The sequence below is a fragment of the Myotis daubentonii genome, chromosome 4 (genome assembly GCF_963259705.1).
Source record: "Myotis daubentonii chromosome 4, mMyoDau2.1, whole genome shotgun sequence".
Taxonomy (NCBI): domain Eukaryota; kingdom Metazoa; phylum Chordata; class Mammalia; order Chiroptera; family Vespertilionidae; genus Myotis; species Myotis daubentonii.
The window spans coordinates 8,923,258-9,045,153 of NC_081843.1; the positions used below are offsets into that span (position 1 = coordinate 8,923,258).

The 121,896-nt window shown below is 55.2% G+C and overlaps 6 protein-coding genes, 1 non-coding gene and 1 pseudogene across 14 annotated transcripts; 4 read left to right on the top strand and 4 right to left on the bottom strand.

Annotated features, from left to right (window-relative positions):
* Positions 1–4,511: 4,511 nt before the first annotated feature.
* Positions 4,512–42,852, top strand: LOC132232694 (interleukin-4 receptor subunit alpha-like). 6 transcript variants are annotated; one of them, XR_009452468.1, is made up of 11 exons: positions 4,527–4,637; positions 24,783–24,873; positions 26,061–26,199; positions 27,516–27,667; positions 28,775–28,926; positions 30,382–30,538; positions 33,156–33,255; positions 35,011–35,089; positions 37,353–37,402; positions 38,194–41,175; positions 41,270–42,852. XR_009452468.1 is itself a non-coding variant. In XM_059692155.1 (11 exons), exons 3-11 carry the CDS (start codon positions 24,804–24,806, stop codon positions 39,734–39,736), a joined length of 2,442 nt encoding a protein of 813 aa, XP_059548138.1. In that variant the 5' UTR covers positions 4,537–4,637; positions 17,784–17,978; positions 24,786–24,803; the 3' UTR covers positions 39,737–42,852. The 6 variants fall into 6 exon arrangements, 4 of the variants coding, with proteins under 4 accessions (XP_059548137.1, XP_059548136.1, XP_059548138.1 ...); XR_009452466.1 differs by having other exon boundaries at positions 38,194–40,747; positions 40,973–42,852; XM_059692155.1 differs by adding an exon at positions 17,784–17,978 and having other exon boundaries at positions 4,537–4,637; positions 24,786–24,873; positions 38,194–42,852.
* Positions 42,853–50,608: 7,756 nt separating this feature from the next.
* Positions 50,609–51,524, bottom strand: AHSP (alpha hemoglobin stabilizing protein). 2 transcript variants are annotated; one of them, XM_059692146.1, is made up of 3 exons: positions 51,384–51,524; positions 51,189–51,267; positions 50,609–50,971 (listed from the first exon to the last, which is right to left on the bottom strand). In XM_059692146.1, the coding sequence occupies exons 2-3, from the start codon at positions 51,261–51,263 to the stop codon at positions 50,768–50,770; spliced, it is 279 nt and encodes a 92-aa protein (XP_059548129.1). In that variant the 5' UTR covers positions 51,264–51,267; positions 51,384–51,524; the 3' UTR covers positions 50,609–50,767. The 2 variants fall into 2 exon arrangements, with proteins under 2 accessions (XP_059548129.1, XP_059548130.1); XM_059692147.1 differs by having other exon boundaries at positions 51,435–51,506.
* Positions 51,525–57,107: 5,583 nt separating this feature from the next.
* On the top strand, positions 57,108–74,472 carry RUSF1 (RUS family member 1). Its single transcript, XM_059692151.1, has 13 exons — positions 57,108–57,391; positions 57,521–57,635; positions 66,313–66,358; positions 67,600–67,632; positions 67,718–67,823; positions 68,770–68,871; positions 70,477–70,547; positions 70,626–70,810; positions 70,891–70,948; positions 71,636–71,706; positions 72,340–72,483; positions 72,579–72,656; positions 73,130–74,472. Exons 1-13 carry the CDS (start codon positions 57,134–57,136, stop codon positions 73,225–73,227), a joined length of 1,365 nt encoding a protein of 454 aa, XP_059548134.1. The 5' UTR covers positions 57,108–57,133; the 3' UTR covers positions 73,228–74,472.
* On the top strand, positions 58,325–60,675 carry LOC132232688 (thioredoxin reductase-like selenoprotein T; annotated as a pseudogene).
* LOC132233967 (small nucleolar RNA SNORA28) lies at positions 60,629–60,749 on the top strand. The gene has a single exon (XR_009452807.1). It is a non-coding gene; the product is annotated as a small nucleolar RNA SNORA28 (small nucleolar RNA).
* SLC5A2 (solute carrier family 5 member 2) lies at positions 73,461–79,477 on the bottom strand. Its single transcript, XM_059692148.1, has 14 exons — positions 78,943–79,477; positions 78,355–78,426; positions 78,180–78,284; positions 77,297–77,461; positions 76,893–76,998; positions 76,582–76,662; positions 76,216–76,445; positions 75,804–75,939; positions 75,498–75,605; positions 75,203–75,353; positions 74,946–75,114; positions 74,654–74,869; positions 73,773–73,902; positions 73,461–73,687 (listed from the first exon to the last, which is right to left on the bottom strand). Exons 1-14 carry the CDS (start codon positions 79,066–79,068, stop codon positions 73,461–73,463), a joined length of 2,022 nt encoding a protein of 673 aa, XP_059548131.1. The 5' UTR covers positions 79,069–79,477.
* Positions 79,478–82,075: 2,598 nt separating this feature from the next.
* TGFB1I1 (transforming growth factor beta 1 induced transcript 1) lies at positions 82,076–87,475 on the bottom strand. 2 transcript variants are annotated; one of them, XM_059692149.1, is made up of 11 exons: positions 87,326–87,475; positions 85,994–86,109; positions 85,816–85,868; positions 85,573–85,715; positions 85,314–85,401; positions 85,094–85,199; positions 84,789–84,983; positions 83,771–83,944; positions 83,400–83,481; positions 82,972–83,120; positions 82,076–82,687 (listed from the first exon to the last, which is right to left on the bottom strand). In XM_059692149.1, exons 1-11 carry the CDS (start codon positions 87,336–87,338, stop codon positions 82,421–82,423), a joined length of 1,386 nt encoding a protein of 461 aa, XP_059548132.1. In that variant the 5' UTR covers positions 87,339–87,475; the 3' UTR covers positions 82,076–82,420. The 2 variants fall into 2 exon arrangements, with proteins under 2 accessions (XP_059548132.1, XP_059548133.1); XM_059692150.1 differs by lacking the exon at positions 87,326–87,475 and adding an exon at positions 87,064–87,169.
* A 2,359-nt stretch (positions 87,476–89,834) lies between these two features.
* ARMC5 (armadillo repeat containing 5) lies at positions 89,835–97,058 on the bottom strand. The gene is made up of 6 exons (XM_059692152.1): positions 95,777–97,058; positions 94,127–94,234; positions 93,246–94,032; positions 91,886–92,385; positions 91,200–91,332; positions 89,835–91,099 (listed from the first exon to the last, which is right to left on the bottom strand). Exons 1-6 carry the CDS (start codon positions 96,252–96,254, stop codon positions 90,280–90,282), a joined length of 2,826 nt encoding a protein of 941 aa, XP_059548135.1. The 5' UTR covers positions 96,255–97,058; the 3' UTR covers positions 89,835–90,279.
* Positions 97,059–121,896: the final 24,838 nt, after the last annotated feature.

Below are 121,896 nucleotides of genomic sequence, written 5' to 3' on the forward strand. Positions count from 1 at the left end.
GCGGGGGGACCGGGGCTCCGTCTCTCTGGGACCTCTGGGAGGCTGCTGACCGTGTGTCAGAGCTGCACCCCGCATTCCCTGAGAAGTGAGGGCATGGGTGTTCATTCTCCGATTCTAATCATCGTTGCCAAGGCCTGCTCCTGTGGGCATCAACTCTCCATACACCCTCTGCTCAGGGGAAGCTGGCCCCTGTGGCCAGAGAATGCCTCGGGCAGAGTCTCCGGTGCTGGCAGCGAGAGGCTGGGACTGGTAACTGGGAGAGGATATGGGCGGGGCATCGACAATGTCTGCTGCAGAGAGAAAAACAGGTCATGGTGCCAACCAGCTGTTAGGACATTGGCTCATTTTGGTCTGGGTCCTTCTCTCAAAGAAAGGAGGCCATAGGTGCTGCCTCTGGGTAGAGTCCCAGAGAAGAAGAAAGCAGAGAGGGTAAGGGCATAGGCTGTAGAGTAGGGCAGATATGCAGGGTCATCCAGTGTTCTCTTGCTGGCTGTGAGACCTTGGGCAAGTTACTTAACCTCTCTGAGCCTCAATTTCCTCATCTATAAAATGGGAATATATAGGGTTGTTTGAAGATTAAATGAGATAACTGATTATATAGCATGGGACACATGGTAATCAAAGAGTTGGTTCAACTGATCTTTGACAAAGGAACAAAGATAATTTGATGGAGAAAGGACAGTCTTTTCAACAAATGGGGCTGGAACAACTGCACATCCGTTGGAGAAAAGAGAAAGAAAATAAAGAAAAAAAGAATCTAGACATAGACCTTCTAGGTTTCACAAAAATAACTCTAAATAGACCATAGACCTAAATGTACAACGAAAATCTATAAAATTTCTAGAAGATACCATAGGAGAAAATCTAGGATCTAAGTTTAGCAATGAGTTTTTAGATCAACATTTAAAGCATGATCCATAAAAGAAAAACTTTGTTAAGTTGGACTTTATTAAAATTTAAAACTTCTGCTTTAAGATAAACAAACACTTAGGATCATTAAAAACTAAGCCAAAGACTTGGAGAAAAATCAAAACACATATCCAGTAAAGGATTTATATCCAAACTATACAAAGGATTTTTAAAACTCAACAAGAAGATAGCAACCCAATTTTAAAATGGGCAAAAGATCTCAACAGACCATATATATATATGCAGATGACCAATAAGCACATGGAAAGATGCTTAACTAACACGGCTTTAAGGAAATTGCAAATTAAAACAACCATGAGATGCATATCTACTAGATGGGCTAACATTTCAAAAACTGACAGTGCCAAATGCTGGCGAGAAGGCAAAGCCATGAAGACTCTTGCTCATTGCTGGTGGGAATGCAAATGGCGCAGCCACTATGCAATACAGTTTGGTTTTTAAAATATATAATTTTTTATTTATTTTAGAGAGAGAGAAAGGGAGCGGGATAGAGAAATAGAAGCATTGATGAGAGAGAAACATTGATAGGCTGCCTCCTGCACGCCCCCTACCAGGGATGGAGCCCACAACCCAGGCATGTGCCCTGACTGGGAATCAAACCGGTGGTGACCTCTTGGTTCATGGGCTGATGTTCAACCACTGAGCCACCTGACCAGGCCAGTTTGGGTTTCTTGCGAAACTAAACATATTTCTACCTTAAGATCCCGCAATCACACTTGGTATTTATTCAAAGGAGTTGAAAATATGCCCACACAGAAACATGCACATGAGTGTTTATAGCAGCTTTGTTTGTAATTGCAAAAACTGAAAGCTCCCCCTAACCGGTTTGGCTCAGTGGATAGAGCGTCGGCCTGTGGACTGAAAGGTCCCAGGTTGGATTCCGGTCAAGGGCATGTACCTTGGTTGCAGGCACGTCCCCAGCAGGAGGTGTGCAGGAGGCAGCTGATCAATGTGTTTCTCTGATCAATGTTTCTAACTCTCTATCCCTTCCTCTCTGTAAAAAATCAATAAAATATATATATTTTTAAAAACTGAAAGCCAGCAAGGAGTCCTTTAGTGGGTGACCGGACACACAATCTCTGGTGCTCCCAGACAAGGGAATATTATTCAGCACTGAAGAGAAATGAGGTACCAAGCCACCAAAAGACATGAAGGAATCCGAAACGCATATCACTAAGACTTAGTGACTAAGTGAAAGAAACCAGTCTTAAGAGGCAGTACTGTCTGATTTCAACTATATGACATTCTGAAAAAGGCAGAACTCCAGAGACAATAAAAAGACCAGTGACCCCTAGGATTCTGGGGGAGGAGGATGAGTAAGTGAAACCAGGCTGACACTCTAACCACTTAGCCACACGAGTCAGAGCTAAAATTAATTTTATTATTTTTTTAAAACCTGAAGGATAGGCTTAAAAACGAGTGTGTTGTGATGTAGTCTGAGCTGAGCTTGTATTGAGGCAACACTGGGAAGTCCCTGGATTGCGGGCCTGAGGTTTTATAATTTTGAGGCCTCCTGGCCAGTCTCCAGGCCTGACCCAGAGCCGCCCCTAATACAGTGTGGACAGCTTGGGCGGGACTGTGCGTGAGACGACAGACTTCACATCTGTTCTTTCTCGTGGGCCTCAGGACAATGCCCTGTTTTCTTTAACTCTTTGTTTTGACATAATTTCAGACTCACAGAAAAATTGCAAGTACAAAGAATTCCTGTATCCCCTTCCCCCAGCTTTTCCAAATGCCTTCGCACCCGACCACACCAGCTCGATCCTTTCCTGTCTCTTCCCAGCCCAGCACACAGGCTGAAGGGCGGGCTCTGGCCCGGCCTCCTTCTCTTCGTCAAGCTGATGAGAACCACAGTGAACATGATTGAGCGCCTCATTCGTGTCAGGCTCTGTCCCCGGCACCTTTCACCTACTTCACCCCTCCTCCCTCACAGCCCTCGGAGTGGGGTCCATCGCCACCCCGCCCTGCAGAGGCGAAAGCTGGGGCTCAGGGACCAGTGTGCTTTGCCCAAAGTTTCATGGTCAGCGAGTAGCAGAGCTGGCCTGCAGGTGCAGGCCTGGGGGCAAGCGAGGAAAGAGCAAAGAATGACTTAATGATGCAGAAAGCTGGGTGGGAGCCCAGTTCGGGGCAGTCAGCCCAGACCACACATTCCCCAGATGAGACCTCTGCTGTCGCATGCAGATGAGATTGGCATGAACTCAGAGCCAGCAGGACTGGAGGAGAGAAGGTCTGCTCCTCACAGAGGGAAGCTGGCGTTCATTCTGAACTGCCGGGGCTCAAACACTGACTACATAGGCACGCGAGTGTGAGTGTGAGTGAGTGTGACTGCGGCGTGGGAGGGAGCGTGAGTCCGCAGCATTTGTCACAGGTTAGGCGCACAGTAGGATCAAGAGAGAATGAGTGTGTGAATAATGAGGAAAGAGAACTGAAGTACTCTCCCCCCCACCCCACCCCCAACCCCCCACCGCCCCATCCCCGCAATCCAACCCTTCCTCACCAGAGGCTTTGCTGCTTCCCTGGTTCACCTTCCACCACAGAACCCCTTGGGCTGCCCTTGACTCCCAGGAGTTTGCCTCCACTCTCAGACCAGGCGCTCCTTGAGGGCAAGGTGGGGTCAGCATTCTCTCTGGGTCCCCAGCGCTGCCGGGCCTGAGTCTGCCCATCTACCTCCCCTCCTTCTGCGCTCCCCTCCTCAAGGCTCTCCAGCCAACCTGGCCTTCAGGTCATCCCTGTAACATGCTAAGTTGGTTCCCACCCCAGGGCCTTTGCACTTGCTGCTCTCTCTCCCTAAACTAGTCTTCGCCCCTGTCCTCTTCAGGTTCTCAGCTCCAACGCCTCCCCTTAAGGATACGTGCAAGCCACCAGCCCCCCTGGCCTAATAGGTCCTTCTTTTTGCTCTCTTCTTGGGGCTGCTTGTTCCCTGAAATACTTTATCCATTTAGTGGTTTTCTCACCTTCTGGCTGCATCAGGGCTCTTATGTGGCCCAGTGGTTAGTGGTCTATGGAGCCTGGGTTCGAATGCCACACCCGCTGCGACTCTGAGCAAGCTTCCCTCAGAGGTTCTGTGCCTCCATTTGTCCGTCTGTGAAATGGGTGGGAGTAGCCGAGTTCCTCACTGGGCAGTTTCGAGCATTAACCGAGTTGATGGGGGCCCTGAGCACAGGGTGTCGGGGTACCAGCGATTGAGAACGGTGCCTTACCGTCTAAATATGCCCGGAGCCCGACATACAGCAGGCGCTCAGGCAGCTTGTGGGCGGGATGAGCACCCACTGGCACTTAGCAGTCCTTGGGCTGCCGGAGGAGGAGGGGGGGGGAGGGCAGGAAGGACAGCGGGAGGGGCGCAGGGACCGGCCGGCCGCAGCGAACGGGCCTGGTCGGGACGGGCTTTCATTCTGAGAGCACCGGGAACTACTGCGGGCTCCCCGAGGGCGCGACCTCGCAGCTGCGGGGGAGACCGCGCGCAGGGGGCGCCCCCAGGAAAGGTCAGCGGCCCGGCTCGCGGGGGCGAAGGGACAGCGACTCTTGAACTGACTGCGCCCGGGGTGGGCGGGGAGGTGCATGCAAATCCGGGGGCGGGCGCGGGGCGGGGCCGGGCGGCGGGGCGGCGGGCCCGCCCCAGGAAAGCCCCGCACCCGCCGCCATCCCGGCCACCAGCAGGTGCCACTTCCCGCTCGGGCGCCGGCCGGGGAATGGACCGGAGCGCGCAGGTAGGACTCGGGGCGCGGGCGGGGGCTCTCCGGGGCGTCGGGGAGGTGCGGGGCCGGGCGCGGGGTCCCGGGCCCGACTCGCGCGGGGAGGAGCCGGGCAGGAAGGCTGGCCCGGGTGCTCGGAAGCCCAGCGCCTCCGAACTGGTGCGGAGACCTCGGCGGGGACGGCCTCTAGGGGCTTGGGGATGCGGAGCGCGTGGGGTGACACAGGTCTTCTCGGGCCGTCGCCCCCTGGCCCGCGCACCGGGAGCTGGTGAGACTGTGGGGGAGAAAGTGCGGCAGAGCTGAAAGTGTACAGCTGGAGACGAGCTGGAGGAATCTGGGGCCGCGGCCTGCCTTCCACCTTTGGCCTCCTTATTTGAATGCCGTTGGGTGGACCCAGCCCTGGATGCCTCTGCGCAGGCCGTTCTGAAGCTGCAAGTCTCCGGAGTTAAGTCAGAATGCCTCTCTCCCCGTGCTCTGCACCACGGCCATTTCCAGGTCAGGGCGCGCGGGCACAGGCAGCTTAAATGCCCCCGGGAAGGCGTGGATGAGGATGGGGACCGGGCAGCCTGCCCCAGAGCCCGCCGCCTCCACCTGACAACTATTTGTCAAACCGCCGAATGACGGGATCGATTACCTGCAGGTTCCCAGGCCCCCTTCCGCGAGAGAGGCTCAGTAAACTCAGGAATCTGGATTTAAAAACAAAACCCCGAATCTCTATTTGCTATAATCAGGAGGGACCGGGACCAGGGACCGGTGGCCGATGCTGGGGTTCACAGCGCGCCCCCAGACCGGCTCTCACCTGCCTGAGCCCCAGTCCTCTGAGAGCTGTGACCCTGCAGCTCCTCCCCTCTGGCTGGCCTCTCAGGAGCTGGAGCATTTGCTGGGACATCAGCGCCTTTATTAAAACCCTCAAGTCTGTTGGGGAAACTGAGGCTCGGGTGTCCATATGGCCAGGGTGTCCCCCAACAGTCCGGGGGTTCCAGAGTCAGCAGAGGGCCCTGAACTGGACTAGCCCAACCTGTGATTAGAGGAGGATGCTGAGGCTAGGCTGGGAGGGACCAACCCAGCCAGCCCCTCACTCACCAGCACTCACAGGGCTCCTCCCGGCACCGCTCCAGTGCTGCTCTGGGCTCTGGTGTTTGCCCTGAGGAGGCCTCTCTCTGGGGAGGGGGGAGCTCAGTGGGGGTGATCAGCTCTTCAGGGGCATGAGACCGGCCTCACGGAGCAGGACCCTGAGCCAGCTGTGGAGGAGGAGCAGGGGAGCTGGGCAGGGGAGAATGGGAGGGAGGGTCCGCTGAGCAGTGGGAACAGCATGGACAAAGGCTGGGAGTGTGAAAGGTGGGTGTGGGGTGCTAGGGAGCAAGGAGAAGCCGCGGGGGGCGGGGGGCGGGGGGGGGGAGAAGGTGGGCTTGGCCGCGTTGCAGAAGGTCTTGAGGGCCATGCTGAGGCGTAGGCCAGCGTGTCCTGCCATTGCCTGAGCCCTGAGCGCCGCCATGCAGATTTCTGCGACCCACCGGCCTTTGGAGTCGAATCTGGAGGGAGGCGCAGGGAAGCGGGGGTGGGGGGGACCACTAGCGAGTCGCCCTGGTTACAGCACACCCATTTCCCAGCAGGTGTGGGGTGACCTCAAGGTTTCCACATTCAGAGCAGTGACTCAGTGCTGGTGTTTGTGCCGCGGACCCGGATCCCGGATCCCGGATCCCCGGGCTGCAGAAAGCCCAGCAGGCAGGGAGGTTGTTGCTCAGGTTCAGAAAGGAGCTGAAGTGAGGTGTCAAAGAGGTGGGAAGAGGGCCTTTCCTGGACCCTCCTCGCCTACCCCCTGTCCCCTGTCCCCTGTCCAGCCCCAGGATGGAGGAGTTTGGGATCAAACAGCGCACTGCCCCCAGCTGCTTCCCGTGCACCTGGGAGGGGACAGGGACCGAAGGCCCCTCGGTGCTGCGTTTCCTCACATTTGGGAAATCAAGCATCGTGTTTTATAAGATACTGATCACAATTTCCAACACATAGTCCATCCATAATAAGGGTTTTTGTCTATTGTTACTGTCGAGAAGCATAGCGCAGAGGTTCGGAGCACGGGTTCCGGAGCCACACTGCCCGATGCAGAGCCCAGCTTTGCTACTTACTAAGCAGCTGGCTTCTCAGGACCCCAGTTTCCCCATCTGTGAAAGTACAGTGCCTGTGCCATTGCACTGATGATGAAATTAGTAAGTGTCAAGCACCCAGAACAATGCCCGGTACAGAGTAAGCACTATGTATTTGTTCAATATTAAGAAATGAGCACCATTGGATGGGGGTTCGTCTGCCCATTTTGCAGGCGAGGAAACAGAATCAGCGGTGTGTGTGGTGGCCTTGCCTGCGGTCCCATGTGTAGGACTGACCGAGGGAGGGATTCGAACCCACTTCCCTCCCCAGCCTGTGTTCTTCACTGTCCCAGTTTGCTGGGGTGACCGAGAGGGACATCTTTCCCAGCATTCCTCATGGCCGGCACTGTGGAGCCGTACCTGGCCACCTCAGACCAGACTCCCCGTGGCTAGTCTGGAAGACAGGCCGATGGCTTGCGAGGAGGTTGTATGAACTTGCCCTTGCCAGAGTGGGTGGGAGAGCCCAGCGGTGGCTGCGGGTCCTGCCGTAGCCAGCGTCAGGTGGGCCGTGTTCCCGTTGCTTGTGGTGTGACTTCCAGCAAGTCATTCTCTGTGCCTTTGAGCTGGAGGCGCAGAGAAGGACTTGAAGGCAGGGGCCCAGGTTCAGATGTGAGCTTGCTGCTTCCTCTCTGTGATCTGGAGGCCGCTGCCTAACCTCTCTGAGCCTCGGTTTGCTTGTCAGTGAATTGGGTATATGGGGGGTGGTGTTCACAAGATAACTTTTATAGGCACCTTGCCCGTGGCTCAGTGATTGCAGTTTCTGTCCCATTTAGGACAGTCACCTCTCCATATCCTGGCATCCGGCTTCCTCATTCATTTCTTCTTCGAATGTGTACTGAGCACGTGCCTGTGCGGGCAGGTGCCAGGTGCTGCCGACAGAGCACTGGGCCGTCCCTGCCCTCCTGAGCTTCAATTCCACTTGAGAAGACAGGCCACACCTACACACATGCTCACAGACCCCACCCTTGTGTATAATTCCTAAAGCCACGGGCCCGGAAAACCGCAAGTTTTTTCACAAAAATGTCAGTCGGGTGCATGACTTGACCTGAGCTCAGCTTGAGGCCACCGGGGCCTTTGTTTCTCCTCCTCGCTGAGCGCAGGGATGTCCTGCAGGGATGTCCCTGTGGTGGGTCCCGGGGTGCTGCTCTGGACACATGGGGGGGGGGTGTTTCTGTCGGCTGGTATTTTGTTCACGGCGACCTTTGTATAATCGGAGGGATTCTGGCTCCAGGATTTCGCTGAGAGAACGTGGACCTGCGATGTCCTGTTGGTAGTGACAGCACCCGAAGGAGAGGGGGAGCCGGTGACGCGGGCCATGGCCTCCCTGAGGAGGGACAGTAAAGACAGGGGCAGCGGCTGGGAGTAGAGAAGGTCTCGTCCATCGCTCACCTGCTTCCGCTGCTGCTCGCCCTGCGTGGGCCGCCCGTCTCCTGCGTGTCTGTGCCTTTCCAAGAAGCGCTGATGCCTCGGTTCAGCTTTGGCTCCGCCGACTCATTCTCGCCCTGGGCCCCCAGGGGCCTCCTCGCCTCCAGGCGGCTTAAGAAATCCAGGGTCTTGGCTGCAGCAGGCCTGGGTGCGGGGACCTGCCGGGCTGTCACCAGCCGGGTTTGAGGGGCAGGTTCCTGAGGGGAGGCCGTGTCGTTCTGAGTGGAGGACGCATGGAGGGACTAGCAGCCTCCAGCCCGCAGAGCCGCTCACAGGCTGAAAGTGATGTGTCCTGAGGGCCGGCGCCGGGCTCACGGCGCGCATTCACTCAGCGAACATGCCAGGCGCCGGGGACACGGCTCACATTCACTCAGCGAACATGCCAGGCGCCGGGGACACGGCTCCCATTCACTCAGCGAACATGCCAGGAGCTGGGGACACGGCTCCCATTCACTCAGCGAACATGCCAGGCGCTGGGGACACGGCTCGCATTCACTCAGCAAACATGCCAGGCGCCGGGGCTCACGGCTCGCATTCACTCAGCGAACATGCCAGGCGCCGGGCTCACGGCTCGCATTCACTCAGCGAACATGCCAGGCGCCGGGCTCACGGCTCGCATTCACTCAGCGAACATGCCAGGCGCCGGGGACACGGCTCGCATTCACTCAGCAAACATGCCAGGCGCTGGGGACACGGTTCGCATTCACTCAGCAAACATGCCAGGCGCTGGGGACACGGTTCGCATTCACTCAGCAAACATGCCAGGCGCTGGGGACACGGTTCGCATTCACTCAGCAAACATGCCAGGCGCTGGGGACACGGCTCACATTCACTCAGCGAACATGCCAGGCGCTGGGGACACGGCAGCCAAGGATGGCCCTTGGGGAGCTGAGTCTAGTCGGGGAGGTGACTTGAGGGGGTGACTTTTGGGCTGAGACCTGAAGTAAAGACGCGCGGCTACCCTCCGGAAAAGAGTGCTCTGGAGGGGAACAGCAAGTGCAAAGGCCCTGGGGTGGGGACAGGCTCGGCGTGTGGGACCCGCCACGAGGAAGCCGATGCGGTTGGATGGGACTGAGCCGGGCGGGAGGGCGGGGCCGTGGGGAGTCAACAGGGCTGGTGCCTGTGTGGTCTCAGTCGACGTGTAGAAGAGCCTTCAGAGCAGGACCCGCTCTTCTCCAGACGTCACAGACGGGAAACAGCACAGAATGGTCTAGTAACGCGTCCAGGGCGACAGCTGCCAGGCGGCAAGCAGGCTGCGACCTGCCGCTCCAGGGTCCTCAGTCCGCACCACTGGGTTTGGACACATCATGGAAACGGCTCAATGCGGAGGCCCACCTGCTGCTGCGACCACTGCTGGTGTGGCCCCGGCTGCAGCCAGCCCAGCAGCCCCGTGGGCGTGGCCAGGCCGGGCGTGGCTTTACAGACGACCATGTCCCAGAGCCCCTTCCCCGGCCAGACAGTGAGGACGCACCCAAGCAGAGGGGGCGGGGCGGTGGGACCGGACGAGTGGAGGCCCCGCTCCATAGCAGGCGCTGTGCTGGGGCGAGGCGGGTAGACGTCTGGGTGCCCCCCCCGCCCCCCATTTCTCTGAGGAGGAAGCTGAGCTGGGGTAGAGCCTTACCTGGTGACACACTCGGCAGGGGCAGCGTCTGGATTCGAGCCCAGGGCGGCTGACCAGGAAGTCGTCCCTTGCACGTAGCCACTGTGCTGGGCCGTCCCCACGGGGAGCAGAGGCAGGGACCTGAGTTTCTTCGTGGGGGGGGGGGGGCGGGGGGGCGGTGTTGGGGAGCGTGGAGGAGGCCCGCGGCTCCCGGAGCAGCAGGAGGCCTTTTCAGAGGAGGACAGGCACTTCTCGGGAGGAGAGACCAGGAGCCCACGGAGCCGCACCCCTGCCAGGCTGCCCGCCGCGATGGGGCAGCGGCCTCCGCGGGCCCGCAGCCGGGCAGCTCCGACAGATCTGTCCTGAGATGGAGCCAGGTGAGCTTTCCAGGAGCGTTCACCTTCTGGCTCCGGTCCTGCCCGTTGGAGGCGGTGACCATCGCCCTCCAGCACCTACCCAGCACTTCTCTTTTTCAGGCTGCACAGCCAGAGTTCTGTAGCCAGTCTTCCTGACGCAGGGCAGGGTGAGAGCTCAGTCTGGCCTTGGACATGATCCAATTGGTCAGAGTCCCCTATAAAACTTCCCAGAGAGGAAAGGGACTTTTTTTTTTCCATCTTGCAGAGCTTTATTTGAAGGATCTACACAGGGAACATCCACCTCACTTCCATAGCGTCTTGTTTCACCTCCTTGGACCTGGAGCATATGCCTTTGTTGGTGCAACCTGCAGTCATACTTTGCAGCAGCCATTTCCCACTTGGGGCTCATATTGGGCTTGCCAGTTAAAACTCCAGATTTCTCTTCTAATTACCTGAGCGGCTATCAAAGTTTCTTCCAGTCTGAGATTCCTTGTTTGAGGCTAACAATCGTTATCAGTCTTTCTTAATTTCTAAAAACGTACTTCAGGCTAAGTGGCTATATTTTTTTCTCTTAGTACTGTTTTGGCTTTATTCCACAGGTCTTGTTATACAATGTCATTGGCTGCTAAAATAGTTTACAGTTTCTCTTTTGTCTAAAAGTGCATGTGCTTTTAAAACATTTTAAGGTAGATGGAATTTTTGAAAGTTTTCTTACTGCTGATTTCTAAATTTATTGCATTACTAGGGCCCAGTGCACGAATCCGTGCACCTTGAAAGGAACTGTGGGCCGCAAGACTGCGGTGGGCACAGGGTAGGTCTCAGCCCATCCTCCGCACTCCCCCAGCCCCTCCCGCTGTGGCCTCTGGTTCCCTATCTGCTGGCAGCCCTGCTCCTGCCGCCACTCCCACGCGCTGATGGCACTGAGCAATTGGGGCCGGTGCCATCAGCCATCAGCGGGTGCGAGGGGTGCTGGCAAGAGGCGGCTGCTGGCCTCAATCAACCCTCAGGAGCAGGGGGAGGTGGAGAAGCCCTGAGGGGTGATCAGGGCTGGCGCTGGGTCCCGGCAGTGGGTGTGAGCACTAGGCAGGACCGCCGCATGCGGGAGCAAAGAATTTTCAGTAACCACCAGAGGCTCATCCTGATGACAGCGACCAGGCACCCTGCCTTGGTCTGGCACCCCCCCCCCCCCCCTCACCTGCTGCACCATCCCACAGCGGCTGACGCCCGCCATGTTCTGCATGCGCCCCCTGGTGGTCAACACACTTCATAGTGACCAGTTATTCAGTTGTTCCACCCTTTGGTCTATTTCCATATTAGGGTTTTATAGAGAGAGAGATGGTTAATATTTGTGGCTTTTATTATATAAAAATGAAGATTTTCTTTGTAAAATTTTCTGGTTAATTTTTCTGTATGATCCTCTTGCATTTGAAAGGAGGAATACTTTCTACTGGATAGGAAGTTCTAGAAATATATCTGTTAGCTCAAGCTTGCTAACTCTGGCATTTATGTTGCTCATGTTTCATGTTTTTTTGTCTACCTGGTTTATCTCCCCTTGTGATAGAAGATCTATTCTCCTGGCCTTCTCTCTTTATTTATTTTTGTTTTGGCTTTCTTTTCAAAGCTGTTATTAGCTGCATATGAATAGAAAATATGAATAGAAGACGGGTTCATGCGTTATACCTTCTTGGCCAATTGTTCCTTTATCAGTATAAAACAGCCACCTTTCTCTCATTTAATACTTTGATGCTTTTAATTCTGTTTTATTTGGTATTAATATCCCTATACCTATTATCTTTATTTGCATTTTTCTTGGCTAATTTTCTGATTCTTTATTTTCTTTTCTTCTAAAGTTGTAGGCTTTTTATTTGACCCCAGTCTGTGGCCAGATGAATTTAAAAGAAAACAAAACTTGCATCTCAGTCTCAACTCTGCAACCCACTTGCTACTATAGTAATCTCGGACAAGTCATTTCCCTGTTTGGACCTCAATTTCCTCATCCCTAGATTGGGGAAGGGCCCGCTTTGCCCTTCTCTCTGGGTTTTTGTGGAAATAACTACGATAGTGAATATGAAAGGCAAACGTCCCTGTGCACATACTGGCCACTGGGCGTACGTGTGGGCCAGCGTTCCAGGCAGCAAGAACGCCAGTGCAAAGGCCTGGATGTGGGAAAGCGCCCACGTGAGGTGGCGATGACTTCACTTTGGTCACCTCCGGTTGGCCGCTGCCTCCGTTCACAAAGGGGCATGAGTAAGACCCAGTCCCGGGCTGGCCTGGAGGAACTTCGTCTGCAGACGGAGAGGAGTGGTGGGCACAGCTCACTGTGAGAGAATGGAAAGGCGGCTGGGACAGGGACAGGCAGAGCGCTGAGGCGGGCTGAGGAAGCGCGGCGTTTGGCCAGGAGTATCCTGAGGGGGTGGCACAGGAGGAGGCCGCGAGAGGCAGAGGCCGGCCCAGTGACGTGCAGGTGGGGGAGTCGGGCACGGCTGGGGAGGGCGGGAGAGTGCAGATGTGTCAGGACTGAGGAGGAAGGCAGTGGGGCTTGCAGGATTTTTGGAATCCTCACCGGCACCAGTGCCCCTCTTCTTTCTCGTTACCATAGCAACTGGCATCCCATAATGAGCAAAAGATAATAGGGACAGAAGGTGGGGAACATTTGAAAAGCAGCCTTTCACCTTCAGGGGTGCTGGGGCCTGGGGAAGGTGTGGGGGTCTCACCTGTTGTTTTTTTCCACTTGTTGGGGTCTCCTGGCATCTCAGGACACGCCCCACCCTCCAGGAGGACACCAGCTGGTGATAGTAAGACCACGAGGGACCACACACATGGGTGTGGTTGACCTCTTCCAACACTTCCACGTCAGGGTAGCACTCACACAGTCTGGATTTCGGGCTGCTTTTGAAATATAAAAAAGCCTTCAGTCTCACGTGGCAGGAAGTGCTGATGCAGAGTGGCGGTGCCCTGTGGGACCCGGTGTGGGCTCCCCGCTTGTCCCCTCTCCACTCGCTGAGGTCAGGCGCCTGAGTTCTCTGACGTGTTTGTGTTTACTCTGGAGGAGTGACCCTGTGGCCGGGAAGCAGGTGGCTGAGGGCTGGGAGCTGCCCCAGAGACAGTGAGTGCCCTGTACCTGAGGCAGGTGCCAGGGGGCAGATGGCCACTTGTAAAACGCCGCCCTACGGGCACCTGAAGTAGCATCGGGAGTGGACTCGGGTCTTGGGGATCCTTCCAGCCCTGAGGAAGGATGCTTCTGAGACCTTTGTTGACACACCCCAGTACCCTAGACTGCACACTCCCGTCTCTTCCCTTCCATCCATCTTTTCTCCTTTCCTTTTTATTGCAACACTAGAGGCCCAGTGCATGACTTTTGTGCACTCGGGGGGGAGCGGGACGGTGTCCCTCAGCCCGGCCTGCGCCCTTTGGCAGTCCGGGAACCCTCAGAGGACATCTAACTTACAGCTTAGCACTGCCACGGAGGCGGGAGAGGCTCTCACCACCACTGCTGCACTCGCCAGCCGTCAGCCCGGCTTGTGGCTGGGGGGCACTATCCCTATGGGAGCGCACTGACCACCAGGGGGCAGCTCCTGCATTGGCGTCTGCCCCCTGGTGGTCAGTGCGCATCATAGCAATCAGTTGTTCTGCAGTTTGGTCGATTTGCATATTAGCCTTTTATTATATAGGATACGAGCAAACAAGTGTGCAGCTTCATTCATTTGCTCAGTGGACACGTGCATGTGTAGCCCAATCAGGAAACGAAGCATGACCAGCCCCCAGAAGGCTCCCTCCTGCCCCCACCTGCAAGGACACTATCCCGACTTCTAACCCCGAGATCGCTTTGTCTCCTTTGGAACTTTTTATCGGTAGAATCAGTGTTGCCCTTCGTTCGCTCAGCCTGAACCCGTGAGACCTGTCTGTGTTGCTGTCATTTCCTCAGCATCTCAGAGTTTACTTGGTGCTTAAAGATGAGCTTTGGCCACCTGCCCTATCACACGGTCCCAGGCCTCTGCCACCGGCCATGGTCTCTTTGCCTCCCTGCAACCACCCCCTGAGCAAGTGGTTCTGCCCGCACTTCACAGATGAGGAGACTGAGGCTCTGAGAGGACCCCAGCTTGCCAAGCTCTCCCAGAGAGTCAAGGTAGGGCCCCCACACTTAGGCCAGAATTATGCTCTGTGTCTTAGATGCCCTGGAGTCCTGCCAACATGAGTGGCCCCACACGTCGGTGCGTCCCTGACTGCCCAGAATGATCTAGGGCAGTGATGGCGAACCTTTTGAGCTCGGCGTGCCAGCATTTTGAAAAACCCTAACTTAACTCTGGTGCTGTGTCACATATAGAAATTTTTTGACATTTGCAACCAGAGTAAAACAAAGACTTACATTTTTGATATTTATTTTATATATTTAAATGCCATTTAACAAAGAAAAATCAACCAAAAAAATGAGTTCGCGTGTCACCTCTGACATGCGTGTCATAGGTTCGCCATCACTGATCTAGGGTGAGACAACAGGAAGAACTTGAGGGAGAACCCCTGCTCCTCCACCCCCACAGCCTGTCTGCAGACAGAGAATGAACAGGGCGCGCTTATCTGTGCCCGGGGGCAAAGTCCTGGTCAGTGTGGAGACACGTTCACTGGTGAGGGCTGGGCAAACAGGATGGAGGCCAAGTTCTAGCCCAGTCACCTCCAACCCCGTCACCTTGGGACTGTTTCTGAGCCCCTCTGAGCCTTGGTGCCCCCCTCTGTGCAGGGCGTGAGGGGCTGCGTCTTTCACAGGGGCTTGCCGGCGGAGCACACAGGGAAGTGTGGGACGGGACCAGGTTTATGGCTGCTTCCTCCGTGCCAGGCGCTGGGCTGCGGACTCCAGAGCCAGAAGGTGTAGGATCACATTCCAGCCCCACCGCTCACAGCTGTGCGTCCGCAGGCAGGTGTCTGAGCCTTCCTGGGCCCCGGGATCCCCGTGTCCACCTTTAAAGGCGATGAGAACAGCCAGCACCTGCCATAGTCTAATGGCCGGAGGGACTGGGGACGGGCCAGGCAGTTGTGGTGCCGTCTGCGAACCTCAGGAAGGAGGCCCCCTGAGAGCCCGCACTGTCGTGACTGTCACTAACACAGCCACAATCTAATCAGTGCCCCGCGGCCTGACATCGTGTGTCTTGTCTCCCAGGAAATGAGTAATAACCGTGGTACTGCCCCAATTACCGGCTCCCGGAGGTCAGCTCTCCGGGTGGCCCATCGTGCCTGCATGGGGGTGTTAAGGGGACTCCAGGCCAGGAGTGGTCAGTGTTTGCCCAGCAGTGAGAGGTGGAAATGCCAGCTGACCAGGCGCCCTGTGCACGGCCGGGGGAGTTTGTTCAGTCCCCCTTCCATTCACAAGGATCTGTGGGCCCTGCCCTGTGGGCACTGGCCTGGGCTCTGGGGCCACAGCAAGAAGGTGGTGGACACAGGCTCAGGCCCTGTGGGAGCTGGCATCCGGCCGGCATCTGGACAGTGACCGGGAAGGGTGCGTGTGTGATGTGCTGCAGGTGAAGTGTGTGCAGAGAAATAAAGCAGGAGGAGGGCTTGTAGGGCTGCCGGCTCAGCCTCCTCCCCGGGCCTCTGGGGCCTCCTGCCGATGGTGTGGCCTCCAGAATCCTGATGGAGTCGCCTGTGCCTCCCCAGGGCCCCACTGGCTGCTTGGACTCGGCGTGTCCCCAGCCGGCACAGGTGTACACACTGCCATAAAGTGGCCGTTGGCACAAGATGCCAGCCTGTCCCCGAGACGGCGCCTCCCTCCAGAGGTCCGGCCCGCCCGTCCATGGGGGAAGCCCCCGCTCCAGCCTCTCCTGCTCCTCTCAGAGTCGTGGCTCACTGCACAGCCGCCGGCCTTCAGCCACCAGGACAGGTGGCCTCCCGGATGGCTCCAGGGCCACCCCCGCGTGAAGTCACGTGTCTGCAGCGTGGCGGAGTGTGTGGCCTCCCCCAGCAAGCCGGCTCCCTTCCTAGCGCCACTGCCTGCCAAGGCCACCTCCACCCCCAGCTGCCACCAGCAGCCTTGCCTCTGCCACGCCACTCCCAGACAGGACGGAGCCTGCCCCTCCCCCAGCTCCAGCGCGTCCTCCTGCCCCGTGGGTGGTCCGCACACACGGATGGATGGGGTTTCTGGAAGCAGCCTCTCCGGCTGGACCTCCCTCAGGGCCCCGCTGCCTGGGGGCGTCAGGACTGCTCCCCACGCCTGCAGACAGGCTGTCTCTGGCCCTGCCGACCCCGGCTCCATCCGGACCTCTCCCACCCAGCACCGCAGCCAAGGGCCCAGCTTGTGTGGCAGGAACTGGCTGTGCCTCCTCCTGGCCCTTCGCTCCCTCTTCACTTGTCCCTCCCCTCCTCCTCCTCTCCCAGGAGCCTTCAGAATCTGTAAAATGGGTTTATTAATCGTGCTCACCTCAGGGGGGCCTTGGAGCGTCTGGAACAGCGCAGCACGGAGGGAGGCTGTGCACGGCCTCAGCGAGGACACAGTGACCTGCCCGTGGCCGTGTACTGAGAGCCCGCTGAGTGCCAGCCCCGGGCTCGGGGTTCAGGTTCTGACGAGGCACGTCCCCTGCCCTCAGGGAGCCGCGGTGCCCTCTGGGACATTCTCCTCCCTCTCCACACTCCCCACCTCCCCTGGAGGGTTCTGTTCGTCCTCCTGGGTCACCCCCTGGGGGAGCAGCGTGCCCCTCACCCACGGCGCCTCCTGCTGCCTCTTACACTTTCCGAGGGTGCTGCCCCTGCTCTCTGCGGCCTGCTTCTCACGCGGTTCCTCCAGGGTCCATGCCACCGGGCCAATGGCCACTCCACCCGCTCAGGGCTCTGGCCTCGTTCATCCCCTTCTCCTCTCACCCACCCCAAGTTCCACTCCGTCAGCAAACCCTGTGGGCTCCACCTTCAGCCAGACCTAGGCCGCAGCCCCTGTCCCCAGTCCTTCCCCACAACCCTGTGCGAGCCCCGCACCTGCTGCCCGGGCCAGTCCGGCGGCCTCCGCACTGGGCCCTGCTTCGGCCCTGGGCCACACAGCCAGAGGGATGGTTTGGAAAGTCTCACGGTGTCACGTCTCTGCTCACACCTTCCAGTAACTTCTCTTCTCACTCAAATATTTGTCAAAGGGAAGAAGGAAGAAAGGAATGAGTGAGTGAATGGCCTTGTTTGCATCTATAGTACCTGGCACATAGTAGGTGCTCAGAAAACACCTGCAACAAGGACACACAGGACATGGGTGAATGGGCGAGGACCTGGAGCACACAGTAGGTCCGCAGGAGCCTGGTGGGCTCCGTTGGCTGAGTTCCTGATTCTCGCTCCTGGTTTTGCTCCAGCAGAGCCCGCATGCCGCCAGCCCTCCCATCACTGGCTGGGCGGGAGGAGGGGCAGGCAGGCGGAGCTCACGCCATCTGGGGCCCTGGCCCGGCCCGTCTCACTGTCCTGGGTGGGGCTGTTGACACGGGCTGCTGGTTCTGGGAATCCCGGCCTGTCAGCAGTTACAGGAAGGCTGCTGCCTCAGGGAGAAGTGTGTCCCTGGCCCCCGCCCCGCCGTCCCGAGGCCGGAGGAAGCTCCGGGCTGGCCTCAGACTGTGGAGTTTTAGGGACCAGTGGCTCCCCAGGGGGGGCCCCGCAGCCTGAGTGTCGCTGGCTTCCTCCACAGGCCTCTTGTCATGGGACTGGCTGCATCCTGTCTGCCGATCCAGCCACTTCGCGCTGGTTTGTGGTCAGGAGTGAGGAGAGGGGCAAGGGGCCCGCACACCCTCTGGGCTCAGGAAGAGCCTCCTCGGTCACTTCCGGACGGTGCTGGCCGCTGGCATTTCAGGACCCGCCACGCACCTGCCCCAGAGAAATGTGAGTTAGATGGGCTTCTCCGCCAGGGCACTTCCCTCTGAGCCGGCGTTCCAACCCAGCTCTGTGACCACAAGCGGTGCTCTCACCTCTCTGTGCCTCAGTTTCCTCATCTGTAAAGTGGGGTTTTAATGGCACCAACTTCATAGAATGGTGAGAACCAAGTTGGTTAATTAATACATTGTAAGCACCGAGAACTGAACCGGGCACATGATAAACATTATGAATGTGTAGCCATTGTCATGCACAAAAGCTTGGTAGAGACCCATGTCTAAAGGTAGATGACTGAATTTGTTATTGCTGAAGGTTAGCCAACCACTCATTTCGTAGCTGTTTATTGAGCACATACGGGGCCCGTGTCAGGCCCTGTTTAGGCCCTGGGGACAAGGCAATGCCCACGGCAGACCACAGCTCGGCCTCATGGGCTCGCTTTCTCCTCTACCTGTGAAGACAAAGGGATCGTTGAAGCGTCACAGGCCGTCTTCTACGCTCCGCACTGCAGGACCCAGCAGCAGCAGGAGGGGCTATTTCATGTTGTGGCAACACCCAGTGCTTCCTCGGTGACCCATTTATGTCCTTTGCCTATGTTCCTTAAAGGCTGTTTGTCTTGTTGATTTTGTAAGGCCTTTTTATATCTGATAGGCCATCCACCCTCCATTATGTGCATTACTACTTTTTTCTAGTCTTTTGCTTGCTTTCTGTTTCTGCTTTGGCGTGTTTTGATCTGAGGAAGTTGAAAATTGTTTGTAGTCAGATCATTCTATCTTTGCCATCTACCTCCTGAAATAAAACCAGCATTCATACATGTAACCTCAGTGATATGATTAGAGATGGTGATAAGTACACGGCAGATAGAAGCAGGTGCTGTGATAAGTACCAGGGGCGGCCCTGCTTAGGTGATGAGTTTCTGGGTGCAAAGGCTGCACCACACAGATTGGCTGGGAGTGTCAGAGGCCCATGGGACACAAGACTTGTGGGGGACAGAGAGGGGACAGTGGATGGGTGGCAGGGGCTTGAGGTTTCTTATTTCCTTAAACCTTTAATTTTAAGATAGCTGTGGACTCACACGCAGGGGAAGGAGATAATACGGAGATCCCCGTACGCTCAGCTGCGCGCAGGTGACACCTTCCAGAACTGAGGTGGCGGCCACAGCCACGACCCTGTGCAGCTCGCCCCGCTGTCCTGCACTCACTCGCGTGAGGCCTTTAGTTCTGTGCAGTTTTACCACACGCACAGCTTGTGTCTCCGTCCCCGCAGGCAAGATGCCAAGCGGTCTGTCCTCACAGGGATCCCTCTCTGTGTTGCCTTTTATAGCCACACCGCCCTCCCTTCCTGCCTGTCCTCACTTAACCCGCAGTAACCTGCGCTCCCTCTCCAGTGCTGCCATTTCGGGAACGTTCCACACCGAAATGGTGCATCCGTGGAATCAGGCAGAGCGTCCCCTCGGATTGGCCGCTGTCGCCCCCGGGCCTTCACAGGTAGAGGACAGGCTGGGGTGACCCAGGTCTGTTTTAGTCCCCATCCCCTTATTCTCTCAGCCCCACTCTGGGCTGAGGAAGATCCTGCCACAACCCTGTTCAAAGACCCTCCAATCTGCTCATTGCCCAGAGGAGGGGCCTCTGGCCTGGAGTCCTCCCTGGGCTCGGGGATCTGTGGACCCCTAAAGTGGAAGGCAGAGCTAAGGGTCTGCACTTGCCTAGTAAGAAGGGTTGGAGTTTGCACCCATGTTCAGGCGGACCCGTGGTCCCAGGACATTAAGGACCGAGGGAGAGGCTCTGGAGCCTGAGTGCCCTGCTCACATCCAGGCTGCCACCTGCAGCCAGGCCAGTCGCTAACACCGCTCTGTGCCTTGGTTCCTCCTCTGAAAATGGGGGAATAATAGCACCCACTTCCTGGGGCTGTTTTGAGTGTTGAATGAATTAATATGACTAGCCCTAGCTGGTTTGGCTCGGTGCGTAGAGCGTCGGCCTGTGGACTAAAGGGTCCCAGGTTCGATTCCCGCCAAGGGCACATGCCCAGGTTGCATGTTTCTATCATTGATGTTTCTATCTCTCTCCCTTCCTCTCTGAAATCAATAAAAAATATATATTAAAAAATTAATATGGCTAAATGGTAGAGGGATGTGGTAAATATCGCATGTGAAGTGAATGATGAGGCCGCAGGATATAGGAGGGCAGAGCCTTTAGGCACAGACCTGCCCCCCGGGGCCTGGGGCCCTCTCTGTGCCAGTTGTCATCCTCAACAAGCTTCAGGTCGGCAGCGTTTCTTCCACAGGGAAGCACAGGTGTGTGTGGGCACTGTCCCCTCCCTTGTCCTGGCTCTCATATCTCTATTAATATGGCGTTAGTTGGTGGTTTTGTTTGTTTAAGTTGCTGCTTCACCTCGGGCTCATGGGGGTTTGTAGACAATACAGATCCTCGGCTTTTTCTGCTGCTCAGTCAGCCCTCCTGGTCCCCTGCGAGGGAGCCGATGTTTGAAATTGACAAGCAGGATGGCCAGCTCTTTCTGGCTCATTTCATTCATCTCGTTGGGTTCGGCCTGCGTTTCTGGGAGGAGAAGTTGAAGGCGTTGATACATTGGAAGGTGCCTTGGGCTCGGAAGCCAACAGACCTGGGTCCTGGCTCTAGCTCTGCCCTCTCATTAGCGGTGGGACCTGATGGGCACGTTATTTGACCTCTGGCCTCGGTTCCCTTGGGTGGAAAGTGGGGATCACAGCCCATCTCGCAGGGTCTCGGGCAGATCCCGTAAGGTCATGCTTCAACCGCACCTCGCAAAGTGCCAAGCACAATGCGGGTACGTCACACACAGGATTTTATCTGCACGGTCCTTGGCTCCACACAGGCAGCTGTTGCCAGTGGTCAGGCTCTGCGCAGCCATGGCCTGGGGGTGCGTGCCCCGTCCATGGAGGAGTGCGAGCAGGCACTGCCCCGCAGCAGGTCCGAGGTGGTGTTTGCAGGGCTCCCTGTCCAGTTGGCAGTTGAGCGAGGCAGGCCACCCCTGAGACTCCGCCCAACTCCAGCAGGTCAGGCTCGCTGACTGCGGGTGCGGACTGGAAGTTGTTTCCTCCTGCCACATGCTTGACTGGGATCACTTGGCAATTCTTGTTTTTAATCCTTTATCCACCTGCACCTGGGCCATGGTTTCCCTGAAATGCAGCTCCCGCATCCCGTGAAGCCCGCTGATGAGTGCTGTGTGCACATGTGTGTGTGTGTGTGTGTGTGTGTGTGTGTGCGCGCGCGCGCGCGCGCATGTGTGTATCAAAGATGACACCCTGGCTGCGGTCAGGGTGCCGTTTCAGTCCACCCTCTTGGAGGCCTTGACCACGACAGCCCTTCTGCGGTGTGGCCTCAGACAGGCATCTCCGCCTCCCTGTTTCTCTTTATTCAGAATCGGGGCTGAAGCGACGCCTGGCCCCCTCTGCGCAGGACGCTGTGGCACCTGTGAGCTGCGAGAGGGAAAGTTACCGGACTCTGCAGAGGAAGCCGCGTCACAGCCCACCACCGCACTCCCTCCCCCGCTTCCTGATCGTCACGTGACCGCGAGGAAGGGGTGCCCGTCTCCCCGGGGAGAGCCTCCAGCCCCATGCGGAGCCCGGTAGGGGCACGTGTCTCTCCAAAGTGACTTGATTCAGCCGACCCTCACTGAGCACGTGCTGCGTGCCCGACACCAACGCGGCACCGGACCCGGCCGTGAACGAGGCCACGCCCCTCGGGGTGGGAAGAACGGTCTCTCCCACACGCTCCTTGCCCTGCGCCCTCTGGGGACAGGCCAGTTCCTCCCGGGCGCCCTCAGCTCCGGCCTGAGCCTCTGCAGGTTTGTGAATTCGGGCCAGGAACCCCGAGAGCCCCATCCTTTCCCGCTCCAGGCGATGCTAACTCTGACCACGTGGTGAAGGTGGTGTCTTCCAGGCTTCTGTGTGTAAAGTTATGCACAATTATATATATAGATTATGTAAAATTATGATGCTATTCGACTCATTAATTAGTAAATAACTAACACGAGGTTGGTGGGGAGCTAGAGGCCGCCGTGGTGGTGAGAGCTGCCCCTGCTCCCCGACTTGTGACCTGTCACTGCAGACTCCTGCACCCCTGCTCTAACTCCCGGGGCTACAGCTGGTTTATATAATGTCATTGTGATGCGTCCGTTGTGCCCATGTGGGCCAGTGGGCACCGTCCGAGCTGACTCCTGCCCTTCACCGTGTCCCCAGCATTCCTGAGCTCGTCCTTCCTGGCACAGCGAGTCCAGGCGGGCACCTCCCTGCCCCTGGAGCCAGAATTTCCCCACGGGGCGCTGGTTCCTTTCGAAGCAGAGCAGGATTTAGAGGCCATGGCCTGGGCGCCGGGCGCGTGGTGGTCCGATGCCCGGCTGGGTCCTGGCGGACGAGGGGCGCTGTGGAGGCCGCTAGCGAAACAGAAGTAGGGTCAGCGGATTGGATTGCGTCATGCGTCCGTGTAGTTTCCTGACTTTGCTGGTTGCGTTGTGGCTATGCAGGGTATGTCCTTGTTTCCCTGAAATCTACCCTGGAGTATCGAGGGCAATTTATCCCTGTGCATAAATAAATAAGAGAGAGAGGCTGAGGGAGGGAATGAACGGAAAGCACAAGAGAGGAAAGGGTGGGGTGGGCCTGGGTGGGGTGTGTTGGAGGAGCAGCGGGAGTGGAGGCCAGCGGGTGGCAGGAGCCAGGTGCACAGCTGCTGGGCTGGGGGAGGGGGGCGGCGCTGGCAGAGCCTTCTGGGGGGAGGAGGGATGGAGCCCCCGGAGCTTCCCGCAGGGGCTGGGCTGCTGCTGTGGCTCCAGCCCCCAGCATGCTCCCCACACGGCAGAGTGCACTGGGGCCCCGCCTCCTCTGTGCAGGGCACCTGCGGGCGCCATCCGTCACTCCCGGTGCAGGTAGAGCAGCCGGAGCCCAGAGGCGGTGCCTGAGCAGCACATGGCGGCCGAGTGGCAGGAGGAGGCCTGGCAGCCGCCTCTCTGGACATGACCCCGGTAGAGACCCCCGGGGACGCGGGCGGGTGCTGTCAGCATTGCGGGGATACAGCCCAGGACGGTGCTTTGTAGGGGGCACTCGGCATGCGGTGCTGGGAGTGCTGGGGTGACGCTGGTGGCCCGATGGGATTCTGCTTCTGAGCATCTTCCTCAGGAAACCACTGGCGACCTCCCTCCCCCCTCCCTGTGCCAGGTGGCTCGAGGCCGCCCGTGTGTCAGCTCCCGTGATCCCCGCAGCGCCCAGTGCCGAGGAGACTGAGGCAGAGGGCGAGCTGCTTGCGCAGGGCTCACAGGAGCGCATGGCGAGCAGGTGCGGGACTTAAGGAGATGATCGGAGAAATGTGCGGTGAGGTCCCCCGGGGACGGGCAGACCCGGCCTGTGCGGACCAAAGCAACAGAGTCAGTAAGGCTCGGCCCCGTGCCAGGCAGACCACACCGTGGGCCACACTGACCTGAGGCTTTGCATCTGAACGTTGTGGCGTGGAGTGGTGTTAATGATGCAGTGAGTTTAAGATGCAAGTTTTCGTATGTAGACGGTGCTGCTATTTTGGTAAATGAATTTCACATTTATCTCCCTATAATCATAGCAGCAAAGAGAGAATCGATCCTAACATGTGAGCGGGGTGTTGCTGGGCTTGTGATCTGGGGGGTTTGAACTGTGTTTTCTCTCTGGGTGTCTGTACCTCCTAGTCTTTATTCCCCAGTTACGTCTTGTGGATGTCGTCAATATAACGAGGGTGGTACATGCTTTTGCTGATAGAAGCCACAGGACAGAAGGGCCCTCTGAGGGGTAGAAGTCGGGGAGGGGGTAATGTGCCGTGTGAGGAGCAAGCACAAAACCTCGGGGCTGTGTAAGGGACTCTTAGCCCGAGCGTGTGAGCGCAGCCGTCTGGCTTGCCTGACCGCGTGGGCTCGCTCGTGCCCCTGAGGTCAGCGCGGGTCAGCTGCCGGCCTGCGGAGGTGGAGGTCACCACAGGACTGGGCAGCCGCCCGTTGCCAGTGCGGAGGGAGACTGCTGGGACTGGCCTGTCACCGTCCTCCAGCAGGCGAGGCCAGGCACGTTCTCCAGGCAGTGGTTGTGCAAAGCAGGCCTGTGCCTGCCTCACTCTGGCTAATATTCTGCTGGCCAAAGCCAGTCACACGGCGAGCCCAGAGTCCAAATGCAGGGAGAACGCCCTGCCCAGAGCGGTGGGGGTGGGGTGGGGTTCAAGGCAAGGTGACACGGACACAGGAGTGAAGAATTGAGGCCAGTAATGTAGTCAGACTAACACATTCGACAGCATCATTTTTAGTGGCTGCCCAATACTTCGTGGCATGGGTAAACCATCATTTATTTAACCAACTCTGTAAGGTTGGACAGTCGGGTTAGAATTTCCAAACTATTTCAAGGAATTGTAAGTCCTTCGGAGGATTAATTGGGGTTTGACACACACACACAAATGAAGGTTGGGTAAATAAATTTGGTAAGTGTTGAGTTAAGTGAAGAAAAATAAGTTTCCTTCTTGCAGGACTTATCAGAACCTTTACGTGCACATGTACATTGTGAACTTCCAAAAGCCTGAGGATGCTCAAACTTAGGGATTTTTTTCAAGAAGCATCTCTCGGGACAGGTGTTCCTGGCTCTCACGCGGGGCTTTGTGCATCTGGGTTGGGTTTCATGATATGAACAGATCTCTGATGAACAGGGAGGGCTCGCTGTTGCTGAGACACAATGGCCAGGGTAGGGGGCGGTTGTGTCGGAGTGAGGTGAGTTCTGAAGGCCGCACGCAGGATGATTGGGTGGTGGGACCACGAGTCAGCACTCACCTGGCTCACCTTCTCTCAGCAGGTGCCTTAGGACCTCCCGATGGGGTGGCTTGGCTCTGGGCTCACGTTCCCTGTGAGCTGCCTGATCCTGGTGTGGGCGGCAGGCTCTGGTAAGTCACCACCTCTCATTCATTCATTCATTCATTCATTCAACATGTATGGACTGTCTACCTGCCAGGCTCAATCAGTGAACAAAACAAAGATCTCTAGCCCACCCCATAACAAAGAAACAGAATTTCTGGAGGATGAGGCCCAGAAATCAGGATTTTTAAGAAGATTCCCAGGTGATTCTAATGTGCAGCCAAGGTTGAGAACCACTGCCTTAGAGATTTCGCTGTAGTGGGAGGAGACAGCCAATGACAGATGGCCCTAATTATAAGCTAATTCTAGATTGTCAGAGGTGGTGGGAAAAGACGATAGAGGGCAGAGCAGGGAGGGCTGGGACAGCGGGGTCAAGTGGGGGATTGCAATTTAAAACACGTGCTCAGGGAGGTCCTCCTGAGTGACAGGCGCTCAAGCAAAGACTTGAAGGAGGGGGAGCGTGCAGATACCTGCGGGCGGACCTCAGTGGAGGCCGGAGCCCAGAGCCTGCCTGGAGAGCTGGAGGGGCCAGAGGAGGCTGGGGTGGGGCTGGAGGCAGGTGGCCAAGTCAGGAAGGACCTGGCAGGGTTTGAGCACAGGAGCGACATGACCTGTGACACTGAAAGGGATCCCTTTGTCTGTAAGCATGAGGGTGGAGGCCGGGAGGCCAGGGAGGAGGCGCCACAGTAAGGCGGGTTCAAAGCCAGCTCTGCCACGGACTGGCTGGACGAAGCACCCCGCCCTTCGATATTGGCCAAACCCAACAAGGAGCCAGAGGCCAAGGGCACCTGAGTGACAGACCGTGGGGATCAGCCTCCTGAGCTCAGCGGGGTGGAGGGGGTGGGGCGGGAGCGGCTCAGGGACAACCGCCTCCCGCACGCGCTGCAGGGCAGGTGCTGCTGGCGGGTCGCCCTCCTCACCCCGCCACGTGTTCCCCTTTAATTTGGCCAAAGGCAAGTAGGAGAGCTGCGGCACGTAAAGGTCACTGGGGTGTCCCCTCAGGGGGCCCGCACCCCAGGGCCCTTCCCCAGCTCCGGGATCGCCTCAGTGCAGCGGGAGGCTCTGAAGACGGCACAGGGGCGGTCCGGGCGGTGGTTCCCTTGCTTGGTGCTGGGCCCCTTGGTCCTGTTCGGGCTGGTTTCCGACCTTCCCGGTGGCCCATGGCCCTCTTGCCTGTTGGGCTGCGGCCGCTCAGAGCGCTCCTGTGTCTCCCCAGGGAGTGTTCAGGTCCGGGGTCGGCCCACCTGCTTCTCCGACTACCTCAGCACCTCCACCTGTGAGTGGAGGATGGGCGGCCCCACCGACTGCAGTGCCGAGCTCCGCCTCACCTACCAGCTGGATTTTCTGAACTCTGAGTAAGCCTGTGCCGGGGGAGGGCGGGCGACGGGAGGCCGGGAGGTTGGCCTGAGTCCGCCTGGTCCCGGCGGAGTGCCGGGTGCCGAATGCAGTTCCCCGCGGTTCCTACTGGGCCCGGGGTTGGAGCTGGGGCGCCGGGGCGCAGTGTGTGATACAGTGGGTGTGTCATGACGCTCCGAGCACACGCACCCAGGCCCGCGGCATGTGGATGTGGGTGGAATACTGGACCAGACCAGCGGTTCTCAAGCACTTAGTCTCAGGACTCTAGCACGCTTAAGATTAGCGAGGACCGCAGAAGCGTTTGTGCAGGTGGCCTATGGCGATCGCTCTTTACCCTCTTAGGAATTACACCAGGACATTTAAACACATCAGCACACAAGCCACCAGAGCCATGACACCACAACACGCCACATGACCTCTAGAAAACTCCTTGGTACGTGTGTGAGAGAGAGAGTTAAGTGGCAGATGGTTTGACCTGTGGGTCCCCAGACCACACTCAGAGACCACGGGCATGACCATTGTTGGGGCGCAGTGTGGAGTTCAGCATGGAACGTGAGGGGCATGTTCCCATGATTCACTGGGACAGTCCCTGTACACGGGGAGCCATCACGGGGTGCCCAGGACACAGTCAGGTACACAGGCTCGCAGTCAGGCCCCGCGGCGCAGCATGTGGGTGCATGACAGGTGGTGTTCCACGATGCGCTAAGGTGGGCGCCCTGTGCCCCGTGCGCAGTACATCGGCTTAGACCGGAGATGGAACCCTGGGCCACACTGGGCCACCACCTGTTTTGTAAGTTGGCACATGGCCACGCCCATTCGTTCACGTGTTGCCTATGGCTGCTTCTGTGCTTGACCGGCAGGGTGTGTAGTGGGGACAGAAATTGTCTGGCTCTCAGAGTCTGGCCCTTTACAGAAAATGTGTGCCGCCCCCTGGACGAGACACAGGTTGGCTGTTTGGGGCAGCACGTTAGGATGACGTGTGGTGGCAGGGCGTGTGCCGCAGTGCCCTGCACGGGAGAGGCTGCGCCCCGAGGAATGCTAGCACACGCACGTGCTGTTACAGATTCTTCAATGCCACGGTCTTCACTTTCACTGGCCTTCGGGAATGAGCTGAGGCCTGGGACCGAGGGGTGTGGTGAGAGGCTGTGGCAGCAGGGAAGGCAGTCCTAGCCCACGCTGGCCGCTCTGCTTCGCAGTCCCCTGACCTGGTCCTTGAGGCAGGTGACCAGGAACTGAAAGAGCATGTGGTTCCTTAAGGCACATACGGGGGACACCCATACGTGCACGACCAGCCTAACACAGCCCGTGTCCGCAGAAACCACACGTGTGTCCCTGTGAATGGAGAGGGCGCCGTGTGCCGGTGCGACATGCTGGTGGACAGCATAGTCAGCGGGGACACCTACCAGCTGGACCTGTGGGCTGGGGAGCAGTGGCTGTGGAGTGACTCCTTCCGGCCCAGCGAGCATGGTGAGTGGGGCGGGGCGGGCGGGGCTCTAAGCCCCGGCCCTGGGTGGGCCAGGCAGGCTCCAACTGGGGGAGGGGCCCAAGCAGCCTTTCCTTAAACTCCATGGGGTTCTTGCCCTGTCTGGGCCTTAGTCCTCCCCTCTTTGAAATGGGGTTGGGCTCAGCAGCACCAGGCCCCTTCAGCTCAGACATCTCAACCCCCCGAATGTGAGTGCCCTGACTGGGTGTTGAGCAGGCTGCTTGGTGGAAGGCGTGCTTGCTGCGGACCAGAAACTGAGCTGGGAACCGTCCTCCACCCTCCCTCGACTGCTCAGCTGCTGCTGCTTCACACAGTCCGGACCAAGCATGTCAAACTCGCAGCCACGGGCTGCATGCCTCGTTTGTTTGGCCCGTGTTAGCCTTTGAGTTTGACATGCTTGGTCTACATGGAAGGCTGACTTTATACTGCTGCCCGGGGCCCCTGCAGGCATTCCCCAGGAGCTGGCTGGGGGTAGTGACTGGAGTTTAAAACACCATTTATTGCTGTGTGGCCTTGGGCAAGTCACATTACCTCTCTGAGCCTCGTTTCCAAAAGAGAGTTCCTATCCCCGTTTTGCAATTGAATCAACTGTAGTAGTGGGAAGGCAAGCAGCCCGCTTCGCCTCGGTCACCCAGCTACTGAGCAGGACAGGCAGTCTCTCGCAGCCTCCGCCGCTCCATCAGCAGTTCCTGCGGGGCCTGCTCACCTGCTGGTGGTGAACTGACCCATGAACAAACCCGTGAGTTAAAATAATTCTCACACGTGTATGTTGACTTTAATGCATCTTATATACTTGTGATCTCACTGATACGATTGCTTAAAAAGAGACTAAGTTTAAACACATGAATCAAAATATAGACAAAGTATGAAGGACGAAAGTGCAAACACTGAAGTTTGGGTTCCGTTTCGGGTTCCCTGTGGCTCCAGGTAGAAGTGGAGCGACGCTAGAGTGAGTGCTAGGATTGCAACTGTTATGACTGTGAGTCTGCGTGGTGCCTTACAAATGTGTGCGGAGGTGGTGTTGACGGAGAACCTCAATGGCCCGGGTTCCGAGGGCCCACACGCCCTCACCAGGCCCCGCTTCTCCCCAGTGAAACCCAGGGCCCCCGGAAACCTCACGGTTAACGTCACCGACTCCCACACGTGGCAACTGACCTGGAGCGACCCGTACCCACCTGAGAGTCTCCTGCACTCTGAACTCTTCTACCTGGTCAACATTTCCAATGAAGACGACCCCACGGAGGTGAGTGGGCGCTGTGGGGGTTCTGCACCAGCTCCTGGGACTCGGGGAGCGGAGATCCCGCCCCAGGGTGGGGGACAGAGAGGAGCCCGGCTGACAGCAGCCCCGGGACCTAGAGTCCCGGCTTCTGTCCCTCCACCCCTTCCTGGTGCCCAGCGTGCAGAGAGGGGACGTGATTTGTGGGCCCTGCTCCTCCCGGTAAAGGAGGCTCTGGGACAGCTGGGTGTCCCAGGGGCCGGGAGGGACACTGAGATTTCGGGAACACTCTCAGATGACCGAGTCCCACCGCGAGACCCTCACTCAGCATGGTCTCCCTCCCGACGCTGACTGGTCAAGGCAGGCGTGGCCAGGGCTGCGGTCTCGCCTGAGGCTCACAGGGAGGGATGGCTCCCCGGCTCCTGTGATGTTGGCAGCATCCGTGTGCCGTGGGCTGTTGGGCCGAGGGCCTCAGGTCCTTGCTGGCCCTTGGCAGGAGGCCACCCTCCCTTCTTCCCTCGTGGCCTTCCCCCAGCCAGCCAGGGGGAGAGAGGGCGTCCTGGGAGTCAGAATGATGTAATCACGGCGTGCGGTCCCACACACCCATCACCTTTGTATGTCCTGTCGGTGAGAAACAAGTCACAGTCCTGCCCACACTCAAGAGGAGGGACCGCACGAGGGCAAGATACAAGGGGGCGATCCTGGGGCCCTCAGTCTGTCCAACACCATTTTTTTTTACACAACAAGCAGCAGACAACACCTACTAATCTCATCTTACCTTGTCCACTTAGCTACAGATGCTGGAAGTCTCTTCCCAGTGGGGGTTGGGTGGGCGGGGCTGAGGTTCAGGGCCATGTGACTGGGCTGACTGGTGGGGCTGAGATTTGGGGCCATGTGACTGGCCTGGTAGGCGGGGCTGAGATTGGAGCCATGTGACTGGGCTGGACCGCGAGGCTCTAGAGAGCCCATGAGGGAGCGAGGGGCTCCCTGACTCTGTGCTTCGGAAAGATCATCACGCTCCCTGCGTGCCAGGCCCTGTCCTAAGTGCGTCCCTGCATCAACCCATTTACTCCTCACAGCCACCCTGGGAGGCAGGCACTTTTATTATCCTCATTGCAGAAGAGGACATCGAGGACCAGAGAGGTTCTGTCACTAACCTAAGGTCACACAGCCCGGAAGTGACAGTAGGGACCCTTGCCCTCAACTTACAGATGAGGAAACTAGCACTCAGAAAGGTTCATCGACTCGCCCCAGTCATGTCAGAGGGCTGGTCAGTGGGGGTATTGGGGGCCGGTTTCCTGACCCCTCTCCCTCGAGTCCGGTCACAGCTATGGAGGTGCCAAACAATGCCTGGGCTGGAGGAATGACCGAACACCAGGCTGCTGGCTCTTACTCACTGTGGGGTCAGCCACGGACAACAGCCCGAGTGCGAGTGGTCCCGCGGCCCCCAGCTGTGCAGTGATGTCTTCCTTCCCTCCCCAGGTCCTCGTCAGCAATGTGACCTACATGGAGCACACCCTCCGCCTCCCAGCCAGCACCCTGAGGCCCGGGGCCCGCTACAGCGCGCGGGTGCGGGCCTGGGCTCCGGACTACAACAGCCTGTGGAGCGAGTGGAGCCCCCGCGTCCAGTGGCTTCACGGTGAGTATCCGTGGTGAGTGCTGAGCGGTTAGAATCCCCCCCACCTCACGCTGTGCCCAGACACTGGCCCTGGCCGAGCATCTGGGTCTCGGTCCGAGGACGCCGCCACGGCAGGTAACAGAGGAACGACGGGCATGGCGCCCTGGCCGGGGCGGGCGGCCGAGGCTGCAGTAACAGGCGCCCACGCGGTCCGAGCGTTCACACGTGGAAACGTGCTTCTTGCTGTGTAACAGTCCGACGTGAGCTGTGCCGGTCTGTGGGCGGTCTTCCTCCCGCGGCTCCATCTCTCAGGACAGAGATGATTGACCTTTTGTGTCATGGACCCTTTGGCGGTCAGGGAGGCCTGAGGACCCATTCAAATAATGTTCTTAAAGGTATAAATAAAGTAACAGGATTACAGGGGAACTGATTTTATGCAATTATAAAAAATATCTTAAATATACTTGTTATCTGGGAATATATGCTCCTCTGTTAACACATTAGAACCAGGAGCGAGGGCAGTTCTGTAAATGCTGTCATTGGAAAGCGGATGAGATAGGTGACATTTTGTGATCTGGCAGCCGCAATGTGTAGGAGAACAGCTGTGGTCTCTGTCGGCAGCTGAGTGACTGGTGATGCTCTCACCGTGGTCTGCTCCCTCCGTTCCTAATGGGAGGAAATGCGAGGTGTCGGAAGTGAGTGAAAATAAAATGTCGTTTCTTTCCCATCCAAGTCCCAGAGCTCTGAATTCTGTCTGCAACCTTGTTGGAGGTCTGTGGACCCCAAGTTAAGGATCTCTAAGGGCCCTGCCATTGTCTGCAGCCAACCAAAGGGGAAGGAGAGCAGGGAGACCACCCCTGCTTCTTAAAAGCCTTAGCCTGGAAGTGACACATGACTCCCTCTCAAGTTCTGTTGGTGAAACTGGCCACTTGGCCACACGTAGCTGCAAGGGATCCTGGGAAATGCAGTCCTTCACTTGTAGCTGCATCCCCAAAACAACTCTTTGCAACTTTATCACATGGCTTTTGTAATAGAAATGTTGAATTAGCTCACATTCCCAGGTTCATACAGCAGCTCAGTGATGTCGCCCCAGAGCCTTGCCTTCTTTTCCTCTGTCATCCTTAGCATGGCAATATTTTATCCTTAAATTTGCCACCTCATGGCCCCAAGTTGGCTGCTGCACACATCCTCAGGCCCCCAGGACAAAGGGAATGAAAGAGTGCCACGAGCGAATGCACTCCCACATCTCTCTTTTATCAGGAAGCAAAAAATCCTCCCAGGAGCTTCCCTAGCAGACTGTCACATGGCCTCTCTCAACTGCAGTGAGTGCTGGGAACTCAAATGTCTGGAAAGGGGACTAGGATGATCGTGATTGGCCCGAACCTCAGGGTGGGCACATTGCCACTAGGCAAAGAAGAGGGGAGGTAGGGGAGGGGAGGCTGCCTCAGGCATTGTCTGCACTGGGGGGAGGGGGGAGAGGTGAACACACTGAAAGAAGGGTTCTTCCAAGTGCTGGGGACAGTGGGGCTTGGCAGGTACTCCTGCCCCACCCACCACACGTCCCTCTCCATCGCTCACCTGTTCTGTGTGTGTCTCTTCACCCACCTGTCTCCACCTGGGCTGTGAGCTCTGTGGGTAGTATCTACCCTGTGCCTGTGTCTCCAGTGCCCAGAATGGGGCCAGGCACACAGGAAGTCCTCGGGAAAGTTTTGTTGAATTGATTTGATTCTCTCATTGGCCTGGGGAAGGGAAGGGAAGGGAAGGGCAGGGAAGGGAAGGGAAGGGAAGGGAAGGAAAAGGGAGAGAAATGGCTTGCATGGAACATGTACAGTGTGCTGGACACGTTCATTATGGCCACATCTATTTACTGAGCTCCTACTATGCGTGGCCCTATGCTAGACACTGGGAAATCAGTGGTGAACAAAGCAGACCAAAATCCCTGCCTTCTGGAACTGGCACTCGGGGGAGGGGGGACAGAAAATAAACATACAGAAAAGAGGAAATCAGATCGATCTAGACCCAGAGGGCTGTTGGTCTCTGGGAAAGGGGACGGAGTGATGAGAGGGGCAACGGTAGAGAGCGCGTGGGGGGCGTTTTTGGAGCTGGCGAGGGTGAAGGGACGAGAAGAAGGAGCCCGCTGTGCGAAGGTGATAACAGCTGTGGGCCTGCAGGCACTGCTCTGAGTGCAGTGGGTAGTGAGTCGCGTGACCCTCACATCTCCCCGTGAGATGAGCACTGTTGTTAACCCCATTGTGCCGGTGAGGAAACCGAGGCACTGAGAGTGTGAGGGACGTGTCCCGGGCCACCAGTGAGGATACGACAGAGCCAGGCTTTGAACTCAGGTCGTCCAGGGCCAGAGTCACTGCCCTTGACCTCTGTGCTTCAGGAAGAGCAGCAAGTGCAAGATCCTGAGCTGGCACTGAGCGTGGAGGAGCAGGGTGCAGCCAGGGGGCCCGTGTGGCGAGGTCTCAGGGTGCAAGGGGAGGGCAGCAGGGGCTAAGGCGGGAGGGCTTAGGGGTGGCCCGATCATGCGGGGTCTGGGACACACTGTCCTGAAGCTCCTGTCTCCAGCCCTGGGAAATGGGGACCAGGCTGTACTTAGCACAATGCAGGCTCACGGCTCCCCTCCCACCTCCAGACTACGAGTTGCCCTGGGAGCAGCACCTCCCACTTGCCGTCGGCATCTCCTGCATCGTCATCATGGTCGTCTGCCTGTCCTGCTACTTCAGCATCCTCAAGTGAGTCCTGGGCCGGCCCCCTGGGTGGGAGTGGGCAGGAGTCCCTCCGCTCATCTGTCAGCTTGCAGTCCTCCTTTAACCATAAATGTTTATTGAGCAGCTACTGCGTGCGAGGCACTGAGGCAACAGCTGAAACAAAACCCGCAGGACTCTGTGCTCCTTGTGGGAGACAGCTGTCAGGTCTGCAACAGCCACGGCGCTTTCCACAGCAGCCCAAGCGCTGAGGGAAACAACAGGCGCAGGGCACAGGTGTCCCGGGCGCTGTGTCCGGTGGGAGGAGGGGATATTTGAGCTGAGGCCTGCCTGGGGGAGGGAGCTGGCCAGCGTGGGGCTGGGAAGGGCCTTCCCTTGGGAAAGGGAGGCGGATCCTGCCCGGGGTATGGTCCAGACAGTTAGGGGCAGGTGACCATAGGCCACGGAATTCTAGCCGATTGCCCTGACAGAGTCGGGAGACCGGGGCTCGGGTTCTGCCCTGGCGCTGGTAGCTGTGTGACTGGCTCTTCCTTTGCAGGCTGAGAGATAGTGAGAATGTATTTTGTCAGTCCCAAGAGTCCTGAGAAAGTCTTGGATCACAGTGGGGTGGAGGTAGAAGGAGCCTGGTTCCCAGGAAACAGGGTGTCTCAGAGCCTCAGTCCTCCCATCTCTGAAATGGGACTAATGAGTCTTACCGCACTATGTGAGGATTAGTGATGGCCGAGGAGTGACTGAGCGAGTGTCCCACACTCTGCTGGGCACACAGTAAGTGTGCAAGGATTGTAAGCTTTCCTCTCCGTGTCTTGTCACCAACACCTCCTAGTCACTGTGGGCTGGGCTTTCCCCTTCTCTGCGCCTCAGTTTCCCCATCGCCTGTCCTCCCAGCCCCACTCACTGTGTCCAGCACTCCAGCCTTCTTGCTGTTCTTCGAACGCACCAAGCAAGTTCCCTCCGAGCCTTTGCACTCGCTGTGCCCCTACCTGGAAAAAGCCCTTTCCCCTGGCATCGCCATGACTCGCTCCTCTTCCACCTCAGTCGCCCCTCAGAGGCCACCTCCTCAGGGAGGCCTTCCTGGATCACTCCCTCCATTCCTCTCTATTCTTTTATCTTCTCTATTTTCTCTCATGGTACTTGATGCCATAATTAATGTCCTATCGTTATTTCTGTCTGTCTCCTCTTCTAGAAGGTCAGCTACGTGAGGGCTGGGCTTTTGTCTGTCTTGTTCACTGTTGTGTCCCCGAGGCCTGGCACAGTGAGTGGTACATAGTAGGTGCTCAGTACGGACATGCTGACTGGCTGAGTGGAGTCAGTGGAGGCCGATCCAGGGGCAATCTGAGGGCCTTCCCTCAGAGCTGACACTCCATGGCTCCAGGCCGACCAGGGGAGAGGAGGAACCTATTTCCCCCAGGGTCTCCTCAGCTTCTCAGGCCTCCCCTGGCCTGACTCTGAGCTGCTCCCTGGGGGACTGCTGATGGGCACACCCCGAATTCTTTGCAGCTTGAGTCCCTCCTACTTCCCTGGACTTGTTCCACTGAGGACAGAGGCAGCGAGTTGGGAGCAGAACGCTGGGGCACCAACCGGCTCTTCTGCTGCCAGCTGTCCCTTCAGCCCTGTGAGCCTCAGTGTGCTCATCTGTGAATGGGGTTGGCAGTAGGACCTGTTCCATGGGCTTAGGGTGAGACATCCAAAACCAATCAACCTGGTCCTGACCCCTAGGAAGTACTGGCCATATGATCATTTTTATGGGAAGAGAGACCAACGTGTTTTCCTTTCCTTTTTCAGGATTAAGAAGGAATGGTGGGACCAAATCCCCAGCCCGGCCCACAGCTCCCTCGTGGCTGTTGTCATCCACAAGCCTCAGGTAGGAGAGGGCTGGTCCGGATGCTGTGGATGCTCCTATCGGGAGCTGGGATTCAGGCGTCTGGGATGTTAAAGATACGCACTGGCTTTTGGATTGGCACCTGAGCCGTCAGGAAGGTCTCAGCGCTGGTCGGTTCTGCAGCCCAGTGTGGTCATCGGGGGCCCAGAGGCTACCCCTCCCCTCGGCTTTCAGAGCCACCTTTTCAGCCTTGGGTGGGTTCCCTCCCTTGGGAGGAGATGGCCTCTGAGGTCATCTGCATGTCACCTCCTGGGGAGGTACCTGTACCAGGGCAGGAGGCCAAGAGGCCAGGGAGAGGGGGACACGGCTCCTGTGTGTTCCTCTTACGAGCAGGAAACTGCCACCTGCCGGGAGCCGGTCCATCCTTACTGTTTCAAGGGACCTGGCATATATGGCATACTGTTCTTAATATGTTTGCTCACCTTCTTGGCACTATGTGTTTTAACCAAGGTCACCTCTCTGAGAAAGGTTGTTTCCCCAGGTAGGGATTTTCCCCTGAAGTTAGGGAGGGAATAAAACCCCTTAACTAAGTGCCAGGCGGGTAAATTAATCACTTTAACTACGAACAATCATGCTTAAGCTACATAATCTTTACTCCCTGGAATGGAGATAAGAAACGCCCTAACCTTTGGAATAGAGATTGATAGGATTGGAATCAACTGGTATAAATACAGATGTAACAAGACAACAGGAGACAGAACCTACACAAAACCTACACAGAACCTAGACACAGAACCTACACAGAACCTAGAGACAGAAGAACTTCACTGGAGAGAACATGGCAAAAGATCCTGGACAGAAACTGGAGACAGAACCTAGAGACAGAACCTAGCGAGAGAACATGGCAAAAGATCCTGGACAGAAACTGGCCACAGAACCTAGAGACAGAACCTATCGAGAGAACATGGCAAAAGATCCTGAACAGAAACTGGCCACAGAACCTAGAGACAGAACCTAGCTAGAGAGCCTGGCGGAAGAACCTAGAGACAGAACCTGGCTACAGAACCTGGATAGAACATGGCAAGAGAACCTGACTAGAACCTGGTGACAGAACCTGGCTGGAGAACCTGGAGAACCTAGCAAGAGAACATGGACACAGAACCTGGCTGGAGATCCTAACCAGAACTTCACTGGAGATCCTGACCAGAACTTGGCTAGAGATCCTGGCTAGGCTGCTGATCAACTGTCTCCGTGTCATTCCTTCTTCGCTGACTCCGTCCACACCTTTGGGGACCCCTGGACCTGCTGGGGTTGGACCCCAGCAGCCACCAAAGCGCCAGCAAATCTCCTCCTTTCTCGTTGGCCTGAGTGGCATCACGTGCTCTTTCCTAAACCTTCACCTGCAAGGAGTGGGGATTCTGTGGGCCGGCCGGGTGGCCAGCCCTGAGCGATGGCCGTGTGTGGGTTGCCTGAGCTCATCGGGGTTCTCCAGGAAGGAGGCAGGGGGTGCAGGGCCTTCAGGTCTCCAGCGACCCTCAGGCAGGCTCTGGAGTCGGTGGTGCTGACTTTGAACCCCGGCTCTGCGACTCACCTGCAGAGTGGACTGGGTGTGAGCGAGTGGCTTAACTTCTCTGAGCCTCGGTTTTCTCGTGTGGGTTGTCGTAGTGTTTATATAATGGTTGGAATTCACCGGGACAGTACATGTAAGGTGTGTGTCACAGGGTCCTGCACAGAGTCAGTGTCGTCCCTGTATCAGTCAGCTTTTGCTGTGTAGCGAATTATCTCGAAACTTGGTTGAAACAAGCCATATCTGTAGCTCTTGCTTCTGCAGGGCGCTCAGCAGGGGGGTCGGGTCGGGGGTCTGGGCTGGGCAGGGCAGGGCAGCTCTCTGGGCTGGCTCACCCCCAGCGGCTTCACGCATAGGTGCGGCAGTTGTCTGACTCTCACCTGCGCAATGGAGTGACTCAGCCGTGCGTCTCATCCTCCCGCGGGCTGGGCCGTTGGCACGGTGTCACTTATACCACCTTCTGTTGCCCAGAGCAAGTCCAGGGCCAGGCCAGGTCCAAGGGGTGGAGGAGCTGCAGGTGACAGTGGCCATTTTTGCCTTCAGCCACAGCAACTTAATATTAGGGCGGCCTCACTCATTCCCAGGGGCTGAGGCTCCGGGAGCGGCAGTGGACTGGTCTGACCTCCGACCCGGGTGACGTCAGGGCCTACAGTCCTCCCACGGCGAACACGGAGCTCGCTGTGGCCAGGCTAGCGGGAGGCCTCTCCGCCCTGTTCATTGACTGTCTCTCTGTTTCAGGTGCCACCACGGGGGAAGAGGTCCGGGGGCCAGGAACCAGACAAGTGCCCGTATGTATATGAACTTCGGTCATGGCCTGTGTGGATTTGGAAGGCGGGGGGATTGGCGTGGTGGGCCCCATCTTGAGAGTGGGGTCCCTCACCCCTCCATGCTGCCTTCCCTTCCTTGGCATTCAGCACTGTTCCTTCGAGGCATAGCAGGAGGAGGAGCAGCCTGGGAAGGTGGCTGCTGGCTGGGCCCCTGAATTTCCCTGGTGGGTCAGGCAGGTGCTGAGCCCCTTGGGGTGCACTCTGGCCTGAGCGAGGCTGTAGAGTCAAGTACCCGGGCAGCTGTGCCTGTTGTTAAAGTGCTGACGTAATTGCGTACTGGTTGGCAAGCACCACTATCCCAAACCCTGAGGATGCCACCATCACTTTAGCCTCCTAGCGCCCCCTCAGGGCCTCTGGGCCTCCCACAGGGCAGTAGCTAAAGTTTAGACCTGGCACAGCTGGGAGCCCTGGACCTGCAGCCATCCTGAGAGGGCATTCCTTATGCTGTGTGTTGATATGTGTTTTAAATCCTATCATCTGACAAAGACTTTGATTTATTCAATAGTCTGAGCTTGTAGTGGGTCCCAGGTTATGTGCTGAGCTCCAGACATCCCAAAGGCAGGCAGGGCCCCTGCCTTCCGGGAGCTCCCAGGGCGGGCATGGGGGAGACGGAGAGGCAGTGATTGTAAAGCCAGGAGGCATGCCTGCAATAGGTAGGCATCAGTCCAGGGTGGCTTCCAGCTGGGTTTTGAGGGATGAATAGGAGTTTTTAAGTGGAGACACTGAGCCCTGACCACACTTTGCTCTTGCAGATACTGGAAGACGTGTCTGACGAAGCTCCTGCCCTGCTTACTGGAGCCTGGCGTGGAAAGGGGTGACGGTTCCTCCCAGGCGGCCAGGAGCAGGCCTGTCCAGGGCCCTGGGAAACCAGCCTGGCACCCTGTGGAGGTCAGCAGCACGGTCCTCTGGCCGGAGAGCATCAGTGTGGTGAAGTGCGTGGAGCTGCTCGAGGCCCCGGTGCAGAGTGAGGAGGAGGAGCCGGTGGAGGAAGATGGAGGGAGCTTCTGCCCCTTGCCTGAGAGCAGCGGCGGCAGCTTCCAGGAGGGCAGGGCGGGCATCGCGGCCCGGCTGACGGAGAGCCTGCTCCTGGACCTCCTCGGGGGCATGGAGGAGGGCTTTTGCCCGCCAGGCGTGGGGGAGCCCTGCCTTCTTCCTCCTTCAGCAGGTGTGGGTGCTCAGGTGCCTTGGGCTGAGTTCCCAGGTGAGGCGCCTCAGGAGGCCTCACTTCGGGGCAGGGGGCAGCCTTCTGACCCAGAGCCGCCCCCAGCCACTCGGACGCAGAGCCCGGCCTGCCCGGCTGTCGCAGAGCTGCCCGCAGCCACCATCACCGACAACCCTGCGTACCGCAGCTTCAGCAGCTTGCTGCGCCCGCCCTCGGGTCCAGGAGAGCTGGACTCAGACCCGCAGCTGGCCGAACGCCGGGAGGACGGGGACCCCAACGTCCTCTCTGCTCCCCGGGGCTCTGAGCCACCCGCTGCGCTCCAGCCTGAGCCAGAAACCTGGGAGCAGGGCCTCCGGTGGAGTGTCCTCCAGCACAGGGCGGCCTCCCCCGCCTCAGCCCCCGGGGGCTACCGGCAGTTCGCGCAGGCGGTGAGGCAGGGCTGCGCCCAGGGCGGCGAGGCGGGCGGCCCTCCCGGAGAAGCCGGGTACAAGGCCCTCTCCAGCCTGCTGGCCAGCGGTGCCGTGTGCCCAGCGCCACCTGGGGTGGAGGCCAGCGGCGGGGAGGGGGGCTACAGGCCCTTCCAGGGCCTCACTCCTGGCAGCCCTGGGGTGCCTCCCCCTGTCCCCCTGTTCACCTTTGGGCTGGATATGGGGCCACCTCCCAGCCCTCAGAACTCGCTCCTCCCCAGCGGCTCCCCGGAGTGCCCGGGTCTGGAGCCAGTGGCACAGGGAAAGGACAGCCAGAAGCACCTGCTCGCCCTGGAGCAGGCCACGGCCCCCCTCGGGGACGACCTGGGCAGCGGCATCGTCTACTCGGCCCTCACCTGCCACCTGTGTGGCCACCTGAAGCAATGTCACGGCCAGGAGGAGCGAGGCAAGGCCCACGGCGTGGCCGCCCGCTGCTGTGGCTGCCGCTGTGGAGGCAGCTCCGAGCCCCTGGGGAGCCCCCTGCCAGGCGGGGTTCTGCTGGAGGCCAGCCTCCCTCCGGCCTCCCTGGCACCCTTGGGTGTCTCGGAGAAGGGCAAGGCCCCCCTGTTCTTCCAGCCGGACCCCAGCCATGCTCAGAGCTCAAGCCAGGCCCCCCAAATGGTGGCCATGCTCTCCACGGGGCCCACAGGCATGAGTGCGTCCTAGGTATGCGCCCCGTTGCTGTGTGTGCCTCGGCCCTGCCTGTGAAACCCCCCAACCCCCCGGAGGGCAGCCAGGCTGGCGTGGCCAAGACTCAGAGAAGCCGTGAGAAGTGAGGCTGTCGGGCCCCGGGCCACAGAGGCTGGACCCTGTCCTCAACACTGACAGCGCTCAGTGTGTGCCGCGGCCGGAGGCGCGGGAGCGGGGCCCACAGAGACACCTGCAGGGCCCCGGAGCCTCCGGCACCTGGGCTTGTGAGCGAGCTGTTGGCCTCTTGATCGGTCCACGCTTCCCCGCGCACTGCCCCTGTCACGCCGCCCAAAGCCTGCTTGTCCACCTGGTCACTCGGTTGCCCACGTCTTGCCCGGCCCCGGGACTAGCTGCTGCCATGTCACTGGACTGGACGCCGAGCCTGGAAACTAACGAAGCAGCAGGGACGCATTGGGAGTTTTGGGGGACGGAGGGGAAAGCCCGGTCCCGGAGGCGTGGTCATCAGCCCAGAGGTGCTGTCCATTCAACAGCCCCATTAGGCGGACAGGAGCAGGATCTGTGCTGTGGAGGGCGCTTAGTCAAGCGGGGGTGCCAGCAGCACACGAAAAACGGTGATTCCCACACACTGACAGTTTGCTGGGGGCCCTGGTAGGCGTGGGGTCCCCAGAATAAACACACCCAGCTACCTTGGGCCGGTCTGTGCCTCGCAGACACCGTGGCTGGCAGCCACAGAGACCAGAGGGAGAGCTTCGCCCTGAGATCCGGCTGAGCCAGGTGTTCCAGACACCGACACCAAGCACCTTTCGCCTGCACACTGGCCCGGACCGCATGCTGAGTAATGTGTGTGTGTGCGTCCCAAAGATTGTTTAAACCTAATATTTGTATTTGCTGAGGAGGCTGGAACAGGAGGGGGTGGAGTTTCATATAAGTAAAGGTTCTTTAGCTCTTTAGCTCTTTTTTTTTTTTACTTTTGAATGGCAGCAGGCCCATAGCTGACCCCAGGCATGTCTCACCCAGGCTCTCTAGGTCAGTGATGGCGAACCTCTGACACGCGAACTCATTTTTTTGGTTGATTTTTCTTTGTTAAATGGCATTTAAATATATAAAATAAATATCAAAAATATAAGTCTTTGTTTTACTATGGTTGCAAATATCAAAAAATTTCTATATGTGACACAGCACCAGAGTTAAGTTAGGGTTTTTCAAAATGCTGACACGCCGGGCTCAAAAGGTTCACCATCACTGGTCTAGGTGACTGTTCTGGACATCCAGCAGGTGGTGTGATGGACGGGGCCTCAGGCGGGCAGGCAGGGGATTGTAAGCTCCTAGGTCTGTGTTACTCTGTGTCTCTTTCAAAATGAGAGGCTTGGCTGTTGGAGGTTCCTTCCTGCTCTGGCATTCTACACAGTGCACTAGAGGTGACGGGGAGCTCACTACCTTACATGCCGCCTGATGTTCGTCAAAGTGTCTCCTTGGTTTTTTTTGTTTGTTTTTTTTTTAAGTGTCTTCTTTGTACTGAGCCCAAAACTATTGCTCTAGCTGCCAGAGTCACCCCACCCTCCACCCCCAGACACCCAGTTTAAAAGTGGGGACACAGCTTCAGGGAGGAAAAGGGACTTGCTAAGGTCAGCAGTGAATGGCAGAGCCTGAACTAGCCCTCTGGACTTTGCCTTCAGGAGCCTTCATAACAAAATATAAGAATTAAAGATAGCTATTTAGTGCCAAGCAACATGCCAAGTGCTGTATATCCACTGTGTTAGCCCTAGTAGGCAGGTCCAGTCATCCCAGTTTTACAGTTGGGAAGCAGGCCCACAGCGAGGTAGTCCTGGAGCCAGGCCTGGCTGCAGAGCTCCAGCCCCAGGGGATGCCATCTCATGTGCAGCATGGCACCTATTCAACTGTCAGCTCTAATCCACTTTGAGCATCGTCTCAGAAAACCCAATTTAAACATTAAGCAGCAGAGGAAATACATTTGTGTGAGTGGTGGAGGGGCAGTTGGGTTGAAGTGCAACAGAATGGAGGCAGGAGTCACTGTTCTCTCCTCGGGATCTTGTAAGCAAGAGACCCAGGTTGTCAGCTGGGGCTGATGTGACAGAAATAACAGCTGGGGGGGGGGGGGGGTCTGGGATGGAGAATTAGATAGAGACACCTCCCGTCTCTTCCCTGCATGTAAACCCATCCTCCCAGGCTCAGGGAAGCTGGAGAAAGGCCACTGTCCTTGCTTCCCCAACCCCCTTCTCCAGCTTAACCCGGGACAGAGGAAGCAGAGCAGAAAAGCAGGCAGCAGGAAAGCCCACACCCCGCCCGTATTAACTGAGCACCTACTATGCCAGGTACTGTGCTGGGTGCTGAGGAAACAATGAGATGAGGTTGTTTACCTCCTGGATCTTACAGTTAGTGGGGGAAAGACAGACATGAAACAAAAGGAAAAATTGCCAACACTGATGGGTGCTGTGCACCTGAGAAAGACACCTACTAAGAAGGGCTCCTAGTGGCTAACTGGACTCAAATTAAAAAAAAAAATAACAGAACCTAGCAGCAGTTTCTTCACAGGGAGCTCTCATGTAAACTTCAAGGAGAAGCCTGCATTGGACTGCCTGCCTGCCTGCCTGCCTGCACTGTGCTGCTGCCATGTGAGCCCTGGAATCCCATTTCAACCAATAGGACTGAGCTTTTCCCCACCCAATTGGAGCTGGGCAGCTCCACACAGCTCTATCCTGACCAATCAGGACAGTGCCTTTTTTGGGCCAATCAAACTTTGAGTCCTCATTTGCATGAGAACAGACCAATCAGGGACTAAGGGCAGAAACTTCCGTCCATATAAAGCCAGCTCTGAGAAGGCGCTCTGCCTTTCCTCTGAGGACTGAGTCTCCCTGGCTGAGCTGAGACGCTGAAGATGCCTCACTCACTGGAGTGGAGAGGAGCAGACCAGCACAGGCCAGAGCAGACTGGAGCAAAGTGGAGCCGGCCAGCACCCCAGGGAGCAGAGCATCAAGGAGCAGAGCAGAGCTGTCCAGCCGGGGAGGGGCCTGGCTCCGGGGCTGCCTCACAGTTATGCTGTTTCCACAGCCGTGCTGTATCATAACTGAGCGGTGTGCACTGAATAAAGTCTCCTTCTTCACCACACCCGACACTGGGGGCTCCTGTTGCTGTTGAAATGGTGCCAACAACCATCGGTTGACAGTTGACGGTGCTCTGCAGAAAACAGGGTCTGAGACACGGGGGGCTAAAGGGAGGCCTTTAAGGAGGTGACCTGAGTTGAGCCCTCGGTGACTAGAAGTCAGGATGGACTAGATCAGTGGTCGGCAAACTGCAGCCCCTTGCGTGTGGCTCTCCCACAAAATACCACGTGCGGGCACGCACGTACAGTGCGATTGAAACTTCGTGGCCACACTCAAGGGGCCAAAGAGCCGCATGTGGCTCGCAAGCCGCAGTTTGCCGACCACTGGACTAGGTGAAGAGCAACCTGAGCAGAGCGTAGAGCAGGCACAAAGGCCCTGAGGCACGGGAGTTTGGCGTGTTCACAGAAAGACCAGCCACAGCAGTGAGCCAGGGACAGTGGTGGGGGGAAGGCCGGGCACAATGGGGGCTGGAGTGAGGAATTTATGTTTGGCTTAAATGAGCATTAGCCCCACCCCCTGAGAAACATGGCCCCATAGACACCCTTCTCTCTTTCATCTCCCCAATCCCAAAAGGTAACCCGCCCACAAACAGGAGCCAATGAGAGGGGGGAGCCCCTGGAAGTCCTCCAATAGGGCCCCCTCTCGCCTTGCGGAAGTGGAGGACTGAGGTTCCCCTGACAGCAGCGCTGGTTAGCGTCCTCATTGCTGGTACCCTCGCCCGGGAATAAAGGCACTCCCACCAGCAATGAGTTATTTGCACAGAGGAATAGCTCTTGGAGTTTCTTTGACAAAAGACTTTTAAAAAACCCCTTTGAAATCTGGTCCTTGGCCTCCCAAGCCCTGGTCTCCAAATTAGGCAGGACACCCCGAGGCTCTTTGGGGCGTAAAGCCCTAGACCCCTCCTCTGCTTTCTGTGTCCCCTTTATCCTGCCCGTGCCTTCGTTTTCTCATTTGTAAGCAGAAAGGATAATAAAACCTGCGTCGGGAGTTTTCTCGAAGATAGTCTCCATACCGTGGTCTTCGCCACGTCTCGGATTTACTCCAGCCTGGCTGGGGCACAGGTGACAAGAATTAAAGGTACAAACAGCTGAGAAATCTAGAATTCTCCGCCCTGGCCACTGCTCCAGGCTTTCTCTGAACTTCCCTGTGAGTCTCTGCGGGCTCCCACTTCCGCTGCCACTGCCGTTGGTTAAGCCTGACAGGGGAGCCCCCAGATTCTGCCGCCCCCCCGCCCCCCGCCCCCTGGCTTATGCCGGCCCTTCCTGGGTCAGGACTGCCCCACACCAGGCCTGGGATTCACACCTTCATTCAAATGTCACTCCCTGGAAGGCAATTGTTCAACCCAAAATACATGTCTCAAGTTATGAGCATGGATGAAAGTTCTATTTTAAATTTACAGGAAGAAAATCAGAAATAGAAAAGAGAACTTGGGTTCCATGAACGACCTCAGGAAGCGGTTTTATAGGAAGACAGCGGAGTGTGTGGACGGCGCTGTCCAACAGACCTTTCTACGGCGGGAAAGGGCCAACACGGAGGCCGCTGGCCACGTCGGGCGAGGGGGCGTTCGGACCGTGGCTGTGTGGCTGAGGAGGGATTTTTAAATGTATTGTATTAACCTGTACACTGAAAGGGCCACCTGCGGCTGGCGGGACCGGTATTGGACAGAGCAGGGCTGGTAGGTCATTTTAGTCCGCGCACAACTCAGCCGTCTCCGCCTGGAGGGGAGGCACAGACCCAGAGGGACGGAGGGACAGCCGCCTGCACCAGATGGGACTCGGGAGTCACGAGGGCGGGGTCAGAGGATGGGGTGCGCCCAGCTCAGGCCCTCCCCCTCCCCACCCCCACCTCCCACCCCCTACCCCCGCGGAGCCGGAAGGAGGCGGTGGGTGTGGCCCCAGCGACGCTGGCTGCGGAGTTCCCCAGCGCCCCCTGGAGGCGGGACCGGAGGTGGCGCGGCCCGGGGGGGGGCGGGGCGGGGGTAGGGGCGGGGCCTGAGGCTCCAGCTGACCCCGGAGGCCTCCAGAGCCCTGGATTTCGGGGTCCCCATGGCCGACTCGCACGCCCTCAGCCTCGATTTTACAAAGATTTTTCCTGGGAGGTGGCGTACTTTGGGTTTGTTTCTTTTTTTAATATAAAACCTACTTCTTGCTTTTTTCTCATTACTAAATTGGCTTAGATTCAGAGAAAACCTGAAGGTATAAATAGGAAAGAGAAAACCACCGGAAATCCCATCCCCCGCCCCAGCACCCGGCACCATGTGGGCGTCACAAATGACTGTTTCTGAAGATGTATCTCTGTGTACATCCGGTAGAATAGCCTCTGGCACATGATTTTCTTATAAACGGTATTAATTTAAAAAAAAAAAAAAAAAAGCAAGGGAGGCATGACCTCAGCGGCCGCTCACAGCGGCGGAGGCCGCGGGTGGGACTTGCCCATGATGCACCCTGACTCCTACCCGCCCCTCCCCCCATGGCCTTACACCCCCTTTTTCGATGAGAACAGACACTGAGAGAAGCAAGGCTCTGCCTCGTCCTGCCTCCGTTTGAACCTGCCTTTGCCCGCGGAGCGGTGTGGCCATGGGCGGGTGGGTGACCACTCTGGCCTCAGTTTCTCCCCATCACACGCCGATGAGAGACGTCCCTGCAGCCACAGCGGGGGGTGAGGACAGATGCCACGAGGGGCGAAGGCCAGGCGGTGCCCGTGCTCTTGTGATGAACGGGCCCGAGGCACCTGACAGCAGCAGGACCTGCCAGGCTCCCTCAGAACCCCACCCTTTCCCACCGCATCTGTAGGCAGCTGGCCCTGGAGAGAGGCGGGCTTGGTGGGAGAGAGGCGGGCTTGGTGGGCTTGGCTGGAGGTCAGCTCCTTGGCCCCTGCTGCCCCCTCGTGGCCCGCTCTGGCCCCAGCGCCTGCCTCTGTTCCAGTAAGTCCAGAGAAAGTTCAGTCGTTGTACTGTTGATATTTGGCTCTGTTGACTAATGAGTTTGCCAACCACTGACCTAGACACACAAGAACCATGGACAGGGCTTACTTAAGGCAAAGGTGAACCTTTTACTAAGGGTGCCATAGGCCTGGGGCGTCACTATCCACCGTGACCTTCCCAGTTACAGATGTATAATCAGATCACCCCGGGCCTTTAATTTCAGTCACTGAGCTTGTCAGGCCTGCCACGGAGCCCCTAAGCGTGCCAGGCTTGCTCCACAGCCCCTTTTTCACTCACAGCAGAGACCCGGGGAGGTGCCCAATGCCCCGATGAAAAGCTAAACCCAAGAAGGTAGTTGGGCAGCCTTGCTTGCGTGTCTGTATAATGAACACAGAAAAGCTACAGCAGGATGGTAGGGCCAAAAGCAGTGACCGCCTCGCCATGTCCCAGAGGGGCTCACCACCTCCCTGTCTCCGGGGGGGGGCGGGAGGGGCTCACCATCTCCCCCGTCCCCCAGGGGGGCTCACCACCTCCCTGTCCCCCAGGGGGGCTCACCACCTCCCCGTCCCCCAGGGGGGCTCACCACCTCCCCCATCTCCCAGGGGGGCTCACCACCGCCCCCGTCCCCCAGGGGGGCTCACCATCTCCCCGTCCCCCAGGGGGGCTCACCACCTCCCCCGTCCCCCAGGGGGGCTCACCATCTCCCCCGGCTCCCCAGGGGGCTCACCACCTCCCCCATCTCCCAGGGGGGCTCACCACCACGCCCGTCCCCCAGGGGGGCTCACCACCTCCCCCATCTCCCAGGGGGGCTCACCACCTCCCCCGTCCCCCAGGGGGGCTCACCATCTCCCCCGGCTCCCCAGGGGGCTCACCACCTCCCCCATCTCCCAGGGGGTGCTCACCACCTCCCCCATCTCCCAGGGGGGCTCACCACCACGCCCGTCCCCCAGGGGGGCTCACCACCTCCCCCATCTCCCAGGGGGGCTCACCACCGCCCCCGTCCCCCAGGGGGGCTCACCACCTCCCCGTCCCCCAGGGGGTGCTCACCACCTCCCCCATCTCCCAGGGGGCTCACCACCTCCCCGTCCCCCAGGGGGGCTCACCACCTCCCCCATCTCCCAGGGGGGCTCACCACCGCCCCCATCTCCCAGGGGGGCTCACCACCGCCCCTGTCCCCCAGGGGGGCTCACCACCTCCCCCATCTCCCAGGGGGGCTCACCACCGCCCCTGTCCCCCAGGGGGGCTCACCACCTCCCCCATCTCCCAGGGGGGCTCACCACCGCCCCCATCTCCCAGGGGGGCTCACCACCGCCCCTGTCCCCCAGGGGGGCTCACCACCTCCCCCATCTCCCAGGGGGGCTCACCACCGCCCCCATCTCCCAGGGGGGCTCACCACCGCCCCTGTCCCCCAGGGGTGCTCACCACCTCCCCCATCTCCCAGGGGGGCTCACCACCGCCCCTGTCCCCCAGGGGGGCTCACCACCTCCCCCATCTCCCAGGGGGTGCTCACCACCTCCCCCATCTCCCAGGGGGGCTCACCACCTCCCCGTCCCCCAGGGGGTGCTCACCACCTCCCCCATCTCCCAGGGGGGCTCACCACCTCCCCGTCCCCCAGGGGGGCTCACCACCTCCCCGTCCCCCAGGGGGGCTCACCACCTCCCCCATCTCCCAGGGGGGCTCACCACCTCCCCGTCCCCCAGGGGGGGCTCACCACCTCCCCCATCTCCCAGGGGGGCTCACCACCTCCCCGTCCCCCAGGGGGGGCTCACCACCTCCCCCATCTCCCAGGGGGGCTCACCACCTCCCCCATCTCCCAGGGGGGCTCACCACCTCCCCGTCCCCCAGGGGGGGCTCACCACCTCCCCCATCTCCCAGGGGGGCTCACCACCTCCCCGTCCCCCAGGGGGGGCTCACCACCTCCCCCATCTCCCAGGGGGGCTCACCACCTCCCCGTCCCCCAGGGGGGGCTCACCACCTCCCCCATCTCCCAGGGGGGCTCACCACCTCCCCCATCTCCCAGGGGGGCTCACCACCTCCCCCATCTCCCAGGGGGGCTCACCACCTCCCCGTCCCCCAGGGGGGGCTCACCACCTCCCCCATCTCCCAGGGGGGCTCACCACCTCCCCGTCCCCCAGGGGGGCTCACCACCTCCCCGTCCCCCAGGGGGGCTCACCACCTCCCCGTCTCCCAGGGGGTGCTCACCACCTCCCTGTCCCCCAGGGGGGCTCACCACCTCCCTGTCCCCCAGGGGGGCTCACCACCGCCCCTGTCCCCCAGGGGGGCTCACCACCGCCCCCATCCCCCAGGGGGGCTCACCACCGCCCCTGTCCCCCAGGGGGGCTCACCACCGCCCCCGGCTCCCAGGGAAGATAAGGCTCTTGATTTCATCAGATTCAAAACACTCCACACATGACTGCTTTCAAATACCCTTTATCACTCTTACTATAAACATTAACATGCGTTATCATCCTAATATAACCGTGAAAGTTTTCTTTAAATTGCATGGAATTTGGTCACAAACACTGTGGGTGCCAGTTAGCGCTCGTGGCAGGCAGGGGGTGCAGCTTCCTGTTGGCTGAACTGCTCTTGAGGACAGAGACAGAGCCACTGCCTTGCCCATGTGGACCCTCCGACTGTAACTGCTCCCTTGGCGTGGACACCTCAGCGGGCTCCAGAGGAGACCAGGCAGACGGCACTTGCCACCCGATTGTAGAGTTTGAATCTGCAGATGGCAGAGCAGAGCCCAAACCCACCGTCAGAGGATATGAGATAGGCTCTGTGCCAGTTTCAGTGGCACCTGAGCCTCCATTGAAGAATGTGCTGGGCCAGCCTCTGTAACAAGCTGTGTCTTGATTAAGTGGTGGCTTGAGAGGGAGATGGAGATGGAGGTGGAGATAGAGATAGAGAGAGAGATGGAGAGAGAGAGAGAGGAAGAGAGATGGAGATAGAGATAGCGATATAGAGATAGAGATGGAGAGAGGGAGATGGAGATGGAGAGAGAGATGGAGAGGGAGAGGGAGATGGAGATGGAGAGAGAGAGAGGGAGATGGAGGTAGAGATGGAGATGGGGATGGGGAGAGAGAGAGAGAGAGAGAGAGAGAGAGAGAGAGAGAGAGAGAGAGAGATGAGCAGCATCACTCTGCTGCCTCCTGCACACCACCTATCGGGGATCGAACCTGCAACCTGGGCATGTGCCCTGACTGGGAACCCAACAGGTAACCTTTTGATGCAGGGGATGACACTCCAATCTACTGAGCCACCCGGACAGGACCATCTAGTACTTTTTTTTAAAATGTTATTCCATCATATTTTCACATTTTTATTTCAGAGACAAACTATTTTTTTAATATATTTTATTGATTTTTTGCAGAGAGGAAGGGAGAGGGATAGAGAGTTAGAAACATCGATGAGAGAGAAACATTGATCAGCTGCCCCTGCATACCCTCTATTGGGGATGTGCCCGCAACCCAGGCACATGCCCTTGACCGGAATCGAACCTGGGACCCTTCAGTCTGCAGGCCGACGCTCTATCCACTGCGCCAAACCGGTTAGGGTGATCTAGTACATGTTACATTAGTTCCTTCGTCTCTCTGCTCCACCCATGCACAGTAGTCCAGGCCTTTTTGCAAAGATGTTACTAACTATTGACCCACCGAAGCAGGCCCTGGATCCCCATTAGTGGGCAAGATTACCTGGGGGCGGGGGGGGGGGGCGCAGGGAGGCCCTGGCCTCCCCCCAAGCCACCGACCAGACTTCAGAGGAGCTTGCTTCCTGCTTCCCTGGAAGGCCGCTGTTCTCTGCTGGGCCTGGGGCCTCCTCACACCCCAAGATTGGAAGGGTGGTTGGGGGCACTGACTAGTTCCCTTTGGACCTTGAACCAGGCTACTGAGACCCAAAAGCCAAAGGCCAGAGGTGGGAGGGCACAGATCCGGAGTGAAGGCTTGCTGTTAGTGGGGATGAGAACAAACCCCTCAGCTCCAGACCTCTCCCGCTTTGGAGACACGCGCAGCATGAATGATGCATCCCGCCTCCTGGTTCCGCCCTCCCGCCAGCCGCGCTCCACCCCATCCCCACCCCGCCGGCGCCTCCCCTTAGCCCTCCCCGGCGCCAGTGGCTTTCCTTAGACCTTGCACAGCCAGCAGGTCCCTCCTCGTTCTAGCAGCTTCGTTACGGTTTTTAAAACCCGTGAGCCTGGGCTGGCCTTGGTTCCACCCTAGTGCCCTAGAATGAGGAAGCTTAGGGTTTGGGGGTCAAAGAGAAAGGGTGTCTGGTCCGGGGAATGACCTACCGGGGAAGGTGGGGTTGCAGGGAAGGGGCGGGAATATCTGCCTCCAATCCCGGGCTGAGGAAGGATAAAGCCGAAGGTTCCCCCTCTGAAAAGCAAGGGGCATATTCAGCACTTCCCAAGACCCCCTCCAACTCTAAGTGACAGCAAGACTCCAGGGAAGGGTTGTGAGGTCTTTAGGGCAGAAGATGCTGGAACTTGGCTGGAGCTGGGATTAAGGGCAGGAGAATGGGCAGGTGAGGCGGGTGGACTCTTGCTTGATTCCATCTAGCACCGGATGGACAAGACAGGGAGGCCTCCAGCCGCTGTCTCCCAGGCAAGCCCGTCACAGGGCCACAACTTCCGGAGAATTCCTATCTCCCTCTCTCTCCAACCACCCCTCCCCCAGCACTTTCCCTTTAGAGTCTGTCTCCCTAGCCCCTCTTTTAGGTGATTTTAGTACTTGCCGGCAGTGACTTGGTTAAATCGCCAAGAGCATATCTAGGAAGCGGGACTGAAGGAAAAGAGACCACCTGTTTCCACCAGTCAAGGACAGACCACGGAAGGAGACCCGGGGAGACCAGCAAAGCCAGGGTCGTCTTTATTGAGGTGTCCAGGTAGAGGAACACCCAGGAGCAGACCTGAGCACTGAAGAGCGCGAGGCGGGAGCAAGGGCTCCCTGGGGACGCAGGCCTCACTCTCGGGGCTGGGAGGAAGGCAGTGGGTGGCGCGGGTGCTCACAAGGACTTCAGAAAGGCCCTGTATTTGGCCAGGAAAGGGACGGACAGAGCGTTCAGCTCTTGCCGCAGCTCCGCCAGGGCCTGTTCCTGCTCTTGCTGCTCTCCGGTCATCTGCTGCTTATAGTAGTTGATGTAGAAGTTCACCCAGTCGTCCACCATAGTCACCATGGCTTCCTCAGAGACAGGAGGGTCACTGAAGACCTGGGGGGGGGGGGGGGGGTGGAGAGAACGGTCAGCGATGGAGTCAGGATCAGCCCTCAAACCCTGACATCCTCTTTTCTGGGATTTGCATTCCCTGTCTCTGGTGGTTTCCATCGACTCCGCTGCTACTCTCCCAGCTCCAAATTATTCTCCTGCCCTGCCCTCCCCCACCCCTCAGCACCCCAGGCCTGTCCTTTGACACAATACTTGGGGGTACCTGCTGATTCAGTAGAGCATTAAATTCCTTCATGCCTATGGAAATGAGATCTTTATTAGCCTGAAGGAGCGCCATCTGCCTGTTTAGAGAAAGACATTGTAAGTTTCCTTTTCCCGCACCCCTGGGTATTTCCCCCAAGCCCCTCGCTTCTCCCAAAGGTTCCTGGTGCCCTGCAGGGTCGCCTCCGCTCCGTACCTTTCAAATCCTGCCCTGCTCTGACGTCCCGTTTCTCCCGGGTTGGCTCACTTGAGGTCCAGCCGTGCTCTTATGTGTCAGCCACACTTCCAGGCTACGTGTGTGTGTGTCGCTCTGCGCCAAGCTAGGTGCAGGCAAGGAGTCCAGTGTCAGCCTAAGAGGGAAACGCCCCACCATCGAGACCCTGAGGGAGGGTGATAGGTCAGCTCGGGGAGGGGAAGGAGGGCGAGGCTCCCCTGAAGTTAGAAAGATAGCAAGGCCACAGAAGCAGATAAGGGAGACCCAGAAAACCACGCCAGGGCCAGGGCCTTGCCTGCCGCCCACATCCCAGCATCCAGGCTCCGAATGCTAACAACACTAACAGCCACTGACCGTCACCCTGTTACAGGGCAGGCCTTTCACATCATCGCGGCAACGTGATGGCAGTTTTCTCCTGATTCATAGATGATACGTGAACAGCAGCTCACGTTATATCTCTCCCTGATGCCAGGCACTGTTTCCAGCATCTGCTAAAGGTTTGCCCTGAGGTAGGCAGCTATCAGTCATGTCACAGAGGGCAGGTGAGCCATATGGAAGATGTGGAGACTGGACTCCACCAGGCTGTGCTCTGTAAGAACGGAGACACAGTTGTCTTGTTGTCTAACATGTCGCTAGGTGCTCAAAGTAGAAGTACTCTTTTCATCTATTTAAGTAGTTTCCTCATGTTTCCCATTTTTACTAGCCCTTTTCAAATTTCCAGCCACCACATACTCCTTGAGATTAAGTGAAACATTACCAAACTGTACCCTGAAAAAGGTGATTATTTTTGCTCCCTCCCTCTACAAAGTAACCAGCATTAAAGTATTTCCTGTGACGTCTTGCTGCCTTCAAAACCCAACGGTCATACTTCCTAGGTACCTACACTCTCAGAGACATTTGTCGATTTTCTTTTTTTGTTTACAGCATTGTCTTTTAACATTCAGCAAAATTGACCTCTTTTTGGTGTGCAATTTATGAATTTTAATACATATGTTCATGTCACTACTACCATAGTCAGGACATAGAACATTTCCTTCACCCCCAAAAACTCCCTCATGCCACCCCTTTGTAGTCACCTCCAGGCCCATCCCTAAAGCCTGCCAAGCACTGATCTGTGCTCCATCACGGCAGTTCTGTGTTTTTGAGGTCACCCTATGATGGGATTGCATGGTCTGTAACCTTTAAGCCTGGCTTCTTCCTCTCAGAATAATGACTTCAAGATTCATCCAAGTTGCCGAAACCGGTTTGGCTCAGTGGATAGAGCGTCGGCCTGAGGACTGAAAGGTCCCAGGTTCGATTCCGGTCAGGGGCATGTACCTGGGTTATGGGCACATCCCCAGTGGGAGGTGTGCAGGAGGCAGCTGATCAATGTTTCTCTCTCATCGATGTTTCTAACTCTCTCTCTCCCTTCCTCTCTGTGAACAATCAATAAAATATATTAAAAAAAAAAAAGATTCATCCAAGTCGTTACAAGTAGCAGTAAGTTGTCCCTTTCCGCTGCGGAGGGTGTCGCCCGGACACACTGCAGTTACTGTTCACCCGCTGACAGCTGGACAGTGTGCAGCTTGGGGCGAGCATGAGTGCGCCCGCTGTGAATATCTGCGTACAGATTTTTGTGCCAATATGTTTTCATGTATCGAGGGTGCAAACTATTGTTGCCACTAGGAGAAATAGTTGCAATACAACCTGACAAAGCTTTTTAGAGGAATAATTTGACAACACTTGTTCCAATTAAGATATGCATACCTTTCAACCCCATGATTCTGCTTTGGCCTCTATTTTAAAGAAATGTTCATATTTGGTGCACAAAAAAGGCCTGTGCAAGGACTTTACCAGGCAAGGAATTCGCCATCTGTGATCATGAGAAGACAGAATCAACCTGAAGGTCCTTTACTATGGGGAATCTAAAGAAATGATGGCACATTCATACTAAGGCATGACATACAGCTATTAAATGAGGTAGATAACTATGTGCTGATATGAAAAGATCTCTAAGGCAATGTTAAGTGAACTATAAATAGTGCAGGCTGTCCCAGGCTCCAAGTATGGGAGTGGGAGTGGGATTAAATGTAAAACTCTCTCTCTCTCTCTCTCTCTCTCTCTCTCTCTCTCCCTCTCTCTTTCCCTCCTCTCTCCCTCTCTCCTTCTCTCTCTCCTTCTCTCTCTCCCTCCTTCACTCTCTCTCTCTCTCTCTCTCTCTCTCTCTTCCTCCCTTCCTCATTCCCTCCTTCTTTCTCTCTTCCTCTCTCCCCATCTCTCTCTCTGCCCCACCCTGCCGTGTGGTGTGTGTGTGTGTGTGTGTGTAGAATGATAAACAATATCTACTTCTGGGGCTTGATGGGCATTTGTTGGGAAATGTAAAGAGGGATTAATGTCAGGGCAAATGTGACCTTATCCCTTTTCCCTCTATATTGCTGTTTGAATTATTTTACAGCATGAATGTATCCTATTATTTTTTGTAATTTTTAAAAAGAAAAAAATAGTGTAGTTCTGAAATCATTAGCCTCAGATTTAAATCATACCCCAGTGCCTACAAGAGTCTGCTCCCTAAATCTTTGTTGAATGAGTAAATGAATGAATGCGTTGCCATTTTCAGTTCTGTAACTTCAAGTCACTTCATATATGTAAGCCTCCGTTTTGTCTGTAAAGGAGGAATAAAATAATAACTGCCTTACAAAGGCTATTGGGGAAATAAATACTATTCCACCAATAGTATCGGGCACCTACCTTTGTGCCAGGCGCTGGTGCCAGGCCCTGGGAATACACCACTGCCAAACACAGTGCCCCTCCCCCTCTCAACGCCAGGCACACCTCCTGTCCCCTGGAGCTTATGTCCTGGTGGGGGAGTGAGAGGCTGAGAGGCCAAGTCTGAGAGGCGGGCGGGCCCATCCACAGAGCCTCGCGGGCCACAACAAAGAGTTTGTGTTTTATTTCCAAGCGTGAAGAAAAGCCATTGAAAATAATGGCTCCGGCGGGAAGGGGAAGCAGCGGGGTAGGACCAGATTATTCCCATTTCACAGATGAAGAAACTGAAGGACAGGAAGAAATTTGCCCGAGATCTCACCAATATCAAGTGACCAGGGATTCAAACGGAGGCCCTCTGACGGGATTCAGTCACAGAGCTGGGCCTCAGAGTTCCGTACACTCACAGGAGCTAAGTTTTAAAATATTGCAGGTTTGCAACCCTTCAATTGTTCACGCCAAGGAGCAACCCACATTTTACAAAAGGAAAAACCAAGTCCCCGGGCCTCTCGGGGCCTCAGAGAGACTCTGTAGTTCTGAGAGAAGGTGAGGGGGTGGCAGTCTGGCCAGGATGAGGTCCCAGGGGAAGATGATAGTTTGGGAGAATCAGAAGTTTTAAGCAGGAGTCCAACTGAGAGCGGGAGGGTGCCAAGAAGGCCAGCGTGGGGGCGGAGCAAACTCTCCTGTCTCCTCAAGGTTCTCCTGCTGGGCTAATCACCAAATAGACATGAAACAGGTTAGCAGGAGGAAATAACCAAATCTAATACATTTATAGGAGTGGAAACCCCACGTACATGAGAGGTTCAGAGACCCCCACATGCATTAGAAGTTCAGACATAGGAAGAGGGATCTTTATATGACATTCTGAGCGAGGGATGAGGAAAGGTGCCTTGGGACTTCATAGGTCATTGCAGGATGATAAGAGCAGATGTTTACTAAGTAACAGTTTTCCCTGCCATATAGTTAGGTCAAAAAGGTTATTGCTAATCACCTCTTATTATGGACAGGGCCCCCAATTCAAGATCTAGGTCAGTGATGGCGAACCTATGACATGAGTGTCAGAGGTGACATGCGAAGTCATTTTTTTGGTTGATTTTTCTTTGTTAAATGGCATTTAAATATATAAAATAAATATCAAAAATATGTCTTTGTTTTACTATGCAAAGATCAAAAAATTTCTATATGTGACACGGCACCAGAGTTAAGTTCAAAATGCTGGCACGCCGAGCTCAAAAGGTTCACCATCACTGGCCTAGGTAGTTAAGGGAGGGGCAGAAGGTCTCTTGAGCCTGAAGCTAAAGTGGCCTTTAGCTCAAAACAATCCACACACCACAGAAGCACATCTTTGGGTGACTCCTTTGGAACCCCCACACCAGGCTAAGGAACCAGGGTACTTTTCTGATAACAAGAGGGTGCTTTGGGCACATTTCTATGTTGGAGGCAGTCCATTGCACTGAGTGGGGAGGAGGAAGAAGGAAGGGAGAAGGGGAAAGAGGGGAAAAGGTGAGTAGGGAGAGAAACACTGTCTTTAGACTCTCCCCCAATAAACACACAAGAACTTTTTGCCTATTTCTCTTGTTTTCTGACACTATTCTGCAATCCTTTGATTTTCTAATTTCTCAGATGTCCCCGGGGTCCTTCCAGAAACAATACTCTCCCTGCCTTGGGAAGCTGAAGGGCAGAGAATTTCTAGTGGAGGGCCAGAGCATCGGCAGAAGAAAAACAACAAACAAAAAGGGAAGTTCAACGGGGCCTCCTGGGGATCATCTGGTCCAGCTTCTCAGCATGCATGCATTCACTAATAAGTATCTTTTAAGCACCTACTATGCGCTAGTTACTGGGGATCAAACAGGAGTAAAATGTAGCCCCCTGGCCTCACAAGAAAGAAGGCACCTGAGGCCCAGAGGCACTGAGATGCCCAGAGTCACACAGTGAAAAACTCGTGGCCGCCCTGGCTGGTGCGGCTCAGTTGGTTGGGCATCATCCCTTGCACCAAAAGGTTGCTGGTTCTATTACCAGTCAGGGCACACGCCCTGGTTGTGGGCTCGATCAGTTAGGGGGCGTGCAGGAGGCATGTTCCGCTCCCACACGGATGTTTCTCTTTCTCCCTCGCCCTCCTCTCTCTCAATAAAAAGGTATTTTTAAATAATAAAAACTAAAAATTCTGCCTGGCTGGGGTGGCTCAGTGGTTGGGCATGGACCCATGAACCAGGAGGTCAGGGTTGGTTCAGGTCAGGGCACGTGCCGGGGGTTGCGGGCTCCATCCCCGGTCGGGGGCGTGCAGTAGGCGGCCGATGGATGGTTCTCATTGATGTTTCTCTCTTTCTCCCTCTCCCTTCATCTCTCTGAAAATCAATAAAGACATTTTTATTTTAGAAAATATTCTGTGGCCCTCGCTGGTGTGGCTCAGTGGATGGCGCCTCTGCCTGCGGACTGAAGGGTCCCGGGTTCAATTCCGGCCAAGGGCACATGCCCAGGTTGCGGGCTCGATCCCCAGTGGGGGGTGTGCAGGAGGCAGCCAATCAGTGATTCTCTCTCATCATTGATGTTTCTCTCTCTCCCTCTCCCTTTCCTCTCTGAAATCAATAAAAATATATTTAAAATTAAAAATAAAAATTCTGTGGCCACAGCAGGTCTGGAACACGGCGGTTCCAGATGCTCTTCCCCCCCGCCCCCCCTCCCGCCCCACCCCACCCCGTAACTGGAAGTAGCGGGTCTCAGGGATGCGGGTCCCTCCAGGACTCCTCGGGCCGGGGTCCGGTCGCTCGCGCGGCCCAGCTGCAGAGAACAGGGAGGCACCAGACCGGGAGAGGCGGCGGGAGGCGGGGCCGCGGGTCCGGCAGGAATCGCCACGTGGCGGGCTCCACCCAGGCGCCCGCGGAGCCCTGCGGCCCCTCGCGGAGGAAGATTGTCCCTCCGCCGCCGCCGTAGCCGACCGGGAGCAGGCCCCGCCCACGTGCCCGTCCCGCGGGCGGAGGGGCGTGACCGGGATGGCGGGCCGGGCCGGTGTTGGGGCTGCGCTGTGCTCCGAGCGGTTCGGCTCCCAGGCGGCCCGGGGCTGCAGCGCCGCCGCCGACGGGAGCCTGCGGTGGGAGGCCTGGGGGCGGCGCTGGTGGGGGGGCGCGGGGGGAGCTCCGGGGTCCGCCGCACCCCCTCTCCCGCGCCTGCTGAGCGTGTTCCTGCCGCAGGGCTTCCCCGACAGCGTCAGCCCGGACTACCTGCCCTACCAGCTGTGGGACTCCGTGCAGGTCAGCGCGGGGCAGCGGCGGGCTGGGCCAGGCTCGGCGGAGCTGTGACAGGCCCCAGGTGCGCCCCACGGAGAGCTGCTCGCCCTCCCGCCCCCGAGCCCACGCCTCGCCCTCTCCTCCATTCTCCAGGCCTTTGCTTCCAGCCTCTCGGGCTCCCTGGCGACCCACGCAGTCCTGCTGGGCATAGGGGTGGGAAATGCCAGCGCCTCCGTGTCGGCCGCCACGGCCACTTGGCTGCTGAAAGGTAAGCTGGCCCCTGGAGCGTGACCCGCCGCTACTCTCAGCCCCGCCGCCTGTGGCCGCTTTTTCCTCCACCGAGAAGCCCAGCTCCCTCTCGCCCTCTCCCACGTTCTGGCCTCCAGCCCCGGGCTGTGCTGGGTGTATTTCTAGAGCCATGCCTGAGTGGGTCCGGGAGCCACGTCTCCCCGGTGCCTAGAACAGGGCCTTGCGTCCTGCTAAAGAAAGAACAAAATTCAGCCGAGTAAATGTTATAGATCTTAATCGGCTTTATTCAGTGACTAGTGGTCCAGTGCACAAAATTCGTGCATTGCACAGGGTTGGTGTTCCTCAGCCTGGCCTGCACCCTCTCCAATCTGGGAACCCTCGGGGGATGTCTGACTGCTGGTTTAGGCCTGATCCCTCTTGCAATCCAGGACCGCTGGCTCCTAACTGCTCGCCTGCCTGCCTGATCACCCCTAACCACTCCGCCTGCTGGCCTGCTCACTCCAAACTACCTCTGCCTCTGTCCCACCACTATGGCTTTGTCTGGAAGGTCTAATTAGCATATTACCCTTTTAGATGAACTGGGTGGCTGCCCACTGCTGGAATACCCTCATCCCCTACAACTGCAGACACTACCCTGTTCAAAGTCCCTAAGTCACCAGGAGCCCAGATCCCTAACTAACAGCTCCTCCCCCCACCCCCCCCCACCCCCACTTTACTCCCAGGCTCCTGTGGAGGATTGCTGAGGTGACTGAAAGCACCATCTGCCTGCCGCGTGGGGAATTGGGTGGCACCAGAAAAAAATGTGTAGTTGGTTCTGAGTAGGAGACAGGAGGTTCTGAGAAGAATGAAAGGCATTTTAGATTTTCTGGGGTGCTAGATGGTGCTATAAATAGTAAATGTAGTAATCGTCTGTTAAGTGTGCACAGCCTTTTGGAAAACCACGAAGAAATAAAAGTTGCAGGCTGGTTCCCTGCCGCCCGGAGAGTGGAGGAGAGAAGAAAAGGGAGACTGCCCCTGCTCCACACCAGGACCCTGGCGCTCTGCGCTGTCCTTGGGGTTGCACTGCCATTCCCAGGGAGGATTTATCTTTATTTTTAAATATATTGATTTCAGAGAGGAAGGGAAAGGAAGAGAGAGAATCATTGATCGGCTGCCTCCTGCACACCCCACACTGGGGATCGAGCCTACAACCCAGGCATGTGCCCTGACCAGGTATCAAACCATCCTGATTCATAGGTCGATGCTTAACCCATGAGCCACATTGGCCAGGATTTAAAACGGGGAATTCGGATTTTCTGTAAAATGTCCTATTTTTGTTCACCTATCTTCTTATTCAGTTGCTTCGTCTGTGAAAGGAAATGATTCCTCTCAAACTCAGGACTGTTGTGAAGAGTGGAAGGCATATATATCTCAGGAGCCTGCCAGGGTGCTTCGCAGTCTCCCTCAAGTGCAGGAGTAGGTAAAAGGCCTCAGTCTGGGGGTACCGCTGGCTAATAACCAGCATTCTAGTATCCTCCTCAAACACCTGCCTCTGACCTCAGGAAATACAAATCTGGGACTTGAGCAGCGACCCCATGGCCGACTGCACCTTTAATCTCTTGCTAGGTATGCCGCCCAGCTAGAAGGCCTCCGTGCCTAAAGAGCGAGGCTGCAGGAGGAGGACATGTGGTTCCAGTGGAGAATGGGGAAGGCTGATATAGTATATCACCACCTTATGTGTTGTGAGAAGCTCCCAACCCTCCTTTCCACAGCCAGCTCCCTTCTTGCCTCTCCCACCTAAGGATCCATGTCCTTCAGCTCAAACAAGTGGGGAATCCTCTGCCTGCTGTATCTGCCCCCTCCGCCGCCCGCTGTATGAGGCCTTTCCGGTTGTGGGTTCTCAGATGGTCCTTGAACGTAATGAGTGCTACTTTCAGTGGAAGGTGTAGTGTAAACCGATAGGCACACCTTCTGTGCAGGACCAGATGGTAGATATTGTGCACTCTGGGTGCTGTATAGTTTCAGTCACAACAACCGGATTCTGCCATTGTGTCACAAAAACATCCATGGACAAGCTGTTGCTAACCTAAAAGTAAAGGGCCTTCCAAAGTTAGAGGCAACAAGCATTTATTCGGGATTCCTGCCTCCCTCCCTGACCTTGGCGGTCGAGCCTGCGAGGTGGGGAGCAGCTGGTGGCTCCCGCTCGGCCTTGGGCTGGCTGCAGTCTTCGTCTGAGTGTGGTGGAAGTGCTGGCTCCAATAAGATGAGACTTTTGCTGCTGCTCCAGGTGGTGGCTTGGCGTTTGGTCCAGAGCGATGCCTCAGCCAACCTGGGCGGCATGCCTAGCGAGAGATTAAAGGTGCAGGCGGCCCCCGGGCTGCTGCTCAAGTTCCCGATTTGTACCTCCTGAGGTCATAGGCAGGTGTTTGGGAGTATCTGCTGGTTATTAGCCAGCGGTACTCCCAGACATCCACACTGAGGTAGAGAATTACCTCGCTCAACCAATATATAGACACATAGCGTCTTTCCTGTCATCTTCAAACTAGTATTAATAGGCTGAATAGTTGTTGGCAAGGATCCTTTTGCTTTCTTTGGCAAGCAAGCTCCTAGTATCTGGCAGTGGGACTAAGAAAATAAGGTCTGTGCATGTATGATGGTTTTTCTTCTTGAGCAACATGATTGAGAAACAGTGTATGTCAACTGTGCATTTGAGATAACTTTCAGTGATGGCCTGTGTGGTCTAAGCTGGAGTCTGGTCACCTTCCATCCATGCGGCAGCCCACTCAAGTTCTTGACAGTGAAATGAAGCCCGGCCCTAGCTGGTGTGGCTCAGTGGATAGAGCGTCGGCCTGCGGACTGAAGGCTCCCGGGTTCAAATCCTTTCAAGGACACATGCCCAGGTTGCAGGCTTGATCCCCAGTGGGGGGTGTGCAGGAGGCAGCCAATCAATGATTCTCTCATCATTGATGTTTCTATCTCTCTCTCCCTCTCCCTTCCTCTCTGAATAAAAATATATATTTTTAAAAAATGTGCAAGCAACACTCTGTGGCAGATGATCGACACTGTCTGACACAATTTGAGCTTGCTACAGCAACAAAGTCTAACTATTCCGGTGCTCTCCTCTGAGACAAGCCGTTACATAGACTTAGACAGTGTTAAATTAAGTTAAATTAAAAAAAAAAAATGAAGCCCAGTGTGCATATGGATTCAATCCCTTATCATCGATCATAGCCCACCTGTCAGCACTGAAAACTCTTTTACATTAAGGGATTTTGCAAGAGCAATGTGACTGACCTGTACTGAAGACAGTAAGCTGTTACTACAGACCAGATGCTTTCGTAGAGAGAGAGAGAAATGTCGCCTGGTTGCCTCCTGCACTACTAGGGATCGAGCCCACAACCTGGGCATATGCCCTGATGGGGACTCAAACTGGCAACCTTTCAGTGCACGGAATGGTGCCCAACCAACTGAGCCACACCAGGGCAGACCAGATGGCAGACTCGGTGTACCTCTTGGAAAACCTCAATGCAAGACAGGCTTTCAGTGCTGGCACATTTTGGAATTCTGCACATTGGTGGAGTGCAATAATAACTGTATGGTTATCCCCCCCCCCAGTACACTCAGTTAATTTTTTTTTAAATGCAAGCATTACTACTTGTACCTTTTTTCCTTAGTCATATTTGAAATAGTAGCAAAATGAGTTAGAATTTGATTTTTTTTCAAAGATACCTGTTATGATTTTTATATGAATTTTCCTTTTTTATAGCTTAGCATTGATCTTTTTGGGGATACAGCTGAAGTTCTCAAATACTTTGTGAGTTTATCAGGCATCTCTAATTTGGTCATGTCCAACTTATACAGGTTTCAAAATGCTGCAGAGCATTATGCAAGTTTATGGGGAGAGATCCTTTTAATTGATGTTGGAGGGAGAGAGGAGCATCAATCCACTGCCTCCGGCATGCACCCCAATAGGATTGAACCCACAACTTGGGCAAGTGCCCCCCGCCTGGGAATCAGACTGATGATGACCTGGTGCATGGGATGATGCTCAGCTAACTGAGCCACACTGGCCAGAGCAAGAGACCAACTGTTTTCTTTCTTTTTTTAATATGTTTTTATGATTTTAGAGAGAAAAAGAGAGAGAGAGAGAAACATCAATCGGATTGAACCCGCAACCTGAGTATGTGCCCTGATTGGGAATTGAACCTGCAACCTTTTGGTGCACAGTGTGATGCTCACCCAACTGAGCCACACTGGCCAGGGCCAGCTGCTTTTTGAGTCCTGTTATAGTTCAAGTGTGTTGCCTTGACCAATCTATTGAGTTGATTAACTGGGCCTTTATCCTTAACTCGGTAAAAAACTAAGCAGATATAAGTTAAATAAAACGTAGAATTTATTGTCCAGCATACCTGTTAGCAATGTATTTAACAGTCATCTGCTTACATTTTTACTTTTGACTGACAGATTTCAAAAGGCATATACTTTAGATTAACACACAAATAATAGATCATTTACCATTTTTAGGATAATTGAAACTGACCTCACCAGAAAACTTAGGTGAATTTCTTTACAACATTAATATTAGATGACCCGAGATCACTTGTCTAATTTAACTTGCCTAACATATATCAGAATTATATATTTGAGGAACAAAATTGAAATATTTTATTCAGTGAATTTAATATCTTTTCAGCATTCTAAAAAGACTCTAAGCCCCAGCCGGTTTGGCTCAGTGGATAGAGCGTCGGCCTGCGAACTGAAAGGTCCCAGGTTCGATTCCGGTCAAGGGCACATGCCCGGGTGGTGGGCTCGATCCCCAGGGGGGACTTGCAGGAGGCAGCCGATCCATGATTCTCTCTCATCATGGATGTTTCTCTCTCTCTCTCCCTCTTCCTTCCTCTCTGAAATCAATAAAATATATATTTTAAAAAATACTCTAAGAATAATTTAGCAGAAATATGACCATAATGTAGAAAAATATTCACATAGCAATAGTCATAACATACTTCGGCCTCCATATAGGAATAGAAGTGATAGGTCCAGATTTGTTAGTGGAAATCAAGAGGTTTATGGAGAAGTTAGGAGATAATTCAACATCGGGTCCACCAAACACTTAGCACAACCGTATACGTTGTGTTGAATGCATGTCTGGGAATGATCACGGTTGTGACAGACTCGAGGTGGACCATGCTGTAATCTCTGGCTGACAGGAAGTTAGTCGGCAGAAAATGGATTAAAATGCCTTATCCTTTTTATGAAGTATGCAGAGCTGTTAACCTAAGTTCATATAGTGCAAGAGACGATACAGTTTAAGCTGGGGACTTACTTCCAGGTTGTTAGTATTCAGGTGTAAGAACATTTTGCTGTCTCGGACTAGGGCTAACACTTGTCAGCTTGGTTTGTGCCAGCCCACACTTCCTATCTTCTGCAAGTGGAACACACTGCCCAGTGTGGCCAGGGTCTGTCTTCCTCTAGAGCAGAGGTTCTCAACCTGTGGGTCGCGACCCCTTTGGCAGTCGAACGACCCTTTCGCAGGGGTCGCCTAAGACCACCCTGCATATCAGATATTTACATGATGATTCATAATAGTAGCAACATTGCAGTTATGAAGTAGCAACATGAGGAACTGTATTAAAGGGCCAGAAGGTTGTGAACCACTACCTAGGGCAGTGATGGCGAACCTTTTGAGCTCGGCGTGTCAGCATTTTGAAAAACCCTAACTTAACTCTGGTGCCGTGTCACATATAGAAATTTTTTGATCTTTGCAACCATAGTAAAACAAAGACTTATATTTTTGATATTTATTTTATATATTTAAATGCCATTTAACAAAGAAAAATCAACCAAAAAAATGAGTTTGCATGTCACCTCTGACACGCGTGTCATAGGTTCGCCATCACTGGCCTAGTGACAGTAAACCGTTTAGACCTTAAATGTTCCCATGTATCTGACAGGGATTTGATTCTAACTTTTCCATGTTTGCCTTAGGTGAATAAATTATCTTTTAGAGAATAGCTTTTGGTAGCTTAGACTGTGATAAAACTCAGCTATTTTGTTGATACTCACCTCAATATTGTTGTTTTATCTTTAGCCGTATTTAAATCCAGGATTTAATGGAGTTTAGTGAAAAAATAGTAGGAAGCATGAATATAAAAAATATTAAGGGGAAAGGGAAAGTTTAAATGAAGCTAGTTGGAATATAGCTTTATTCTTAACATTTCAGAATTTATTAGTTGCTTACAAATTTGTGTGGCTGTGTAGTTTATAAATGTCTTTGTACTATGTATATATTTCTAAATATATTTTTATTGATTTCAAAGAGGAAAGGAGAGTGATAGAAGCATCAATGATGAGAGAATCATTGATGGGCTGCCTCCTGCATGCCCCACACGAGGGATCAAGCCCACAACTCGGGCATGTGCCCTGACCGGGAAATGAACCATGACCTGGCTCATAGGTCAGGGCTCAACCACTAAGCCATGCCAGCTGGGCTCTTTGTAGTATATTAATTAGAACATGACACCGGGTTGACTAATGTTATTGGGTCTGTACCATAGTTGCTATTATGGAAGAAATTATTTGTTAGATTAATTTTTTTTTAAATATATTTTATTGATTTTTTAGAGAGAGATAGAGAGCCAGAAACATCGATCAGCTGCCTCCCGCACATCTCCCACTGGGGATGTGCCCGCAACCCAGGTACATGCCCTTGACCGGAATCAAACCTGGGACCCTTCAGTCCGCAGGCCGACGCTCCATCCACTGAGCCAAACCGGTTTCGGCTAGATTAATTTTTTTAACGTTAAAAAAAAAGAATAACTGTGGGAAGCATTGATCCAGGCAGAAGCCCACATCCAATTAGGAGGCAAATGCCATGGATGTGAGAAGGGGAAGGAAACAATTACATCCGTAGAAGGAAGGCGTTTCTGTGAGTGCAGATAGCAATGTAGTGGTGCCGATTCTTAGCAGTGTTTAATTTTCAGTCACAGACACAGTATCTGCTTTCTTGTTTTCTTTGCAAACAGTTCCTTAGGCACAAGGTTGCTTTAGTTCCAGTCTAAAGATTATTTTCCTTTGCTTTAACTTTCTAAAGGTTTGAGGCTTAAGACGTGCCAGGCAGTTCCTCTGGGATGGCAGCTCCAGGTCCATTTTTTTTTTCTGTTTTTTGTTTTGTTTTTTCGTTTGTTTGTTTGTTTTACACTATAAATGAATGGGCACAGCTGTGTTCCAGTGAAATTTTATTTACAAAGACAGGGATTGAAAGCCCACACGCTTGGGCTAAATCTGTTTTTTCATACTGACGACTGTTTTTTTGCTCTTACACTGCATTTGGAGCCTGGAGCCATCATTTTCCAGGTCACTGTGGTATCCCCCTGTCTCTGTGCCTGGCACAGAGTAGGTAGCCAGTAAGCATCTGTTGTGCGAATGATGGTTGGCTGATTCCAGAGACTTCTCTGACTCTTTCTAGCCTGAGGAGGCCTCTCCCTCTGCCCCACACCCCCAGTTCTCTGTCACCCACCTGCAGCTCACATCCTTTTTATTTATTTGCATAATACTGACCACCTGTGAACCTGCTGCCCAGCCTGAGAGCCAGAGTATCAGCAGTCACCTCTGAACTTTCCACACAGCATCCAGCTCTTTGTAGTGGTTTTACCATATAGATATAAACCTAAACACCACATTGTTTAGTTTTCTTTGTTTTAGAGCTTTATGAAAAGTACTAGTGGCCCAGTGCATGAAATTCATGTGGGTGGGGGGGGTGGGGGTGGGGGAGATTCCCTCAGCCCAGCCTGTACCCTCTCCAATCGGGGACTCCTTGGGGGATGTCCAACTGCCCTCCCACAATCTGGGACCGCTGGCTCCTAACCGCTCACCTGCCTACCTGCCTGATTGCCCCTAACCCCTCTGCCTGCCTGCCTGATCGCCCCTAATTGCCCTGCCCTGCCGGCCTGATCTCACCCCTAACTGCTCTCCCCTGCCGACCTGATCGCCCCTAACTGCTTCTGCCTGCCTGATCATCCCTAACTGCCCTCCCCTGCCGGCCTGATTGCCCCTAACCCTCTGCCGGCCTGATCTTGTTCCTCAACTGCCCTCCCCTGCCGGCCTGATTGCCCCTAACCCTCTGCCGGCCTGATCTTGTTCCTCAACTGCCCTCCCCTGCTGGCCTGATTGCCCCTAACTGCCTCTGCCTCGGCCCCCCCTCACCATGGCTTTGTCTGGAAGGAAGTCGGACGTCCGGAAGATGGCCGGTCGACGTGGTCTAATTAGCATATTACCCTTTTATTAGTATAGATACTATGCTGTATACAGTCTTCATGGCTGACTTTCATGTCAGGTTTTACCAGGAGTCAGCCGTGTTGATGTGAGTAGCTGCAGTCCATCGGCTTTTCACAAAAAGCTGTCTGATGTGCCACGCATTGAATGTACCAGAACTCACCTGTGCATTCCGCCAATGAGCATTTGTGTTTTCTCAGCTTTTGTTGTTATGAACAATGCCGCAAAGACTCTTCCTGGCCCATGGTGCACATGGTACAGCGTTCTCTGGGTGTGACAGAACTGCTAAGTCTAGGCGCTTCTGCCCGTCCTGCAGCTATGTCTGTCTAGAACTTACCGTGCCAGGCTACACGTCCAAGGACAGTGACGCAAGGCGCCAGGGTCTGCCAGGCCCCACGGGCTCAAGGCTTTTCTCATTCCTCACCAGTGCCTCTCTCCCCCAGATTCAACTGGCATGCTGGGCCGCATCATCTTTGCCTGGTGGAAGGGGTGAGTTTGTCCTCCAGGTCAGAGACTTCTGGCCGCTCTCCCCACAGTGGTCATATCTGTCTTAGCCCTGGCTGTATTTTCAGCTCCACCTCTCTCCTACCAGTTTCCAGTCATCAGGATCCTGCCTGACATGGGATCCATGTCACCATTTATCTAGAAGGGATTAAAGGTTTTGTGCCGCCTGCTTCCTCCTTAGGTCAGTACTGGGCAACCTCAGTGATTGAGTGTCTTCTGTTAATTGTGATTGTGGGGTGCAGTGAGATAGTTTATGCCCAGTGCTTAGCACATTGCGTGGCACATAATATGTGCCAGTGAACACGGGCTGCTATTAACTAACGTGCCTCACAAGCTCCTGTATGTCATCTCTAATCCTCATAACTTTTTAGAGGAGGGCTGAATGTGTACATGTCACAGGTGTGAAGCAAACCTAGAGAGGGAAGTCACCCATGTCACACAGCTCGTAGCAGTGAGGTGGGACTTGAACCTAGAGCTGTACTCTTTCTGTGGCAGCCGCAGGCTGCTTCTGGGCAGAGCCCTAGGCCAGGCCCATGTGTTCCGTCAGGGGTTCCCCATGTGTGTCCATCCCCCACCCAGGAGGCTCCCTTTCCCTCTGGGAGATTTCAAGTTAAGGGTCAGGGCTAATGCTGCATATGCTGGGCTGTGCTGGGGCTGCAGCATCTCCTGCCCTGGGGAGTGGTCCCAGGGGTGTGTGCAGGGGCCAGGGATCGCTGCCGGCCGCAGAGGTGGGCACTGCGGTGCTGTGTAGCTGAAATACCCTGGCCTGGATGTCAGAACCTGGCTCTCTCCTGGCCTGTCCCACACTCTCCATGTGATCCCAGGGGAGTCATCTCCCTTCTCTGGGCTGATGAGCTGTCAAATGCAGGGCTACACTAAATATAGTGTTTACCAGTCCAAAATATGGGGACTTCTTGCTGGGTCTCCTCAAAGCAGGAGGAAGGGGGAGGAGACGGCAGAGGGGCCCAGGGAGAGCCTCTCTCAGCAGAGGCCCAGAGGGTGGGGTGCAGGGTTAGTAAGGGGGAGCACTAAGTGACCCCAGAGACCCTCTCAGCTAATGGTGGCGTTCCGGGCAGCAGTGACAGGGTGCTGGGACAGATGTCTGCTGGTTGTGGGTTTTCCCGAGCCCCTCAGACCGTACCGTGGCCTGAGGAGGGCCAGCACTGCCCACAGGACGTGTTTTCGTCTGGAATCCAAATTGCAAACCAACCTCTCCTCCCCAACAGGAGCAAACTGGACTGTAATGCCAAGCAGTGGAGGTGAGGAGCTGGGACTAAGGGAAGGGGAGTGTTCTATTGTGAAGGTCTCTCACCTCTGACCTCTGACCTCTGACCCTTTCCCCAGGCTTTTTGCTGACATCCTCAACGATATAGCCATGTTCCTCGAGATTATGGCTCCCATATTACCAATCTGTTTCACCATGACCATCTGCATCAGCAATCTGGCCAAGGTACTCACCTGGGGCATCCCTCTACCCAAGACACCTGCCTTAGTGGTGCCGCCTGGGCTCACCTGGGGCCCACAGTGAGCCCAGCCTGGGCCCTTCGTTCTGGGCACTTCTAGAAAAGTGAAAAGCTTCAGATGCTCCTGCCCAGACCCAGCCGTACTCTGATCCTCCTTCAGCCACAGCCTCTGTGGCTCCCAGTCTGCAGTGGCACCGGGAGCCGCCGTACCGGCGAGGGAGCCCTGAGCTGGGAGAGGAAGGGCGCTCCTGTGCCAGCATCTTGGGACCAGCTCCACGCTACCTTTCATTCTCTCAGGAACATGTTTATTGAATACCAGCTGCATGTTTGGCACGGAATGTGGGCCTTCCTGTCTTTGGACAAAAGCCACGAAATTAAACAAATTTATAGAATTATAGCTCCAGATAGTCCAGATGAGAAGTGGAGGGGCAAGAGGGCTCAGCAGTGAGTGGGGCCCAGTGAGGGATGGAGGAGGTCCCCAGGGACTGGGCCTGAAGAATGAGTGGAAGGTGCAGGGTGGCAGGTCTGAGCAGAAGGAAGTGGGGGTCACGGTCCAGCGGTAGGCAGACAGCGCAGACTGGTGGTGAGGCGAGGGCCAGTGGGGCGAATGCGAGCTCTTGGTCCCGCCTGGCCGCTCCCCTCAGGTCCTTTAGGCCGCTCCATCCAGATGAGGTTCCGAAAGAGCTTGGCCATGCCGCTTCCGCAGTGCTGCCAGGTTCAGACAGTACTCACAGTGGGGACTCCGCCTCCCTGGCCCATGCACTCAATGAAGAACCGTATTTAAAGGGCCAGAAGGTTGAGAACCACTGCTCTAGGGTCACCAGAGCCTGGTTTTCTCAAGCTGGTTTGAGCCATTTACTTGGCTCACCCACAGAAGTGTCTGTGTTCACAGCTAGGGCCACTCTGACCTTCACCCCTCCCTGTCCCCACCAGTGCATCGTGAGCGTGGCTGGCGGGGCCACTCGGGCTGCACTGACCATGCACCAGGCCCGGAGAAACAACATGGCCGACGTGTCAGCCAAGGACGGCAGCCAGGTGAGCGGCCGGGCTGGTGGGACGGCGTGAGGGGGGCGGTGGGGGGGGGGGGGGCACAGGCCAGGTCACAGTTTGGGAGTGTGGAGAGAAGCACCTGAGCGCTCCTGGGGGAGGGGTGGGAGACCGGCAGGAAGAAATGTGGGTGCTCCCTGCTCTGACTTTCAGGACGGGTGGTCCGGTGTGAGGGCCTGGGCTCTGGGGGCAGTAAGTCCAAGCTGGTCACCCCAGCCTCTGCCCATCGCCCCTGTGGCAAGAATGAGCCCTGGCCCTGGCCCTCTTTAGGCCATGCCCCCACTCTGGGAGGAGGACCTTCTGATCATGTGAGGCCCACAGGTTAAAGCTCGTGGTCACTCAAAAAGTGCTCAGCATGCGAGGTGGCTGGGGTCACTGACTGGCCACAGGCACCCACTCAGCAGTTTAGAGGCCTCTGGCCCAGCCCCTCAGCTGACCAGGGGAGCCTGGAGTGGGGGTGTCGCCACCCCCACAGGCTGAACACTACCGTCCCCCTTGGTCCTCATGCTAAGTGCTTAAGTATATTGCATCATGTAATTCTCACTCCGACCCTATAACGTCCATGTTGTTACTACCCCTGAACACATCCCAGGTCGCCCTGTGCTGTGTTACTGCCTCTGTGGATGGAGGAAGCCGGGAGCCTTGGAAAATACGCTTGGGGTGGGGGAGGCTGAGGGGTGAGGAGGAGAGTTGATGAGAGAGAAAAGTGCGGTCCAGGGGTGTCAGAAGTGTGACAGGTTTTCTTTGGCACTGAAGCAATCTAGAAGCCTCTCTCCTCTCCAGGTCCACTTTCTGGCCTTTTCTTAAATTGTTTTGTTTAGTTTCTAAATAGAACCTTTTTTAATACATTTTTATTGATTTCAGGGAGGAAAGGAGCGGGAGAGAGAAACATCAGTGATGAGAGAGAATCATTGATCAGCTGCCTCTTGCACGCCCCCTACTGGGGATCGAGCCCACAACCCGCACATGTGCGCTGACCCTGAGGTCGATACTCAACCACTGAGCCACACCAGCTGGGCAAATTTGCCCTTTTGTAACCACCAAGAAAACACTTCCCCCACACTGTGGACATTTACTTGCCTAAGCATAGAACTACTCAGCTGACTCCTGCAAAACAAAGAAAATGTTTCAAGGGCATTGTATCTGCCAGAGCAGCAGCTGGCATCTTTTTTTGATTGTTTGTTAATCCACACCTGAGGATATTTTTTTCATTGAATTTTAGAGAGAGTGGAAAGGAGGGAGGGAGGGGGGCATTGATGAGAAAGACACATCCATGGATTGCCTCCCATACACTGACCAGGGCTGGGGATTGAACCTGGAACCCAGGTACTGAACCCAGGTACGTGATTGACTAAGAATCAAACCAGTGACCAGACACTCTAACCACTGAGCAACACTTGCCAGGGTGCAGCTGGTGTCTTAAATGACGGTGCACTCACTAAAGATGTTGAAAATTTACCAGGCACCCTCCGTGTGTGGAGCCCTGGGTGGCTCTGGGGCTGGGAGGGATGTTGTGAAAGGCTCTCAGGGACACTCAGTCTGGCCTGCGGGGGAGCCGAGCCCTCCAACTCCCACCCGTCTGCCCTTTTCCAGGAGACACTGGTAAACCTGGCAGGTCTCCTGGTCAGCCTCCTGATGCTTCCCCTGGTGTCAGATTGCCCTAGGTAAGCGAGGGCAAGCGAGGGACGGAGGTGCCCGGCTGGGCCTCTGTCCCTGCTGACCGCCTCATGCTCTCGTTCCAGCTTCAGCCTTGGCTGTTTCTTCCTCCTCACTGCCCTCCACGTCTACGCCAACTACCGGGCCGTCCGAGCCCTTGTCATAGAGACCCTGAACGAAGGCCGGCTCTCGCTGGTCCTGAAGCACTTCCTTCAGCGGGGGGAGGTGCTTGACCCCACCTCAGCCAATCAGATGGAGCCGCTGTGGACAGGTGACCCACCCCTTGGTCTGAAGTTTTATGTCTCTCAGTCTGTCCTCCTGCCTGGGACTCCTGACTCCAACTTCCCACAGGTTTCTGGCCGTCTCTGTCTCTGTCCTTGGGGGTCCCCCTACATCGCTTGGTTTCCAGGTAAGTAGCCCAGTGTCCCACTCATCACTACTGGCCCCCCACTCCCCACACATGCGCCTCATTCCAGTTACACACTGGCCTTCCTTGACCAGACCCCCCTCTGCTCGGGGTCCTTATTTCCACTGAACGGACTTGGGGTCAGCATGGGTGCTTGAGTGCAGTGGGTGTGTAACGGAGAGGAGCTATAAAGGGTATATTTGTGCCCTAGCAGGTTGTTCAGTGGTCAAGTGGTCAGAGCATCGGCCCTTGGACTGAGGGTCACTGGTTCGATTCCAGTCAAGGGCTTGTACCTCCGTTGCAGGCTCGATCCCTGGCCCCAGTTGGGCATGTGCCAAACAACCAATCAATATAGCTCTCTCACATCGATGTTTTTCTCTCTGTCTCTCCCCCTCCCTTCCACTCTCCCTAAAAAATCAATGAAAAAAACACACACCCTCGGGTAAGGATTAACCAAAAAAAAAAAAAGGTTATATTTGTTGGATAAAGGAGTACTGGGTGGATGGGGCAAATGGATGGCTAGATGCAGAAGGGAGGGTGGCTGTGGGGTGCGTGAGGAATGGCTAAGGGATGGTGGGAAGTGGGTGAAGAACATGAATAGGCAGTTATGGCTCACAGGTGGCTGTTCATTTGACAGGGCGGTTACCCTGCCTTTGCTTTCTCCTCCCCACTGCACTCCCTTTCCTTCAGTGTCGTTGAGCTGCAGCAACTGGCTGAGGGACACCAAGAACCTTACCTCCTTCGCTGGGACCAGTCTCAAAGTAAGTGTTTCCCGCCTTAGACTCACCGCCTGGGGTCGGCTCCCATTCCTCCAGCTCCAGGCCCGCAAGCCCTGCACAGTTTGGAGCCCACCTGGTGCCCTGAGCCAGCTCTTGACTAAGACTCCAGTGTTCAATTATAGCCGTTCAATCCCTTTGCCGCTCTGTAAAACGGAGCCAACGGCGCCTGCCTTTTTCCTGCAGTGTGTTTGGAGGATCGGATAAGATGATACGTAAGAGCACTGTGTACATGGCAGCACACTCAGATAAGGCGGTTCCCTTTAGATGTCTCAGGGGGACCACTTTTCTCTCATCCCAAGTCACTCCTTGAGGAAAAAAGTACTAAAGGTTACTGTTCTGCTGGTCGTATGTTAAAAGGTGCTTACTCTCATGAGCCATTAAAAACATGCAAAATAAACCCACCTCCGTGAGCCGCAGTGACGTTGCGTTTGGAAAGTGGGCATTTCAGTCTGGCAGAGCATTGGGGGCAGCAGGAGGTGACGTTGGGGAGGAAAGGGGAGACGGCCCTCCACGCCAGCCAAGGCCTCGGGCAGACAGGGATGAAGCGAGGTTGTGGGATCAAGAGTGTTTGGGGAGGTGGCCTTCCCTGGTACCGGTCTGTCCCTGGGTCTCCAGATCAGGTACAGGTCGTGCTGAGCCAGGAGGCAGGCCCTGAGACCGTCCTAAGGGCCGCCACACACGGGCTGGTGCTCGGCGCCCTGCGGGAAGACGGGCCCCTCCCAAGAGAGCTGGGCGAGCTGAGGAGCCAGGTGCGGGCAGGTAAGAGCCTCTCAGCCTAGGCTGCTGATGACTCCAGGGGTGGAGAGAGGCTGTTCAGCCTGGGGACCCAAGAACTCTTCTGCGTCCCCATCCAGGCCCTAACACAGAGAGCTGGGTCATCGTCAAGGAGACACACCGGGTGCTGGACGAGCTTTTCCCAGAGTTCTTGAGAGGTAACATCCCGCAGGCTCTCAGCCCCTGAGCCTTCTCCCCAGGGCCCTGCCTGCCCCGCCCCCGCACCTGGGTCGAGGTAGATCTGGTTCTCTGAGCAGAAGTGTGGGCCTCAGTTTCTGCAGGATGGAGATTAGGATGGTCCCTGAGGCTGTCAGTGCTGTCTCTGTATGTAGTCCCAGTTGGCATTGAAGAACCAGGGTGAAAGGGGGCTCACAGATGACTGGTGCCAATCTTTTATTAGCCGCTGTTCCATCCCACCCCTTCTCCATGGCTAGCTCAGTGAGTTCCCGCTGCACCAGATGAGGTGTTAGCCTCATTTTTAGCCAGAAGTCACCCAGCAGAGGCCAGGGGAGCCAGAGCAGGGCATAAGGCCTGCACCCAACCTGTGCCACTCCTTACCACTCTCTCCAGGGTCAGCCCAGCCTCCTCCCCAGCATCCCCTAGTACCAATACCCCCATGACCTCTCCCCAGGGCTGCAGGATGCGGGCTGGGAGACTGAGAAGCACCAGCTGGAGGTGGATGAGTGGAGGGCCACATGGCTCCTGTCTCCAGAAAAGAAGGTCTTGTGAGCAGCCCAGATGGAGGCCAGACAGGGCCCGAAGCAAGAGCATTGGCTGCAGCAGGATGTGGGAAAGGCAGCTTTATTTTTCACGGGGAACGGCTGTGGCAGGTTGGCCGGGGCCTCAGGAGGTAACTGCCTGCCACATGGCTTGGGCCCCAGACAGGGACAAGGTAGAGAGAAGAGGAATCATGGCTTTCCTCCTGCCCTGCCTGTGGCTCAGGGTGCCCAGCACAGTCAGCCTCAGGCATAAAAGCCCCAGAGGAAGGTGGCCACGGCCATCATGAGCAGGGCGTTGAGGTTGACCACACGGGCCCAGTGCGGGTCCTCACTGATGTCCTCCAGCCGCCTGGCTGCCGCATCCATCTCCTCCTGGGTGGGGGGCGGGGGACTGCCTGCCCCGCCCCTGCCCATTCCACAGAACCAGAGCAGGCACCCTCGGAGCGGGCCTGGTGCCGGGGGCGGGGGCTCTGGGAGAAATTGAAGCCCGACAGTTAGTGTGAGGGAACTTGCCGCCCTCAGCTCTGCAGCCCCACCTCCTGGGCGGTGCCTCACCCTCCATCTCCACCGCGTGCTCCAGACGCCCGTTCTGTACAGGGGCTGAGGCCGGACCGTCCAGCTCCTCAGCGTCCAGGTCCTCCCGCTCCTCCTTGCTGTGCCGGAGACTGAAAACCAGGCGGTGGAGCTGGGGAGAGGTGGAGCAGGGACCAAATGGGAGTTCTGTTTCCCCGCCTCAGGCCCTGGTGTCTCCTGTCCACACTGGCACGTCCTATCCTCCCTCCGTCCTGCGCGTACGCAGCCCAGGCTCAGTCACTCAAACATGGCCTCTTGGCTGCCCTTGCCCCTCGGGCTAAACCAAGCTCCTCAGCTGGGTGTTTAAAGCTCTTGGCCCTCCTTCACCCAGAGGCTCCTGTCCGCTCCAAATTGTAGTACTTAGTCTCCAGGCTCAGTCCTAGCTGTCCCTTCCTGTGGGTATTTGCTCGGATTTCCTCCTGTGGCCTTCCCCCTACTGCTCCGCCCGTGGAATCCTGTCCATCCTTCTGGCCCCAACCAGCCCTGCCCTGGGCACTTGCCCTGCAGCACAAGACCAAGCCCTGTTGTGGGCTTTCAGGAAAGTGTCCTGTCCCTCAGCCACCATCAGCCTGTTTTGAGTCCCAAAGGCCAGGCCAAGGACTTTGGGAACTTGAATCACTTCCCCTACAATCTTCAAGCCATCTCCCCCAAACCACCTCAAATAAATGTCATTAAATGAAAACATTGTGATGGCTTTGCAAATGCGACTTCAAACTGGACTCCCCGCCTGCCCTCCCCAGCCCTCAGTATAGGAAACGGGGTCCTCTCCACTGGGTGGTCCTGGGAGCTACTGGCGAACAGCGGAGGGGGCCACGCCGGCCCACGTGGCACATGCTTGGTGGCCGCCCGGAGGCGACACCTACGTGCTTGCGCGGGATGGGCGCTGTGCACAGTGAGATGACGATGGTTAGGAGGCCCGAGCAGACGAAGAGCACGATGGCGAAGTAGAGGTAGTGCACCCCGCAGAGGAGTGCCGGGCATGCGGAGGGTCGGACGCAGCTGCCGGAGCCAAAGGAAAACTCGGGAATAAGGCGCGCCAGGCCCATCAGCAGGCCCCCGATCAGTCCCCAGAAGGCACCCTGCGGGGGGACGAGCGTCAGCCTTCTCCGAGTGAGGTCGGCCCTGCGCCAAGCGGACAGCTCCGCGCGTGCTCACCTTCTCGTTGACGCGGGGCATGAAGAGCGCCAGCACGAAGACCGCGGACACGGGCGGCGCCAGGTAGCTGGAGACGGCCTGGATGTAGTCGAAGAGCTGCCCGCCCTGGGCCGCCTGCACCACGGGCAGCCAGGCCACCGACACCGCCACGATGAACACCACCCAGAGCCTGCGGGGGGCGGCCATCAGACCTCCCCGGGCCCCTCTCCCCAGCCCTGCCAATGCGCCGTCCCCTTCCCGGGGTGACTCGGGCGCACCGTCCTACTAGCAGCAGCTCGCGGTCCCCCGCGCGAGGCCGCAGGCGCGTGTAGATGTCCATGGTGAACAGGGTGCTGCTGCTGTTGAAGATGGAGGCCAGCGAGGACATCAGTGCGGCCAGCATGACCGCCAGCATGAGTCCTCGCAGACCTGCGGGCCGATGGGAGCAGTGAGTCCCGGAAACCAGGGCGGGGGCGGGGGGGGGGGCGGGCTGAGCAGCCGGTGATCCCTCCCCCGTCAGGCTCCAGAGCCGCCCACACTGTGGGCCGGGGCCACCTGTGTGCTCGCCCTCACCGTTGGGCATGAGCTTGACGACGAGCCGCGGGTAGGCGATGTTGGAGCAGCCCACCTCGGTGCCGCACACGCGCTTGCACACCTCGGGCACCACGCACGCCACTTCGTCTGGGGGAGAGGGCACGACACACCTAGGACAGGGCCTGGTCCGGGAACGCGGATCCCTGCAGTGGGGACTGGGAATCTAACGGAGAGGAGGTGGGAGCCCTGGAGGGAGGCGGGATTGGATGGCCAGGGTCCCACATCTTAGGGGAAGCGGATGCCCGGTCCTTCTGCAGGAAGGGGCCTGGGTGGGGCACACATTACCCGGGTAAAGAATGCGGCTGATCATGCCCGGCATGACCATCAGGAACATGGGCATCAGCTTCAAGTAGCCGCACAGGATGCAGCCCGCCTTGATGTGGGTCAGGTTCTTCCCCGCCAGGCAGCGCTGCACGATGACCTGTGACCCAGGGCGTCCAGCGCCTGTGGCCAGTGCCAGACACCCCGCCTCCTAGCCCTCGCCTCAGGCGCTAACTCAGCGCTGCAGCAATTCCGCTCCATGCACAGCCCCTGCGGGTTGGACCCGGCTTCCTCGGGTTTAGCTCCACCCGGCAGGGTTCCCACGCCCTCAGCCCAGCCCCACTGGATGGTTTCAGGCTCCACCCATCTCAGCCCCGCTCACCCTAGTTCTGGCTCTGCCCCAGCCTTGCTCCCCACCCAACCCCTGACCTCGCACCTGGTCGCTGCACCAGTACCAGCCGGAGACGATGGTCAGCCCCAGGAGCAGCGCAGGCCAGGGCAGGTCCCCCGTGACAGGGTCCCGGAGCAGATGGTAGGAGTCGGGCCGGGGTTGGTAGCAGGAGCTGGAGATGTTGCCCACGGCCGGATCCTCCGACACCGTCAGCGACGTCATTGCCCCCAAGTATTTGTCGAAAAGCCCAGAATACCCGCCCACCTCATGGAAGGCTGTGTGGGCAAAACCGTCAGGGGACCGGGCACCCGCGCCAAGGCCCTCCCTAGAACCCACACCTGGGACTCGTGGTGTCCCAGCTTCCAGCGTGAGCCCTGCCCTCGGCCTCCGCCCCCTCCCCACGGGGCATACCGTAACCCATGAGGATGCAGGCGCCCCCGAGAATGACGAAGGTCTGCACGGTATCCGTGTACATCAGCGCCGCCAGCCCTCCTGCAAGGGGCCTGGTCAGTGGGGGCAGCCCGGACAGGCTGCTGCTAGTGCAGACCGCGTGGTTGTTGGAATATGAAGAGGTGCCCCTTCCCGGAGAACACGTTTCAAAGCCATGGCCCACTCCCTGGCTCAAGCACTCGTGAAGCGGAGGCGGGACTGCGAGCAGAGTCAGGCTGCGTGGCTCCTATCACACCCCTAGCCCCTCCCTTCCCTACGCGCCGCACGGCCACCTGTCACAGTGTAGACCATGGTGATGCCCAGGAGCGCGATGACGGAGGCGTAGATGTTCCAGCCGAGAGCCTGTTGAATGAATACCGCCCCCGAGAACATGTCCACCTGGGGGAGGAGCGGGCAGGCAGGTCAGGCCCAGAGGCCGGGGCAGGGGCGCAGTTCCACCTCCTGCCCGGACCACAGCGCTGGGTGGTCACGCCTCAAAGGCGCGCTCATTTTTCCATACCCTGACCTCCCCAGGTCTCACCCACGGTGGCTGTGGCCCCAGAAATGCATGACTCCCAACCCCCATCGGGACCTCACGTCCACTTCTCCTTGGTCCCGCCCCCTCCAGGACTTTGCAAAGCGCTTCCATCCGCGGCCCCGCCCTTCCAGGGCCCTGTCCCGCCCGCCTCGCGCGCACCGAGATCTTGGTGAAGATGTACAGAAAGAGCGAGAGCACGGACAGGTAGAGGCGGATGCGATGGCCGCCGAAGCGCTTGCGCAGGTACTGCGGCATGGTAATGACGCCCGCCGTCAGGTACACCGGCACGAAGAGCCAGCCGAGCAGCAGCACCACAAACAGCGCCTGCGGGCACAGGGCAGCTGGGCGACTCCCAGTCCCAGACCCGCCTGCAGCGCCTCCTACCCCTGAGGGTAGGAGACCCCTCTCTCCTTCTTGGGCTTTTCACTAGAGCCCTCCTTGCCTCCCAGGCCACCACCCCTGGCCAGTCCTTCCCAAGAGGTCCCTGCCCCTGACCCCCAAGCACTGGAGTCCAAGCACAGACCCCTCAGCCTGACCCCAGCTTCGCCAGGAAGGGCTCCCCTCCCCTCCCAACCCAGGAAACCAGGGAGGCTCAGCTCAGAGGCCTCCTCCTCCAAGAAGCCCTGAGCGCAAAGCCCTGACGCCCCAGCTTTCCAAGGTGCGCCTCAGTCCCAGAGCCTTGTCTCCCACTTCTGCAAGGGCTTTAACTCGGCCCAGGACCTCATAGGCCACACTTCCGAGAGCATCGGAACAAGCACTTCACTGTCGCTGAGGCTGTGCACCCCACTTCCGAGAGGAGTACGTAGGCCACGGAGGTAGGGGCTGGTCCCGGCTCACATGGCAGGTCAGCAGCAGGACCTACCCCTACTTTGAAAGTGGTCATTTCCTACATCCCTCTGCTTCCAAGCTGGACCCGTGACCCTCACCTGAAGCCAACTGCACCCACAATCAGTCTCACACCCGCCCTGCCTGAGCCTCCCTAGGCGTACCCTTCCAGGGGTTCCCACTGAGGGTGGGGGTTACTGGCAAAAAGGGGGCTCACATTCCACTCAAATCCAGCCACAGCCAAGCCGCTGGCAGCACCAGTCCCCGCCAGGCCCACAAAGTGGCCACTGCCGATGTTGCTGGCAAAGAGAGAGGCCCCGACCTGGGCGGCGGGGGCACGGTGAGCAGGATGCTTCTCTAGCCCCCTCCGCCCCCACAGCCCGCTCTCTCACCGGCCACCACACCATGCTCCGTCCGGCCAGGAAGTAGCCGCCCACGGTGCCTCTGTTGGTTCTGCACATGGACTGGGGGACAGGAGTTGGGGGAGACCTGGGCTCAGGGCGCGTCTTTGGACCTCATTAGCCTTCTCAACACATTCCTCAGCCTTGTTTCAGGCTGAAGATTAACCCGCGCTCTGCTCCCCAATGGTTCACACCCCACCCCCACAACCTCTTCCCAGGCCCCCAGAGCCACCCAAGCCCTAAGCTGTTGTCCAGCTACCCAAGCCTGACTTTTCCGGGGCCCTGGTTCAGGCCATGGGCTTCTGTCAGCCATGACATAGATGGCGAACAGAGGCCTCACTTAGAATGCTGTCCCCGAGGACAGCCAACCAAGGATGGGAGGCAAAGAATGAGTGGTGATTAGGCCTCTTACGGCTATCAAAAGACTTATTTGGGGGGACAAGTCTCCCCCCTCCTTTCCCAAGTACCTGGTTTCTCCCTCAAGGATCTAGGCATCCTGCCCCTACTGCCACCTGCAGTTTCCCTGCGCCAGGCCCCAGAAACCTGGCCCCAGCAGCACCCCCCCCCCTAACTTCTCACCCACAAGCCGACACCAATGACCAGCAGGAAGTAAGCAGCAATGACCACGATGTCAGCAGGGTTGTCGATTAAGACCCTCTGCTCCTCCAGCTCTGGCGCCAAGCTTGCCTCTGTGTAGTTCTCCATTCTGTCCAGGATCTGCCCCTCAAGGGACCAGCCCCGGGGTTCTCTCAGGGGAGGGGTTAATGGTTACCTCAGGTGCAGTGAGCTGACAAATCACCCAGGCCTTGTCCCCCCTCCCCGCCTTTGTTTAGCTGAATCAGGTCACATCAAGACCGAAGGCTGGGCCTGGGGAGGTGGACCCTTTCAAGTCCAGGAACAGTCCTTCCTGGGCCTCAGCCCCTACCTCTTCCCTAGTGCCTCAGGCTCAAAATCACCCCTAAAACACGCCAACTTTTCAGCCTTGACCTAGGGAGTCTGGCTGAGTCAGCCCCTGGTTCTGACCAATCCAGAGGGAGCATCTTCAAACCCTCGCCTGACATTGCGAGTCCCCTGCTCAGAAGCACTCCATAGCTCTCCATCACAGTCAGGGCCTGCCACGCCCCAACCCCGCCCACCCTTGCCCTTTCCCCCAACCAAATCTAGTTTCCTTCCTACTCCTTTGCCCTGCCCAACTCGTGTATGTTCATACCCCAAACCTCTGCTTGGAATGCCTCCCTGTCTCCCAACAGCCAACTCCGACCCAGCCTTCAGTACCCAGCCCTGTTACTGCTTAGCAAAGACTTGCTTGCCTTTTCTGACACAGTTCCCAGCACACTGAGTGGCCCTCCTCTGGGCCCATCTCTGTCTCCCCAACAGGCTGGAGCCTCCCCAAGAGCGGGCGTGATGTGGTTCGTCCCCGGAGTTGGTGAAGAGCCGTGTCTCTGCCTGTCTTCTGGAATGGACCAGCCTTGGACGTCTGACCATGGCAGTTGGGTGCATGCCAGAGATGGGGAATTGAATGAATTATGTTTGGGGAATGCCTTAAAAGCAGACCCCCAAAATGAGAACTGGAGTGCAAGGACTTCACTGGGGAGGTGATCCCAATAGGGACTGTGAAGGAGTGAGAAGGAAGACAGAAAAAGGCAAAAAGCCAATGAAGGGTGTGTCCACAGACAGGTTACCACTGTGCACAATTGGAATCCAACCCCAGCGGGGAGGGGACCCTCTGAGACGGTGGAGAGCAACCTCAGAACTGACCCTCAAGCAGCCAGGAAGCTCGGGTGTCTCTTCGCCAACTCCTGTCTCTAACTAGTTAGAGGTACAGAACCCCCTTCCCCCACTTCAGCCCTGTGGGGTGCAAGAGCACACTCCTCCCCCAGAGAGCACCCTCCAGATACCTGGGAAGAGCTGGGGAGGCTAGGCATAGGGGCAGTGTCTACATATGACTTCCGGGTGGGCCGAGCACTGTGGGTAGGGCAGCCACATGTCTGCTCGGGGTGATGAATGTGAAGTGCCCGAGAGAATGCAGGCCAGTGTCAGAGGGTGCACTGGGGCTATTGACCCCACTGCAGCCTTCAAAGCACTTCAGGATGTGGCACCTGTTTCCTCTTTGACCTCATCGCCTGCGACTCTCCCCTTCGCTCGCTCTAATCCAGCCACACTGGCCTTCCCTTCCTCCCAGTGTGCCAAGCGCTCTCTACCTCCTGGCCTTTGCACCTGCTGCTTCCTGCACCCGGAATGCCCTCCTCATTCCTTCGCCTGGTTGGCTCTTTCTCAACCGCGTTGCAGCTTAGACATGACATTTTCACAGAGGTCTTCTCCGCCCAGCTGGGTAAAGTACTCCCTCCCCGCCTTCGCCGACTTCTCTATTTTCTCCTTCTCATTTCCCCACCTTTCCTTCATTCGCAAACATTTACTGAGCTCTTCCCACGTGCCCGATACCATTCTAGACACTGGAGAGACCATGCCATCCGACAAATAAATATGCCGTCTGACAGGCTCTCAGGAGCTTGCATTCCAGTTGCAGAAACAGATACAAAAAGCAACACGTAGACATGTATTTGTGATGGCGATATGAAGGCCTAGGGGGCTGCTGTGGGTAGGAACAAGGTGGGTGCACCAACTTTGGTTCATCACACTTGTCACTTGTCATCTCTCCCCCTGTGGATCTCAGCTCCGTGAGGGCAAGGAGCATGTCTGCTCAGTTCCCTATGGTCTCCCCAGCACCTGGAGTGGACCTGACGCAGCCAGTGTTCAGTAAACGCTTGGCAAATGAATGAATCGAGACTGGAGATGGCCCATTCGAGCATACTCAGTCCAGGAGGTGGTCACCCGCCAGGGGGTGGACGGCACTGTCCAGGGAGAATATGCGGAAGGGGAAGAGCAGGAGGCCTGGGAAGCGCAGGGAGAGGAGCCCCAGAGAGGAATCTGGAGGCTGCAAGCGGCCAGGGCAGATAACCCCTCACCTGTCTCTTCCCACACATGCTCTCTTTGGCTGCGAGCTCCTCCTTGAGCTGGAAGGGGCTCTGAGGGTCCACCTTTCCCATCCTCAAATGTGGACCCAGGAGTCCATGCCCCCTCCCTAGGGAACTGCAGGGTCCAAGGTAAAGGTTCTGGGGCTCAGAAAGGCCCCTGGGGCTTGGGGATTCAGATGGAGCCTGAGCCTCTCCTCACCTACAACCTGGCCCACCGCCCTCTGCCGGGCTTAGTTCAGGGTCACCTCCTTCAGGACGCCTTCTCTGACTCCCCGTTAGAAGCCTCCCTCTGGCTCCTCCAGCCCCAGCGCTTCCCTCAGCCACTGCCCCGTCCACACCAGTGAGACGGAAGCTGAGCCTTAGTGCCCAGACCCAAAGGGTGGGCGTACGCTGATGCTTCGGGAGGAGGGGGAACATCTGGAAACCAGACAAGAGGGAAGGGGTCGGGAGAATTGGGAAGGGAACAGACTAAGTGCTTATTTCAAAAATATAGAGGCCGTGGCGGGGGCGGGTGGCGTCGGAAAGGTTCTCCGGGCCCGGCTTGCGCTGTGCAGGCTCTGCCCGTCCGTGCAATCCCGCCCGGTGGCCTTCCTCTCGGGCAGGCGCCGCGGATACGCGGGCTGCAGCCGCAGGTCCGCTCCGGCCAGGGCGGCGCCTGGAACCGCTGCGGAAAGAACCGGCCCGAAGGGCGGGGCCGCGGCGCGGCTCCACTGCAGACACAGCACCAGCGCGACGTGGACCGTGGACCGTGTGTTTATGTAGAAAAAGTGCACAGAGCAGTGAGGGGGCGGGGAGGGGAGCGCCCGGCCTGGAGCCCCCTGCAGCGGGGCTCCCTGGGGTGGGAGCCAGTGAAGGGCTGGGAGGGATGCTGGTCCGTGCACGTCCCACGCCGGGGGCGCGTGGCTGTGGGATCGGCTGGGCCTTTCCTGAACTTGCCCTCGGAGGACGCGGAGTCAGGTACCTGGGGGCGTCTCTCTTGCGGGCGGTGCTCACAGGGTGGGGTGGGGGGAGCCCCAAGCTCCGAGAGCGCGGCCTTGGGGCGGGCACAGCACCGGTGGGGGGCGGGCGCGTTTGGGGAGGGGTCAGCCGAAGAGCTTGAGGAAGCAGGGCTGGCAGTAGGGCTTGCCGGCGCGCTCCTGGAAGGAGCCCTTGGTGAGCGCGCGCAGGCAGAAGGTGCAGGTGAAGTGGTCCGGGTGGAAGCGCCGGCCCAGGGCCGACACGCAGCGGCCGGTCACCGGGAGGCCACACGTGGCGCACAGCGAGCCGCGCCGCGCGTGGAAATGGTTCTCGCACAGCGGGCGGCCCTCGTGCTCGAAGAAGCTGCCCGCAGAGAAGGGCGCGAAGCACTCCTGGGGAAGGGGCAGGGGCAGGGGCAGGCAGAACCTCGCACCGGACGCCTCGCTCGAGGAACCGAACCACCCCGCTCGGCCCGGGACTCCGCAACCCCGCCGCCCCGCCGAGGGGAACCCCGCCTCGGAGTAGCCCGCCCAGGCCGTGTCCCCTTCCCGCTGCCCAGGCCCCGCCCCGCTGCCCAGGCCCCGCCCCGCTGCCCAAGCCCCGCCCCGCTGCCCGTGTCCCCACCCCGCTGCCCGTGTCCCCGCCCCGCTGCCCAGGCCCCGCCCCCAGCGCGCACCCTGCAGACGAAGCAGTCGGGGTGCCAGAGCGCGCTGAGCGCCGAGATGTAGTTGTCCAGGATGGGGCCCTGGCAGCCCTGGCAGCGCGGGGCGAACAGCTGCAGGAAGTCCCGGCGGCAGTAGGGGCGGCCCTCGCGCTCGTGGAAACCTGGGGGCGGGACGGAGCGGGCTGGAGGAAAGCGGTGCGGGCGCCCCAAGCCCTACGAGGCGTGAAACGGCGGGGCCCTTGGAAGGGCAGTCCGTCCGAGCGAGCAGGAGAGAGAGAGGGACAAGGTCTGGGGCGCGGCAGAGCGGAAGGGCATGGATGGGGTGGGGACCTGACGAGAGCAGGAAAAAACTCAAGGACTAAGGAGGACTTAGTGGCTGTCAAGGCCGCGAGGCGGGATGTGCAGCAGACCCATGGCTTCCAGGTGGGAGGCACGCTCACCCTCCTCTCCGAAGGGCTCCCCGCAGCTGACGCAGCAGAAATGCTCTGGGTGCCAGTGGGTGCCCAGGGCAGTAACCATCTTCTGTAGGAAATGAAAGTGGACACTGGTATGACCCTCCATCCCTTCTCCCCTCCCCCTCCCACCCTGAACCTCGGTGAGTGGGTTGAAGTATGAGTTAAGGCCAGGGAGACCTAAGGAGGAACTTGTGGTCAAAGAGAGAGGGGAAGAGGCCAAGGGGCAGGGCTAGGGAGTGGGGGTGTAGGGGGTGGGGGTAGGGGTGGGGCTGGAGGGAGGGGGCAGGAGTGGATGAAGTCCATCTCCCGGCCCCTTGGGTGAGAAGCGCCTAGCCTGTGGGTCAGGCAGGGCTCACATGTCGAATGGGTTGATTGCAGAGGCCGCATCGTGGGGAGAAGCGCTCGAAGTAGCACTCGGGGCAGAAGGGGGCTCCATCCTTTTCGAAAAAGCTGCTGCCTCCCAGGGCGGTGGAACAGCCACTACAAACGAAGTGCTCAGGGTGCCAAGCGCGCCCCAGCGCAGTCACCACCTGCGAGTCGGGGTCGAGGCCAGGGTCAGAGTGGCCCTTCGGCCACCATGTCCCCCGTGAGCCAAGGTTTACATTGCACTTTTCAAGTCACTCCGGCTGTAGGTGATGGAGATGCAGCCAGGTCCTCCAGCACAGGGCCTGGGGCCCACAATACTCTAGGAGCCCACGAAAATGTTGTAATTTCTTTTAAAATCAGAAGGGAAAAAACGAGCTACAAGAAAACTGTTTCATAGATAATATTAACATAGTCATCTTTATACTAACACAGTCATAAAATACAATTTTTACTATTTTTTAATGGAGGAAGAGACCTATGAAGGCAAACCTGGGTAAGGCCCACGAAAGTCATAATGCCTCCTGCTCTGCTCGGGTCGGGAATTCTGGGATGCAAGCAGGGCACTTTATCTGTCAGGAGGATCTACGTCAGTGGTTCTCAACCTTCTGGCCCTTTAAATACAGCTCCTCATGTTGTGACCCAACCATAAAATTATTTTCGTTGCTACTTCCTAACTGTAATGTTGCTACTGTTATGAATTGTCATGTCAATATCTGATCTGCAGGATGGTCTTAGGCGACCCCTGTGAAAGGGTCGTTCGACCGCCAAAGGGGTCGCGACCCACAGGTTGAGAACCGCTGACATAGGAGGCGACAGTAAGTGGTAGCTGGGTTGGAATTCTCACCCAGCTACTTTCTGTGTGAGTCTGAGCTTCAGTTTCCTCATTCATAAAATATGCGTAACAATAACACCCAGTTTCCGGAGTTATTGATTTAAAGGGGACAGCACAGAGGCTGGTGCTCAGTGAAGACGGGTCTGTGGGCCTCCACCTTGCAGAGCTGCACTTACTTGCCCAGCGATGGGTTTGTTGCAGGAGCCACAGAGGCCCTTGGCCTGGGTGGGAATGCCACGGCGGCTGAGGTCGGACTGCAGCAGCCCCAGCATGGTGTCTAGGCTGCCCTTGCTCGCAGGCCCCGGTGGGGATGGGGAGCCCTCGTTCACGGAGCTTGGCACCGGTGTCTGGGTTGGCCCTGGAGCTGGAAGCTACAACAGGGAGGATGTGAGTTGAGTCAGCAAGGCAACAGATGTGGGAAGGTCTAGAATGGGTTAGGCAGCCACAAAACCACATTGGCCCACCCTGCTGCCTGACTCACATGGTTCTGGACTCGGAAGTCGGAGAGTGAGGCCATCAGTCTGTCCAGCTCCAGGGTGGCCGAGGTGGCCGAAGGCTTTGGGAGAACAGGGGCTGGGCTGGGAGGTCTGTGAAGAACAACGTGGGTCAGCTCAGAGCCTCCCAGAGCAACGCTCCCTCCAGTAACTCAGGCATCCAAGACCAGTCGCCTCTCTCAGACCTGGCAACTGTGCCAAACTCACAGGCTGGGCCTTTTCTTGTCCTCAGGCTGGTCCTCCTTCTGCTCCCCGGCGGTCTCCTTGCTAGATGGGAACTGGGACATTATTTCATCTGCAGAGAGGAGAGAAGGGCAGTGGACACAGGGCCTGCTCTCCACACCCTCCCATGTAAGGCTTTGTGTCCTTTTAGCGGCTACTCTGGGAAATCCATGCCCCTTCATCTCTGCCCTGCCCTGCCCTGCCCTGCCCCAGCCCTCAAGGCCTGTTTCAGTAACCACGGTACCTGTGATGTTGAACTGAGTAGCATTAAGTTCCTGAAGCAACCGGTCCAGCTCACACAGTCCCGTGCCCAGGACACCGCTGGAAGAGGAGAATGGAGGAGCCGCAGGGGCCGCAGGCTTTGGGGACTGAGGCTTGCATACCGTGCTGGGGAACAGGGCGGGAGCGTGGGTTCAGGGTGGGGAATCGAAGACTCCTCGCCTGAGTCTCAGTTGGCGTCCCCACCCCCAGTTCTCAGGCCTCTTACCTGTACAGATGGTCCTTGTCCCCAGAGGCTCCAGAAGACTCCCCAGTCCCCATCTACAGAGAGGCGGACACATGCGTGGGGTGATCGACCAGTAGCTTGCCTCACTCAGGCCCAGACTCCCCCAGCCTTGGCCAGACTGGCCCTAGTGGTTGCCCTGGTCCACAGCATCTGATCTCACCTGCGGCTGGTGGCCATAGGGCAGGGGAGACGCGAGGGGCTCCGAGGGTCGCTCTTTTGGAGCCCCTGACCGTGGCATGTGTGAGGTGGTGGTCTCCAGGTCAGAGAGCAGGGCATCTGCAGGGAGGCCGTCAAGGTGAGAAGTTGAGAGGTCAAGGTTAGGGCCGAGACAGGGCCTTAAGATACCAAAGGATAAGGCTTCCCAGTGGGCAGTATTTGAGGACAGAAGCCAGTATTAAGAAGGGAACACAAGGCCAGACCAAGGCAGAGAAGTGGAAGGGTAGTAAGGAATATATTTGACCAGAATATCCCAACGGCTCATCCTGGGAGCCATGCACAAACCCAGCCGTCTGATTTTTTCCCCCTTAAAATCTTCCCTAATGCAGTCAAAATTGGCTCTTTACTGAAGCCAAAGTTGACTCCACCCCAAATTGCTCAATTGGCTACATGCCTGGCACCCAGCCTTCTGATTGGACGCTCTTTGCCACGCCCACTAATTCCTCCCCGGACCTAGCCCCGCCCACTCAGCGCTGGCTCACCTCCAGGCTCCACTGGGTCCCACCCTCTTCACCTCATTGGTGAGTCTGCAGGGACCTGCTTTCTGATTGGCTTATTCTCCACAGTACCAGTGCCCGCTACCCCTACTGAACAGCACCCCCTATTGCAGGGTGCTGGAACCCCTTCTGTCTCACAGTCGGAGGGCACAGCCTTCCAGCCCCAGTTCCGACAGACAGGGAGTACAAAATGCCTCCTCCTTCCACCCGGACACCACTACCACCCCACCCCACCCCCATCCCCTTTCCCTTCCAGAGCCCAGCAGTCCCTGCCCCCTCAGTCTTCACCTAGAGCACCACGGCGGGACCCTGACCCTCTCCTGGGCACCTACCAAACTTAGGGACCCTTAACTCTTTCCTCCGCCAAACCCCGGGCCAGGCCCCTTTCTTTTCCAGAACTTGATGTCAAAGCCTCCCTTTCCTGTCTACTTTCCCAGTCCCGGACCCAAGACCCCTCCAACCCCTCCCATCCCAGAGCCCCTGAGCCCCGGCGCGGCGCCCGCGGGCAGGCACGCACCTCCCGGCTCGTCCGCAGCTGGGGATGGAGGGGCAGGGAGAGGAGGGAGGGAGGGAGCGGCGGCCCGGGAAAGGCAGGAAGGGAGCGGCAGGAAGGGGGACGTGGAGTCGGAAAGGAGGCGCGGGTTGAGAGCAGAAGCGAGAAGACAGGAGGCAGGATGAGGAGATGCCGGGAGGGCCGGGGGGGGGGGGGGTCCAGGATGGGGAAGCGGGTCCAGAGGTCGATGCAGGGCTGGGCACAAGGGGACCCGGACCCCACTCACCCAGGTCCTCCATGGTGGGGCACAGGCGGACCACGCTGGGCTTGCAGGGCGGGGGCCGTGTCCGGTGGGGGCGGAGGGCGGTGGGGGGGGTGGGGAGGACGTCCGGGAGCTGGAGGCCCAGCCGTGACCATGTAAGGAAGCCGGGATCCGTTGGGATGGGGCTGGAGGGAAAGGTGGGGGGCAATGAAGGGGAGAATCCTGGGTGGGGGCGTGTAAGGGAGGGAGGGCTGCGGTCCACGCAGGCCCAGCCCGCCTGCCTGCTTGCGGGGAGGCAGCCACACCCCAGCCTTGGCCTCAGCTGCAGGGAGCCCCAGGCGGCCACAGCCAGAGTCTGGGAAGTGGCTCTTGCAGACCATGCCCGGATCGTCCGCCCAGCGCGACTCTCAGACACAAACCGAGGCCCCCAGGCAGACACCTCTCAAAGTTAGCACCCCGAGTCTCAGAGCCCCCTGCCACCCAGGCCTTTCCTGAGAGACTTGCTCCAGGCAGAATTTTGGGACTGGAGCAGAAATGATGTTCTTAAAGCTCAGGCAGATCCCAGGTTCAGAGACTTTCCCTTAGAGACCCAGACAAACAATGACATAAACAGAGACCCCAAAAGGCACAACACTAAACACAAAGAAATCTCTCAGACACAGAGACAGACACGATGAACCCTCCTCAGACGGTAAAGCAGGACCTTTCCTCCAAGACTTGAAAACAGACATACAGTTGAACTGAAACCCAGGCCCATGCAGACCGAGAAAACACTCCCAGGCAGCCGGACCCCAGCCCGCCTTCAAGACAAAGCCCTTCCTCAACAGGGCGGCGGCCCAGACCTGTCCCAAAAGAAGTCCTTCCCAAGATACCGATGAACACAGTGAAGGAAGCAAGATGCAAACTCCAGCCAGCCACAAAGGAACAAGAAGACTTCCCTGGACTGAGACCCTGAGAAATCAAGATTGAAGCGAGCCCAGCCAGCATGGCTCAATGGTTGAGCATTGACTTGTGAACCAGGAGATCACAGTTCAATTTTGGTCAGGGCATATGCCTGGGTTGTGGGCTCGATCTCCAGTAGGGGGCATTCAGGAGGCAGCTGACCAATGATTCTCTCTCATCATTGATGTTTCTCTCCCTCTCTCTCTCTCCCTTCCTCTCTAAAATCAATAAAAATAAAATTTTGGAAAGATTGAAATGAGACACTCTATAGTTGGTATAGACAGACACAATGGTGCTGCAGCCACAGGACTGTGGGTCTCAATCCAGACCTGAGCACTTCAGTCTTCAAGGCCTTTAGCGGGCCACATGAGCTGCTGTGCCCACCACCATGCCACGAAAGAATGGATTTCCTCTCATTGCATTTATAAGATATATTGATAGCATCATTGCAAATTATTCCATACAAAATGGTTGTTTTGTTGGGTGGAGAGAGTATTTAATATTTCACATAGGCTTTGATTTAATTGTGTAGTTTTAATTATTATTTTTAAAAAATTTTATTTTTATTGATTTCAGAGAAGAAGGGAGAGGGCGAGAGAAACATCAATGATGATAATCATGGATTGGCTGCCCCCTGCACATCCCCTACTGGGGATCGAGCCCACAACCTGGGCGTATGGCCTGACTGGGAATCGAACCATGATATCCTGGTCCATAGGTCGCTGCTCAACCATTGAACCACACCAGCTGGCCTATTATTTATTTACTAGGGGCCTGGTGCATGAAGATTCGTGCATTGGGGGTGGGTCCCTCAGCCCGACCTGCACCCTCTCCAATCTAGGAGACTTCACGGGAACCCTCTCCAACCCTGGAGTTTCTGTCTTTGCAATCATATGAGCAAATTGTCTGAGATCCCAACCCAGCTTGGTTTGTTGCTCACAGAATAATAGAGGCATTTTTTTTCCCTTGCTTCGTTGGTGGAGATTTCCTGGAAGTTTTAGGATATCTTCCCTAGACACTCTGATTTTACTTATGTCTCTCACCTTTGCTTTCCCTCCATCCCCCACCACAACAGTAACTTGCTCCAGGCTCTTTGCTTTCGATCTGTCTGCCACCAGAACTACAATTCCCAGCATTCCTGGTGCTCCCCGCACTCTAGGTTTTCCCTTCCTGCTGTCTCCATCCCACTGCCTCCCACATTGCCATGTTCCCCCAAGCTGCCATCTCTCCTGCTCTGCTCTCCACTGGGTGCCTGTGTATGCAAATGAGCCCACCATCTTTGCTGGGTTAATTTGCATATTCACTCCTGATTGGCTGGTGAGCATAGCAAAGGGATGGTTAATTTACATGTTCCTCTTTTATTATACAGGAGTGAGTGAGTTAGTTAATCCTCACCTGAAGATATTTTTTCCATTGATTTATTTAGAGAGAGTGGAAGAGAGAGAGGGAAGGAAGGGAAGAGAGAGAAACATTGATGTGAGAGAGACACATTGATTTGCTGCCTCCTTGCATGTGCTCCAACCAGGGCCAGGTATCAAACCTGCTACCCTTCAATGTGTGGGCCAATGCTCTAACCACTGATCACACCAGACAGGGCTGTCATTTTTATTTAAAATGTTAACTTCTTACAGTGCACACCTTTTTGGATGTGGAATGGAGGTATACAATGCTGTTGTAGATGGAGTAAATGCTTAAAACAAGACTAACAAGGGTACAATAGGGTACAATCCTTGTTTTAAACTGTAATTCAGAAAAAATATAATAAGAATCATGGTGCCATAGATAGTTCTCGATGGTGCAGTTGAATATCCAACTCCAAAGTTTTAATCCCAACCCCAGAAGGCTGGGCTCTTCTTCATCTCACAGGCCCCTCGGTCTCAGCTTCTCACTCCTGAGTCTGCAGCCCATCGTCCTGGGGCCCAGTTCCATCCTCTCGTCGGTCCTCAGTGGTTACTCCTGCTTAGCCTCCTCCCCGTGCCACTCCGAGGGACGCCTTCTTCTTGCCAATTCGTTCCTGGGTCCCCTCCAAGGGGATATCAAGAGTCTAGGCTGGGACCCCTGTTCCCCACTTCAACTCCCATCACCACAGCCAGAAAAGCGTCAGTCAGGGGACCTGCTTCTTCGCCTGCTGCCTCCACCAGCTCCACTAAGGCCAGAGCCCGCTTCCGTGTGCACTGCTCTGGCCCCAGGACCCAGCGTGCACAGTGGACAGCCATCCGGGGCCGGCCCAGGCGGAGTACCTCACCCATTGACTCTAGGCTACCTTGGGATCCCAGGTGGATACGGCCCAGAGCCTCTTCCAGTTCCTCCTCCAGCCCCGGCAGCAGGAAACGGCCAGCAGCCTCCAGTGCCTCCTCAGCCTCTGAGCCCAGCAGGGGCTGGCCTGGCGGGGGAATGGGCCCCAGGGCTGCCCCACAGCCCCGGCAGCCATGCAGGTGGTGCATGACCGGCCAGGCTGCGCTGGGTGATAGGTCTCGAAGAGGTACCAGGTCCATCTGGGCTTCAGCAAAGCTGCCAGCTAGCAGGGCCCGGAAGAAAGGGGAGGCAGCAGATGAGGCAGCTCGCTGGGCGGGGAGCCGGAGGCCTGAGTCCAGGAGGAAGTGCAGATCCGGGGCTGGGATGGGAGCCGGGCCCAGCAGAGGTTCATAGTGGCAAGGGGAGGGCGGGTCTAGGTCCAAGGGGGTTGCAGGTGGCGGGGCTGGGCTCACAGTGGGAGACACCAGGCTGTGGAGGCAGGAAAGGGAGTCTGCAGCGAAGAAGAGGAAGAGCGGGTGCGGGGCTGGCCGCGTCAGCGCCGAGAGGAGGAGTCGGAGGCCGCCCTGGTCCAGAAGGAGCCGGCGCCACAGAGAGGGCTTCCTATGGGGAGAAAGAGAATCTTTCAGAAGGGGGAAAGGTGCGACTGGGCAAGAGCAACCTTGCTCCCCTGGCCCCTGCAAGGCACTCCCATCCTCCTCACCGACAAATGAAGGGCAAGGTCAGCGCGCAGGCCACGCGGTCCTCAGGACTCCCGGAGAGCAGCAGGTGGGTGAGGGCCCCCACTCCGAAGGGCGACTCCGCCTGCACCGTCAGGTTCTGCAGAAGCATTTCACCTGCAGCGATGGGCAGAGTGGGTCAGGGTGGGGCGGGAAGGGTAACACAGGCTTCCAGGCCCCAGAAAGGAAGGTGGGTAACACCTCAGGGCAAGAAACCAGGGCACGGGAAAGGAGGCTGCCGCAGGCCCCGGAGGGATGGGGCCCAGAGACTAGGAAGTGGAAGTGAGGGTAGGAACAGGAAGTGGGAGGGCAGGGAGTAAGCCGGGGCCCTCAGGGCTGAGACTGGACCAGGAGACAGGGCAGCCCCTGGTAGTGCTGGATATGGGGGTTGGGCCTGAAAGGACATGACGCCTGAGCCTGGGCTCACAAGTCAGTGACACTGCCGAACTGAGAGTAGTTTAGGGAAGGAAATGCCAACAGGTACAGTTCTAAATTGTGGGGCCCCAAAGCCTGGGCCAGGTACGGAGCAGGACTCTGCAGGCTGGGATGGTGGAGCAGGATGGGGCGGATGGTGGGCTGAGGGCAGTGAGGGACCGAGGGGTGGTAAGGCGAGGTTCGGGGCTCACTGAAGGGTAAGTGGAAGACAGAGCGGAAAGGGGCAGGGACATACCTAGCTCCCGGTGCTGGCTGCGCAGACTCGGGGGCCGGGCACGCAGCGTGGGCCAGTCGTCCGGGGCGACACCCAGCACCAGCCAGGCTCGCAGCAGCGCAGCACCATAGCTGCACACGAAGGCCTCGAGGCAGGCAGGGTTGCAGGTGAGGCGCGCCAGGATGCGCAGTGCGCGTGGGCTCGGGGGGCCCGGCGCCCTCGTCACGTAGGCCAGCAGGCCGCACAGGGCCGGGCCCGTCACCAGCGCCCCGCTTGGGTCTGGCGCCTGGGAGAAGCGTGAAAGCAGCAGCAGCGCTGGCCCCTCGCGGCCCCAAGACTCCTCGGTGGCAGGGCTGCGGCCTCGAGGCGTCCGCACCAAGGCTGGGCCCCGGGCGGGACTGGCTGCCTGGGCCTGCTCAGGGGGCGCAGGCGATGGAGGAGGCCGTGGACAGCGCTCTGGAGACCGGTCCGGAGAGATGTCTTCCGGGCCTGCGGCGTAGCCCTCGGATATCAGCCACGACCTGCGGAGGAGAGAAGGAGGAGGCTGAACTCAGAGCCAAGGCGAGGGAGCAGGTCCAAAAGGAGGTGACAGAAGCCCGGAAGAGGAGGTGGCCAGAGAGGAGATAGGGGAGGAAGAGAGGGAAAACCCCAAATCATTCAGCAATCACTGCTGCCTGTCTGTGCCAAGCCCCATTTTAGGTGTGGAGTTTGAGAAGCGACGCATACAGATGAAAGGAATAGAAAAGAGCCGAGGGAGGGAAAAGTTGACACTGGAAACCGGTGGTGATGGTAGCCCCCACTGAGAAGGTGAGACCTGATCAAGGAGTCCAGGAGGAAGAGTGCTCGAGGCCGACAGAACCGCAGCCAAAGAGGCCCCGAGAGTCCTGCCGGCCACGTGGAGGAACCAGCCAGGAGGCCAGTGTGCAAGAGCGGAGCGGACACAGGGGGAGCCACAGGAGACGAAGTCAGAGAGTTCACAAGACAGCTGACAGCGGCACAGTATGTTCACTTATTCTTCACAGCTGCATGGGGAAGGCATGCCCGCTATCCTCCATTTTGCAAAGAAGTTAACTTTCCCGTGATAACCGGTGGCACCAAAATAAGAATGTGGGCTCCAGAGCACACCATCACAGCCAGAGCACCTTCCACCTTCCAGGGGACCTCTCTGGGCCCCAGAGTTCAGAGGTCCTGGGGTGGAGCCAAGGTCAAGGGGGGACGCAGGGGCGAGAAGGTGCACTTAATGGGCACTAGAAAGTGGTCATCGCTGGGGAAAACAAGGGATCAGGAGTGAATAAAAGTCTTACTGAGACAGAGGGGTGAGGGTGGTGGAGAGAGCCAGAGCAGACACAAACCCCATCCCAACGCCCAGGGAGGGGCTCACCTGAGGCTTCGGAAGCTTCCGGCTTCTGCCCGCTCAGGGGTCCGCTCCTCAGGAAAGTCCCAGGAAGCGGCTTCTTTTCCCTCTTCTTCCTCGTCACCAAGCTCGCCACACAGCTGCCCGGCCAAGAGCGGGACAAGCCCCAGAGCCTGCAGCCGGCCCAGGGCCCCTGTATCATAGAGGAAGCCCACAAGGGCAGCCACGACACGAGGGTGCCAGGCGCTGGCATGAGGATCCCGCAGGAGTTCCATCAGCAGCTCCAAACCACCAGCATCCCGCAGCCGGGCTCGGTTGATGGCCTCCCGGCAGAGTAGGCACACAGCCCGCACCAGGGGCTGCTGGGAGGCTGGGCCAGCCCCACCGGGACCTCGGCGCTGCTGGAGCTCACCCAGCAGCACCTCCACGCCACCAGCGTTGCCCAGGGCAGGCCGTACCAGGCCCTGGGCACACAGGTTGGCAAGGATCAGGATAGCTGACTCGCGGACTGTCCTTTTGGGATGGGAGGCTAGACTGACCAGTGGGCCTAGTCCTCCACCCAGACTTAGCTGCTCAGCACAGGCACGGGAGCAGCCTCGACTCAGCTCCAGGAGGGCACGGACGAGGGCCAAGGTCAGCGCAGGGTCTGGGGGAGCAGCCAGAAGCTCAGCCAGTGGGCGCACTGCTCCCTGCTGTGCCAGGACCAGGCGGTGCTGGGGGGAGTCCGCCAGGTTGCGGAGGGCGCGAATCACGCTCTGCAAGCAATGTGAGTCCTGGTAGGCCGTCAGGCTCTCAATGAGTAGGGGAACAGCACCTGGAGAGGGAAGGGGAGGACACAGAGTGAGCAAAGACAGAAATCCAAGCCCCTGTCCCACCCCAACCTAACGCCACCCTCACAGCCTTCTCACCAGCAGAATGAATGTCCGCACAGCTCTCAGCTTCCATGGCTAAGTTGCCCAGAGCACGGGCTGCTCGGTTCTGGATGCTGTCTGTCTTCACACACTGAAGAATAGTCACTGCAAGAGAATTTGGCCTCTTGAGGGTTCTATCCCTTCTTGTCTCTCTCATTAACTGCCTCAAGAATGTGATCTGAGAGGGTGAGTAAAGGCCTCCAGGAGAAACTAACATGGGGTTTAGAAGGTTAAATAGGTAGGGATTTAGTAGAAGGATGATGGATGGGGCTGTAACAGGGTATTTCAGGTTTGGAACCAGCCTTTGCAAGGGTCCAGAGGGGAGACCCAGTGTCTGCCATGACCTCATGAAGGGCTTGAATGCCAGGCCAAAGAATCAGGGTTTGAATTTGAGGGCACTGGGAGCCACATCAGGCTTTAAGAACCGGAATGGCGTGACAGAATCTGGCAGCCAGGAGAGAGAATGGATCATAGGAGGGAGGGGGGGAGAATAAGGCAGGGGAGCATCAAGGAAGTTGGTGCAATAGTCCAGGTGAGAAAGGACAGCGGCTTAAACCAAATCAGTTACCAGCGCAGCCCAGGACATGGGCACAGGGCTCTGGGCACACGATGGAAGAGGGAGAAAAGTGGATGGATTCAGCAGATATTTAAAAGGCAGAATAGTGACCGAATGATGGGGGTTATACACTAATAATAACATATTTAATTTATTGAAGACTAATTAATGTGCCAGACCTCCTGTCAAACATATTTTGGTCCAGATGCATTTTATGCACATTTAAAATATATTGATGTTTCATTACCCCCAAATTTTAAGATTTTGTCGAAATTGGCATAATATTGCCTGGCTGGTGTTAATCAATGGTTGTTCAATTTCCTGTCATGGCACATGGGTTGCGGGCTCAAGCCCCAGTAGGGGGCATGTAGGAGGCAACTGATCGATGATTCTCTCTCATCATTGATGTTTCTATCTCTCTTGAAATCAATAAAACACTTTTTTAACCCGGAAAATTTCATACAGGCTATTAAGTAAACTGTAGTCACAACGTTGCCGCTAGGGGCGCCAACTTAGCTGGGAAACAGAAAAGCTTGCTGTCTTGTTAGGATTTGTTAACTGCTTGTTTTTAGCTCGAAGCACCCAGTTCATGTTTAGAGTATCTGTGTTCTATATCTGTGCTTCATTTTCTCCCACCTCCAGTTATGCGAGGTAGCTATTATCATCCCATTATGCAACAAGGAATCCTAGCCTCTAGGGGTCTGGCTGACTGCAGAGCCCACTTTCCTGACCACTGCATCTTCTGAGCTCTAGCTCATCAAATGACAGCCCTGCACAGGGCCGGACGTGCAGGAGACACTATCTGCCATGAATCTCATAAATGCAGGGTAAACATCATCTCAAAGTCACCAAATAATCCCTTTAGCCTCCCCAGCCCAGATGCGAGGGAGACATGGCTGTAATTATTGATCTGAGAGGCGAGTATAATCTAAAATCTAACGAGGCGTGAAAGCTTGAGCAGTGTGGGCACCGCGCTGTCATGACGCACGCTCTTCCAGGATGCAACACAAAGAACTCAAGACGCCGCCAAAGCGCCGACAAGGAGGGGGAGTGCCTGGAAGCCTTCTGGGACGTGGGGGCGGAGCACTTACCCAAAGACAGAATGCCTCCGAGTCTGCGCACTTCAGTCCGGCACGCCCCTTCCGTACAGCAGTCAGCTAGGATGCTCAGCGCCAAGTCCAGGGTCTTGCGCAGGCGCGCAGGCGGCGAGGGCGTCGACAAGGACGCTGAGGAGGGGGCGGGGCCAGCCGAAGGGGCGGGGCCATCCGTAGCCGCCGACTCGATCGACGAAGGGGAGGAGCCGGGGCCAGCCAGGGACGGGGCGGGACCCGCTGCCGACGCTCGCCGTAGCAGCGCCAGAAGGGGGAGGAGCCCGCCGCGTGCCCGGAAGCGCTCGATTCCCCCCGCTGCCTTGACGTGGCGCGTGCGGAGAGCTAAGAGCGCACGGCCCAGGGGTGTCTCGTTGGTAGCTGTGTCCTTTGTCCCACCTAGACCCTCCCCGGCCGCCGCTGTGAGCTGCGCGAGGCAGAAAGAGAGCGAGTCCGTAGGGGTTGGTTTCGCAGCCGCCATCTTGGCTCGGGCCTAAGGCTCCGCCCCCGTCCAGCCTCTGATCTGAGGGAGCGGAACTGGAAGAGAGGGACGTAGCCAAGCACCGCCTCTCTGACGCTTTTTAAATAGCGCCACCGCAGTTATTAAGCAAGTCGGAAGTTGTAGTTCTCGGTCCCGGTACTCTGACTCTTGCATAGTCGCAGAAAGCACTTCCAGGGCAGGAGTTACCTAATGGTTGCGCGAGGCCAAGCGACGCGTCGGGTGCATGCTGGGATATGTAGTCCACGCCAGGCTTACACGCCCGGTCTTGCTGGTGCGTCTGGAGTTCCCAGGCAGGCGACCATGGAGTCTCAGTATCGTGCTGCACCAGGTGATGTGGCTAGGCCGCCCCCAGGGTGTCCTCCGCAGCGACCACCTTTTCCTTCGGGCTCGTTTCGCCGCCCCCAACGGAGCGGGTACCGAAGTCAGCTCTGAGGTATTGAGAATCCCGAGCCAGGACCAAAGTGTCTAATACTTGACAGCGGCCGCAGATGGGGAGCTCCTGATCCGTCAGTTGAATGAGAGGATTAACCTGAGGATTAACCTATAGAAACCACTCGCTGCCACTTCCCAGAGCATCACGGGCTAGTAGATATTTGCATTTTCGTCCACACTAGCCTCTGGATTTGGGGAGAAAGAAGCCCTGCCAAAAACAAATGTCCCGCAATCTCCAAAGCCTTTCAGAGTCAGGAGTGTGGACTGAGCCAAGCCTACGTCCCTGACCTCATTCACCAAAGCAGCAAATTGGGCGGCAAACCCTACTGCTGTCTGGAGTGTGGCAAGAACTTCCAACCAGGCTTCACATCTGGTTAAGCATTACTGCGGACGGAGCTATTAAATACAGGAGAAACCACTACGTCATCCCGAGGACATGGGGGGAGAGGAGGGGAGGAGTCATAACCTCCAGAAAGTGTAACATAAAGAATGCAGTGTTTTTCACCCGAACTTCAGAGAGTGCCAAAACGAAAGCAATGATTTTCACCCTAACTTCAGAAAGTGCCAAAACGAATGCAATGATTTTCACCCTAACTTCAGAGACGGCCAAAACGAATGCAATGTTTTTCACCCTAACTGCACAGACTGTCAAAAGGAAAACAATGTTTTGGGGTTTTTTTTGCAGAATTTTATTAGTATGGAATAACAAGTATATAAAACAGAATTTAATAAAACATTTTATAAAGCAAAGGCACAAAGTCATCAGAAGAGTTCTACTGCAATAACACAGCTCAGGGACACAGTGTGGCCTCAGGGCCACAGGCACTGCTGACAAACTCCGGACTTCACAGGGGGCCCTGGCCCAGGTTCCCCAAAGCAGACAGGGGCACCGCTGGTAGAGCTTCATTATGTAGCTTCCTATTTCCACTAGACTTGAAGGCCACTATTGAATCTAAGTTTCCAATACAGTGGATTAACCCTTACAAAAAGAAATCTACTTCCTTCGCCCATTCTATAAGTACCAAGTACAGTTTCGCCTAAAACTTCCATTTGCCATCTCACACGTCCCCCAGTGAAAAGTGCAGTAACTGGGATCCTGTGTCAGCAAGCCTTCTTGGACTTGCCACCATCTGAACACACAGCAGCAGGGGGGCTCTGGTCCACCAGAAACAGCTGCACCCGGCGGTGTCCCCTTCCCAGCTCCATAGTCTCCGCCAGGAGGCCTCCAGGCCAAGGAACAAGTCTTGGCTGACAAGGGGCGTCTCACTAGCCATCACTCTCTTCAGAGGAAGAGGAGAGCTGAAGGTCCTCTTGGAGGACAGCCCAGGGGCCCTGTGACGGAGTCCCTCTGACTTGTCTGAGGTGAGGAGGGCTCTGAACAGCAGACCTGGGCTTCTCAGCAGGAGGGCTGGAGGGAGCTGTCACCAGCCTGCAGCTCCACTGGCCTCCATGGAATCTCTTAAATGCCATTCTGATGGGCTGGTATGGAATCCGGGGACTTGGTGGGACCTGGCAGGGCTGCAGGGTCTTGGCCAGAGGGCCGACGACCTGCGGAGGCTGGAGGTCTGCTGTGTGCTTGCTCTTCTGGGGGCACAGGCAGGGCCTGATTCTGCTTTTCTTTTTGGCCTTCTGGCAGAGCTGGATGGATGTCTGGGCAGCTCTCTTGCCTGGTGCCTTGGTGCTGAGATTGGAGTCCTGGCACCCACTCTGTGCAGCAGGATGTGGCATGCTGCGCGAGTTTCCATCAGGGAACCTGGCTTGTTCCTGAGACATCAGGGTGTGGCCCAGGCCATGGGTGCTGGAGCCAGAATGGGGCTTGTGCATCTGCTGGACAAAGCGTGCGCATGCTGGCTGAGGGGTGTCAGTGACAGGAACTGACCGCCCAGGATTTAGCCCAGAAGGTGAGCAGGCGCTCCCCTCAGCTTTTTTGAAAGGAGGCGCTGGGGATCTCACCTCAGGTTTCCTGCCAGGTGACCCAGGGCTGAGACAGGGGTCTTGCACAGGCTTCCTCTTGCTGGTGGGGATGGGCATCGGCCGGGTGGGACGATGCCTGAGATACACCTCCTCTGGTGTGCGAGACTTTCGGGCCCTCTGTGTCTGCTTCCCTTTCTGGACCTTCAAGGATCTGCAGGGGCCCGGTTCTGGGTGATGATCCGCCATTGGCCACACCGCCTAAGACCTTCAGGTCTTTCCTTCTGGGCTGTGGACTTCTGGAACTCCTGCTGTGACTGGGTTGGCTGGGGCTCAGATCTCAGACCTGGTGCAGAACCAGGGCACTGACTGCAGAGCTGGAGCACTCTCAGGAAAGAAATGCTGTTCACCCTGACTTCAGCTAGAGCTAAAAGGAAACCAATGCAATGATTTTCACCCTAACTTCAGAGAGTGCCAAAAGGAAACCAATGCATTTCATCCTAACTTCAGGGAGTGCCAAAAGGAAACCAATGCATTTCATCCTAACTTCAGGGAGTGCCAAAAGGAATGCAACGTTTTTCAACCTAACTTCAGACAGTGCCAAAAGGAAACCAATGCTTTTTTCATCCTAACTTCAGCGAGTGCCAAAACCAATGCAATGCTCTTAACCCTAACTTCAGAGAGTGCCAAAAGGAAACCAATGCTTTTTTCATCCTAACTTCAGTGAGTGCCAAAGGAAACCAATGCAATGGTTTTCACCATAAGTTCAGCGAGTGCCAAAAGGAATGCAACTTTTTTCAACCTAACTTCAGAGACTGCCAAAGTGAGTGCATCATGTATCATCCTAACTTAGGAGAGTGCCAAAACCAATGCAATGTTTTTCATCCTAACTCAGGAAAGTGCCAAAATGAATGCAGTGTTTGTCGCCCTAACTTCAGAGTGCCAAATGAATGCAATGTTTTTTATTCTAACTTCAGAAAGTGCCAAAAGAATGCAATTTTTTTTCCCGAACTTAAGAGATTGCCAAAACGCAAGCAATGTTTTCATCCTGACATCAGAGAGTGCCAAAATGAATTCTGTTTTTTATTAGAACTCCAGAAAGTGTAAATGAATGCAATGTTTTTCACCGTAACTTCGTAGAGTGTCAAAAGGAAAGCAATGTTTTTCATCCTAACTTCAGCGAGTGCCAAAACCAGTGCAATGCTTTTCATCCTAACTTCAGAGAGTGCCAAAGGAAACCAATGTTTTTCTTCCTAACTTCAGTGAGTGCCAAAAGGAATGCAACGTTTTTCATCCTAACTTCAGCGAGTGCCAAAACCAATGCAATGCTTTTAACCTTAACCTCAGCGAGTGCCAAAAGGAATGCAACGTTTTTCACCCTAACTTCAGAGAGTGCCAAAATGAGTGCAATGTTTTTCTTCCTAACTTAGGAGAGTGCCAAAACCAATGCAATGTTTTTCATCCTAACTCAGGAAAGTGTCAAAAGGAAACCAATGCTCTTCATCCTAACTTCAGAGAGTGCCAAAAGAATGCAATGTTTTTCATCCTAACTGAAGAGATTGCCAAAACGCAAGCAATGTTTTTCATCCTAACATTAGAGAGTGCCAAAATGAATTCTGTTTTTTATCCGAACTCCAGAAAGTGTCAAAATGAATGCAATGTTTTTTATCCTAACTTCAGAAAGTGGCAAAAGAATGCAATGTTTTTCATCCTAACTGAAGAGATTGCCAAAATGCAAGCGATGTTTTTCATCCTAACATCAGAGAGTGCCAAAATGAATTCTGTTTTTTATCCGAACTCCAGAAAGTGTCAAAATGAATGCAATGGTTTTCACCCTAACTTCATAGAGTGTCAAAAGGAAAACAATGTTTTGGGGTTTTTTTTGCAGAATTTTATTAGTATGGAATAACAAGTATATAAAACAGAATTTAATAAAACATTTCATAAAGCAAAGGCACAAAGTCATCAGAAGAGTTCTACTGCAATAACACAGCTCAGGGACACAGTGTGGCCTCAGGGCCACAGGCACTGCTGACAAACTGCAGACCTCACAGGGGGCCCTGGCCCAGGTTCCCCAAGGCAGACAGGGGCACCGCTGGTAGAGCTTCATTACGTAGCTTCCTATTTCCACTAGACTTGAAGGCCACTATTGAATCTAAGTTTCCAATACAATGGATTAACCCTTACAAAAAGAAATCTACTTCCTTCGCCCATTCTATAAGTACCAAGTACAGTTTCGCCTAAAACTTCCATTTGCCATCTCACACGTCCCCCAGTGAAAAGTGCAGTAACTGGGACCCTGTGTCAGCAAGCCTTGTTGGATTACCACCATCTGAACACACAGCAGCAGAGGGGCTCTGGTCCACCAGAAACAGCTGCACCTGGTGGTGTCCCCTTCCCAGCTCCATAGTCTCCGCCAGGAGGCCTCCAGGCCAAGGAACAAGTCTTGGCTGACAAAGGGTGTCTCACTGGCCATCGCTCTCTTCAGAGGAAGAGGAGAGCTGAAGGTCCTCTTGGAGGACAGCCCAGGGGCCCTGTGACGGAGTCCCTCTGACTTGTCTGAGGTGAGGAGGGCTCTGAACAGCAGACCTGGGCTTCTCAGCAGGAGGGCTGGAGGGAGCTGTCACCAGCCTGCAGCTCCACTGGCCTCCATGGAATCTCTTAAATGCCATTCTGATGGGCTGGTATGGAATCCGGGGACTTGGTGGGACCTGGCAGGGCTGCAGGGTCTTGGCCAGAGGGCCGACGGCGTGCGGACGCTGGAGGTCTGCTGTGTGCGTGCTCTTCTGGGGGCACAGGCAGGGCCTGATTCTGCGTTTCTTTCTGGCCTTCTGGCAGAGCTGGATGGATGTCGGAGCAGCTCTCTTGCCTGGTGCCTTGGTGCTGAGATTGGAGTCCTGGCACCCACTCTGTGCAGCAGGATGTGGCATGCTGGGCGAGTTTCCATCAGGGAACCTGGCTTGTTCCTGAGACATCAGGGTGTGGCCCAGGCCATGGGTGCTGGAGCCAGAATGGGGCTTGTTGTGTGTCTGCTGGACCCTGTGGGTGGCATCCTGGACAAAGCGTGGGCATGCTGGCTGAGGGGTGTCAGTGACAGGAACTGACCGCCCAGGATTTAGCTCAGAAGGTGAGCAGGCGCTCCCCTCAGCTTTTTTGAAAGGAGGCGCTGGGGATGTCACCTCAGGTTTCCTGCCAGGCGACCCAGGGCTGAGACAGGGGTCTTGCACAGGCTTCCTCTTGCTGGTGGGAATGGGCATCGGCCGGGTGGGACGACGCCTGAGATACACCTCCTCTGGTGTGCGAGACTTTCGGGCCCTCTGTGTCTCCTTCCCTTTCTGGACCTTCAAGGGTCTGCAGGGGCCCCGTTCTGGGTGATCCGCCATTGGCCACACCACCTAAGACCTTCAGGTCTTTCCTTCTGGGCTGTGGACTTCTGGAACTCCTGCTGTGACTGGGTTGGCTGGGGCTCAGATCTCAGACCTGATGCAGAACCAGGGCACTGACTGCAGAGCTGGAGCACTCTCAGGAAAGAAATGCTGTTCACCCTGACTTCAGCTAGAGCTAAAAGGAAACCAATGCAATGATTTTCACCCTAACTTCAGAGAGTGCCAAAAGGAAACCAATGCATTTCATCCTAACTTCAGGGAGTGCCAAAAGGAATGCAACATTTTTCAACCTAACTTCAGACAGTGCCAAAAGGAAACCAATGCTTTTTTCATCCTAACTTCAGCGAGTGCCAAAACCAATGCAATGCTCTTAACCCTAATTTCAGAGAGTGCCAAAAGGAAACCAATGTTTTTCATCCTAACTTCAGCGAGTGCCAAAAGGAATGCAACTTTTTTCAACCTAACTTCAGAGATTGCCAAAATGAGTGCATCATGTATCATCCTAACTTAGGAGAGTGCCAAAACCAATGCAATGTTTTTCATCCTAACTCAGGAAAGTGCCAAAATGAATGCAATGTTTGTCACCCTAACTTCAGAGTGCCAAATGAATGCAATGTTTTTTATTCTAACTTCAGAAAGTGCCAAAAGAATGCAATGTTTTTCATCCTAACTTAAGAGATTGCCAAAACGCAAGCAGTGTTTTCATCCTAACATCAGAGAGTGCCAAAATGAATTCTGTTTTTCATCAGAACTCCAGAAAGTGTAAATGAATGCAATGTTTTTCACCTTAACTTCATAGAGTGTCAAAAGGAAAGCAATGTTTTTCATCCTAACTTCAGCGAGTGCCAAAACCAATGCAATGCTTTTCACCCAAACTTCAGAGAGTGCCAAAAGGAAACCAATGTTTTTCTTCCTAACTTCAGTGAGTGCCAAAAGGAATGCAACGTTTTTTCACCCAAATTTCAGAGAGTGCCAAAAAGAAACCAATGCTTTTCATCCTAACTTCAGAGAGTGCCAAAAGGAAACCAATGCTTTTCATCCTAACTTCAGCGAGTGCCAAAACCAATGCAATGTTTTTAACCTTAACATCAGCGAGTGCCAAAATGAATGCAATGTTTTTCCTCCTAACTTAGGAGAGTGCCAAAATCAATGCAATATTTTTCATCCTAACTTCAGAGTGCCAAATGAATGCAATGTTTTTTCATCCTAACTTCAGAAAGTGGCAAAAGAATGCAATGTTCTTCATCCTAACTAAAGAGATTGCCAAAACGCAAGCGATGTTTTTCATCCTAACATCAGAGAGTGCCAAAATGAATTCTGTTTTTTATCCGAACTCCAGAAAGTGTCAAAATGAATGCAATGTTTTTCACCCTAACTTCATAGAGTGTCAAAAGGAAAACAATGTTTTCGGGGTTTTATTTGCAGAATTTTATTAGTATGGAATAACAAGTATATAAAACAGAATTTAATAAAACATTTCATAAAGCAAAGGCACAAAGTCATCAGAAGAGTTCTACTGCAATAACACAGCTCAGGGACACAGTGTGGCCTCAGGGCCACAGGCACTGCTGACAAACTGCAGACCTCACAGGGGGCCCTGGCCCAGGTTCCCCAAGGCAGACAGGGGCACCGCTGGTAGAGCTTCATTACGTAGCTTCCTATTTCCACTAGACTTGAAGGCCACTATTGAATCTAAGTTTCCAATACAATGGATTAACCCTTACAAAAAGAAATCTACTTCCTTCGCCCATTCTATAAGTACCAAGTACAGTTTCGCCTAAAACTTCCATTTGACATCTCACACGACCCCCAGTGAAAAGTGCAGTAACTGGGACCCTGTGTCAGCAAGCCTTGTTGGACTTGCCACCATCTGAACACACAGCAGCAGCGGGGTTCTGGTCCACCAGAAACAGCTGCACCTGGTGGTGTCCCCTTCCCAGCTCCATAGTCTCCGCCAGGAGGCCTCGAGGCCAAGGAACAAGTCTTCGCTGACAAGGGGCGACTCATTGGCCATCGCTCTCTTCAGAGGAAGAGGAAAGCTGAAGGTCCTCTTGGAGGACAGCCCAGGGGCCCTGTGACGGAGTCCCTCTGACTTGTCTGAGGTGAGGAGGGCTCTGAACAGCAGACCTGGGCTTCTCAGCAGGAGGGCTGGAGGGAGCTGTCACCAGCCTGCAGCTCCACTGGCCTCCATGGAATCTCTTAAATGCCATTCTGATGGGCTGGTATGGGATCCGGGGACTTGGTGGGACCTGGCAGGGCTGCAGGGTCTTGGCCAGAGGGCCGACGACCTGCGGAGGCTGGAGGTCTGCTGTGTGCGTGCTCTTCCTGCGGCACAGGCAGGGCCTGATTCTGCGTTTCTTTCTGGCCTTCTGGCAGAGCTGGATGGATGTCTGGGCAGCTCTCTTGCCTGGTGCCTTGGTGCTGAGATTGGAGTCCTGGCACCCACTCTGTGCAGCAGGATGTGGCATGCTGCGCGAGTTTCCATCAGGGAACCTGGCTTGTTCTTGAGACATCAGGGTGTGGCCCAGGCCATGGGTGCTGGAGCCAGAATGGGGCTTGTGCATCTGCTGGACAAAGCGTGCGCATGCTGGCTGAGGGGTGTCAGTGACAGGAACTGACCGCCCAGGATTTAGCCCAGAAGGTGAGCAGGCGCTCCCCTCAGCGTTTTTGAAAGGAGGCGCTGGGGATGTCACCTCAGGTTTCCTGCCAGGTGACCCAGGGCTGAGACAGGGGTCTTGCCCAGGCTTCCTCTTGCTGGTGGGGATGGGCATCGGCCGGGTGGGACGATGCCTGAGATACACCTCCTCTGGTGTGCGAGACTTTCGGGCCCTCTGTGTCTGCTTCCCTTTCTGGACCTTCAAGGGTCTGCAGGGGCCCTGTTCTCGGTGATGATCTGCCATTGGCCACACCGCCTAAGACCTTCAGGTCTTTCCTTCTGGGCTGTGGACTTCTGGAACTCCTGCTGTGACTGGGTTGGCTGGGGCTCAGATCTCAGACCTGGTGCAGAACCAGGGCACTGACTGCAGAGCTGGAGCACTCTCAGGAAAGAAATGCTGTTCACCCTGACTTCAGCTAGAGCTAAAAGGAAACCAATGCAATGATTTTCACCCTAACTTCAGAGAGTGCCAAAAGGAAACCAATGCATTTCATCCTAACTTCAGGGAGTGCCAAAAGGAATGCAACGTTTTTCAACCTAACTTCAGACAGTGCCAAAAGGAAACCAATGCTTTTTTCATCCTAACTTCAGCGAGTGCCAAAACCAATGCAATGCTTTTAACCCTAACTTCAGAGAGTGCCAAAAGGAAACCAATGCTTTTTTCATCCTAACTTCAGTGAGTGCCAAAGGAAACCAATGCAATGGTTTTCACCATAAGTTCAGCGAGTGCCAAAAGGAATGCAACTTTTTTCAACCTAACTTCAGAGACTGCCAAAGTGAGTGCATCATGTATCATCCTAACTTAGGAGAGTGCCAAAACCAATGCAATGTTTTTCATCCTAACTCAGGAAAGTGCCAAAATGAATGCGATGTTTGTCACCCTAACTTCAGAGTGCCAAATGAATGCAATGTTTTTTATTCTAACTTCAGAAAGTGCCAAAACAATGCAATGTTTTTCATCCGAACTTAAGAGATTGCAAAAACGCAAGCAATGTTTTCATCCTAACATCAGAGAGTGCCAAAATGAATTCTGTTTTTTATCAGAACTCCAGAAAGTGTCAAAATGAATGCAATGTTTTTCACCATAACGTCATAGATTCCCAAAAGGAAACCAATGTTTTTCTTCCTAACTTCAGGAAGTGCCAAAAGGAATGCAACGTTTTTCACCCAATCCTCAGAGAGTGCCAAAAAGAAACCAATGCTTTTCATCCTAACTTCAGGGAGTGCCAAAACCAATGGAATGCTTTTAACCCTAACTTCAGAGTGCTCCAAAAGGAATGCAAGTTTTTTTCATCCAAACTTCAGAGAGTGCCAAAATCAATGCAATGTTTTTCATCCTAACTTCAGAGTGCCAAATGAATGCAATGTTTTTTATCCTAACTTCAGAAAGTGGCAAAAGAATGCAATGTTTTTCATCCTAACTGAAGAGATTGCCAAAATGCAAGCGATGTTTTTCATCCTAACATCAGAGAGTGCCAAAATGAATTCTGTTTTTTATCCGAACTCCAGAAAGTGTCAAAATGAATGCAATGGTTTTCACCCTAACTTCATAGAGTGTCAAAAGGAAAACAATGTTTTGGGGTTTTTTTTGCAGAATTTTATTAGTATGGAATAACAAGTATATAAAACAGAATTTAATAAAACATTTCATAAAGCAAAGGCACAAAGTCATCAGAAGAGTTCTACTGCAATAACACAGCTCAGGGACACAGTGTGGCCTCAGGGCCACAGGCACTGCTGACAAACTGCAGACCTCACAGGGGGCCCTGGCCCAGGTTCCCCAAGGCAGACAGGGGCACCGCTGGTAGAGCTTCATTACGTAGCTTCCTATTTCCACTAGACTTGAAGGCCACTATTGAATCTAAGTTTCCAATACAATGGATTAACCCTTACAAAAAGAAATCTACTTCCTTCGCCCATTCTATAAGTACCAAGTACAGTTTCGCCTAAAACTTCCATTTGCCATCTCACACGTCCCCCAGTGAAAAGTGCAGTAACTGGGACCCTGTGTCAGCAAGCCTTGTTGGATTACCACCATCTGAACACACAGCAGCAGAGGGGCTCTGGTCCACCAGAAACAGCTGCACCTGGTGGTGTCCCCTTCCCAGCTCCATAGTCTCCGCCAGGAGGCCTCCAGGCCAAGGAACAAGTCTTGGCTGACAAAGGGTGTCTCACTGGCCATCGCTCTCTTCAGAGGAAGAGGAGAGCTGAAGGTCCTCTTGGAGGACAGCCCAGGGGCCCTGTGACGGAGTCCCTCTGACTTGTCTGAGGTGAGGAGGGCTCTGAACAGCAGACCTGGGCTTCTCAGCAGGAGGGCTGGAGGGAGCTGTCACCAGCCTGCAGCTCCACTGGCCTCCATGGAATCTCTTAAATGCCATTCTGATGGGCTGGTATGGAATCCGGGGACTTGGTGGGACCTGGCAGGGCTGCAGGGTCTTGGCCAGAGGGCCGACGGCGTGCGGACGCTGGAGGTCTGCTGTGTGCGTGCTCTTCTGGGGGCACAGGCAGGGCCTGATTCTGCGTTTCTTTCTGGCCTTCTGGCAGAGCTGGATGGATGTCGGAGCAGCTCTCTTGCCTGGTGCCTTGGTGCTGAGATTGGAGTCCTGGCACCCACTCTGTGCAGCAGGATGTGGCATGCTGGGCGAGTTTCCATCAGGGAACCTGGCTTGTTCCTGAGACATCAGGGTGTGGCCCAGGCCATGGGTGCTGGAGCCAGAATGGGGCTTGTTGTGTGTCTGCTGGACCCTGTGGGTGGCATCCTGGACAAAGCGTGGGCATGCTGGCTGAGGGGTGTCAGTGACAGGAACTGACCGCCCAGGATTTAGCTCAGAAGGTGAGCAGGCGCTCCCCTCAGCTTTTTTGAAAGGAGGCGCTGGGGATGTCACCTCAGGTTTCCTGCCAGGCGACCCAGGGCTGAGACAGGGGTCTTGCACAGGCTTCCTCTTGCTGGTGGGAATGGGCATCGGCCGGGTGGGACGACGCCTGAGATACACCTCCTCTGGTGTGCGAGACTTTCGGGCCCTCTGTGTCTCCTTCCCTTTCTGGACCTTCAAGGGTCTGCAGGGGCCCCGTTCTGGGTGATCCGCCATTGGCCACACCACCTAAGACCTTCAGGTCTTTCCTTCTGGGCTGTGGACTTCTGGAACTCCTGCTGTGACTGGGTTGGCTGGGGCTCAGATCTCAGACCTGATGCAGAACCAGGGCACTGACTGCAGAGCTGGAGCACTCTCAGGAAAGAAATGCTGTTCACCCTGACTTCAGCTAGAGCTAAAAGGAAACCAATGCAATGATTTTCACCCTAACTTCAGAGAGTGCCAAAAGGAAACCAATGCATTTCATCCTAACTTCAGGGAGTGCCAAAAGGAATGCAACATTTTTCAACCTAACTTCAGACAGTGCCAAAAGGAAACCAATGCTTTTTTCATCCTAACTTCAGCGAGTGCCAAAACCAATGCAATGCTCTTAACCCTAATTTCAGAGAGTGCCAAAAGGAAACCAATGTTTTTCATCCTAACTTCAGCGAGTGCCAAAAGGAATGCAACTTTTTTCAACCTAACTTCAGAGATTGCCAAAATGAGTGCATCATGTATCATCCTAACTTAGGAGAGTGCCAAAACCAATGCAATGTTTTTCATCCTAACTCAGGAAAGTGCCAAAATGAATGCAATGTTTGTCACCCTAACTTCAGAGTGCCAAATGAATGCAATGTTTTTTATTCTAACTTCAGAAAGTGCCAAAAGAATGCAATGTTTTTCATCCTAACTTAAGAGATTGCCAAAACGCAAGCAGTGTTTTCATCCTAACATCAGAGAGTGCCAAAATGAATTCTGTTTTTCATCAGAACTCCAGAAAGTGTAAATGAATGCAATGTTTTTCACCTTAACTTCATAGAGTGTCAAAAGGAAAGCAATGTTTTTCATCCTAACTTCAGCGAGTGCCAAAACCAATGCAATGCTTTTCACCCAAACTTCAGAGAGTGCCAAAAGGAAACCAATGTTTTTCTTCCTAACTTCAGTGAGTGCCAAAAGGAATGCAACGTTTTTTCACCCAAATTTCAGAGAGTGCCAAAAAGAAACCAATGCTTTTCATCCTAACTTCAGAGAGTGCCAAAAGGAAACCAATGCTTTTCATCCTAACTTCAGCGAGTGCCAAAACCAATGCAATGTTTTTAACCTTAACATCAGCGAGTGCCAAAATGAATGCAATGTTTTTCCTCCTAACTTAGGAGAGTGCCAAAATCAATGCAATATTTTTCATCCTAACTTCAGAGTGCCAAATGAATGCAATGTTTTTTCATCCTAACTTCAGAAAGTGGCAAAAGAATGCAATGTTCTTCATCCTAACTAAAGAGATTGCCAAAACGCAAGCGATGTTTTTCATCCTAACATCAGAGAGTGCCAAAATGAATTCTGTTTTTTATCCGAACTCCAGAAAGTGTCAAAATGAATGCAATGTTTTTCACCCTAACTTCATAGAGTGTCAAAAGGAAAACAATGTTTTCGGGGTTTTATTTGCAGAATTTTATTAGTATGGAATAACAAGTATATAAAACAGAATTTAATAAAACATTTCATAAAGCAAAGGCACAAAGTCATCAGAAGAGTTCTACTGCAATAACACAGCTCAGGGACACAGTGTGGCCTCAGGGCCACAGGCACTGCTGACAAACTGCAGACCTCACAGGGGGCCCTGGCCCAGGTTCCCCAAGGCAGACAGGGGCACCGCTGGTAGAGCTTCATTACGTAGCTTCCTATTTCCACTAGACTTGAAGGCCACTATTGAATCTAAGTTTCCAATACAATGGATTAACCCTTACAAAAAGAAATCTACTTCCTTCGCCCATTCTATAAGTACCAAGTACAGTTTCGCCTAAAACTTCCATTTGACATCTCACACGACCCCCAGTGAAAAGTGCAGTAACTGGGACCCTGTGTCAGCAAGCCTTGTTGGACTTGCCACCATCTGAACACACAGCAGCAGCGGGGTTCTGGTCCACCAGAAACAGCTGCACCTGGTGGTGTCCCCTTCCCAGCTCCATAGTCTCCGCCAGGAGGCCTCGAGGCCAAGGAACAAGTCTTCGCTGACAAGGGGCGACTCATTGGCCATCGCTCTCTTCAGAGGAAGAGGAAAGCTGAAGGTCCTCTTGGAGGACAGCCCAGGGGCCCTGTGACGGAGTCCCTCTGACTTGTCTGAGGTGAGGAGGGCTCTGAACAGCAGACCTGGGCTTCTCAGCAGGAGGGCTGGAGGGAGCTGTCACCAGCCTGCAGCTCCACTGGCCTCCATGGAATCTCTTAAATGCCATTCTGATGGGCTGGTATGGGATCCGGGGACTTGGTGGGACCTGGCAGGGCTGCAGGGTCTTGGCCAGAGGGCCGACGACCTGCGGAGGCTGGAGGTCTGCTGTGTGCGTGCTCTTCCTGCGGCACAGGCAGGGCCTGATTCTGCGTTTCTTTCTGGCCTTCTGGCAGAGCTGGATGGATGTCTGGGCAGCTCTCTTGCCTGGTGCCTTGGTGCTGAGATTGGAGTCCTGGCACCCACTCTGTGCAGCAGGATGTGGCATGCTGCGCGAGTTTCCATCAGGGAACCTGGCTTGTTCTTGAGACATCAGGGTGTGGCCCAGGCCATGGGTGCTGGAGCCAGAATGGGGCTTGTGCATCTGCTGGACAAAGCGTGCGCATGCTGGCTGAGGGGTGTCAGTGACAGGAACTGACCGCCCAGGATTTAGCCCAGAAGGTGAGCAGGCGCTCCCCTCAGCGTTTTTGAAAGGAGGCGCTGGGGATGTCACCTCAGGTTTCCTGCCAGGTGACCCAGGGCTGAGACAGGGGTCTTGCCCAGGCTTCCTCTTGCTGGTGGGGATGGGCATCGGCCGGGTGGGACGATGCCTGAGATACACCTCCTCTGGTGTGCGAGACTTTCGGGCCCTCTGTGTCTGCTTCCCTTTCTGGACCTTCAAGGGTCTGCAGGGGCCCTGTTCTCGGTGATGATCTGCCATTGGCCACACCGCCTAAGACCTTCAGGTCTTTCCTTCTGGGCTGTGGACTTCTGGAACTCCTGCTGTGACTGGGTTGGCTGGGGCTCAGATCTCAGACCTGGTGCAGAACCAGGGCACTGACTGCAGAGCTGGAGCACTCTCAGGAAAGAAATGCTGTTCACCCTGACTTCAGCTAGAGCTAAAAGGAAACCAATGCAATGATTTTCACCCTAACTTCAGAGAGTGCCAAAAGGAAACCAATGCATTTCATCCTAACTTCAGGGAGTGCCAAAAGGAATGCAACGTTTTTCAACCTAACTTCAGACAGTGCCAAAAGGAAACCAATGCTTTTTTCATCCTAACTTCAGCGAGTGCCAAAACCAATGCAATGCTTTTAACCCTAACTTCAGAGAGTGCCAAAAGGAAACCAATGCTTTTTTCATCCTAACTTCAGTGAGTGCCAAAGGAAACCAATGCAATGGTTTTCACCATAAGTTCAGCGAGTGCCAAAAGGAATGCAACTTTTTTCAACCTAACTTCAGAGACTGCCAAAGTGAGTGCATCATGTATCATCCTAACTTAGGAGAGTGCCAAAACCAATGCAATGTTTTTCATCCTAACTCAGGAAAGTGCCAAAATGAATGCGATGTTTGTCACCCTAACTTCAGAGTGCCAAATGAATGCAATGTTTTTTATTCTAACTTCAGAAAGTGCCAAAACAATGCAATGTTTTTCATCCGAACTTAAGAGATTGCAAAAACGCAAGCAATGTTTTCATCCTAACATCAGAGAGTGCCAAAATGAATTCTGTTTTTTATCAGAACTCCAGAAAGTGTCAAAATGAATGCAATGTTTTTCACCATAACGTCATAGATTCCCAAAAGGAAACCAATGTTTTTCTTCCTAACTTCAGGAAGTGCCAAAAGGAATGCAACGTTTTTCACCCAATCCTCAGAGAGTGCCAAAAAGAAACCAATGCTTTTCATCCTAACTTCAGGGAGTGCCAAAACCAATGGAATGCTTTTAACCCTAACTTCAGAGTGCTCCAAAAGGAATGCAAGTTTTTTTCATCCAAACTTCAGAGAGTGCCAAAATCAATGCAATGTTTTTCATCCTAACTTCAGAGTGCCAAATGAATGCAATGTTTTTTATCCTAACTTCAGAAAGTGGCAAAAGAATGCAATGTTTTTCATCCTAACTGAAGAGATTGCCAAAATGCAAGCGATGTTTTTCATCCTAACATCAGAGAGTGCCAAAATGAATTCTGTTTTTTATCCGAACTCCAGAAAGTGTCAAAATGAATGCAATGGTTTTCACCCTAACTTCATAGAGTGTCAAAAGGAAAACAATGTTTTGGGGTTTTTTTTGCAGAATTTTATTAGTATGGAATAACAAGTATATAAAACAGAATTTAATAAAACATTTCATAAAGCAAAGGCACAAAGTCATCAGAAGAGTTCTACTGCAATAACACAGCTCAGGGACACAGTGTGGCCTCAGGGCCACAGGCACTGCTGACAAACTGCAGACCTCACAGGGGGCCCTGGCCCAGGTTCCCCAAGGCAGACAGGGGCACCGCTGGTAGAGCTTCATTACGTAGCTTCCTATTTCCACTAGACTTGAAGGCCACTATTGAATCTAAGTTTCCAATACAATGGATTAACCCTTACAAAAAGAAATCTACTTCCTTCGCCCATTCTATAAGTACCAAGTACAGTTTCGCCTAAAACTTCCATTTGCCATCTCACACGTCCCCCAGTGAAAAGTGCAGTAACTGGGACCCTGTGTCAGCAAGCCTTGTTGGATTACCACCATCTGAACACACAGCAGCAGAGGGGCTCTGGTCCACCAGAAACAGCTGCACCTGGTGGTGTCCCCTTCCCAGCTCCATAGTCTCCGCCAGGAGGCCTCCAGGCCAAGGAACAAGTCTTGGCTGACAAAGGGTGTCTCACTGGCCATCGCTCTCTTCAGAGGAAGAGGAGAGCTGAAGGTCCTCTTGGAGGACAGCCCAGGGGCCCTGTGACGGAGTCCCTCTGACTTGTCTGAGGTGAGGAGGGCTCTGAACAGCAGACCTGGGCTTCTCAGCAGGAGGGCTGGAGGGAGCTGTCACCAGCCTGCAGCTCCACTGGCCTCCATGGAATCTCTTAAATGCCATTCTGATGGGCTGGTATGGAATCCGGGGACTTGGTGGGACCTGGCAGGGCTGCAGGGTCTTGGCCAGAGGGCCGACGGCGTGCGGACGCTGGAGGTCTGCTGTGTGCGTGCTCTTCTGGGGGCACAGGCAGGGCCTGATTCTGCGTTTCTTTCTGGCCTTCTGGCAGAGCTGGATGGATGTCGGAGCAGCTCTCTTGCCTGGTGCCTTGGTGCTGAGATTGGAGTCCTGGCACCCACTCTGTGCAGCAGGATGTGGCATGCTGGGCGAGTTTCCATCAGGGAACCTGGCTTGTTCCTGAGACATCAGGGTGTGGCCCAGGCCATGGGTGCTGGAGCCAGAATGGGGCTTGTTGTGTGTCTGCTGGACCCTGTGGGTGGCATCCTGGACAAAGCGTGGGCATGCTGGCTGAGGGGTGTCAGTGACAGGAACTGACCGCCCAGGATTTAGCTCAGAAGGTGAGCAGGCGCTCCCCTCAGCTTTTTTGAAAGGAGGCGCTGGGGATGTCACCTCAGGTTTCCTGCCAGGCGACCCAGGGCTGAGACAGGGGTCTTGCACAGGCTTCCTCTTGCTGGTGGGAATGGGCATCGGCCGGGTGGGACGACGCCTGAGATACACCTCCTCTGGTGTGCGAGACTTTCGGGCCCTCTGTGTCTCCTTCCCTTTCTGGACCTTCAAGGGTCTGCAGGGGCCCCGTTCTGGGTGATCCGCCATTGGCCACACCACCTAAGACCTTCAGGTCTTTCCTTCTGGGCTGTGGACTTCTGGAACTCCTGCTGTGACTGGGTTGGCTGGGGCTCAGATCTCAGACCTGATGCAGAACCAGGGCACTGACTGCAGAGCTGGAGCACTCTCAGGAAAGAAATGCTGTTCACCCTGACTTCAGCTAGAGCTAAAAGGAAACCAATGCAATGATTTTCACCCTAACTTCAGAGAGTGCCAAAAGGAAACCAATGCATTTCATCCTAACTTCAGGGAGTGCCAAAAGGAATGCAACGTTTTTCAACCTAACTTCAGACAGTGCCAAAAGGAAACCAATGCTTTTTTCATCCTAACTTCAGCGAGTGCCAAAACCAATGCAATGCTTTTAACCCTAACTTCAGAGAGTGCCAAAAGGAAACCAATGCTTTTTTCATCCTAACTTCAGTGAGTGCCAAAGGAAACCAATGCAATGGTTTTCACCATAAGTTCAGCGAGTGCCAAAAGGAATGCAACTTTTTTCAACCTAACTTCAGAGACTGCCAAAGTGAGTGCATCATGTATCATCCTAACTTAGGAGAGTGCCAAAACCAATGCAATGTTTTTCATCCTAACTCAGGAAAGTGCCAAAATGAATGCGATGTTTGTCACCCTAACTTCAGAGTGCCAAATGAATGCAATGTTTTTTATTCTAACTTCAGAAAGTGCCAAAACAATGCAATGTTTTTCATCCGAACTTAAGAGATTGCAAAAACGCAAGCAATGTTTTCATCCTAACATCAGAGAGTGCCAAAATGAATTCTGTTTTTTATCAGAACTCCAGAAAGTGTCAAAATGAATGCAATGTTTTTCACCATAACGTCATAGATTCCCAAAAGGAAACCAATGTTTTTCTTCCTAACTTCAGGAAGTGCCAAAAGGAATGCAACGTTTTTCACCCAATCCTCAGAGAGTGCCAAAAAGAAACCAATGCTTTTCATCCTAACTTCAGGGAGTGCCAAAACCAATGGAATGCTTTTAACCCTAACTTCAGAGTGCTCCAAAAGGAATGCAAGTTTTTTTCATCCAAACTTCAGAGAGTGCCAAAATCAATGCAATGTTTTTCATCCTAACTTCAGAGTGCCAAATGAATGCAATGTTTTTTATCCTAACTTCAGAAAGTGGCAAAAGAATGCAATGTTTTTCATCCTAACTGAAGAGATTGCCAAAATGCAAGCGATGTTTTTCATCCTAACATCAGAGAGTGCCAAAATGAATTCTGTTTTTTATCCGAACTCCAGAAAGTGTCAAAATGAATGCAATGGTTTTCACCCTAACTTCATAGAGTGTCAAAAGGAAAACAATGTTTTGGGGTTTTTTTTGCAGAATTTTATTAGTATGGAATAACAAGTATATAAAACAGAATTTAATAAAACATTTCATAAAGCAAAGGCACAAAGTCATCAGAAGAGTTCTACTGCAATAACACAGCTCAGGGACACAGTGTGGCCTCAGGGCCACAGGCACTGCTGACAAACTGCAGACCTCACAGGGGGCCCTGGCCCAGGTTCCCCAAGGCAGACAGGGGCACCGCTGGTAGAGCTTCATTACGTAGCTTCCTATTTCCACTAGACTTGAAGGCCACTATTGAATCTAAGTTTCCAATACAATGGATTAACCCTTACAAAAAGAAATCTACTTCCTTCGCCCATTCTATAAGTACCAAGTACAGTTTCGCCTAAAACTTCCATTTGCCATCTCACACGTCCCCCAGTGAAAAGTGCAGTAACTGGGACCCTGTGTCAGCAAGCCTTGTTGGATTACCACCATCTGAACACACAGCAGCAGAGGGGCTCTGGTCCACCAGAAACAGCTGCACCTGGTGGTGTCCCCTTCCCAGCTCCATAGTCTCCGCCAGGAGGCCTCCAGGCCAAGGAACAAGTCTTGGCTGACAAAGGGTGTCTCACTGGCCATCGCTCTCTTCAGAGGAAGAGGAGAGCTGAAGGTCCTCTTGGAGGACAGCCCAGGGGCCCTGTGACGGAGTCCCTCTGACTTGTCTGAGGTGAGGAGGGCTCTGAACAGCAGACCTGGGCTTCTCAGCAGGAGGGCTGGAGGGAGCTGTCACCAGCCTGCAGCTCCACTGGCCTCCATGGAATCTCTTAAATGCCATTCTGATGGGCTGGTATGGAATCCGGGGACTTGGTGGGACCTGGCAGGGCTGCAGGGTCTTGGCCAGAGGGCCGACGGCGTGCGGACGCTGGAGGTCTGCTGTGTGCGTGCTCTTCTGGGGGCACAGGCAGGGCCTGATTCTGCGTTTCTTTCTGGCCTTCTGGCAGAGCTGGATGGATGTCGGAGCAGCTCTCTTGCCTGGTGCCTTGGTGCTGAGATTGGAGTCCTGGCACCCACTCTGTGCAGCAGGATGTGGCATGCTGGGCGAGTTTCCATCAGGGAACCTGGCTTGTTCCTGAGACATCAGGGTGTGGCCCAGGCCATGGGTGCTGGAGCCAGAATGGGGCTTGTTGTGTGTCTGCTGGACCCTGTGGGTGGCATCCTGGACAAAGCGTGGGCATGCTGGCTGAGGGGTGTCAGTGACAGGAACTGACCGCCCAGGATTTAGCTCAGAAGGTGAGCAGGCGCTCCCCTCAGCTTTTTTGAAAGGAGGCGCTGGGGATGTCACCTCAGGTTTCCTGCCAGGCGACCCAGGGCTGAGACAGGGGTCTTGCACAGGCTTCCTCTTGCTGGTGGGAATGGGCATCGGCCGGGTGGGACGACGCCTGAGATACACCTCCTCTGGTGTGCGAGACTTTCGGGCCCTCTGTGTCTCCTTCCCTTTCTGGACCTTCAAGGGTCTGCAGGGGCCCCGTTCTGGGTGATCCGCCATTGGCCACACCACCTAAGACCTTCAGGTCTTTCCTTCTGGGCTGTGGACTTCTGGAACTCCTGCTGTGACTGGGTTGGCTGGGGCTCAGATCTCAGACCTGATGCAGAACCAGGGCACTGACTGCAGAGCTGGAGCACTCTCAGGAAAGAAATGCTGTTCACCCTGACTTCAGCTAGAGCTAAAAGGAAACCAATGCAATGATTTTCACCCTAACTTCAGAGAGTGCCAAAAGGAAACCAATGCATTTCATCCTAACTTCAGGGAGTGCCAAAAGGAATGCAACATTTTTCAACCTAACTTCAGACAGTGCCAAAAGGAAACCAATGCTTTTTTCATCCTAACTTCAGCGAGTGCCAAAACCAATGCAATGCTCTTAACCCTAATTTCAGAGAGTGCCAAAAGGAAACCAATGTTTTTCATCCTAACTTCAGCGAGTGCCAAAAGGAATGCAACTTTTTTCAACCTAACTTCAGAGATTGCCAAAATGAGTGCATCATGTATCATCCTAACTTAGGAGAGTGCCAAAACCAATGCAATGTTTTTCATCCTAACTCAGGAAAGTGCCAAAATGAATGCAATGTTTGTCACCCTAACTTCAGAGTGCCAAATGAATGCAATGTTTTTTATTCTAACTTCAGAAAGTGCCAAAAGAATGCAATGTTTTTCATCCTAACTTAAGAGATTGCCAAAACGCAAGCAGTGTTTTCATCCTAACATCAGAGAGTGCCAAAATGAATTCTGTTTTTCATCAGAACTCCAGAAAGTGTAAATGAATGCAATGTTTTTCACCTTAACTTCATAGAGTGTCAAAAGGAAAGCAATGTTTTTCATCCTAACTTCAGCGAGTGCCAAAACCAATGCAATGCTTTTCACCCAAACTTCAGAGAGTGCCAAAAGGAAACCAATGTTTTTCTTCCTAACTTCAGTGAGTGCCAAAAGGAATGCAACGTTTTTTCACCCAAATTTCAGAGAGTGCCAAAAAGAAACCAATGCTTTTCATCCTAACTTCAGAGAGTGCCAAAAGGAAACCAATGCTTTTCATCCTAACTTCAGCGAGTGCCAAAACCAATGCAATGTTTTTAACCTTAACATCAGCGAGTGCCAAAATGAATGCAATGTTTTTCCTCCTAACTTAGGAGAGTGCCAAAATCAATGCAATATTTTTCATCCTAACTTCAGAGTGCCAAATGAATGCAATGTTTTTTCATCCTAACTTCAGAAAGTGGCAAAAGAATGCAATGTTCTTCATCCTAACTAAAGAGATTGCCAAAACGCAAGCGATGTTTTTCATCCTAACATCAGAGAGTGCCAAAATGAATTCTGTTTTTTATCCGAACTCCAGAAAGTGTCAAAATGAATGCAATGTTTTTCACCCTAACTTCATAGAGTGTCAAAAGGAAAACAATGTTTTCGGGGTTTTATTTGCAGAATTTTATTAGTATGGAATAACAAGTATATAAAACAGAATTTAATAAAACATTTCATAAAGCAAAGGCACAAAGTCATCAGAAGAGTTCTACTGCAATAACACAGCTCAGGGACACAGTGTGGCCTCAGGGCCACAGGCACTGCTGACAAACTGCAGACCTCACAGGGGGCCCTGGCCCAGGTTCCCCAAGGCAGACAGGGGCACCGCTGGTAGAGCTTCATTACGTAGCTTCCTATTTCCACTAGACTTGAAGGCCACTATTGAATCTAAGTTTCCAATACAATGGATTAACCCTTACAAAAAGAAATCTACTTCCTTCGCCCATTCTATAAGTACCAAGTACAGTTTCGCCTAAAACTTCCATTTGACATCTCACACGACCCCCAGTGAAAAGTGCAGTAACTGGGACCCTGTGTCAGCAAGCCTTGTTGGACTTGCCACCATCTGAACACACAGCAGCAGCGGGGTTCTGGTCCACCAGAAACAGCTGCACCTGGTGGTGTCCCCTTCCCAGCTCCATAGTCTCCGCCAGGAGGCCTCGAGGCCAAGGAACAAGTCTTCGCTGACAAGGGGCGACTCATTGGCCATCGCTCTCTTCAGAGGAAGAGGAAAGCTGAAGGTCCTCTTGGAGGACAGCCCAGGGGCCCTGTGACGGAGTCCCTCTGACTTGTCTGAGGTGAGGAGGGCTCTGAACAGCAGACCTGGGCTTCTCAGCAGGAGGGCTGGAGGGAGCTGTCACCAGCCTGCAGCTCCACTGGCCTCCATGGAATCTCTTAAATGCCATTCTGATGGGCTGGTATGGGATCCGGGGACTTGGTGGGACCTGGCAGGGCTGCAGGGTCTTGGCCAGAGGGCCGACGACCTGCGGAGGCTGGAGGTCTGCTGTGTGCGTGCTCTTCCTGCGGCACAGGCAGGGCCTGATTCTGCGTTTCTTTCTGGCCTTCTGGCAGAGCTGGATGGATGTCTGGGCAGCTCTCTTGCCTGGTGCCTTGGTGCTGAGATTGGAGTCCTGGCACCCACTCTGTGCAGCAGGATGTGGCATGCTGCGCGAGTTTCCATCAGGGAACCTGGCTTGTTCTTGAGACATCAGGGTGTGGCCCAGGCCATGGGTGCTGGAGCCAGAATGGGGCTTGTGCATCTGCTGGACAAAGCGTGCGCATGCTGGCTGAGGGGTGTCAGTGACAGGAACTGACCGCCCAGGATTTAGCCCAGAAGGTGAGCAGGCGCTCCCCTCAGCGTTTTTGAAAGGAGGCGCTGGGGATGTCACCTCAGGTTTCCTGCCAGGTGACCCAGGGCTGAGACAGGGGTCTTGCCCAGGCTTCCTCTTGCTGGTGGGGATGGGCATCGGCCGGGTGGGACGATGCCTGAGATACACCTCCTCTGGTGTGCGAGACTTTCGGGCCCTCTGTGTCTGCTTCCCTTTCTGGACCTTCAAGGGTCTGCAGGGGCCCTGTTCTGGGTGATGATCTGCCATTGGCCACACCGCCTAAGACCTTCAGGTCTTTCCTTCTGGGCTGTGGACTTCTGGAACTCCTGCTGTGACTGGGTTGGCTGGGGCTCAGATCTCAGACCTGATGCAGAACCAGGGCACTGACTGCAGAGCTGGAGCACTCTCAGGAAAGAAATGCTGTTCACCCTGACTTCAGCTAGAGCTAAAAGGAAACCAATGCAATGATTTTCACCCTAACTTCAGAGAGTGCCAAAAGGAAACCAATGCATTTCATCCTAACTTCAGGGAGTGCCAAAAGGAATGCAACGTTTTTCAACCTAACTTCAGACAGTGCCAAAAGGAAACCAATGCTTTTTTCATCCTAACTTCAGCGAGTGCCAAAACCAATGCAATGCTTTTAACCCTAACTTCAGAGAGTGCCAAAAGGAAACCAATGCTTTTTTCATCCTAACTTCAGTGAGTGCCAAAGGAAACCAATGCAATGGTTTTCACCATAAGTTCAGCGAGTGCCAAAAGGAATGCAACTTTTTTCAACCTAACTTCAGAGACTGCCAAAGTGAGTGCATCATGTATCATCCTAACTTAGGAGAGTGCCAAAACCAATGCAATGTTTTTCATCCTAACTCAGGAAAGTGCCAAAATGAATGCGATGTTTGTCACCCTAACTTCAGAGTGCCAAATGAATGCAATGTTTTTTATTCTAACTTCAGAAAGTGCCAAAACAATGCAATGTTTTTCATCCGAACTTAAGAGATTGCAAAAACGCAAGCAATGTTTTCATCCTAACATCAGAGAGTGCCAAAATGAATTCTGTTTTTTATCAGAACTCCAGAAAGTGTCAAAATGAATGCAATGTTTTTCACCATAACGTCATAGATTCCCAAAAGGAAACCAATGTTTTTCTTCCTAACTTCAGGAAGTGCCAAAAGGAATGCAACGTTTTTCACCCAATCCTCAGAGAGTGCCAAAAAGAAACCAATGCTTTTCATCCTAACTTCAGGGAGTGCCAAAACCAATGGAATGCTTTTAACCCTAACTTCAGAGTGCTCCAAAAGGAATGCAAGTTTTTTTCATCCAAACTTCAGAGAGTGCCAAAATCAATGCAATGTTTTTCATCCTAACTTCAGAGTGCCAAATGAATGCAATGTTTTTTATCCTAACTTCAGAAAGTGGCAAAAGAATGCAATGTTTTTCATCCTAACTGAAGAGATTGCCAAAATGCAAGCGATGTTTTTCATCCTAACATCAGAGAGTGCCAAAATGAATTCTGTTTTTTATCCGAACTCCAGAAAGTGTCAAAATGAATGCAATGGTTTTCACCCTAACTTCATAGAGTGTCAAAAGGAAAACAATGTTTTCGGGGTTTTTGCAGAATTTTATTAGTATGGAATAACAAGTATATAAAACAGAATTTAATAAAACATTTCATAAAGCAAAGGCACAAAGTCATCAGAAGAGTTCTACTGCAATAACACAGCTCAGGGACACAGTGTGGCCTCAGGGCCACAGGCACTGCTGACAAACTGCAGACCTCACAGGGGGCCCTGGCCCAGGTTCCCCAAGGCAGACAGGGGCACCGCTGGTAGAGCTTCATTACATAGCTTCCTATTTCCACTAGACTTGAAGGCCACTATTGAATCTAAGTTTCCAATACAATGGATTAACCCTTACAAAAAGAAATCTACTTCCTTCGCCCATTCTATAAGTACCAAGTACAGTTTCGCCTAAAACTTCCATTTGCCATCTCACACGTCCCCCAGTGAAAAGTGCAGTAACTGGGACCCTGTGTCAGCAAGCCTTGTTGGACTTGCCACCATCTGAACACACAGCAGCAGGGGGGCTCTGGTCCACCAGAAACAGCTGCACCCGGTGGTGTCCCCTTCCCAGTTCCATAGTCTCCGCCAGGAGGCCTTTAGGCCAAGGAACAAGTCTTGGCTGACAAGGGGCCTCTCACTGGCCATCGCTCTCTTCAGAGGAAGAGGAGAGCTGAAGGTCCTCTTGGAGGACAGCCCAGGGGCCCTGTGACGGAGTCCCTCTGACTTGTCTGAGGTGAGGAGGGCTCTGAACAGCAGACCTGGGCTTCTCAGCAGGAGGGCTGGAGGGAGCTGTCACCAGCCTGCAGCTCCACTGGCCTCCATGGAATCTCTTAAATGCCATTCTGATGGGCTGGTATGGGATCCGGGGACTTGGTGGGACCTGGCAGGGCTGCAGGGTCTTGGCCAGAGGGCCGACGACCTGCGGAGGCTGGAGGTCTGCTGTGTGCGTGCTCTTCCTGCGGCACAGGCAGGGCCTGATTCTGCGTTTCTTTCTGGCCTTCTGGCAGAGCTGGATGGATGTCTGGGCAGCTCTCTTGCCTGGTGCCTTGGTGCTGAGATTGGAGTCCTGGCACCCACTCTGTGCAGCAGTATGTGGCATGCTGGGCGAGTTTCCATCAGGGAACCTGGCTTGTTCCTGAGACATCACGGTGTGGCCCAGGCAATGGGTGCTGGAGCCAGAATGGGGCTTGTGCATCTGCTGGACAAAGCGTGCGCATGCTGGCTGAGGGGTGTCAGTGACAGGAACTGACCGCCCAGGATTTAGCCCAGAAGGTGAGCAGGCGCTCCCCTCAGCGTTTTTGAAAGGAGGCGCTGGGGATGTCACCTCAGGTTTCCTGCCAGGTGACCCAGGGCTGAGAC

Bases quoted from the DNA above. Each gene is read 5' to 3' on its own strand.
- LOC132232694 (XM_059692154.1), top strand. From the start codon at position 24,804: ATGGGGTGGCTTGGCTCTGGGCTCACGTTCCCTGTGAGCTGCCTGATC. The intron at 27,668-28,774 runs GTGAGTGGGGCG...GCTTCTCCCCAG, and splicing joins CTTCCGGCCCAGCGAGCATG to TGAAACCCAGGGCCCCCGGA. The intron at 35,090-37,352 runs GTAGGAGAGGGC...TCTCTGTTTCAG, and splicing joins TTGTCATCCACAAGCCTCAG to GTGCCACCACGGGGGAAGAG.
- AHSP (XM_059692146.1), bottom strand. From the start codon at position 51,263: ATGGCGCTCCTTCAGGCTAATAAAGATCTCATTTCCATAGGCATGAAG. The intron at 50,972-51,188 runs GTACCCCCAAGT...CCCCCCCCCCAG, and splicing joins ATGCTCTACTGAATCAGCAG to GTCTTCAGTGACCCTCCTGT.
- RUSF1 (XM_059692151.1), top strand. From the start codon at position 57,134: ATGGCGGGCCGGGCCGGTGTTGGGGCTGCGCTGTGCTCCGAGCGGTTC. The intron at 57,392-57,520 runs GTCAGCGCGGGG...TCCATTCTCCAG, and splicing joins AGCTGTGGGACTCCGTGCAG to GCCTTTGCTTCCAGCCTCTC. The intron at 72,657-73,129 runs GTAACATCCCGC...ACCTCTCCCCAG, and splicing joins TTTCCCAGAGTTCTTGAGAG to GGCTGCAGGATGCGGGCTGG.
- SLC5A2 (XM_059692148.1), bottom strand. From the start codon at position 79,068: ATGGAGAACTACACAGAGGCAAGCTTGGCGCCAGAGCTGGAGGAGCAG. The intron at 77,462-78,179 runs GTGAGCCCCCTT...CTGTGCCCGCAG, and splicing joins TGGCTGGATTTGAGTGGAAT to GCGCTGTTTGTGGTGCTGCT. The intron at 76,999-77,296 runs GTGCGCGCGAGG...CTCCTCCCCCAG, and splicing joins ACATCTTCACCAAGATCTCG to GTGGACATGTTCTCGGGGGC.
- TGFB1I1 (XM_059692149.1), bottom strand. The intron at 83,482-83,770 runs GTGAGCCCTGCC...CATTTCCTACAG, and splicing joins GCAATCAACCCATTCGACAT to AAGATGGTTACTGCCCTGGG. The intron at 83,121-83,399 runs GTGAGCGTGCCT...TCCCGCCCCCAG, and splicing joins GGAGCCCTTCGGAGAGGAGG to GTTTCCACGAGCGCGAGGGC.
- ARMC5 (XM_059692152.1), bottom strand. From the start codon at position 96,254: ATGGCGGCTGCGAAACCAACCCCTACGGACTCGCTCTCTTTCTGCCTC. The intron at 94,033-94,126 runs GTGAGAAGGCTG...TTCCCTCTCCAG, and splicing joins TGCGGACATTCATTCTGCTG to GTGCTGTTCCCCTACTCATT. The intron at 91,333-91,885 runs GTATGTCCCTGC...CCATCGCTGCAG, and splicing joins CAGCCAGCACCGGGAGCTAG to GTGAAATGCTTCTGCAGAAC.